Genomic DNA, 135,711 nt, shown 5'->3' with positions numbered 1-135,711 from the left:
TAAAATCCATTCTGTTCACAAACCTGACATATCTTATGCCAATCATGGGATTTTAGCCCAGAAATCTGGTCATCTTTAGAAAATGCGGACCTGAGAGAACGCATCATACCCGTCGGAGTGCGGATAGACTTGATTACTTGCTTCACAATGCGCTCTTCTTTGGTAGACAAAACCCAGGGAGCGCGAGGAAGCTGCACTCCCCCTTCAGCCCTCGACTGCGGCCAGAGCGCCTCCATCTTACCTACCTCCTTTAAATCCATTCGTGCCCCTATAGTGTCTCTCTTTCCTGTGATGTGGTCCCATAGCAAGCTGCCCACATTTTTGAAAATATGCATGGGATCCAACAAGTGGTTGACCTATAAGTGGGTCCAATATGGCAACTCGTAGAAAACTGAGAACCGCCGCATTCCATTTGGATGTGAATCCGGGTTTACCATTTTCAGCTCGTACCAGCTTGCAGCGTTCATACGTGCTGGAGGTCGTCCAAGAAAACCTTCCCTGAGTTCATGATCCTCCGGCAAGAAAGCGGCGTGTCCTTGGTATACCATCTTCTTCATGGTTCGTGACCTTCGGGAGTCTAACTGTGGCCCACACAATGGACATGCATGATAACCTGAGGTAACGAGACCTGCAAGGCGATCCACGACCTAGTGAATACTTGATTGAATGAAATAAAATATAGATATTACCGGCGAGAACAAAGGTCTGCTCACCTGAGCACTCTCCCAATCCCGGAAAGTCATGCATCGTCCACATGAGAATGGCTCGAATGTTGGCTGACCGCCGACCATCGCGCCTGCTCATATCTTGCACCGTGACCCCTTCCTCCCACAAAATCTTAAGCTCATCGACTAATGGACGAAGATACACGTCCATATTTTTCACTTTGTAGCGGCCCGGGACGAGCAAGCTAAGGATGAGATGTCCTTTCTTCGTAGAAAGCCATGGAGGAATGTTGTAGTTGACAAGCACTATAGGCCACACACTGTAAGAAGTCGAGCGCAGACCGAATGGGTTCACACCATCCATGGCGAGACCGAGCCGAAGATTCCTTGGCTCTCGCGCAAAGCATGGGAAGGTAGAGTCATTGTGGCTCCATGCGCGCAAATCTGCTGATATTCGTTGAACTCCATCCGTGGACCTATTCTGCACATGCCACGTTGTCAAGCTTGCCATGGCAGACGTGCGAAACATGTGGTTTATGCGGGGGATGAGCGGAAAGTGTCTAAGGACTTTTTGAGGGATGGTTTTCCCTTGCAAGTCCTGTCGATACCTGTGAGCACCACACTTTGGGCATGTCTCCATATTCTCGTATTCATCTCAAAACAATATGCAGTCGTTGATACATGCATGGATGTTATTGTAGTCCATGCCAAGCTTCCGTAAAACATGTCGCGCATCATCACGAGACTCAGGCATGGTGTTTGCAGTTGGCAATATATGATATTTCAATAACCTGAAAAAATCATAAAACACCTTGAAAAATCTATCCATGTTTGCAATAATACTGTTTAAAAAAAAAAACAATGAAGTCTGTGTGCAAGGTACCTGAATAACTCAGTCACACTCGTATCGCTCCAACCGTATTTTGCTTGCACACTTAAGAGTGCAAGCAATGTCTTCAACCGAGATACTCGGCACCCATCATATAATGGTATGGATGCTTCCTCTCTGAGCGGGTCAGATGTCTCAACATCCATGGGAATCAATGCATCGATCATTGCCTCCATCTCAGGCTCCAAGATTGTAGGCAAGTCGGGAAGGTTGTCTGTCTCCTCTGGCATTGACGGTATAGATGGGCCTTGCGAGTGGTCGATTGGCTCCTGCAATCCATCCATCGCACGTCCACGAACTCTTCTAATTGGCCGCAAAGGGTGCACTCCCCCTTGGGTCGAGACATCACCCCCCTGGATACAAAATTTACCAACAAGACCCAATCTTATTGTGTATGGTTTTCAATTAGCTTGAGAGTACAATGCATGAAAAATGCTAACTTCAAATTACCGTTTGCTGAAAGTCTGCAATCGCCTGATCAATGATCTCAGATTGAAACTCGCCAAATCGTCGTACGTGTTCTATAGACAATCGGCGTTTTTGTCTAATTGCCAACTTGCATTGAGAGCAAGGACATGGGACACGCTGATTAAGATACGACTCGCAGTCTTGAACAATAGGACCTTCTTCGTTTGCCATCTTATCTACATTACAGCAAACAAGGCTTAAATGGATAGCTTTATGGAGATGTACGTCAAGTTGCAAGTTGACCATAAACCTTGCATTGTATATAGTAGTCGAGAGATTTTCCGATGTTATATCTCGGCCTTGTATCATGCTCAACGATTTGTTGGTCCCGGTAGATAATTTTTTGTTATATCTCGGCTTTGAGTATAAGTAATCCATTTTAAAATTAATGCGCGCCATCTATGAAATTTTATAACTATAGTAATAAAATTTATTTCAAACAATTCTACTCATAGTCATAAGACCTGAGAGAAATTATCCTATACTCAATTTAAGGGTTTCTTTTTCTATAACAATAATTTTGGGTTCATTTTGATGAAGTACGTGGCCGTATGCAAAGCACATTGCATACCATTATCAATACGTATATTATCTTAAATTTTCTTCCCTTCCCTCTCCCTCTCTTTCTCTCCCTCTCCCTCTCCCTCTCTTTCTCTCCCTCTCCCTCTCTTCCTCTCTTTCTCTCACCCTCACCCTCTCCCTCTCCCTCTCGTTCTCTTTCTCTCCCTCTCTCATTTCCTCCCTCCCCCTCCCTCTCCCTCTCCCTCTCCCTCCCTCTCCCTCTCCCTCTCCCTCCCTCATTTCCTTCCCCTCCCCCTCCCTCTCCCTCTCCCTCTCTTTCTCTTTTTTTCCCTCTCCCTCTCTATCTCTCTTTCTCTCTCATTTCCTAAACAAGCAAAAAATAAAGTGATTTAAACATCCTCCAAGCAAAAGGGAGAGAGATAGAGATACAATGCACTCTCCCTCTCTTTCTCTTTCTATCCCTCTCTCATTTCCTTTCCCTTCCTCTCCCTCTCACTCTCTTTCTCTCTCATTTCCTCTCCTAAACAAGTAAAAAATAAAGTGATTCAAACATTAAACAAGCAAAATCATGAGGGAGAGAGAGAGAGAATACACTCTCCCTCCTTCTCCCTCTCTTTCTCTTTCTCTCCCTCTCCTATTTCCTCCCCCTCCCTCTCCCTCTCCCTCTATTTCTCTTTCTCTTTCTTTCCCTCTCCCTCTCCCTCTCTCTTACTCTCTCGTTTCCTCTCCTAAACAAGCAAAGAAGAAAGTAATTTAAACATTAAACAAGCAAAAGGGAGAGAGAGAATGCACTCTCCCTCTCTTTCTCTCCCTCTCCTTCTCTTTCATTTCCTCTCCTAAACAAACAAAAGAGAACGATTTAAACCTTCAACAAGTAAAAGAAAGAGAGAGGGAGACTCACCAATGAGATATGGCGAGCGTGGGCGGCTTCTCTTTGCAACGAGGGCTCCTCCTCTCCTTCACGAACAACGACGGTGGCAGTGGCGGTGGCGGCGGCGGCGGCAAGTCTCTTCCTCCTCTTCTCCCACAAAGCCTTGGCTCTCTCCCTCGCTCTCTCCCTCGCTCTCGCTCTCAAAAGGCGAAGAAAACAAAATGAAAACGGCGCTCTGGTTTCGGCCGCGCTTTTTTTCCCTGCGGCGTCGCCATTGGCGTCGCTATATGCGTCGCTATTTGCGACGCATATAGCGACGCCAATTGCGACGCATATAGCGACGCCTATAGCGACGCCGACATCCGCCGTCGCTAATCGGCGTCGCTATTGCCCCATTCCCTTGTAGTGAAGCAAAACATTAGATGGAAGTGATTCAATTCCTCAGAGAAGATCAGTGCCTCAAAGAACCCTATTGTCGGAGGCAACTATGGAAGGAAGTTCCAAACTTGCAAATTACAAAGTACAACATAGATCCTTTTCTACAACAATCGAAGTGATTGTTCAGCGAGCAAGGTAAGCACATAAACTATTACATGAAGCAACTAAAGATGTAGAGTAATAACAAGTTTTAGTCGATTTTGGAGATTGTAGCAAATGCCACTATTTGTTTAGTTAACCCTAGGGGAGGCCATTATGAATAAACCTATATTAAAGTTCCCTCCAACATTAAGTGGTCTACAATCATCTCCAACACCATCTTCAATGGTAGCTTCCAAAGCATGAATCAAGGGCATGTCATGGAGAAGATGATGAAGAGTGAGTCATAGCATGCCATGAACTACTCCAAGGATCTGCCATTGATGTGTGGTGGCAAGGTCATGTCTGATGAGATCAAGGACAAGGTCTCACCCTACAAGTGTGGTTTTTCCATCAACATGGTATCGATGCCATTAAAGGAGGGGTGTGCATGGACTTCAAGAATCCTTATAAGATAGAAGAGCTAACTATGACACAAACCTTAATGATGATGAACATGATGGGGAAGAAGAGCTAGATCCATTCCACATGTGACCTATGATCAGGGAGTAGGCCCTCAAGAGGAGGCTCTCATCTATTGAGATCCTTCAAGGCTAGCAATCTGCCATTGATCATGGGGAAGCACACATCACAGTTCAATCATGTGTGATGGTTGTTCAAGACCAAGGGTAGATATGGCTATGGCAATTTAATATGGCCAAAGGATGAACCAAAACATTGAGCCTCACAACCACAAGATTACTTCTTGTCAAAGGGTGACCATGCTATACAAGTAACATGTTGAAGATATGGCACAAGTCTCTTTATTATTTTATAATTATAGAGGAAGGTGCCATTCCCCTATCTTTTGAGAAATCATGCATGTTCTTTTGCTTTTCTTACTGTTCAATATGCTAAAAATGATGAAACATGGATTCTAACCTTGTGAAAGATTGTACATATGAAGATTGCAATTGCCTTTGCTAAAGTAGAGCATGTAATGAGGATGAGACAAAACTAAATAAGAAAAATACATTAATTGCAAGTATGAATGATTATTTTTATAGTCACAAACATGCACATGCATTGTTGGGGGTAAATGCGCCTGTTCCAAGCCGCCCATGTATTAGTTACATTGGTAGTACTTGCACTATGCATTAGCTACCCACATACATGTACACTGCAAGTGACTGGCACCCATCACTATCACTTCATTCTTTATTCTTTTAGTGACATTTGAATAAAGTGAAGATCAATCACACATTGTGACTGTTGGAGTTCCCACATCTTGTGTGTATCTCTTTCTCTTACTCTTACTCGTTCAACCATAGCTCTTACTTTCGCTCATGTGCTTCCACTCAGGGCTCACTCCCTTCATGTATACTCTCTCTCTTTGTGTCTTGATTGTAACACTATACACTAGCTAATTAATTGATTGATTGATTAGAAACTATAATAGATACTAATTGCACACACTTCCACTAACTACATATACACAGTATAATATATACATACCCCTCTCTAATTAAGTACTTGATTAAGTACAATACTACAAGATTAGCCACCACACTAAGTATTAGGACTATATTAGATATATATTAGACATGTATATTAGTTGGACATAGCATAACTATAATATTAAAATATAATTACTTAATAAAATACAAAATTAACTATAAAACATTGAATAACTATGATTAGTTATGTACTAAATAAGCTTGATTAGAATAATATTGAATAACTATTATTAGCTACGTCAATAACAATGACTAACCTTAATGTTGAATAAATAACCATGATTAGATACTTAATAGGGAATAACCATGGCCTATCCCCAAAAAAGACCCACACCTCATCGCAATGTACATTGCCTCCCCATCCAATGCCCATATCTTTACATATCAAAGAATAAAGTGTTATGGTTCCTGTACCTATCCTTCGAATGCACTCCTAGGAGTTGGGAAAGGAACTGTAAGTAGCAAATCACATCCCTAACCCTATCCATTATGAAGCACATGGCCTTATAGAAGGCCGAGGAGTTGTAGATATAGTGGTTGTAGTCTAAGTTAAGGATGAACAACTCATTGGACATAATGGTGCTCGTGTGCACCAAAGAATTCAATATGGCACTTGCCTTATTGTTGTCGTTGAAGCTAGATTGTTTCTTTTATGACATGTACATGTCAACATGGGATGTCAGATGTTGATGTTAGAGGTGTCAATGATGACATCATCGACGGTGCTTTAGATGAGCTTGCTAGAGGGTGAAGTGAGTGTGACCTATATCACTCTTGCCCGATAACACCTATTATGATATTTACTTATCCCACACGATGTCCTTGGCCATTGTGTCCCATTTGCCATCTATGTAGCCTTCTCTACCTTCACTTGCTCCATCATATTGGCTCCCATCTCTATCTACGCCTTCTTCAACCTTATCTCTTCATTCACATTGTATGCATCCAACAACCTCGTGATGATGGAATTGAATAGGCCATGAATGCACACCTTGAATGCATAATATATCATCTACACTTGCCGATGGCCCTTGATGAAATCCATGCATAACTTGTTCTTAAAAATGACCCTTTTTACTTTACTAAACTTACAATTTTTTTAAATTATAATTTAAAAACCCCTTTTGTAAATATAATCCTATAAATTTTACTAAATAAAATAATTTTTTCTTTGAACTCACGTGGTATCTTATATGTTCTATATGGTAGACTCCTCGTGGTTATAGCTATGGTTTTATAAAGTTATAAATTAATTATAAATCAGAAATATTAGTGAAATGTCAAAGCCACCACATCTCATACTTTGAGCAAGCAATGACATCTTAGGCTATACGAAAAGTTTCTTACCAAATCTGATTAGCTTCACAAACTTGTAACTAAACTTGAACAAAACATTCTAAAAAATCATTTACCTTTTTCAAGCATAGAGATTAAGATATGAAACTATATTTAATCATCTAATGGTACCATTGTCATGAATAAAACTGCTAGTCTCTTGACATTTATGAACTAAATATGTTATATTTATTTGATTTAAACTATTTTATAGATCACTTACAATTTCAAAGATGGATGTTATATTCAACTTTTATTTTCAAGGAATAGAAAGTAAAGCACAATCTTCCAAAACTATTCACAAACAAGAAATTGGACAAAAAAACAAGCATGATACTATCCAAACATGGCCAATCTAGTTTATACATTTTTAGTGTACTAAAGGGCACCATTGAAAGGGCTCTTGACATTTGAATAATATAAACGTTCCTTGTAAAAAACGCGTAGAGCTGGGTGTGAAAATGGGCCTCGAACAGGGATGTCAATAGGTGAATCCCCTCACCATGTAGACTTGTGTGTATCCTTAATAATATGTGTCGGTGAATCCCCTCAATATGAAGACTTGTGTTTACCCTACATATGTGTCTGCTCGTTTTAAAAAAATCTCAATAATAGCAATAGTGATGACGACAAAGATGTTGACCTAACGTCAACGACATATGCTGTTATGTCGAAGTTTCAACTGCTGAGGGAAGGGAGTACGTGTGTATTCCATAAAGGACTAGTCGTGAGTGCCTTGAGGCTTGAGGGCGTCCTCTCGCTTTCCAACTCCCGAGGGAAGCTTCGTTGCTGATATAGGTAGAATATTAACTAGCTTTACAACTCACGGAGGGCTCCTTGGTGAATATGGTGGATGACGCAACAGACAGCGATACACAGACAGAAAGAGGGACTCGGGAGAGAGAGGGGGGAGAGAGAGTATTATATGGGGCCCGTGAAGCTTTTCCTTGTAGTTTGCGGTGCCGTTCTTTTATCGCTACACCGGCCTTCTACTCAAAGGCTGTGAATCTCTTGTGAAAAGCGCGGATCGAGTGTGTGATCGGGGGAACGGGTTGCGTGCGACAGGAACGGATTCCCTTTCCGTTCGATCGAGAGCATTCTCTCTCATCGTCATCCTCACGAACTGCATGCAGTTAAATAGAGGTGGTGTGGTGGCGCATCCTCAACAAGAAGAAACCAACAAAAATCATCACCACCCGCAAAAGAAAAAGGCCGGAACGTCAACCTACCGCTTCCTGTTAATGGGACAGCAAAAGAGGCGTGCTGCTGTTGCTTCCCCCCGCGTGATGGGGCGGCTATGACAGCACCTGGATGTACGACCCCGCCTCTGTCGCTGTCTCTCGCGTTCATACATAACGACACGCATCGCGGTCCAAGCTGCTTGCATTCTCTTTCGGAATACCTTCTTCAAAACATATGGCCGCCACCCCGCCCTTGGAAAAAGGGGGGGAGACGAGAGAGAGAGAGAGAGAGAGATGGGTGGAAATCTCTGTGCATAGTGGGCTGCACAAACCTGAGCGGGACCATATAACGAGATGACATCAGCTTTATGCAAGCCATATCTATGCACCTTTTTGGAGGACGATGGAGAAGGAAGTGATAAGGAAGTGCATGTGCCGTGTGGGCAAGGTAAGGCCCCTCGCCTTTATTGATTTTATTGATTTTGAGAGAGAGAGAGAGAGAGAGAGCGCGCTCTTCATTCCTCCTCTCCCAAAAAGTCCTGAGTCTTTCCATTCCCCACAAAAAGGGTTACGGTTTTTCCAAAGATTACCAATGAAGATTTAAACGAAAAGTTCAAACCATATCGATGTTTTTATGTTATTAAATCTTGATCTTGGTTAATGCTTTAAATTTCGAAGAGAGCAATTACAAAAAGTTTTAAGAACATTCAATGCCAATATTATAAGGTGTGCATAAGACCTCTATGTGTGGGCGCTTCTAGAGGAACTAACAGCAAAGATTTGAACCGAATTTGGGATAACTTTGGCTGATTATTGTCTCACTAGGGTACCCCTTCTACCCTATAATTTAGTGTAAAAGGATACTCTTATACCCTACCCACCAAGGTCAAGGTGTGGGGGGTGGGGGGCACAGTTCTACCTATAAGATATCATCCATATCACCTACATTCAAAGGATAATAACTTATAAATCCTTACATGTTATTTTGTATCATAGTGACCCCTTTTCCTTATAAATGGACTCATGGATTTTTTCACATTCTAACAAAAAATCCCATATTCATATTCTCTCTCTCTCTCTCTCTCTCTCTCAAAGCATCCTTTCATAGTCAAACATTGTGTGTCAAATCTCATTTTGGCAATCTCACCTAATCTTTCATTCTCATCAAGGAGAGACCAACCATTCGGTTCATATGGAGCTTCATTAATTACATATAGTCATGTTAACCACAAAACACTTTTCACTGGCACTAAAACACTTGAAATATTTCATTGAAACGTAAAACATCCCAAGTGAAACAAGTGACACAAAACGCCCCAAGTGTAACAGGTGACTGAAACATGATTTTTAAATGGAAAAACTTTTAATTTTTATTCATTTTTTGAGGTTTTTGGGCAATAGTATTTCCTTGTAAGGAGAACCACGAAACAGCAAGTGTAGAGTTCCCAAGACAATAGTAGATGCATGTTTGTTTAGAATTTCCTCATAAGGAGTACTAAACATAAAGTGCTCACAGTAGACATATGCAAGCGTGGAGTTACCAAGACAATTTTAAAGCCAACATGAAACTTTGATATATCAATCTCATGTTGGGGAGACTCACATAAGACGATTTTGTTGAAACTTTAACCTTTAGCCCATACAAAGTAGAAGTCATTTTTTCTTTACTAGGAGAGCTAAGGAGTTAAATTCATGGTGACATGAAAAAGAAATCCTCCTCTAAACTTAAATCCCATCAATGATTATAATAATGTATATTATCACTTCTATAATATTCCCATAGTCATGTTATAATTCACCAATGATTATCTTAAACCAAACATTATCAATTTGTCAACTTACACTATCAAATATTCTTCATGGTTAGGAAATGCAATTGATATTTTCATCAAGGACATCATGGACATGGAATATAATTATTCAAAATGGTATATTAAAACACTAGTTTTCATACTATCAATGATCTTAGAAATAGGTATACACTTGGCATCTCACAACTTTTCACTACATATAAGCAATGGCAACTTTACTCCACATAACAAATGTAAAATATTCCAAAAGGTTAGACAAGCTTTGAAATCAAAATAATAAATGAAAATGATCAATATTATTATAAATGTTAAGTGCGTTTAAGTATGTTAGAGATCATAGTCCTAGAAAACATTTGTTTATATACTAACGGTAGAATACAATAAAAAGATGGACATGAGATTGATATAATACTTTTTTAATTAGAACATAAAAACAATAAAGTATTTTAATGGAGTAATCATCTCTTTATTTTGGATAAGACCTAATGAAAATGTACTATCGAAGTATTATGATCTACCAAAATCTTCTTATAGATCAATAATTGTTGACCCCTAGTAAGATATTAGAAGAAAAATCATAAAATTTCATAACACACCGAGGTTTTAAGAACTTCACCAAACATGTTTTGTGCTCTCATATTTTCACCCAGTTATACTTGTTTTGATGACATCAATTTGGCTATTCATATTTTCCTCTTCTAAGGAGCTTCATGCATAAAGTGTCCTACTAAGGAACTTCAATTTGGCTATTCATATTTTCCTCTTCTAAGGAACTTCATGCATAAAGTGTCCTACTTTATGTTATTTCACATTTTTCTATAGCTTCTACAAATGGGATCTTTTTAACTCAATTGTTTATCTATCAAAGTTATAATCTAGTCCACTTTATAATCTACAAATGCAACCTTTTTAACTCAATTGTTTATGTGTCCACTTTACAATCTAGTCTAAAATGTATGCTTTTGAGTGTAAAGTAGGATAGGCCACCAAAACAGCTATCATCAACTTAGACTTATCCTTTGATTCTCACAACAAAGAATTAAAATTCTATTACAAATAGATGACATGGGAGATAGTCAAGCACTTATCGACACAATATAGATCTATAAATGTATGTGAAAACACCCACATGCACCCATATGCACTTTTACATGCACATGTTCATATGCATGCATGCAAGTGTGTGAGCATGGGCCCGCACACACACACACAAGTACACTCTCTTACAACATGAGCATTGATCAATCTACTATATACGCATTTATATGGACACACACACGCATAGTCATGGGATTTTATGCTTATTGTGTGAAAAATGGAGATGCTATGGATCATGTATGTCTGCATACTTGGTCTGCAGGAGCTTCAAGATAGGAGGTAGGATGGAATGCAGGGACTCTTTAAGTTCTTTTTTTTTTGGAAGTCACTAAGTTCAGCAAGTCAACTAGGTTTGAGCACGGGACATGGAATAAGACCTTTTAGTGACTTAGGAAACCGAGTGTCTATGTGAAACTAGAGAGTTGTGTGGCAGTGAACAAGGAGCTCAGCATGATTTGTGTTGCAAATCACGTGCGTGAGCTGCAGGGGCAGAGCTAGACCATAGATGGAGTTACCAAAGGCATGCAATTGGAGTTCCACTGAAAAACGGGCTCTAACAGGAGGGGAAGGTAGGGTGTGTCTGTTGTATGCATTTTTGGGAAAGAGGGGGAGAGCTATGGTGATGTCCTAAACATGGAGGAACATGGAATCCATGGCCAACAAGGTCTCATATTTCTTTATCTTCATTCTCATGGCTTTTCTTGATGTCCAAAGCTTGAAACTTGCTCCTGAAATCTAGTGTACCACTTGGAGCAGTCAAAGGAGTGATTTTTCTTGGTCTTTAGGGTTGTTTTGGACTATTCAAAACTATCATAAATAGGGCAGCCCACAGTCTACTCAATTTGGGAGAGCTTGTAAGTTATCTAAGTGAATGTATGTATTGGATACAGTCCTTAAACAACCCGACAACCTTGGGCCTTCATTAGAGAGGCTCATGATTGGATTTGTATGTGTTTTGAAGCTTTGATTGAGGGCTAGAATACACTGTTATTGATAGGTTCAAGTGCTTCATTAGCTTTGACAGGGATTTGATAGAAGTATTTGATATATGTCTTAATTGTGAAGGCTTCTACCACTACTAGATTGAAGTTTACATGTAATTTTTAGGCAAATACCTATAGGAGTTAATGGATGGTAGCAGTACGGATCATGGATTATGATCATGGGTTATGTTATGTATTTGTGTATGAGCTGAGCTATTGTCTCCGTGTGTCTTAGGCTTCAACCCTCCCTTAATTGGATGTATTTGGTTATGAGCTATGATTATGAGCTAATGTCTTCCATGTATGACAGGATGCTGAAATAAATTAATGGCTTCACCTCTATCAGTTTTCTTCTACATCTTCTATTTCTTTAAATCCCTTCTCTTTCATCTACTCCTCTCCTTGAATCTCCCTTCACCCTACTATCTCTTATCCCTGTGGTAGACTTTCGACCCCAAACACTCCTACAGTGGTGAATCCGACGTGAAAGTTGGCAGTAGGTGTGTAAAGATGGGGGATTCTGCATGTTCAAGTGGTGGAGATGCTTTACAATAGATGATTACTTTGTTGCAGCAGCAGTAACAGCGGCAATTGTTGTTACAACAACAAATGCAAACTCGATAGGAAGAAGAAAGAATCAATTCCTTAGCTCTAAATGCATTGCAAGTAGTGGGACAAGAATTTAATCAATTTAAGGGTCAAAATGTTTTGGTCTTCATCCAGATGTATGAAGAAAAGATGTTGTTTCATGGGGTACTGCGGTATGCATGGAGTTAGTATTTCTCCCGTTTGGCCATACGTGCATTGCGTGATTGGATTAATGAGCTACATACAAGAGATGTTGATTGGGTAGCTTTTAAGAAAGCTTTGAGAGAAGAGATTTTCTTGGAAGATGTAGGCTTAGTAATTAAAAAGACATTTACTGATTGGATTGAAAAGCCCAATAAAGGGTTAGCTACTATAGCTTTGCTTCATGAATTTGAAAGCCGATATGCACAATTGGATGGTGATGAGTAGCAATCATTAGAGAGTCAAAATTTGATTTTCTTCTGAAGGTTGTAGATCTTGTTTTGTAGGAGAAGCTGACTGATCATTTAGAATATGTCTCTTCTGAAACGAGACTGAAATCAGATTAAGCTAATGTAACTGAGGTAGTGCACATATTGGTAAAGAGAGAGTGGATGAAATTAAGATGGGGTACAAGTACTACACATGTCACTACTCAGAAGTGGGATGAAATTAAGATGGGGTACAAGTACTACACATGTCACTACTCAGAAGTGGGTTGAAATTGCAGCCAAGGCACCTATAGCTATGGCAAAATAACCAGCTATCCTTGTCGGTCCGGCTCTTAAAGGTGATATTGTGGATGAACTAATCAAAGGCATGTGTGATCTGAGGCTAAATTTGACAAAAGTCAATGCAAAGGTCAAAAATTTGGATGTTAAGTTAGAATAGAAGGGTTGGGCAACAACCTAAAGACCGTATAAAGAAGGATACAAGAGAAGATGCATTTGGTATAACAGTTAACAGCATGAAAAGCAAGACTGTACAACCTACTGTGAAGTGGAAGCGAAAAGGTTAGTCTTTTGGAAAGATGGAAAAATACATGCAACAGAAACTGGTCTTCCAATAGAGCCAAATTTTGGAAATAGTGGCATGCAAAAGAGGTTGGAAGACACGGCAGCAAGGACAACATTTGTAGCCATAGATGCATCCACATATGGATTGAGAATTGAAAGGACTAAAGAAGCTCATAAAAAATCTCGCGTTTGGATGTAGGCATTAGAGATTGCATGGAAAAGGAAAAAACGACAAAGTCTAAATTGGTTGATGCAAGTTAGAGTATAAGAGGGAGAACATGATGGAGTGCACTAGTGGATTCATTTTGATCCTATGCTTATTTGTCTGAGGTTCATAATCAATAAGCTCTTGTGGAAGAAAAGAGGAGAAGAGATGAGGACACTGCTGGTCCTTCCTCTTCAGGCCCATCTAGACACAACATGAAGTAAAAAGGAGTAGCAAAAAGAGGCTAAAAAAGTAATATCTGAGCATGTTATGGAGGATACATCTCAAGAGAAGAAACAAGAAGGGAAGAAAAGGGGCAAGCAACGCAGTTACAGGTTGCAATCGAATCTTAAGACTACCAAAAACCTTAAAAATGTCTTGGAAGAATGCATACTTGGCAATAGAGTGGAATTTACACTTGGCAAAGTTCTTGAAATCACAAAGCGTGAATTTCATGATGCAATCATTGATATGCTGAAATGGAAAAGACAATTGAGGGTGAAGTTTTGCAAGCATTGATATAGATTGACAAAGACATAGAGAAACAACTTCAGAGCGAGTATGATGATGCATGTAATATTGTTTTGGAACATGCTGATGTTGAAAATGCGCTAAATGGGAGTGTAGACAGCAAGGTTGTGGCTGAAAATGGTATTATGGACTTCAATAAGCACAAAGAGAATGCTATGTATAATGGGGATGTCTATCAGCAAATACATGAAGAAGAAGTTACTCATTTTATTCCAAGTAGCCATTATTCACAAATACATTGGGCTTGTGCTACAATAGTGGAAATTGTTAAAGTGGGAGAAAGAGAGAGAGACGCCTTGCATATCTCTCTTGGATCATAGTTTCAAAATCAATGTTATGGCACATAGTTTGTACGAGAATGTAGGTTAGTCGATTGATGTAGATCCGGGATGGTGCATTGGACAGCCAACAATTCATCAGGGGATCTTTATGTGTCTTGTCCAAATGTACATGTAACTATTTGAGATGTTAGGGATGAATATCATTTTTTTGTGCAAGATTCATGTAGCTATCTAGTGATTTTGGGACAGCCCTATATTTCAGAATCAAGATTGGAAACAAAAGCCTTGGATAATGATTCATCATATGCTCATGTATACGAAGTAAAGATAATACAAAGGCGGTACAATTTCTCACTGTGTGTGTGAATCATCCCCACAATCGAGATAAGCCTATGCCACCTAATGCATTTTTAGATAGCATTGCGAGATAAGTAGCACCTATGGTGATCTTTACAGTACCTCATGTGCCATGGAATTGAAAGCCTATTCCAGTACCTTGTGCATATTTGCCTAAGCTGTTGGAGATTTTGAATAATAAGATCAAGATGCAGATTTTGGAGCCCACTTCAGCTTCAAATTCAAACTAGTGGTTTACTATACTTCCAAAGAAAAATGGTTCTTTGAGGTTTATACAAGATTTACAACCAGTTAATGAGGTCACCATAAGGAATGTTGGATCAGGGCCGAGAGTGGATGAATTTGCATAAGCATTTGTAGGCAAGGAAATTTACTCTATGGGAGATTTATATTTAGGATATGATCAATTACATCTTGCATTAGAAAGCTGGGATATCACTACCGTAAAGACACTTCTTGGATTGGTTAGGATGTGCACGCTTCCATAGGGAGCAACCAATTCAGTGGCACATATGATGAATGTTATGCATAAAGTTTTGAGGGACTATATTCCTCAGTTGACCTTACCCTTCCTTGATGATGTGTTGATCAAAGGGTGTGATTTCCATGAGAAGAATGAAGAACTAAATGAGTAGGGATGTAGAATATTTGTGGCTGCTATATTGTTGATTATGACAACATTTTGAGTCATCTTAAAGAAGTGCATTTGACTCTGTCACATGAGAAAAGTTAGTTTTTGGAGTAGAGGAAGTATTGGTTGTTAGGCACATGTGTGGACCATATGGAAGAAAACCCTCACCAATAAAGATTTTTGCCATAAGCAGGATGTGAGAGACATGCTCGAATGTATCCAAGGTGAGAAGATTTTTGGGTACATGTGTCTTTTACTTGATATGATTGCCACATTTTGCTCATGTTGCTAAGAGTCTATATCAGCTCTTGAGAAAAGGAAAAAAGTTTTGGTGGGGTAAATAGCATACGAAGGTTATTCTCAGAAGTTAAAGAGCTTATTGATTTTAGCTCCAATATTAAAGAGGGAAAATTATGAGAATGGACAACCTATCATTCTCACCGTGGATACAAGTCCAATTGGCATTGATTAGGCTGTGGGTCAAGATGATGCTGATGGAAATAGGTATACCATTCGGTTTGGAGCAAACGTCCTCAATGAACAGCAATGGTAGTATTCTCAAGCCAAAAGACAGCTTTGGGGTATAGTGACAACCCTTAAGTGTAATAGGGAATATTTTATGGGAGCTCATGTAGTGGTAGAGACTGATTGTCTACCTCTATTGGGCATGATAGTGAATTGCTCAACTTTTGATATTGCCATGTTATGGTGGATTGCATATATAAAGTCCCTTAACCCTAATTTTCAACATATTGTAAGTAGAGAAAACCCCGTGGCTGACATGCTTTCACGTACAAGGTTTGAAGATGAAGAGGAGCTGATGGAAGATGAACACGATGATATGATAGGTGTAAAAATGACTTTACAATAGCAAGGAATGAGTATGCAGCTATTGTTACTTCAGATATACAGATCTCAAAACAGCAAGTACATTTAACATAAATGTGAGTACAATTGTCATAACTGCAAATATAGCAAGTACAACTGTTGAAACAAGAATTTCAGCAGCAAGAAAAGAGCTTTCAACCATGAAGAAGAGATGGGCAATAGAGAAAAAGCATCAACAGTGTTATGCTTTAGTGAGAACACAATTTTTGGAAGAGTTGTATGAGGATGATTGGCTGAAAATAGGCCGATATCTCGGCCTCATGACAAAGAAGGATGAGTAGTCTGAAATTGAATTCAAAAAGATTAAAAGAAAAGCTTATGGGTTTTTCTTAAAAGACGGATATTTGTGGAAGTATGAAAAGAAAAAGAGAGGAGATACAGTGCATGTGTTGGGAGATAGGGCTTCTCAACAACATGTGATACAGGAGTTTCATGAAAGCTTATGGGCTAGACATAGAGAAGTTTGGGGCACATTTTCCAATATCAAAGAGAAGTATTGGTGGCAAAACATGTATAAAGATATGGAGCATTATGTGGAATCATGCAGTGTCTGTCAGATGTATTCCATGGTAAAGCATAGGGATGGGTTGCAATCGACTTATTCATTGTTTGCATTACAAATGGGTAGTTGATTTGGTCACCATGCCTACAGGATTATGGAATATGAGATATCTTGTGCTTGCAAGAGAAGACTTGACAAATCAAGTGGAAGGTTGAGAGCTCTTAATACAAAGACTACTCAAGCACTGTGCAGGTTCTTATTGGAAGAAGTCTTTTGTAGGTATGGTTGTGTTGGTAAAGTGGTTGCTGATAGAGGAGAATTGGATGGGGATGAGGCTCATGACTTCTTTTCACAATTGGGTATCAATTTGTCTTTAACTTCAACCTATAATCTTGAAGAAAATGGAAAAAGTGAAAAGGGTCGTTAGCCTATCATTAAGGCATTAGCAAAGTCATGCAAGGACACGATGAAAGAGTGGCCAAGAATGTTACCCTTTGCTTTATAGGCCAATAAGACCACTCATAATGCAATTACAGGGTATATTCCTACTGAATTAATGTATGGACAGTAGCCAATCATGCATATTGAGGAGACTATTGCTACTTGGAGTATGTTACCATGGGTAGAGGGTTTGAATACAGAAGAGTTGATGGTCCTACGCATTAAACAGTTAGAAAGAAGGCCTAAAGACATTGAGACAGCCATGGAAAAGCTAAAATTTGCAAGAATCAAGAACAAGAAGAGGTTTGACAAGCGGCACAGACTTTGACCACGAGTTATACAGGAAGGGGACTGGGTGTTGGTTTATGACACGAGTTTGGAAAATTAGCATAGTGCCAGTCGAAAGATGCCAAAGCAGTGGTTTGCCAGTGTGTCTTGGGCTTCAACCCTCCCTTATTTGGATGTATTTGGTTATGAGCTATGATTATGAGCTAACATCTTCCATGTATTTAGGATGCTGAAATAAATTGATAGCTTCACCTCTATCAGTTTTCTTCTACATCTTCTATTTCTTTAAACCCCTTCTCTTTTGTCTACTCCTCTCCCTGAATCTCCCTTCACCCTACTGTCTCTTACCCCCGTGGTAGACTTTTGACCCCAAACGCTCTAACAGCATGCACGCACATATACACACACACACATACACACTCTCCCTTTCTCTTAGACAAGCATATACACTTCTAGAAGTATATGTAGATGCTTTATCACCTATACAATATAATAGAAGCATAGATGTGGTTAGCATACATGATTTTGGAGGCATGTCTATAATCACTTTGTCACACTCAATAATATGAGTAGCAGGGGGGATCGTGAAAGTCGCTCACCTTAGGGATGCTTAGCAAGATGGGAGCAAAAGATGATGAAGAGTACTTAACTCAAGGCACATTCACAAAAGAAGAAGTTTAGATGTAGAAGAATTCAAAAGGTAAGTTCATGACCTAAGAGTAACTTTTGTTTGAATAAGAAGGTGAAGCCAACATAGATTTATGTTCCCTTCAAGGGACAAGTTGTCAAAAAGACATACTCCTCCAATCATAAAGCTTGGACCTTCATATACACCAAAAAATTCATTCAAATCTTCTTTGGTGCTCTATGGATCAAGAACCAGAACAAGGTGATTTCAATAAATGATCTCACAAAAGAAATAATAGATGAGCTCACATGACTAAATATGTTGTTTTCAGAATAGAATGATTGCAGGATCTTAGCCCAAACTATAATCTCAAGCGTCAACGCCTTGATCTCAAACAGTGTATGCTGAAATCAGGGCCATCCAAGGAACTACTGAGGGCACTTGTGGATGACAGGAGAATACTGGAGAATACCACCCTTGTAGAGAAGTGGTAGAGAAGGGTGTGAACTTGGTTGGCTTTGCTGCATGATTTGAGGATGGAAAGCAAAGCATCAATGTGTTGGACAAGACCAAAACAGTTGTTGTGATGGGATGGCAGATTATTTGCAATTTGTATTTGCAATAAGTGTTACTATACCTTCATCCGAGCCTGCATCAATACTTGTACAGGTAACAAGAACATGAATTGCCTTGTCCAACAGCCTTTTATTACACGGCAATTGATTTTCATCCATGGTGGATGGTAAGTGACGCACTCGTCTGCCGTTCTTCCTTCTCGCCTTCTAAAGAGCTCATCGATGCTTCCAATCCTCTTCTCGTTTCTGTCGTGTTTGTTGATCTTCTCCTCGTCGCCTTTTATAATTGTCTGCCACCTCATAAAGCTTTAGAAAGCTTCAAAAAAAAAGTATTATTCATAACATCAATGGCGACTTCAATTTCTTCTTCTATTTGAGGCACCAACGAAAAGTTTTTTTTTTGCATTCTTTATCTTATCTCTCATTGACTTCAGAGATTACGTTGCTGAGCTGTTGTCACAATCTCACCAAAAATAGAAATTGTATTAGCATCATGTAAATCAAATGACTGCTCTAACACACTGTACACACAGCACTTCGTAACAAATGTTTCAATCACAAATTCATGAAATCTTGGAACCTTTTCCTCCTCTTTACGGGTTCCACACCAATTTTTGATAAGAGAGAGAAAAATCTGAATGCAAACCTTTCTTACAAGAACATCTTTGTGCCCACATGATGCAACCAAAATTGACTCGATAATGTCAATTAAAATGGGGTTCAATTTGGGTGATAGGAGGACTAATGAGAGGTCAATCACAAAAATAGCTTGCAAAAATGTAAAGTAGACCCACTAAAGTTATTATAATGCCGGCACTTCCTCAGCATGAGCCCGAGGACCCTGTGGAAAGATCTCTTTAGGTAATATACAGTAAATTTGTCGAACAATGAAAGGAAAAAGCTCCTATAGAAGGTCCTTGATGTTGACTTGGAACTTTCTCATGAGTTGATTAATAAGAACTAGGACATCCACCATCTCCCTTGGCTCACTCTCAATTAGGAGCTAATGAAAATCAGCCAGCAAAAATGGAAACAACGCACTACCAAGTGTTTCAACCATTCGATGAAGAAAAGATATCACCTTCCTCCTTAAGACCTTGTTCTTAGGGAACACCTTCAAGACTCGAAGAACGACATCCAATGCCTGCTTGAAAATAAAAACCAATTCTTGGACGAGTAGTGGTGGCAAGTTGTTCACCAAATCCCTTGCTCAAAGTGTTGATTGCTACAATAACTTGATGTAGAGCTGCTATAATACCAGGAGGTTCAACAGAGGGATCCTCCCCTAGTGTAGGGTTGACTAGCAGTGAATCGAGTTGGCTACACAATGGCACCAGTAGAGCTAACAACAACTCTATTTGCTCATCCTCTGGCAGATCCTCCATTCCAAGGAGTAAATCAATTTCCTCAAATGTATGACTTCCATCTTCAAAGCTTGATGTTTGTGTTCTTCTACAAAGTATTTCACCAATGGTGAAGCAAGTCAAAATATCTTGCAAGCTCTTTGAGCACCAAAGTTATTAGTCAATGAGTTCAGCCTCTCCAAAGTGCTGTCGCATGAGGAATGTCCAAAACCAAGCTGGTTTTTTCCTTGGATCCTTGATCCTTCAAAACAGTTACCTATTTTTCCATGCAATGTCCCCTTTCAAGAATATGTTTTGAAAAATAACTTCATGCCCAATCACTCATGCAGTTTGCAAATTAGAATCCATGCTATGCAATCAATTGAGCGATGCTTACAAAAAATTATGAATGCATTGAAGAAATTGTGCCTAGCCTAACTACATGTGCTCGTGTGTCATGCAAATGTAAACACAAAAGATACACACAACGGGAAACAAAATCCTAATGACGCTAACTAATGTGTTCAAATCCTTGGCGAAAAAACTTCACCCTCAGATTTGCAGTGGTGGATATGCAGCATCACAACATCCGCCCCCTCCAAACCTGCACATCCTCCGGATGGGCCACACCTACCCATCCTCATCACTGCCAAGGTTGACGATCAATGCAATCTCTTCATCTTCTATAAAAGCATCTACAATGTCCACATCTTCATCTTCATCATCTCCTAGCTCAAGTCCATCATAAATTGCATCATCCAACTCCTCAATTGCATAGGCTACATCATCTCTTCTCTTGAATAGTTTGATTCTCTTCCCTGCAATCGGAATCCGCAAGGCCATACCATCAAACTCTGCCAAGGAATATGTAGCATTTTCATGGACATGCTGGACCAAATAGGGCCCAAACCATCGTCTTGAAACCTTGCAGATAGCACTATATTGATTGTCAAGACTAGTGTCATAGGCCAACACCCAATCTCCTTCCTTAATCTCTTTAGGTCTCAATCTATGTCTGCTATCAAAGTGGTCTTTGTTGCAAATCCTGACTTCTTTGAGCTTTTGAACTTCTATTTTAATATCTTCAGGTTTTCTCTTCAATTGACAAATACGAAGAGCTAAAAGATTTTCTCTAGTCATCTCTTCTTGCTGCCACAGTAAGTGTGCAAGTCTCTGTAGGCATGACTGGCTTTTGCCCATGCATCAACTCAGCTAGCATATAGCATGTAGTCACACTATCAGTAGTGCGATCAGCCCATAAGGCATAAGGCAACAATCTAGGCCACTCCTTGACCCATCCACCGCATGCTTTGGCCAAGGCTTTCACAATCCGTAGATGGCCTCTTTCGCTCTTCACGTTGCCTTCTAGCTTGTATGCCAAAGTCAAAGCAATTTTAATACCAAGGCGAAATAAAAAATCCCTAGCCTCTTCAGCATCCAACTCACCTCTATCTATAGTAATTTTTCCAATACATCCATACCTGCAAATAACATCTTCCAACAGAAACTTACAAACCACTAAAGTAGACTTCATCCATAATGCTCTTCCTTCCACTTGATCTGTGAGATCTTCTTATGCCAACACAATACAGTGCATCTGCCATAAACCAACAGGCATAGTAATCAAATCAAGAACCCACTTGTAATGAATACATAGCGGGTAGGTAGGATGAAGCTCATCTCTATGCCTCACTGAAGAGAACTGAACCAGTGTTAAATACGAGGGATCTAGAGCATGGCAGATGCAGAAGCTATGGAGGTTGAAAGAGGAAAAAGGAACTCATGAAGACATTGACCCTAACTAGGACAAATTGTTACACAAGTGAATTAGGTTCCAAGATTGAGACTTGGACTCATAAACACAATCTTGTGTATTGACAGTGACATGACACTTTACTGGACAGAAAAGAGTACTATCATTGCATTAGAAAAAGAGTGCAAGTACAATGCTTTATAGAAATTGAGTGGTGGTACTTTCTCCTACTGTGCATATGGGATTCTGATCCTGAGCCCTCACTGCTTCTCACAAAGGGACTGAAGTAGGTGTGATTGCAAATAACTCAACACCCCTCCTCAATCATAACCAGAAGTACAAAGCGTATAGAGGCTTTAGTGAAAGCAACACCTGCAAAGTGTGGACACACCATACATATGGAAAAACACGAGAGGCTGTCATAGAAAAGGCTAAGTGTGGGTACCACAAACATGATGGACATCTAGAGGCTGTAGCAAGGGCCTCACAAAGTGTACAGAGGCTGTAGTACAAGGCTAGCTGAGGAGTTTACAAGTTTATGTTTGAGGCATTAGGGCTAGGAAATACAAAACTAAAAAAATCTATCTGAATAGAAGGACTGATGAGGTATGTCCTTCTCCTGGTGGTCTTCTTCTTCCTTTGCTCCATTTTCTTCTTCTTCTTTGATTGCAACTACATAGGCCTTTTGGGACCTCTTTCTGGCATGGCAGAACTGCTCGGTGTGTTCGGTCCTTTTGTAGAAGTCACAAAAGAGCTGATCCTTCTTGCCTTTGTACCTGTTGCCAACGTATAATGCATGTTCATCTCTAGAGGTGCTAGGTTCTTCCTTAGTTTTTAGCTTCTTTTCCTCCTCTAATAGTGATGCCTGGATATCAACAAATTCAGGGTTTGGCATATTAATTAGAGTTTTTGATACATTATTATATTCAAGAGGTGAACTCTTAAGTAGAACACCGATGCAAACATCTTCTTCCATTTTAATTCTAATTCCTGCAAGCTGGGCTAGAAGTCCTTCCATGTAGTTTAGATGTGTGGCAAGTGATGTATTGGACTTCATTTCAAGCCTGAAAAAATCTATCACAAGACCATACTTTGATGATTTAGACTGTGCACCAAACAAAGTGTCTAGTCTCTCACAGTTATCCACATGGTGGATATAGCTGTGGTCTAGCTCCAGTTTGATAATGGCATGTGCTTTGTCATCAGCTTTCTGCCAGGTACTTGCTAGGGCAGCATCCTGGGCCTTCTTCTCTTGTCCATTAGTAATGGCCCAAAGACCCTTCTTCATCAAGATGAGTTTGATGTGGGTCTGCCAGGTGTGAAAGCTGACTCCTTTGAAGCAAGCAGTTGGAGAGCCTTTTCCCATGTTAGAAGGCTAGAGCAATAGCAGGTCAGCACTAGATTTCAGCAATAGAGTAGTTGAGTATAAGTGCCAAGAAGCACTAGGTAATGGACACTATGTCCTTGAATCTTCAACCTTTCAAAAAATCCTTCAAGATCTTTCAAACCTTAGTCTTCATAATCTCCATTGAGAATCAATCTTGAAACTTTGAAATTTTTCAGTAGTAGAGTTGATTTTTAATGTGTCAAAAGAGACAAGCAATGGCAGTGTAGTATCAAAAGATACTAGTTTGAACTTTGATGTTTGTTGCTTGAGTTTAACTTGATGATCTTCAAAAAACTTCCAAGCCTTCAAGATACTTGACAAATTTCTTCTCCTTGATGTTTGTCACTGAGTAAGTCAATGAATCAAAGTGGTAGTAGGTTGGTTTGAGTGTCAGAAGAGAGAGAAAAGCTTGAAGTGAAATGGCTATGGAGGACTAGATTTTCTAACAGACAGGCGACTGATTTTTCATCTACAATAGTGTATACAAGTGATTATTTTGGAAGATCTCTGGTGGGTGGAAGGCTTATAAGGTGGGCTTGAATTGTCGTAAGATCGCTGAGAGTATGGCATCGTGTAGAGGGAGATTTGACGGTACGAATAGCACAGGCACAAAAACGGGCAGCGACATCCAATTTCTGAAATGTTGGCTTGAATGATCACCAATGTTCAACTATGATGTACCAGGGAGTTGCACCCTGAGGTGATGAAGAGATTCTCAAAAGACATTGTGAGCTGAAATGGCTTGTAGTGTGAGATCCATGGGCTCAAGCAAAGCTATGTGCTATTTGGCTATGGCTGCCACAAGCTTGACTGAAGATGAAGTTGAGAAAAGAGGTCACACACTGATCCTGAGTTGTCCAAGGGTGAAGAGGAGCTGAAGAAGCAAAGAAAATACCTGAGACATGTTAACCCATGTGCAGCTGAGCTCTGATACCATGTTAAATACGAGGGATCTAGAGCATGGCAGATACAGAAGCTATGGAGGTTGAAAGAGGAAAAAGGAACTCATGAAGACATTGACCCTGACTAGGACAAATTGTTACACAAGTGAATTAGGTTCCAAGATTGAGACTTGGACTCATAAACACAATCTTGTGTATTGACAGTGATATGACACTTTACTAGACAGAAAAGAGTACTATCATTGCATTAGAAAAAGAGTGCAAGTACAATGCTTTATAGAAATTGAGTGGTGGTACTTTCTCCTATTGTGCATATGGGATTCTAGTCTTGAGCCCTCACTGCTTCTCATAAAGGGGCTGAAGTAGGTGTGATCGCAAATATCTCAACAACCAGGGCATGTCTCAACGAACTGTGAGATATCTCAGTACATGCCTCTCCACCAATAGTGCTCTTTGATCTTCTCATAGGTCGCCCAAACAGCTCGATGTCCAGCCCAAAGGCTTTCATGAAATTCTTTCATGATCCATACTTGTGAAGCTCTATTGCAGACAACTCTCAATGGTTGTCCTCCTTGCTTTCGTGGATGCTTCCAAAAGTAGCCCACTTCGCAAGAAGAAACCATAAGCTTTTCTCGTGATCTTCTTGAAGTCTGCATCAGTCCATCCATCTTGTCTAAAATTGGTACTCAAATAATGACCAATCTGTAAATACTCTCCTATATACAAAGACTCTTCAAAGCTTTCCAAAGTAGACACATGAAAAATATGGTCAGCATGCATGGCTGAAAGATCAACCCCATCATCAATGTAAGAAAAAATCATATCATCATATGTCGCTTGTGAAAGCATATTAGCTATCGGGTTGTCTTTACCTAATGTGTGCTTGAACTCAGGATTTATGGATTTTATGTACCCAATCCACCTAAGCATGGCAATATCTAGAGTAGAACAACTCGTAATCATACCTAGAAGAGGCAAACAATCAATCTCGACCACCACAGCAGCACCAATGAAGTACTCTCTATCATTCTTGAGAGCCGTGACAACTCCCAAGTGCTCCCTCTTAATCTGTGAATACCTACGTTGCCACTCATTTAGATTTTTCACTCCAAACCAAATAGCAATCCAACAGCCCATCTAATGCCGATAGGTCTGGTATCAATAGTTAGAACAATAGGTCTCCCACACTCATAATCTGCCTTTTGAAGAGTCAGAGAAGCTCTCAATAATTTCTTCAGTTTCTATATAGCTTTAGTATGTCTCATCTCCTAAGAAAAACATTTCCCTTTCCTCAAGAGCTGGTAGAGATCATCTATAATATGAGAAAAATGAGGAATCCAAATAAGATAAAACACACAAGCTCCAAGAAACCTACAAACCTCAAAAGTAGAAGAGCAAGTCTCCGCAATCTTCTCTATGGCATCAACCTTCGCAGGAGAAGGCTTCCTGCCATAATATCCACACATATGCCCAACAATCAAAACTTCTCTGGCTCCCAAAATAGACTTCAACCCTTACAAGGTCAAATTTACTTCTTATAGCCTACAAAGAATCCTCTCAACATCTCTGATATGTGAAGCCACAAAGAACCTGCATCCATGATCATCTAAAGAATCATCCTTCTCTTTTTCTAAGCAGCCCTTGATAGGTAAGTCATCAATGAAAGGCATGGTAAGATTAGGAATAAAATCTCACAGAACCTAGTTCATCCCATTCATCATATGGGCAAACAAATTAGTAACTCCTTGCAGAAGCGTACACATCTGGACAAGGCCTAAAAGTGTCTTCATTGTATTCAAATCTCTACTCTCAAGGGCAAGCGAGAACTGATCATGTTCGGAATAAAGATCACCAAGTGAATAGATAGCACGTCTAGCAAAAGCTTCTACGAACTCATCTACAATAGGTCATGTACCAACATTTTGAATAGTGACCTTGTTCACTGGCTATAAGTCTTGTATGAATCTAAGTGTCCCATTCTTCTTAGGAATTGTGAACCATCTATTGGAATATTGAGCTGAAGATGGCTCTAGAATCCCCATCCTCATCCGCTCATTCAAAAGCTCTACCAATTTGGGCAAGTGAGCCCTAGGTACAAGAATAGGCTATAGATTCCAAGGGACATGCGGAATGGTAAAAATAACCATAGGAGGCACAAACCTAGGATCAATGCATCCAATCTCATGTGGGACAGGATCCCATAAAGGAGGTTGCAAAATAGCTCTCCTAACCATCTCATCCATGTCCAAAGCTAGCAATCCTGCAAACAACTGGTCTAACCTTCTTGTCAACTGTCTTATATTTTTTCCGAAATTTGGCTTCATTGCTACAACCTACAAATTTCAGCCCTTGTTGAAAATACCTTGGTAAACACAAATTTTGTTGTGTATAAATAGTAGCATCCAACTCTTTTTACTGAAATATTTCAGCAAGGAATACTTTTTGCTGAGAATCCTCAACAGCCAAATTCTCTTGAAGCATAAAATCAGCAATTTTGCAATACATTGCCAAAGAATGGACCTGTAAGACATATGACAACTCTTGATTGTTAGTATTCAGCAATACTAAAATATCTTCCATAGTATTCGAGCATGAAAGTCCTTCATAGAGACCATCTATCCAGTCTTCTTCTTGCAAAACACCTACAAGCTTTAATTCTTTTTCTTTTCTTTTTACATACTACCTAGTAGCTCTAGGCATATCAGAAATATGCTAAAAATACAAATTACTTTCAATGGATACACCATTAACACATGAGGAAAAACTTCCGCTGCAAGGAGTCAAGAGCTTTCCCTGACTCGTACCAGTATCGTCTTGCAAGACAGTGGTACTACCTAACAAAAATCCGGTTGTTCCTGCTAGAAGACGGGAATCCCTCAAGGAATCCTTATTACTTTGATGGTTGACACAAACTCTCATGAATTGGACAGCCCTCTTTCCATCCTTGCTTCGAATCCGTGCATATGCGAACCCATCATCTAGAACCTTAGTCTCCATCCGAGACTCTACAATAAATGGATGTCCCAAAATAATAGGATCAGAACAAGAGTTCTACACAAAAAAATGATAAGACTCACCCACATATCCAATAGAAATCTTCAAGTTCAAACAAGCATCATATAAATCTCATGCATTGTTGTTGGCCACACGCATGCGCCAACCATGATCCACATCAACTGGCCACCTACCAAATATTATATAAACATCACACTATGACATTAAACACCATATTGGGGAATATGGGAATTTCCCATAAGTTTGAGACACGTGGTCAAATCTTTGGATTTGTCATAACTTGAACACTATAACTCCAAATCGAGCGCTCTATAGCTCAATAGATTCCAATTTTCAAGTGATTTCCAATGATAGGTCACATCGTATGGTTTTGAGAAACTTATGGGCATGCTATCCGAACGACACCTTTTTAGTATTCAAAAAATGGGAATTGGGAGATTCCCAAACTCACTAATATTGTGTTATTAATCTTGGAGCCATGGTCCAAAAGAGCAACACAAGGGGTCTCTATCTCGCCAAGCTTGACTACAGTCTCTGTAGTCACACGAGCCCACTGACTACGAGAAAAATGGCTATGAGGCACCAATCTAGTCGCATCTTCATTCTCATCATATTGTATGGGCTGAAGTGAAAGATGAAGAGACTTCTTGGACTGCATACATATAACTCTATCTGTAGAATCCACAATAGTCTCATCATCAGAATCAATCTCCTCAATCTGCAAGTCATAGAGAATAGCCTCGGCAACAGCCTCTCGATGGATCATATCATGTGTCTGCTCTTCAATAACCTGCCATTTTCTTTTAATGATGTCGATGATAACATAATGAAATTCTCTTTTGGAAATCCCCAAGACTTCTGCAAGAGTAAATTCAATTTTGTGATTAAGAATCTGATCCTCATGTACCTTTTTCAAATCCATGGTCGTCTCAATGTCGGAAAGCAACTTGAACCCAGGTTGCTTTTTTGGCTTTGGATCCTTTGTCTTTGGGGCTTTATGATCTTCTTGAACTTTTGGCTTCTTAACATCACCTATACTCTACTGTAGACCTAAAGAAGAAGGCTAAGAAGCTGGATCATTCCTCCTAGTCACCCTCTTCGATCCTTTAGGCTGATCATTATATCTTTTTTGCTTCTCTTCAACAAGCACTTTAAATCCTGGAGATTTATCTTTTGGCAAACTGCTCCAACTGAAGAACATAGGCAGCAGCTTCTCTTGCCACCTCTTGCATCATATAAGAAGAGCCCAAAAGAGACTCCTCCAATAATCTTTTCATACCTCCTTTACCAAAATTTGGTTTAATGGATTGCTCTATATCTCTGAAACATATCATCTTGTCCTTCCAAACTACCAACTTCAGCCTTTTTGCCTCTTCAAAATCTTAATAGTCCTTTCACTCATGGTCTAGACTATCACACCACATGCAACAGCGAACATATCATTTCTAGAAGAATTTATAGGAGTAGAAGAGGTTGGGGCTGAAATTGGAGCTAGGCTAAGTGGCTGCTACTCTCTTCTAGTCATCTTAATTTGAATATCTTTCAAGTTCTTTGAAATTTTCTCCTCCATATCTTCAACAATCAGTTTTGCAAATGGCATGTTCTAATAGAAATAAAAATAAATAAAAATTGAAGATTTCTTTTTAGTATCTTTATGGGATTTTTAATAAGCTAGCTTCTAGTCAAGAAACAAAACCATTTGTCAATTTTTACCTTCACTACAAGATATAGACCTTATAGCGACGTTTAAAGCGACGAAAATTCAAACAACAAAATTTGCCCCCGTCGTCGCAAAAAGCGTCGTTATTAACGACGCCATAGAATCGTCGCTATAACCGTCGCTATATGCGTCGCTATATGCGTCGCTATATTCGTCACAAATGCGACGAATATAGCGACGCATATAGCGACGGTTACAGAGATTTTGCGACGCTGATAGCGACGGCAATAGCGACGCGTGCAGTAAATTTGCGACGCAAATAGCAACGGTAACAGAGAAAAAAAAAATTGTGGCAGGGCAGCAAGCTGCCCTGCCACATATAGCACTGTGTGCTGTATGAGAGCCATACAAAATAGTTTCTGCACTGCTTCATACAAAGCGTTTGCAAACAAAAAGAATGTATACTGAAATCATAAAACTGATGGATGAAATAAATACATGATATCGCATAAAATGCGATTGGTACAATCATAAAACAATATCACTAATACATAGAAAATGTCTACATAGATTGGGCGACTAAAAACTAAAGGTATGTGAGCTCTAAGGATCCAAGGGCGAGCTACAAATCGTCGTCCCCCGAAAGCTCTTCCCGCTGTAAAGGAGCATCAAACGGATTCTGTAGAAAAAGAAACAACATATCAATCCACCATACAATAATGCATTCAAATATCTCATGGTAACTACGGACAAGAAAGATGAGTGACTTACTGGGCCGCCGCATCTATACAATCGGTCGATCAAAGATCTGAGACCGTGCCTCTCCGCATATCGAGTCTCAAGGCCTTGCGGATTGCGATTTGTAATGGAGTGCTGCAAAGAAAACAAAATGCTAATTGTTAGAAACATGATTGTCAGTACAAAGAATATCTCAAAAAAACAAATAAGCAAAACAAAAGAGAATCTTACAAAGTCCTCCAAATATGTCCTGTGGCCGCCACTCCCAAGATGATGTACCGATCCGGCCTCGATTCGTGCCCTCGCCGCCTCCCGCTGCTGACTCCAACGTCTTAGCGAATTTGTAGCCTCCTCCCTCAGTCGGTGCTAGTCGTCTGCATCTAACCACTCGAGCTTTGGAGCCCCACTCTTGATTGCCTTGCGTGCGTCGGATCGTCTATGTGACATGTATGCACGTATGCAATCCATCATCCAGCCCGTAGAGAATCTATCCACTGCGGCTGGCACCGGGAACTCCTCGTGCAAGGATACTACTATGTACTCCTTGCTCCCCTCCGGTATGTTCCTCCAATGATCCAGGACGTTGTGCCGAAAAGCTTGTTGGCACAACTCCCTCATGCGAGCCATCACCCTCCTCCCCTCATCATTCATGATGATGGCTCCTGACCTGCCATCCACTAGGTATCCATAATCCCTAGGAGTGTGCCTTGTATGGGCCCTCTCCCATCTCCGTCCACGCTCCTGGGCATATCCAGGAGATCCCTGAATATCCGGTGTACCGACGGGGGTACCCTCTCCCGGAGTGCCACACAAAGGGGTGCCGCCAGAGGGTGTGCATCATACCCGTCGGAGTGCGGATAGACTTGATTACTTGCTTCACAATGCGCTCTTCTTTGGTAGACAAAACCCAGGGAGCGCGAGGAAGCTGCACTCCCCCTTCAGCACTCGACTGCGGCCAAAGCGCCTCCATCTTACCTACCTCCTTTAAATCCATTCGTGCCCCTATAGTGTCTCTCTTTCCTGTGATGTGGTCCCTTAGCAAGCTGCCCACATTTTTGAAAATATGCATGGGATCCAACAAGTGGTTGACCTGTAAGTGGGTCCAATATGGCAACTCGTAGAAAACTGAGAACCGCCGCATTCCATTTGGATGTGAATCCGGGTTTACCATTTTCAGCTCGTACCAGCTTGCAGCGTTCATACGTGCTGGAGGTCGTCCAAGAAAACCTTCCCTGAGTTCATGATCCTTCGGCAAGAAAGCGGCGTGTCCTTGATATACCATCTTCTTCATGGTTCGTGACCTTCGGGAGTCTAACTGTGGCCCACACAATGGACATGCATGATAACCTGAGGTAACGAGACCTGCAAGGCGATCCACGACCTAGTGAATACTTGATTGAATGAAATAAAATATAGATATTACCGGCGAGAACAAAGGTCTGCTCACCTGAGCACTCTCCCAATCCCGGAAAGTCATGCATCGTCCACATGAGAATGGCTCGAATGTTGGCTGACCGCCGACCATCGCGCCTGCTCATATCTTGCACCGTGACCCCCTCCTCCCACAAAATCTTAAGCTCATCGACTAATGGACGAAGATACACGTCCATATTTTTTACTTTGTAGCAGCCCGGGACGAGCAAGCTAAGGATGAGATGTCCTTTCTTCGTAGAAAGCCATGGAGGAATGTTGTAGTTGACAAGCATTATAGGCCACACACTGTAAGAAGTCGAGCGCAGACCGAATGGGTTCACACCATCCATGGCGAGACCCAGCCGAAGATTCCTTGGCTCTCGCGCAAAGCCTGGGAAGGTAGAGTCAATGTGGCTCCATGCGCGCGAATCTGCTGATATTCGTTGAACTCCATCCGTGGACCTATTCTGCACATGCCACGTTGTCAAGCTTGCCATGGCAGACGTGCGAAACATGTGGTTTATGCGGGGGATGAGCGGAAAGTGTCTGAGGACTTTTTGAGGGATGGTTTGCCCTTGCAAGTCCTGTCGATACCTGTGAGCACCACACTTTGGGCATGTCTCCATACTCTCGTATTCATCTCGAAACAATATGCAGTCGTTGATACATGCATGGATGTTATTGTAGTCCATGCCAAGCTTCCGTAAAACATGTCGCGCATCATCACGAGACTCAGGCATGGTGTTTGCAGGTGGCAATATATGATATTTCAATAACCTGAAAAAATCATAAAACACCTTGAAAAATCTATCCATGTTTGCAATAATACTGTTTAAAAAAAAAACAATGAAGTCTGTGTGCAAGGTACCTGAATAACTCAGTCACACTCGTATCGCTCCAACCGTATTTTGCTTGCACACTTAAGAGTGCAAGCAATGTCTTCAACCGAGATACTCGGCACCCATCATATAATGGTATGGATGCTTCCTCTCTGAGCGGGTCAGATGTCTCAACATCCATGGGAATCAATGCATCGATCATTGCCTCCATCTCAGGCTCCAAGATTGTAGGCAAGTCGGGAAGGTTGTCTGTCTCCTCTGGCATTGACGGTATAGATGGGCCTTGCGAGTGGTCGATTGGCTCCTGCAATCCATCCATCGCACGTCCACGAACTCTTCTAATTGGCCGCAAAGGGTGCACTCCCCCTTGGGTCGAGACATCACCCCCCTGGATACAAAATTTACCAACAAGACCCAATCTTATTGTGTATGGTTTTCAATCAGCTTGAGAGTACAATGCATGAAAAATGCTAACTTCAAATTACCGTTTGCTGAAAGTTTGCAATCGCCTGATCAATGATCTCAGATTGAAACTCGCCAAATCGTCGTACGTGTTCTATAGACAATCGGTGTTTTCGTCTAATTGCCAACTTGCATTGAGAGCAAGGACATGGGACACGCTGATTAAGATACGACTCGCGGTCTTGAACAATAGGACCTTCTTCGTTTGCCATCTTATCTACATTATAGCAAACAAGGCTTAAATGGATAGCTTTATGGAGATGTACGTCAAGTTGCAAGTTGACCATAAACCTTGCATTGTATATAGTAGTCGAGAGATTTTCCGATGTTATATCTCGGCCTTGTATCATGCTCAACGATTTGTTTGTCCCGGTAGATAATTTTTTGTTATATCTCGGCTTTGAGTATAAGTAATCCATTTTAAAATTAATGCGCGCCATCTATGAAATTTTATAACTATAGTAATAAAATTTATTTCAATCAATTCTACTCATAGTCATAAGACCTGAGAGAAATTATCCTATACTCAATTTAAGGGTTTCTTTTTCTATAACAATAATTTTGGGTTCATTTTGATGAAGTACGTGGTCGTATGCAAAGCACATTGCATACCATTATCAATACGTATATTATCTTAAATTTTCTTCCCTTCCCTCTCCCTCTCTTTCTCTCCCTCTCCCTCTCTTCCTCTCTTTCTCTCACCCTCTCCCTCTCCCTCTCGTTCTCTTTCTCTCCCTCTCTCATTTCCTCCCTCCCCCTCCCTCTCCCTCTCCCTCCCTCATTTCCTTCCCCTCCCCCTCCCCCTCCCTCTTCCTCTCCCTCTCCCTCTCTTTCTCTTTTTTTCCCTCTCCCTCTCTATCTCTCTTTCTCTCTCATTTTCTAAACAAGCAAAAAATAAAGTGATTTAAACATCCTCCAAGCAAAAGGGAGAGGGAGAGATACAATGCACCCTCCCTCTCTTTCTCTTTCTATCCCTCTCTCATTTCCTTTCCCTTCCTCTCCCTCTCACTCTCTTTCTCTCTCATTTCCTCTCCTAAACAAGTAAAAAATAAAGTGATTCAAACATTAAACAAGCAAAAGGGAGAGGGAGGGAGAGAGAGAATGCACTCTCCCTCCTTCTCCCTCTCTTTCTCTTTCTCTCCCTCTCCTATTTCCTCCCCCTCCCTCTCCCTCTCCCTCTATTTCTCTTTCTCTTTCTTTCCCTCTCCCTCTCCCTCTCCCTCTCTCTTACTCTCTCGTTTCCTCTCCTAAACAAGCAAAGAGGAAAGTAATTTAAACATTAAACAAGCAAAAGGGAAAGAGAGAGAATGCACTCTCCCTCTCTTTCTCTCCCTCTCCCTCTCTTTCTCTCCCTCTCTCTCCCTCTCCCTCTCCTTCTCTTTCATTTCCTCTCCTAAACAAACAAAAGAGAACGATTTAAACCTTCAACAAGTAAAAGAAAGAGAGAGGGAGACTCACCAATGAGATATGGCGAGCGTGGGCGGCTTCTCTTTGCAACGAGGGCTCCTCCTCTCCTTCACGAACAACGACGGTGGCGGTGGCGGCGGCGGCGGTGGCGGCAAGTCTCTTCCTCCTCTTCTCCCACAAAGCCTTGGCTCTCTCCCTCGCTCTCTCCCTCGCTCTCGCTCTCAAAAGGCGAAGAAAACAAAATGAAAACGGCGCTCTGGTTTCGGCGGCGCTTTTTTTCCCTGCGGCGTCGCAATTGGCATCGCTATATGCGTCGCTATTTGCGTCGCAAATGCGACGCATATAGCGACGCCAATTGCGACGCATATAGCGACGCCTATAGCGACGCCGACATCCGCCGTCGCTAATCGGCGTCGCTATTGCCCCATTCCCTTGTAGTGCTTTTTTCCAAATGTATTTGAAGGTCAAATTGATTTTTCTAAAATCCAAAAACCCTTGGGTACCCCTTTCCTCTATGCTCTTCTACTCCATCCCACTTCACTTCTAAAATCCAAAAACCCTTAGGTACCCCTTTCCTCTATGCTCTTCTACTCCATCCCACTTCACTTCTAAAATCCAAAAACCCTTAGACACCCCTTTTCTCTGAGCTCTTCTACTCTATTCTACTAGTCTTAGACCTCTATTGTATCCTCTTCTATGTGCATATCCAATCTACCTTCTCATTAGTGAAGTAGCCAATTTTCATTTACCTCTCTCATATTCTTCTCTCTTTTCATTATATTGGCTTATTCTACATATAGCACAAAATAAGGAGGCACTTGTGCAAGAGCATTGCCCTTTTTTTCTACGAGAGAGAGAGAGAGAGAGAGAGAGAGAGAGAGAGAGAACACCCTTTTTCTTTTATTTTCCAAAAATAAACTAAACTCTTCTTTCTCGAAAAGCAAGGCTAAATCAACCACTTAGCTGAAGTTAACATTGGGCAGTTTTCAAGGCTAAATCGACCACTTATTTGAAGTTAACATTGGGCAGTTAAACACCACCTTGTCACAACACCATTATATAAGCATATTCCCTAAATAGGAATGCTAACAAGAACAATAGCCAATACAAAATGTTCCTTGAACATTAAGAAGCATAATTCAAGCCATTGATCTTTTGAATCAAAAATTAATTATAATAGCAAATAAACTTCAGAAAAAAGACATAGTATTTAGAGAGATAGTATAGGCATGACTATATTGTCATTGTCTTTCCAAAAGATACATTGGCATGTTGTTATAAATGAACAATACAAGCCCAGGTAGACAAAAACACTTCTGTGTCCTCAACTTGCTTTTTCCCCAAGAATTCCATACTCTTAACTTCCTCCAACATGCATGCACTAATGTATTCACATGTTAGGCTAATGTAAAGATAATTGGAAGCCTCCTAAGGATACATGCATATGACATATACAAGATAAAGTATAAAATTCATTCCAAGTGCTAATACACATGGCAGAGCTTGGTGGATGGATACATGGTAACCACAACCTAAACCCATATATCTCTTAATATATAGTGAAATATAGTGCAACCATTTCAAAGAAACATACATGGCTAGGAATCCTTCATGTGCAATGACATCTATAGCATTTCATAGAGAATAAAAACATAGAACCATGATTCAACAAGTAGATCATACTCCAATGGTAAAGAGTAGCCACATCAATTAGAAAATATGTGGACGACACTTCAGGATCTGCATCATGAAAAATATATGGAAATGTACCACACAAACTAAATGTCAAAGAAGACATTACATGACCTAAGAAATATAAATTTGCATATACATATGCATTTTCATCATGGTCTTTCATGACTTCAATTAGTATCATATCTTTTGTAAAGTCTTTTTGAACATCAACCAAAACTTATATAACCCACACTTATTGTTCTTTAGATCTATTTTCAGATTTCTAAAACTCTAGATTTTTAGATTGTTGCTCTACTTGCTATTCTTTAGGCTGTTGCAAAACTTCCTACTTTTCATGTTGTTGTGATACTTCATGTTGCTATTGTAGGAAAACAAGTTATTGTTCCATCATGTAATCTTGACATTTCAAATAAACCTAAAAACTCTCAAATTTCTAAAAGCTTGAACCAATTTTTGCAATCCTAAAGGTTGCTAAAAATTGACCATTGTTGTCTTGAAACTTGCTCCCTAAAAATTGCACACACACATAACCAACTTGAACATTTACAGTAGCATAAGCTTGCTAAATTTCATTACGTTGAACAATGTAATGGCTTAAAAATATGAATATCTTGAATAGATACATCAAAAAATGGTGCATTTTTCACTATCAATAGTGGGATTTCAAGTCCTTTCAAAGACTCTTTATTAAAATTCTATTTACTAGGTGCATTATTGTTACAGATTGAGAGAGAGAGAGAGATGGAGACAGACACAGAGCAAGCGCAAGAAGCAGAGTGCTCTCTTTCTTCTTCTTCATTTTTCATTCATTTACTAATTCTTACACACTTCACTACAATGGTAAAACCATAGGTCTAACTCCTAACCACACTATCTAGGTCTTGACTCACTTATTGAAGCACACATGACTAACACCTAATATACAATGGTAAAACCATAGGCCTACTAACTCCTAACCACACTACCTAGGTCCTTGCTCACTTATTGAAGCAAACATGACTAACACCTAATATATAGCTGTCAAGAGTTAGTGAGCTTGATTCCTCACACTCCCCCCCCCCTCAAGCTCAAATCACCTCTTGTATCCCAAGTAGCAATCTGAAATGAGTAAACTTATATCTACCAAGTGATTTGGTAAACATATCTACTACTTGGTCTTATGTCTTCACATGGATGAGGTCAAGCACCATTTCCCTAATGAAATGGTAATGCACTCCTATATGCTTCAATCTAGCATGATAAATAGGATTACTTGCTACAAGTACACTGCTCATGTTGTCACAATACAGCTTGACTGCAACCCTTCCTCCAAGCACAATTTCCCTACCCTCTTGTTGATCTTTTATCGTACACACATCCAGCCCAATCTGCATCATTGTATCCTATAAGATCAAGAAGCTTACCATACTCATAAAACAATCCATAGTGTAGTGTATCCTTTACATACATCATAATCCTTCTCACAATATCTAAATGAGGTTTCCTTGGCCTTTGTATGAACTTATCGATCAAGCCAACTGAGTAACTGAGATCGGGTCTAGTGATAGTAAGATAAATTGAACTACCAACCATACATAGTCAGATTCTCAATCTCATTTCCTATATCAACTATCAACTTGATATTCTGCTCTAATGGAGTATCCATGGGCTTGCACTCTAGCATACCATACTTTTCTATCATATTATGTGCATACTGCTTTTGTAACATCCAAATCCCTTGAGATGTTCATATAACCTCAATACCAAGGAAAATTTTCAGCTCTCCCAAATGTTTTATCTGAAACTCTTTTTGTAGCATAGATTTGATCTCATCAATCCCCTATGCATTATCACTTGTAATGACCAAGTCATCTACATAAACCACCAAAATCAGGTCATGCAAACCTTGCACTCTTAAGAGAGCTCTCCCTCTCTTTTCTATTTCTCACTCGCGCATGTGCGATAGCCCTTTTCCCTGGATGTGGACTCTTGAGAGGCACATAGATATTAGAAAAGAAGATACGGCCCACCCCATATTAACCAAATCTCTCTTTGTTAAAGGAAAAGCTGGAAGGTCGATAGACATGTCACCACAAAAGGATGAGTCCACCCCATTCTCAAAGAATTCTTGGACTCCTGTATTTCCATCATTGTTACCCGATGCTGGCTCCTCTACATGCTCCAAGCTTTCGGTGGCCTCCACCCCTTGCAATATCGACCCCTCTATTTGCATATTGTCCTCATCTATGCTCAAAACATCACTTTGATTATATACTCTTGCACTTCGAGGAGCTAAAGGTATAGCGTACCACCATCGAGGTTGTCAGGGGTTTGGATAGAAAATTACCTATTCAAAATCATGTACAATAGAGATTTAACTATTGTGGCATGTACCATGTTGTAATAAAATTTAGAAAAACATGAGTTCATGCACATGTTCACAATGGGCCGGCAACACAAATGTGTCGCGTAAATCTATCCATTTTTTTTCGAAATCTACTTCGAGAAATCCAGATGGACCTCGTCGAATTGTTGCTCCAGCCCCTTCAAGTACCACTTTGAACCACTGCACATCAAATAGGATCATGGAGAAGCTACGGTAATCCACCGTGACAATACTTTGCAAGTTCCCAAAATACTCCATCTCATCTATAACTGTGTTTGGATGCGTTGCTCATCGTCAGCTCTCTTGCTTGAACTTTGCCATGATACCACAATCTATTATGGAGCGCATTTTGTCAATACGCTCCACGTGAAAATGTCGTTCGCACGACCATGCCGCATTATATATTTTGTACTATACACTGAAACACTCAATTAGTTGTCGCATATAAAATATAGATACGACAAAACCTAAACACGCAATCACCTTTGGACTATGTCCCCTTGAGATTTCCCACTCCTCGGTTGAGACCTCTGCCCTTTCACGAGACGTTGTGGTCAAAGCTCCATGCAACCATCACGTTGACATAAACCGCGGCATCTCCTCCATGTCCTTAGGATATTGAATCGGTCCATGGCACTGTTAGAAAGTTTTTTGTTCATAATATAAATCATAGAATTCTTATGATCACAGAAGAACTTTATTAGGATTTATATGAGGAATTTTCATACATAACTCAGTCATTGTTACCCAACAACCAACTTAGATATCACTTAGTTTCATAAGTTCTTTTGTAACTGTCATACAATTTTTAGTTGTACCATGAATATTGATAAAAATTAAGTCTATGGAAACCCACAACTTGATCAGCTGGAAGTAATTGATAGTTTCAGGCTAAGTCACATTGGTTCAGGAGGAAAATTTGGTTGGAAATGAAGAGAAGTGCCAAAAGTCCACTAGGTTCATGTGGGACCTGGAATAATGGACTAAAATGACTTTTAAGTGACCTAAATGGTCAAAATGATAAGTGGGAGCTGAGCAAGATGCAGCCCACATTTTTCGGTGCAAAAAATGGGCCTACATACCTGTGGTAGATGGAGGATGAGCTGTGGGATATGGTGCATGCTCCAAAGCATGCAAACTCAAGGCAAATTGGAGCTAAAGAAGAAGATACAAACAAGGAAGGTGAGAGCTCTTCTTACCCGTCCATTTGGTATGACGAAAATGAATGGTATGACAGTCCATAAAAGGAGGAAATGTGAGAAAAAGTATTCAGCCTGCTCTTATGTACGTCTTCTCTCATTTCTTTTACCATATTCATGATCCAATGAAGCTCGTCTTGTACCCAAGTACTTGAGTGACTTTGGGGCGAGCAAAAGGGAGGATTTTGAAAACCAGTCATAAACAGGGCAGCCCACTGTTCTTGTCCATTTTGATAAGTAAACAAGTGATCTATGTGGTTGTAAGAGAGGAAATTGACCTCTTAACATCAAGGCTTCACTTGTGAATGATTAGAGGATCTTATTCATGGGATTATGTGCACTTTTGGAGCTTGATTATGGGCTGGAAATTACTATTTTAAAACAAGGCTGAAGTTAAATTTATGCTTTATCAATGCATTTCATGAGCTTTTGATCTATGTCTTGAATGTATTTGAGTCTACCATCAAAATACTTGTATCTTGGAGTTGTTATCCATTCATGTTCATGAAATGGAAACCATTTGAGCTTGCATTTAGAATATGCATTTGGATTAAATCTGAGATTATCCCTAATATAATGGCTTATTATACCCATATGCATTTGATGTGATCAAGACAAAGTCTTTCATTCCATTCATGTATGCTAAATAAAAAGAAAAAGCTTGATATCTTCTTCTTCAACTAATTCATTTCAAAAACCCAAATCTTATCAAACCCCAATCTTTTCTCCTTCTCCAAACCTTGAATCCCACACTCCTCTTCTGCTCTAAACCCTGGTGGTAGACCTTCAACCCCCAACACGACGACAGTGGTGAACCCAACATGAAGGTCAGCCGTGGAAGAGGAAGTACAATGGGAGAATCATCAAGTTCGGGAGGAGATGCCTTGCAACAGTTGGTTCCTCGTCTAATGCAAGAAAGCCAACAACAACAATTGCAATTTCAGCAGCAGTTGTAACTGCAACAATAGCGGAGACAATAAGAAGAGCGGAATGATGCCGCTGCCATTAAAGCTTTGGAAGCAGTTGGGCAGGAGCTCAAGCAATTTAATGGGAAAAATGTGTCCTCTTTTATCCACCTCTATACTGACAAGATGGTCTTCTTTGGAGTTCCTCATCATGCTTGGAGCCAATACTTTGCCCATTTCATGGCCTCTAGAACCGAATTCATGGTCTTTTCCAAAAAGACGCGGGATGGTCCGCATTCAAGAAGGCTCTTCGAGAAGAATTTTTTCTTGAAGATTCTGGCCTCATGACGAAGAAATTCTTCACTGAATGGGTCGAAAGGCCCAATAAGGGACTAACCGCCACTACTCTTCACCGCGAATTTGAAAGCAAATTTGCTCAACTAGATCCTAACGATCAGCAAGGTATGGAAAGTCAGAAGATTGAATCATTTCTAAAGGCTACCGATCCTAACTCTGAGATGGGATTGAAGACTGCTTGGAGTGATGTCACGAAAGCAGTTAATATGATTGCTCGAAGAGAGCGGATGCGCTTAAGATGGGGATCTACCTCTGCACTAACTAAATCCATGAAGGAGCCTGTTCCTGTATCTCGACCTCCTGTCTCTATGGTCGAGCAACCAAGAAATCCTGTTGTTCCACCTCCAAAGAATGATGTCATGGACAAGCTAATTAAGAGCATGCGGGATCTCCATCTTAATCTAACGGAGATTAATTCCAAGGTGGAAAGGCTTGGTGTGAAAGTGGAAGAAAGAGGACCGACAATTGCCCAAAGACCCGTACGAGAAGGCTTCAAAAGACGTTGTATCTGGTGTGATAGCCTACAACATGATAAGAGGGAGTGTGGTGCATTCCGTGAAGTTGAAGCGCAAAAATTAGTCTTTTGGAAGGATGGTAAAATTCATGCAACCGAAACCGGGCTTCCTCTTGAGCCAAATTTCGGTAACAATGGCATGAAGAAAAGACTGGAGGATTTGGCAACAAGAACAACCTATGCAGCTATTGATGCAGCTACCTACGGGCTACAAATTGAGCCAATTAATGAAATTGTTAAAGCATGTAAAACTGATGCAAAATCTAAAGTGTGGATGCAGGCCTTAGATCGCATGGAGCAAGGCAAGGCAACCAAAGATGATTTAACTTCTGCCAGTCAATGCATCCAAGGAAGAACCGAATGGACCGAGCTAGTTGATTCATTTTCGACTTTCGCTCGGTTGGCTGAAATTAATAATCATGAAGCTGTGGTAGAAGAAAAGAGAAGAAGAGATGAAGATGTTGCCGGTCCCTCCTCTTTGGGGCCAACTGAACGTGTGACAAGAAGTAAACCGGATCAGTAGAAGGCTGCTGAAAATCCACCACCGCCAGAGCTTGATATGGGAGATGCCCCTCAAGCAAAGAAGACGGAAGGGAAAAAAAAAAGGCAAACATCCCAGCTACAAGTTGCAGTCTGACATAGAGAATGCGACGGATCTCAAGCAGATCCTAGAAGAAAGGATTCTTGGAAGTAGAATTGAATTTACATTAGGTGAAATTCTCGAAATTGCAAAACGGGGATTTCATGATGTAATAATTGATGTAATTAAATGGAAAAGGCAATATGTTGGTGAGGAAACTGAAGAATCTGTGGATGCTTTTTTACAAGCACTTCATGTGTATTTGCAGGATGAAGAGAAGCTGAAAACTCAAGGGATTCAATTGGAGGCAATCAAAGAATTGATTGCAGCCATAGAAGCCAAAGATGAAGACATCTATGAAGCAGAAATTGAAGAAGCTATTGCAGAAAATGTTATGGTGGGGTCTTCTCAATCCAAAGTGCAGCCCAAGAATAAGAAACAAGCTCATCTTCACAACATGCAAGAAGAAAATGATGCTCATTTTATTCCTAGTAGTCACTACTCCCGTACCCATTGGGAAAGGGCGACCACTGAAACCTTTGTCAAGATTGGAGAAAAAGAGACTCCATGCATTGCCCTTATAGACCATGGCTCGAAAATCAATGTCATGTCAAGAAGTCTCCACGAGAATGGCGGATGGCCCATAGATGTGGACCTAGGATGGCGCATGAAAGCAATCAATAACTCCTATGGCGATCTCTATGCGGCATGCCCTTATGTACAAGTTACTATTGTTGCATCTATCCTATCATTCTTGGTCAACCTTTTATTTCTGAATCTCGTTTGGAGACAAAGGCCCTTGATGATGGTTCATCATATGCTCGAATAAGAAGTAAGGATAATGACAAAGCTGTCCAATTTTTGGCTATATGTGTAAATCATCACCGGAATAGAGATTGATTGAGAGATCATCCTGTACCTCCTAATGCCCAAGAATTTAAGGGTTTTCGGGTAGCATTGCTATAAGTGGAGGCTATGGCGGTACTTCATGTCATAAATATTTGCCTCCACATGTAAAGGGGGCTATGCCAAAAGCTGACTTGCAGGTTTTTACGGCCAATAGTGTGGGGTGTTATAAACAGTTTTCAGCCATGAATAGGGCTGAAAGAAAGCATTTATGTCATGTGGAACAAGAGCTGAAGCAAATTGATGTTTTGGCTGAAAATGAAGAAATTTCAAGGCTACTTCATGGGCTGATTTATAATGATACATTGGCTGAAATACATGCAGCTATTCATGCAAAAAATCAAGCTGGAAATCAGTCCATACAAGTATGCACATTGGATATTTATGATATAATTCAAGGATTTGTAGATCAAGAAGCTTTTGGACAGCCAAACAAGGATGAGATAAGAGTAGAAACAAAGTATAAGATAGTCAACAAGAAGGTCAAGCCGATGGCTACTCCTCTACCTCCCGAAAGTGAAGGACTGGCAGAAAGGGCATCCAAACAGCCAAGCCTTCATGATCCCGAAGATATTGGTCACCAATTTACAGCTGAAAGTTTACAAGAGCTAAAAATTGGTGAAGACTCATTTCTCTTGCCAGCTGAAAAGCAAATCTTCATACAGATGTTAAAGAAACATGGAAAAGCTTTTTCATTTTAACCACATGAAATTGGCTGTATGGATCCAAGTGTTGTGGCACCAATGGTGATTTTCACAGTCCCACACGTTCCTTGGAATCTTAAACCAATTCTAGTACCAAGGGCTCATTTTCCTAAGTTACTGGATCTTTTAAATGAAAAGATAAAAATATGAATATTGGAGCCATCTTCAGCTCCATATTCCAACCGATGGTTTACCGTGCCTAAGAAGAATGGATCTTTGCGATTCATTCAAGATTTACAGCCTGTGAATAAAGTCACTATTAGAAATGTTGGTTCAGGGCCAATTGTTGATGAATTTGCTAAGGCTTTTGCAGGTAGAGCAATTTATTCCGTGGGAGATTTATATTCGGGCTATGACCAATTTCAGCTTGCTTTGGAGAGCCAAGACATTACCACAATGAAGACGCCTCTTGGTTTAGTCCGTATGTGTACTCTACCTCAAGGAGCTACAAATTCAGTAGCTCACATGATGAATGTCATGCATAAAGTATTGAGAGATTATATTCCCCAACTAACTCTTCCTTTCCTTGATGATGTACCGATCAAAGGATGTGAAGTTTATGAGAAGAATGAAGAACTCAATGAGCTTGGATGTCGCAAGTTTGTTTTCGATCATATTAATGATTATGCTCAAATCTTGTCTAAATTGGAAGAAGTCCATCTTACTCTTTCAGGAGCTAAATCTGTTTTTGGAGTCGAAGATGTTCTTGTGGTAGGGCATATGTGTGGTCCATATGGTCGAAAGCCTTCTCCAACCAAGATTGATGCTATTAGCAAAATGCGGGAAATATGCACAAATGTTTCGGAGGTGAGAAGATTTCTTGGAGCATGTGTCTTCTACCTTATTTGGATCCCACATTTTGCTCATGTTGCTGAAAATCTTTATCAACTGCTAAGAAAAGGCCAAAGGTTTATATGGGAAAAAGAGCATACTCAAGCTATTCGAAAATTGAAGAAATTATTGATTTCAGCCCCCACCTTAAAGAGGGCTAATTACTCTAATGGACAGCATATCATACTCACATTGGACACAAGTCCTATTGGAATAGGATGGGCAGTCGGTCAAGACGACCTTGAGGGCAACAGATATGCAATTCACTTTGGAGCAAAGGTTCTTAATGAACGTCAAAGAAGGTATGCTCAAATTAAAAGAGAACTTTGGGGAGTTGTAACTGCATTGAAATGTGACCAAAAGAACTTCATGGGCGCACATGTAATAGTTGAAACAGATTCTCTTCCAGTCTTGGGCATGATTTCCAACTGCTCCACTCCCGACATAGCTATGCTAAGATGGACAGCCTATATTAAATCTTTAAATCCTGATTTGAAACATATTGCAGGAAGAGATAATCCAGTTGCTAACATGCTTTCGCGTGCCAAATATAAGGATGAAGAAGAGATGATGGATGAGGAAGAATCAGAGTCTATATTTGCTAAAAATGATGTTGTAATCGCAGGTTCAGATCTGAAAACAGCAAGTACAGCTGTACCTAATGATGGTTCAGCTATCAAAAATGTAGGTACAACATTAATTATAGCAAGTACAACAGGTTCAGCTGTTGAAACAAAATTTACAATAGCAAAGAAATAAGAAACAACCATGGAAGGACAGTGGGCAGTTGAAAGACAGCATGCTCAATGTTTTATTATGGTTTGTTCGCACTTTAAAGAAGAATATTATGCAGGTGATTGGCTAAAAATTGGCCAATTTCTAAGCACTATGACAAAGAAGGAAGATTGAACTAATGAAGAGTTCAAGAGAATCAAGAGAAAAGCTTATGGCTTCTTTCTCAAAGATGGCTATCTTTGGAGGCATGCGAAAAACAAAGGAAGGGTGCATGTTCGTATATTAGGAGACAAGAAGACTCAAAGACAGGTCATGCAAGAATTTCATGAAAGTCTATTAGCTAGTCATAGAGGCATATGCAATGACAGTCCATAAATGGAGGAAACCTTAGAAAAAGTATTCAGCCTACTCTTATGTACGTCTTCTCTCATTTCTTTTACCATATTCATGGTCCAATGAAGCCCATCTTGTACGCAAGTACTTGAATGACTTTGGGGCAAGCAAAAGGGACGATTTTGAAGGAGTATGGGCTGTTATGGACTGAAAAAACTAGTCATAAACAGGGCAGCCCACTGTTCTTGTCCATTTTGATAAGTAAACAAGTGATCTATGTGGTTGTAAGAGAGGAAATTGACCTCTTAACATCAGGGCTTCACTTGTGAATGATTAGAGGAGCTTATTCATGGGATTATGTGCACTTTTGGAGCTTGATTATGGGCTGGAAATTACTATTTTAAAACAAGGCTGAAGTTAAATTTATGCTTTATCAATGCATTTCATGAGCTTTTGATCTATGTCTTGAATGTATTTGAGTCTACCATCAAAATACTTGTATCTTGGAGTTGTTATCCATTCATGTTCATGAAATGGAAACCATTTGAGCTTGCATTTGGAATATGCATTTGGATTAAATCTGAGATTATCCCTAATGTAATGGCTTATTATTCCCATATGCATTTGATGTGATCAAGACAAAGTCTTTCATTCCATTCATGTATGCTAAATAAAAAGAAAAAGCTTGATATCTTCTTCTTCAACTAAGTCATTTCAAAAACCCAAATCTTATCAAACCCCAATCTTTTCTCCTTCTCCAAACCTTGAATCCCACACTCCTCTTCTGCTCTAAACCCCGATGGTAGACCTTCAACCCCCAACACGACGACAGTGCGTACTACGTCGAAATTCAGATCGTACTTCCTCCCGATCTTTCCTAGCTTGCTAGTACCTAGCGAGCCACGTCTCCATAGAGGCATGGTGAAACATACAAAAGTGATTCACTTTCTCCTCGGAAAGGTATGAGGCTTAGGCTAAAATGGTAGAGGAAGGAGGAAGCTTGGGAGAAGTGGTGGAGGTAGCTTGATGGTGAAGGTAGTCAGGAAGCTTGGAGGAGTATGGCAGAGAGCTTTGTGTGATGAGGGTATGGACAAGGGAGAGCATGGAAGCTTGGAACGGCTTAGGGTTATGGGGAAGGAAGCTTGAAGCAGTGTGAGGGTAAAAGAAAGGAAGCTTTGGAGAGAAGGAAGCTTGGAGTGGCTAACAGTTATGGAGGAAGGAATCTTGAAGAGGCTAGAGGGTAAGAGCTTGAGGTAGTGAGGGTTTACACAATGGAAGCTTGAAGGAGAAGCTTGTGGAAGAAGGCTTGCATAAGGGAAGCTTGGAGAGGAAGCTTGAGAGGGATGGTGTGTACAAGGGAAGCTTGGAGAAGAAGGTATGTGTACAACAAAAAACAAGAAAACTACTACTACTACTACTACTACTACTACTACTACTACTACTACTACTACTACTACTACTACTACTACTACTACTACTACTACTACTACTACTACTACTACTACTACTACTACTACTACTACTGCTACCACCACAACTACTACTGCTACCACCACAACTATGACGACTACGACTAGGACTATGACTACAACAAACCACTACCACTACCAGTACCACTACCACTACAATAAATAAGAAAAGAAGAAAAAACAACAACAACAATAACAAACAAGAAAACTAAACAACAATAAACAAGAAAAGAAAAAAAAAACCTACTACTACTACAACAACAAACAAGAAAACTACTATTATTACTACTAGTACTACTACTACAATCACGACTATGATGACTAGGACCACAACTACGACTACCATAATAACAACAAACAAGAAAAGAAGAAATTAAACAACAACTACTACTACTATCACTACCACTACCACTACTACTACTATAACTACCACAACAACAACAAACAAGAAAATAAGAAATTAAACAACTACCGCTACCGCAACCACAACAACAACAAACAAGAATAAATAAATAAAACAACAATAACAATAACAATAACCTCTTCCTCCCTCTCTCTCTTCTTCCCTTTCTTCCTCCCTCTCCCTCTCTTTCTCTCTTTCCCTATTATGTTTAATGTTTTCTCCATCTCTCTCTCATTCATTCTTTCCTTTTCTCTCTTCCTCTCCCTCTCTCATTTCCTCTCTTTCTCTCTCAATACACATGATTTTTAACAAAAACAAGTTAAAAAAAAGGAGAAAAAACAAAAACAAAGCTTTCCTTCTCCCTCTTTCTCTCTTTCTCTCCCTCTCCCTCTCAAATGCAAGATGGAGTTCGCTCTCCCTTTCGCTCTCTCTTTCATTTGTTCGCGCAAAATAACATGTTCGGGTTTTGTCCTGCATTTTTTCGTCTAAGCACCAATGCAAATAGCGACGCCGATATTTTGCATTGGAAAATGCCGTCGTTATGCCTCCGTATCCTTATAGTGTCTCTACTCATTTTTAGGAACTATAGTGGGTTCCCCTTCTCCCTTCAGCTCCCCCTTGTGCTCTCTAGAGACATGAACCATAGTAGGCTCCTCCTCTCCTTCCAGCTTCCCCTTCAACTCTCCAAAGATAAGAATCGTAGTGAGCTCCTCCTCTCCTTCCAACTCCTCCTTCTTCTCTTCACATGCAATAGACTCAATGGATATTTATGCATAGATTTCTATGTCACCCCTGTCATTGCTTGCTTTAGGGTCCACAAGAACCTCTTCCTTGATATCACCAAAATCATGTCCAAGACCCTTTGGGTCCTTGTCTATAGCATAATTGTTTGGGTATGCCATATTAGCCCCGAAATATACAAAGTTCAGCAAGATGACCCATAGAAAAGGAGGAAATAAAAAAGGCAGACAATATGAGAAAGGAGCAAATAGTTACTTACTCTCCTGAATATATCCCTTGTGCACCCAACTCTTGGCCACTTCTTGGATTTGATGATTGCATCTAGCTTTCACACAAGTGTGATTTGTCATGAGAGTGGCAGTGAAACACAAGGGGTGGTACTGGTACCTGCAAGCTAGCATGAAAGAACCTACTACATAAGTGGACTCTAAAGACTCCTCACAAGTAGTGCAAGTCGTGAAAACATGGATTGTATTGCCTTTATCCACAACTTGGGGTCTAGAAAACAATGTGAACCTTCTACCTTCCTTTAATTTGCAATCAGCATTTTAAGAAAATCGCTCTAGGTGTGAATCTCTTGACTGATCACGAGGGAATCACATTCCATTTGCAGGACAAACATGAAAATGTCATTAGTAGAGTACTAAATAGTACCAATATTATCAAAAAGCACCAAAAGGTAAATCATAATGTATTAAAATACACAAAAAAATATACCAAAATATTTTGGGAGATATCAAAATGTACAAACAGTTGGGTGCAAAATGCACTATAATGTGTGCAATAAAGGTGTGCAAATAGTACCAAATAGTACCACAGAGTACCAAACAATATTTTATATTCAAAAATAAAAAGAATCAAACAGTACCAAAAATACCAAAAAGTACCAAGTGATAGGGATCCGCCAAGAAATGGGGAGTACCAAATAATATTTTATATTCAAAAATAAAAAGTACTAAATAGTATCAAAAATATCGTAAGAGTACCAAGCGATGGGGAGTCCTCCCCCAATCGACGAGGGATCCTCTATAAAAGTTCTCATGAGGGTTACCACCAAGCAATGGAAGGTCCTCTGCCAAGGGATAGGGGGTCCACCAAGTGATGAAAGTACCAAACAATATTTTATATTAAAAAATAAAAAGTACCAAATAGCACCAAAAATACCTTAAAGGTATCAACCTATGGGGGTCCTCCAAGTGATGGGGGATCCTTTGAGAAAGTTCACATGAGGGTCACCACCAAGTGATGATGAGGGGAGCACTCCAATATAGTGAGGGCCCCCTCTTGCTTGGTGGTGATCCATATGATGATTGGTGCACATGGGGGTCACCACCAAGCGATGCGGGGGGCTCTTCATCCTCTTGTGAGGGACCTCCCTTGCTTAGTTGTGACCCATAGGAAGTTCAATGCACCCTCACCACCAAGAAAAATGGATGTCGTCTATTGTAGTGAGGGTCCCTCCTCACTTGGTGGTGACCCATAAGGCATTTAGTGCACATGAGGGTCAACACCAAGCCTAATATACCAAGATCTTCAATGCACATGTTACTTGCATCCTGCATGTAGTTGGTCTTTGTATTCGACCCATGCTGACCTCCCTCTTGAAATATGCCATTTGCCCTTCTCCAATTGTTCAATTTCTTTTCTAGCCCTTCAAGTTTGCTTTTGCACATTTCTAGCATGGATGCTCCAAACTTGCCCATGCAATCTTATGTGCAGAAGGGTCTTGTTTTGCAGCACTACATCTCTCAAATGCGTAACACCTAACAAACTTTGATGTGATCGCCCCACACAATGGGGTGGCCTGATATACTTGTGTCGAAAGAGCAGTCTGCTGTCCTTGAAAAATTTAGGCTCTAGATGGTTTAGGTATATCTTGGCATTCTTTCAATACTACAGCCTGAACACTAAGAGCCATTGTTCATCAGGGAGATGAGCATCGGTCAAGTCCCAAGTAACCCTCCCCTCAAGGCTCAAGCCATAGTCCTCATGTAGTTCATGTGATGTAAAGAAGAATTTGCTAAGTACTGGATAATCATCCCTTTTTTTTAAAATGCAATGCACAAGTATCTAATTAGTTACTGCGTGGCACCTAAAATTCATCCTATAACTAACTATATGTGATCGTGCAAGTGACGATGTGAGTGCTCACCCCTCATCCTTGTTATCAACCTATTTTGTTGCTAAGACGATGTGTTTTTTGTAGTCTCACCAAAGATATTATCTATCCTCTTCAATGTTGCATCAGCGACGACGGCGGCTATGGGGCTTGCCCTTGGTGCATGATTATGTAGTACTAGCAGTCTCATAATAGTTGGGGGGGAATGGAACCCCAAAAGTGCAAAGCTTCACACCTAGAGGGTCAGAACATGTTGTGATGAAGATCACAATGCACAATCTCTCCTCTTGCATGTAGCTAGCTCTCTCTCTCTCTCTCTCTCTCTCTCTCTCAAACTCTCCCTCTCACTCTCAACTGAGCAAATGAGCTCTCCCACCTATTCCTAATCTATTAAGGCCCTTCCTCTTTCTTCCCTTTGATGCATTATACATTAGAGCTCTTTTTCTCCCCTTTTTCCCTGTTTAGCTTGTTTACAACAATAAAAATCCTACTATGCATAACCTTCAAAAAAACTTACTTGCTAAGAAGATCGAATACCTCTTCAAACTCCCTTGCTTCCTACCTATCTACCTCAAGCACTGGTTTGGAAAAATCCCTACTTGGATGCTCGATTCGGAGTGCTCAAGCACTGAAAGCTTGAATCTGTTTGTCCCAACAATGGAAACAAAATGTGGAAGCCTTAGCTCAAGTGCCGAGATCTACAAACTGCTTATTAGTTCAAGCATTTAAATCCGAGTGCAATGGATATCTCTCACATAGTGGTACGTGCTTTCACACCTATGAGTGTAGTGAGCTTACCTCCATGCTTGATCCAATTTCCTCCTCCCTCAAGCACTATGGTAGCTCCACAATCCAAGGTGTAAGCTCAAGCAAGCTCGATCCTCCAGTTCCAAGCTCCATGCTCCATTGCCATGTGGCACAAGACAAGAGAAGAGAAGAGAAGAGAAGAAGAAGATGAGAGGAGAAGATGAAGAGCTTCTTCGCCACGGTCCCTCACCCCCACACTCTTATTCCCTCACTCCCTCACACTCCCTCTCTCAAGCACAAGCTCAATTAAGCAAGAACAAGAAGAAGAAGAGAAGAGAAGAGCTAGTTTTGGCCATACACAAGAATGAGCTTCTCTATTCACTTTTTGGCTTTTATACATGCCCTAATCCCTTTTGGGCACCCACCTCTTTATTACATGGCTGGCCATTTTAGCCTGGGTCCTCTTTTTCTATTCCCTTCTATTTACATTGTGGCTTCATCTACAAATTGCACAGGAGGAAGCCTAGTGCTCTTCTACAAAGATTTAGGGGCGCGTTTGCATATTACAATGCACCTCTTCGACTTTTGCTCTCACTTGGGTTTTTAAGATATCTTTGTGATTTTGGCCCTTTTCCCTCTTATTTCTATTGTCACACCATCTTTTTTCGATTTTCCCTATATTTTTTTAAAAAAATTGCTTCCTTCTTTTTATCTTTTTCCTTTCTTGCACCAGGGTTAACAGATATGTTCTTCATTATCCTCCTATGTAGTCTTGTAATGGGAGACAAGCTTTATCATTTATTTATCAACAATTTCCAAATCTATAATCTCTTATGTTTGAGCAAGTGTTTCAAATGTGTTGTAAAGCTAGGTAAAATAATCTGTTGCTCCTAGAAGGTTAATCTTTTCACTACAAGGAAACAAAGGAATAGCAACGGCAAGTAGCGACGTAGAAATAGCGGTGTCGCTATTTGCATCGCTATTAGCGTCGCAAATAGCAATGCCCCACAGAGAAAAAGAAGCGGGCCAAAACCCGAGCGCGTTTCATTTCGTGCATTCGTGAAACTAGTCGAGAGGAAGAGCGAGAGAGAGAGAGAGAGAGCAACCGTTTTGCATAGAGGGTGAGAGAGGGAGAGGAAGAAGGCTTGCCGCCGTCGCTGCCACCGGCGTTTGCCAAGGAGAGGAGGAGAGGAGAAGCCGCTGTCACGAAGAGGAGCTGCCAAACCCTCCTGCAAATCTTTACGGTGAGTCCATTCTCTCTCTCTTTTACTTGTTTAGGGTTTAATTTGTGTATATTGAGAGAGGGAGAGGAAATGAGAGAGAAAGAGGGGGAGAGGGAGAGGGAGAGGGAGGAGGAGAGGGAGGGGGAGGGGGAGGAAAGGGAGGGAGAGAAAGAGAAAGAGAGGGGGAGAGAAAGAGAAAGAGAGGGAGAGGGAGGGGGAGGAAATGAGAGAGGGAGAGGGAGGGAGAGAAAGAGAAAGAGAAAGAGAGGGAGAGGGAGAGGGAGGGGGAGGAAATGAGAGAAGGAGAGGGAGGGAGAGTGCATTCTCTCTCTCTTTTACTTTTTTTATATAATTTGTCTAAATTGAGAGAGGGAGAGAAAATGAGAGAGAAAGAGAGGGAGAGGGAGAGGGAGGGGGAGGGAGGGAGAGAGAGAGAAAGAGACGGAGAGGGAGGAAATGAGAGAGGGAGAGGGAGAGAGAGAGAGGGAGGAAGAGAGAGAAAGAGAGGGAGAGGGAGAGGGAGGAAATGGAAGAGGGAGGGGGATGAAATGAGAGAATGAGAGGGAGGGAGAGTGTATTCTCTCTCTTTTTTATTTATTCTTGTATAATTTGTGTATATTGAGAGAGGGAGAGAAAATGAGAGAGAAGGAGAGGAAGAGGGAGAGGGAGAGGGAGGGAGAGAGAGAGAAAGAGAGGGAAAGAGAGGGAGAGGGAGGAAATGGGAGAGGGAGGGGGAGGGGGAGGAAATGAGAGAGGGAGAGGGAGGGAGAGAAAAAGAGAGGGGGAGGGAGAGGGAGGGAGAAGAAATGAGATAACGAGAGGAAGAGAGCAAAAGGAAATGAGAGAGGGAGAGGAGAGAGAAAAAATGAGAGAATGAGAGGAGAGAGAAAAAGAGAGAAGATGTTAAACATAATAAGAAAAGAGAGAAAGAGAGGGTATGGGTGAGGGTGAGGGCGAGGGAGGGAGAGGAAGAGAGAAAATAAAATGAGAGAGGGAGAGGAGAGAGAAAAAGAGAAAAATCATTAAACTTAATGGGAAAAGAGAGAAAGAGAGGGTCAGGGTGAGGGAGAGAAAGAGAGAAAGGGAAATGAGAGAGGGAGAGGAGAGAGAAAAAATGAGAGAGAGAGAGAGGAGAGAGAAAAAGAGAGAAAAATCATTAAACCTAAATGAGAAAGAGAGAAAGAGAGGGTCAGGGTGAGGGAGGGAGAGGAAATGAGAGAGGGAAAGAAAGAGAGAAAAGGAAATGAGAGAGGGAGAGGAGAGAGAAAAAATGAGAGAGGGAGAGGAGAGAGAAAAAGAGAAAAAAATCATTAAATCTAATAGAGAAATAGAGAAAGAGAGGGTGAGGGTGAGAGAGGGAGAGGAAATGAGGGAGGGAGAGAAAGAGAGAAAGGGAAATGAGAGATGGAGAAGAGAGAAAAAAAAAATGAGAGAGAGAGAGGAGAGAGAAAAAGAGAGAAAATTCATTAAACCTAATAGGGAAAGAGAGAAAGAGAGGGTCAGGGTGAGGAAGAGAGAGGAAATGAGAGAGGGAGAGAAAGAGAGAAAAGTAAATAGGACCTTACAATAAGCTCATCCTAGGCTCATAGGGTTAGGCCGATCCTCAACAAACCTAAGGGATATATGGCTAGAGAGCCCTAGCATACTTGTGCCTCCTAGCGTAATGTTCTTCTTGCAACAAGACCTCTCATACATGGGACTTGTCCTAGCCTCCACCATGCAAATATATAACGGAGGCAATCAGCCTATCAGTATGAAAAACATTCATTTTTCATAACATAATCCCAAAAATAACTTTGGATATTCCATAAAAATCAATCTCTTCTTAAAAAGACAAATATAGAAAAATAAAACAACATCATTCATATATATGCTTCGCAAAACTAAAACAGAATCACCACAAGATCTCTTAGGAAACTCATCTTCAACTATCAATTTTAATTAATAAATATAATATAAAATCACTTGCAAGGAAGAATACTCTTTTATCATTAACCCTTTTTTGTCCTTAGAATAGTCTTAGGAATAAATTTATGCTCTAACAAGCATATATTTGAGCATAATAACTATTTTAAGGTTTATTCCATGAGTAGTAGTAGTATATATATGCAACCATCAAGCTAGAGATTATGCTTCAGTATTTGTGGAGATTCCAATCTCATACTCTCATAGAGATTGTAGTGTGCAATAGTGTGGAGAGAAGATGGGTGAGTTGTAAATGGTAAAGGAGAATTCTATTGATGATGGAGAGAAGATAAGGTAAATCGCCAATCCTATTCTTAGTGAGTGCAACCTACCCATAGTCATGGTCGTCGTGGTCATGGTCATGGTCGTGGTCGTGGTCATGGTCATGGTCGTGGTCATGGTCGTAGTCATAGTCGTGGTCATGGTCCTAGTCGTGGTCGTGGCTATCGTAGTCATAGTCGTAGTTGTAGTCGTAGTCGTAGTCATAGTCATAGTCGTGGTCTGGTTGTGGTCGTGGTTATAGTCATAGTCAATCGTATTCGTAGTCGTGGTCGTGGTGTTGTGGTCGTGGTCGTGGTCGTGGTCGTGGTCATAATCGTAGTCGTGCTCGTGGTCGTCGTAGCCGTGGTCGTGGTCATGGTCATGGTCGTAGTCATGGTCGTGGTCGTCGTAGTCGTGGTCGTGGTCGTGGGTCATGGTTGTGATTGTCATAGTCATAGTCGTTGTCATGGTCGTGGCCATGGTCATAGTCGTAGTCGTAGTCGTGGTCGTAGTCATCGTCGTAGTCGTAATCGTGGTCGTGGTCGTGGTCGTGGTGGTCATGGTCGTGGTCGTAGTCATAGCCGTGGTCGTGGTGGTAGTCGTCGTGGTCGTAGTCGTAGTCATAGTCGTCATCATCGTCGTCGTCGTTGTTGTCATCATGGTCATGGTCATGGTCGTGGTCGTGGTCGTGGTCGTGGTCATGGTCGTGGTCGTAGTCGTAACGTAGAAAAAGAGAGAGAGATGAAAGGAGAGTATAACAATTTAAGAAAGAAAAAAAAAAGAGAGAGATGGAAGGAGAGGATAACAATTTAAGAAAAAAGAAAGAATGATAACAAAAAAAAATTGTTTGTTGTAACGTAGACAAAATGGAAAATGATGAAGGTCCTGTTGTTCAAGATCGCGAGGCATATCTTAATCAGTGTGTCCTATGTCCTTGCTCTCAATGCAAGCTGGCAATTAGACGAAAATGTCGATTGTCTATAGAACACGTACGACGATTTGGTGAGTTTCAATCTGAGATCATTAATTAGGCGATTGCGGATTTTCAACAAATCGTAAGAAAAGTTAATATCAATCATGCATTGTACTCGCAAGCTAATTGAATACCATGTACAATAAGATTGGGTCTCGCTGGTAAATTTTCTATCCAGGGAGGTGATGTCTTGTCCCAAGGAGGAGTGCACCCTTTGCGGCCAATTAGGAGAGTTCGTGGACGTGCGATGGATGAAGTGCATGAGCTAATCCACCACTTGCAAGGCCAATCTATACCATCAATGCCAAAGGAGACATGCAACCTTCCAGACCTAACTACAATCTTGGAGCCTGAGATGGAGGCAATGATCGATGCATTGATTCCCATGGATGTCGAGACTTCTGATCCGCTTAGAGAGGAAGCATCCATATCATTATATGATGGGTGCCGAGTTTCTCGCCTGACGACACTGCTTGCACTCTTAATTTAAGTGTGTAAGCAAAATACTGGTGGAGCGATACGAGTGTGACCGAGTTGTTCAAGTACCTTGTACATACGGTTCGTTGATTTTTTTTCGGCACTATTATTAAAAACATTTGTGCTTTTTCAAGGTATTTATGATTTTTTACAAGTTACTGAAATATCATATATTACCACCTACAAATACCATGCCTGAGTCTCGTGATGATGCACGACATGTTTTATGAAAGCTTGGCATGGACTACAACAACATCCATGCATATATCAATGATTGCATACTATTTCGAGGAGAATACGAGACTATGGAGACATGTCCAAAGTGTGGTGCTCACAGGTATCGACAGGACTTGCTCTCAAAAAGTTCTCAGACTCTTTCCGCTTATCCCCTGCATAAACCACATGTTTCGTACGTCCGACATGGCGAGCTTAACAACGTGGCATGTGCAGAATAGGTCCACAGTGGAGTTCAACAAATATCAGCGGATTCACGCGCATGGAGCCACATTGACTCTATCTTCCTAGACTTTGCTCGAGAGCCAAGGAATCTTCGGCTCGGTCTTGCAATGGATGGCGTGAACCCATTCGGTCTGCGCTCAACTTCTTACAATGTGTGGCCTATAGTCCTTGCCAACTACAATATCCCTCCATGGCTTTCTACGAAGAAAGGACATCTCATCCTTAGCTTACTCGTCCTCGGCCGCTACAAAGTCAAAAATATGGACGTGTATCTTTGTCCATTAGTCGATGAGCTTAAGATTTTGTGGGAGGAGGGGGTCATCGTGCAAGATATGAGCAGGCACGATGGTCAGCGGTCAGACAATGGTGCACAGATCGGATGCCGTAGGCACGCATAGTGAGTGTCAGAAGGTCCCCAAGAACAAAAGAACTCTACTTTTTGCACAACATCATGCAAGATATGAGCAAGCACGATGGTCAGCGATCAGACAATGGTGCACAGATCGGATGCCGTAGGTGCACGTAGTGAGCATCAGAAGGTCCCCAAGAACAAAAAAACTCTACTTTTTGCACAAAACTCAATGTAGAAAGCATGCACGACATGAACAAGAGACCAATTGGGTGCAATCTCCCCCCATGCCTTGTATGAGCGCTCCACAAAGCATGTGTTTTATGTATTAATCATCTTCAAGCTCAAATAATAGCCCAAATTACAAAATAGTACTCTTTTGGCTTTTGAGTTTGCTTTAGTGCCAAATAGAAATAAAGCTAATGGGCGCGCACCCAAGAAGTCAGGCATACCCAATACAATGTCAAAATACAAATATCTAAATTATGCACCCATGCACATACAAAATAATAAATAAATATCCAACGCCTTGATAAATAGGCGCGACAAAATATAGGTGCCATGCCTAAGATATGTGCCCATCAAAATATAGATGATAACTCGAATACACGCTATCCTCCAATGCTTTCCTCCGCCACTGCTGCTATCTCTACACATCAACTGAAGCATTCACAATCGTTAGTAAAATAACACAATTAAATCGACAAAAGTGAATACCTAGCAGTCTTCAGCTACATAAATAAATCAATTGGTTAGAAATCAATTCTAACCTTAATTTATCACGAGTGCACACTCTAAACTCATAAACGTTTATTAATTTAATATGTATTTTGCAGAATCACCCGCTATGGAATCACCCATGTACACACTAAATTAACAAAATGCTCGAAAAGGATAGGCGTCCCCATCAACTTCTCGCACAAAGAATCCAGTTTGTGTATGAGCCCCGGTAATCAAAGTTTACAGAATCCACCGTAAAACCTCACGGAATCCACTGTGAAATATGCCTCCTGGCATCAGACAATATTCGAGCCATTCTCATGTGGATGATGCATGACTTTCCAGGATTCGAAGAGTGCTCAGGTGAGCAGGCCTCCGTTCTCCTCGGTAATATCTATATTTTATCTTGTTCAAGCTTGTATTCACTGGGTCGTGGTGTTGGAACAGGTCTGATTACCTCAGGTTATCATGCATGTCCATTGTGCGGGCCACGCTTAGACTCCCGAAGGTCACGAACCATGAAGAAGATGGTATATCAAGAACACGCTGCTTTCTTGCTAGAGGATCATGAACTCAGGGAAGGTTTTCTTGGACGACCTCTAACACGTATAAATGCCGCAAGCTAGTATGAGCTGAAAATGGTCCACGTGGAGTCACATCCAAACGGAATGCGATGGTTCTCAGTTTTCTACGAGTTACCATATTGGACCCACTTACAGGTCAACCACTTGTTGGATCCCATGCATATTTTCAAGAATGTGGGCAGCTTGCTATGGGACCACATCACAGGAAAGAGAGACACTATAGGGGCACGAATGGATTTGAAGGAGGTAGGTAAGATGGAGGCGCTTTGGCCATAGTCAAGTGCTAATGGTCGCGTGCAACTACCTCACGCTCCTTGGGTTTTGTCCACTAAAGAAGAGCACATTGTGAAGCAAGTAGTCAAGTCTATCTACACTCCGACGGGTATGATGCATTCTCTCAGGTCTGCATTTTCTAAAGACGACCAATTATCAGGGCTAAAATCCCATGATTGGCATAAGATATGACAGGTTTATACTACGAATGGATTGTAATTGGCGTGCACATTTTGCTATTTGGAGTGTAGCCATTATTCATAATGCTTTCTCATTTGTGGCAGTTTGTACTACCGATCGTGATCATAGGATGTCTTACTCCAGAAATACGCAGGGCCATTTACAGGTTGTCGACTTTGGTGCAATGGATCTCACAGAAGGAGATTAAAACATCCTCTATTGAATCTGTGAGGCGGGGAGCAATGGAGATGGTCTGTCTCTTTGAGAAATACCTGCCCACCAGCATGCTCACGATACAAATCCACCTTCTTGTGCATCTTGTGGATGAAGTAGAGATTGCTGGACCTATCAATACGCAATGGATATTCTTCTTGGAGCGCTTCATGAAAACCCTGAAAGGCTTTGTGAGACAACGAGCTCGGCCAGAAGGTAGCACGGTTGAAGGTTGGTTGGTGTCTGAGCCGCTAGTGCATATTTCACAATGGCTACCAACGGTGGATCCAAACAACGAAATGGTATGGTCATTAAAGGGCGATGATAGACTGACTGGAGATGTGGTGGTTGGAAATGGGGTAGAAAAAAGAATGGATGCATCAATGGAGGAGAAGGTGAATCGCTTTTATATATTGCACCATGCCTCTATGGAGACGTGGCTCGCCAAGTACCAGATCGCTAGGCAAGATCGAGAGGAAGCGCGAGCTGAATTCTGACGTAGTACGCATCATCAACCAATTCGATATCCCGAGGGCATGGAGGAGATGCCGTGGTTCATGTCAACGCGATGGTTCCATGGAGCTTTGACCGCAGTGTCTCGCGAAGGGACAGAGGTCTCAATGGAGGAGTGGGAATTCTCGAGGGGATGTAGGCCAAAGGTGATGAGGCGTTTTAGGATTTATCGTATCTAAATTTTATATGTGACATCTAATTTGAGTGTTTCAATGTACAGTACAAAATATATAGTGCAGCATGGTCACGGAGATGGCATTTTCACGTGGAGCATATTGACAAAATGCGCTCCACAATGGTCTGTGGTATCATGGCAAGGTTCGAGCAAGAGAGCCGGTGACGAGCAATGGATCCAAACACGGTTATAGATGAGATGGAGTATTTTGGGAACTTGCAAAGTATTGTTATGGTGGATTACCGTAGCTTCTCCATGATACCATTCGATGTCCAGTGGTTCAAAGTAGTACTTGAAGGAGGTGGAGCAATAGTTCGACAAGGTCTATCTGGATTTCTCAAAATAGATTCCGGATGGATTTGCGTAACACCTTTGTGTTGCTGGCCCATTGTGAATAGGTGAATGGACTCATTTATTTGTTAATTGTATTACGACATGGTACATGTCACAATGGTTTAAACTCTCTTGTACGTGTTTGTGAACACGTAATCTTCTATCCAAACCCCCGACAACCTCGATGGTGGTATGTTATACCTTCAACTCCCCGAAGTGCGAGAGTATATGATCAAAGCGATGTTCCGAGCATAGATGAAGACAATATGCAAATAGAGGGGTTGATATTGCAAGGGATGGAGGCCACTGAAATCTTGGAGCCAGCATCAGCTAACAATGATGGAAATACAAGAGTCCAAGAATTCTTTGAGAACGATGTGGACTCATCTTTTTGTGGTGACATGTCTATCGACTTTCCCATGTATGCAGAGTTGTGTCAGCAGATTGACATGGGACCATAGGATACTTCATACTTGGAGCATCCACTTACTCCATTCGTTGACCAATCGCTTATAAGGGTACATAAGATATGCATTTTAAGTGAGATCTTTTTTTTAGGATTTATATTACTGTGCTTTGTATGATTTAAATTGATTATTCTAACATCATTTTTTGTCTGTGTAGGTGAAATTTTCAAGATGAGTCGAGGGATGAGCGATGAGGAGTTACAGGATATCTTCACACGCATGTCTCCAGACCAGATCGCGAGATTCAGAGATATGGCAAACTAGGAGCTGTCTTGGTCTTCGTCAGGGTGCTCTACTAGATCTACTTCAGCGCTATCGGATGCTTCAGCTTCGAGCAGACGAGCTCAACGCTCCAGACTTGGGCCAGAGGGAGGGAGTGCTTCAGGGTCAGGGGGATGCTGTAGCGATACAGAGGCAGTGAGTCTACGGTCGACATGAGATACATGTGCGACTCCTCACTCTCGTGGCGGTTCCAGGGAGCGTGGCTCAGGCTCAAGTGGATGCTGTGGAGGCACGGACGTGGTATCTCCGTCTCGTCGTTCAGCTGGAATTGCGTCACCTCCAAGATTTGTCACACCTCTGGGGACGTCTACTCCAATTACTCCAGCTTTTTCTCAGCCGTCAGCAGGTGGCACCCCTAAGGTGCCACTCCGAGAGATATTACCCCGGTCGGTACACCGGATGCACAGGGGTCTCCTAGATATGCCCAAGAGTGTGGACGCAGATGGGAGATACCCATCTTAGGCAAACCCTAGGGGGAGATGCATATCTAGTCGATGATAGGTTAGGAGCCATCATCATGAATAATGAGGGGAGGGTGATGGCTCGTATGAGAGAGTTATGCCAACAAGTTTTTCGGCAGAACGTCTTAGATCATTGGAAGAACATACCGGAGGGGAGCAAGGACTACATAGTAGCATCCTTGCATGAGGAGTTTCCGGTTCCAGCCTCAGTAGATAGATTTTCTACGGACTGGATGATGGATTGCATGCGTGCATATATGTCACACAGACAATCCGACGTACGCAAGGCAATCAAGAGTGGGGCTGCAAAGCCCGAGTGGTTAGATGCGAACGACTGGCGTCAACTGAGGGAGAAGGTCACACATTCTCCAGGACGTTGGATTCAGCAGGACAAGGCGGCGAGGGCACGACTTGAGGCCGGAGTGGTCCATCATCTTGGGAGTGCTGGCCACAGGACATATTTGGAGGACTTTGTAAGTTTTTCTTTTGTTTTGCTTGTTTATTTTTTTGCAGTATCCTTTGTACTGACAATCATGTTTCTAACAGTTAGCATTTTGTTTTCTTTGCACCACTCTATTACAAATCGCGATCCGACCGGCCTTGAGACTCGATATGTAGAGAGGCATGGTCTCACTTTATTAATTGACCGATTATATAGATGCGGCGGCCCTGTAAGTCACTCATCTTTCTTGTCCGTAGTTACCATGTTTAATTAGAATGCATTATTGTATGGTGGACTGATGTGTTGTTATTTCTTTTTTTGCAGAGTCCATTTGATGCTCCTTTGTGGCGGGACGAGCGTTCAGAGGGCGAGGATATGTAGCTTGCTCTTGGATCCTTGGAGCTCACACACCTTTATTTTTTAGTCGCCTGATCTCTGTAGATATTTTCTATGTATTAGTGATGTCTTGTCATGATTGTACCAATCGCTCATTATGAGATCATGTATTTATTTCATATATCAGTGGTATGATTTCAGTGTTTGTAGTTTTTTTCCTTTCTTGCCTAATACGGGGTTTTGGGTGCCTATTTGTTGCATCGCATGAAGTTTTAGGTCGCATATGTGTAGAGGTCATGCCGAATTTTTTCTAGGATGTGGGTTGTTTGGGGTGGTAAATGGGTTATTTACGTCTATGTATGTGTGTTCTTTTAATTGATTTCTTTTTTATAGCCTTTTGGTTATTTTGCATGCATTCTTTGTGATTGTTTGTGTTGTGGTGTGTGTATTTTCCATCTGAATGGCGCCTCATGCTCCTCCTCCTATTCAGTATGTCCCACTAATCAGTAGGGATGATTCTTCCCTACTGGCTTTTAAGCCTATAGTGAAAGCAAGACTTGCGACTTTCGTGGCTGCTTCATTCCCATTGATTCCAAATTATCCATCCCTGTGTGATGAGTTCCTTGTATCATACAACAAAAAGTCGAGCCTGGTTCATGGTGCTTCCATGGTGTTGACACCCCGAGGGTTAGGGAAGGCTTTGTCTCTTCCCTACAAAGGAGAGCCCTTTGTTACAGCTAGACAATTATTCTGCAATGATGAGATTTTCAAGCTGTTATAGAAGCAGACCAAAGAGATTCTGGATGTCAAGAAAGTGATAAACACTTCAGGCGTATCTTTTTCCATTATCACTGATCCTCTTTGGAAGTTAGTCTACCAGTTTCTCCAAGACAAGTTTATGCTTGCCAAAACACCATCCCATTACTTGTCTAAAAAACTCTTCACAGCTTCTAGGATGGTATTAAAAGGGGTGGCCATTGATTAGAGTACTTACCTGCTTACAAAGATGGACCAACATTTTGTCAAGTAACCAGAGGAAATGCCACAAATGTCACCTATGGTTCCTATCTTTATGCTTTCTTGACATACTCAGGCCTAAAGAAGAGTGTGCTACCACCTCCTCCATCGGATCCAGTGCCTCCCCCTCCACCTTCAAAAGAGTCAAAACCTATTGACATCGAGGATCTTGATTCCCATCCTCCATTGGTAATACAGCGGAAGCACTTGAAGTATGTGGTAGATAAAACTCCTTCAGTCATTCCTTCAGTCACAATTCCTGCTACTTCTGGCAGTGACCTCCCTGCTTACCTCACATGTAACAATTTGTTTAGGGCACATAGGGAGGGTTCTTTGGAAATATCAGTCTCTTCACTAAACAGTTTAGTATCGGGAGATGCTATTCCATTCCTTTGTAAAGACATCCAAAGTTCGATTGAACTTTCAGTGACAGCTTGTGTTCAACAGCTGTATGCTTCTTTTTATGAGGAACTGATGCAGTCCAAAGACTAGTTACATAAGGTAACCTCAGAGTTAGCCTCTGCTAAAGATACACTTGCAGATCTGTTTAAGCAGATGGAGCAGCAGACCCAAATGATTGAGATCCAGAGAGAAGAAATATCTTCTTTGAAGATGCAGTTAACATAAGCTCAGTCAGAGGTCACTAGAGTCTCGGAGGAGAAAGAGAGGATGTCCAAAGAAGCTCAAGAGTTTTAGACTCTTTTGGATGCAAAACTGTCAGCTTTACAGACTTCTCATAATGCAATGGAATCACAAGCTTCCCAAATTAAGTAGTTGCAAGACCAACTGACACAGTCATGATCCGTTCCTCCAAGCCCTAATGTTCCTATGATTCCTTCTATCTCTAAGCAAGACTTGGCAGTTCTCTAGAGACAGGCCACATTGTGTCCATTGTTCCAAGATAAAGTGGAAAGATTGCACCTTTTAGCACTTTCAAGAGTATGTTCCTCCGGACCATTCTTTCTTTGTCCACTATCAGTTCAGAAGTTGACCTTTTATATGAAGCTTTCAACAATGGATCTTCCTCTTCCAGAGGATGGTTGGAGTGGGGCTTGGACTCCTGAGTTGCTGACAGAAGTGGTTCGTATGGTGTTTGAATATTCTATGATGACGGATACCATGTTGCTGTCTTACATGTATCTACGAGGTGATCTGTTGATTTTAGATGATGTACATATGGCCTGGTATGTGGGGGATGTGGTTTTGCAAGCTGTCTTGTATGTCAACTAATAGGAGTTGTGGATAGATGACATGTTTCAGTGTTATTCCTCAAAAGTGGCTACTTACCCTGACAATTCATGGCACTCAATGATTGATTCTGTGGTCCTGAATCAACGTCAGAATACAACTTCTACCTATGTACAGAGCACTAACCAATTGAGGGTGGATCTCTTAGCTTATCTTTCCAAAAACCATCCATTTGATTTATCTTTTTTTTATGTCTATCAGAGAAGATCTATTTTAGGTCCCTCTATTCCTAGCCTATTGTACTATCAACAAATGGCCACATCGCTATGATACTTATCTTTCCCTTTATCAAACCAATTCAGCAACAATCTTACCTCTTCTTTTCCAACCTCAAGGTTTTTCTCAAATTCCTATATTTACCTATTGTTCTTTTATCTAAGATCAAGTATTTTTTCCTTCTCCACCATGCCTTCTCCATCTATCCATATACCTTCTACTTTTCCTGTTTATCAATTAACACCTTTCCTAACTAATTCACTTAAATTTTCAGCCACTCCTTATTTATCTTATTCCTCCTTTTATGATTTTGCCTACCCATCTCTTCATCCTCTTTTACTTATTCGACTTCCATCTCCTGCCACTTCTATTTCTCAATCCCCTCAGTTGGTTAGTGAATACGAAGGATTTGATCAGCAGATTCCAAGAAGAAGAGGATGGAGCTCGACTGATTCTCTCACAGGACCATAGATAAATTGGCCAATAATTCCAAGGGATTGGATAACTGCCAGTCAAGCATACCAGAATTACCTCCATTTTGGTCACCAATATTCATAATCTCTAGATCCTTCAGTGAGATTGACAGCTCATTTTTCTTGGTATCTAGCATACATGCATAGGCATTCCCATAATGATCAAAAGGCCATTCCAAAGCTTTGTATGAATTTCAATGTGAACATTGATTCCCAACAGCTGGATGTCCTCTATTTTCATGCCCTATGTCTACCTAGCAGATACCTTGTTTTGCTAGAAAGGATATGCTGCCTGCAATTCTTTCAAAATCCTCCAAAGACATTTGTAGATGAATCCTTCTCCATGGATCGCTTTCGAAACCACCAAGTCTTCAAAAGGGATCACCTTCATTGATGCCTTTGCAATGTATTGTGGATGATTCTTAATGATATATATCTCTTTTTGGAGGTGTCATTCAGATGGTTGTGTTAGTGTTTGTTTGTGTGTGTTGTAATAATTGTATGTGATGAGTTCGTATTGATTGAAAATAATGTGTTCAAGAGCTCTTTTCAAACTATTGATGGTGGATGGAAACCCTATGGTGCAAAGCTGAAGAAAAATCTCTTATATCCTTTACAAATTTATTATGATTTTTAATTGATTATTAGATGAGTTAATGAATAACGAAGTTTTCTTTTAGTATTTTTTTTAGATCAGATACAGGTGATAAGTTGGGGTCGTGGTTTGGAGAGATTATTGAAGATACTACGGAAGATAAAATTGAGCTCTTTAGTGAACTTATATTCTTATTTTCCTTAGGTCGCAAGGACGCTTCCTTTCTAAGTGTGGGGATATGTTGAGAGTGAAAAAAGACTGGATTTTTGACTGATTTTTGTTGTTTTTGAGGTCTGAATGATTAATTTTTTATGGATTTAGAGTGATGTATGGTTGTTAATGGAAGTGTTTGATAGTGTTTTGGATGATATTGATTATTTTTGGAAGATCATGATGATTTTTAGTGGAGATATGAAGCTCTATGATGTCTTAATAGGTTCTGTTGAGGTTCTGATTGGTTCTGTATACCTTCGGTATAGCTTTTGTTTTGTTCTGATTTTCTTCTGTATGAAGCATTGATGATTGATGAAGATTGAGGTCTTTTGGAAGCCTATTGAATAGTTTTTGATAGTTTGGAATATTTTGAGTATGAGTTATGAGGTTTTGATAACCTTCTATAACCTTCTGTAGACCTTCTGTAGAGCCTCTGTATCTGCTCTATCTCTGCTCTGTAACTGTTCTGTAGCTGCTCTGGTACTGCACTATACTATTTTGTAGACCTTCTGTAAGTGTTCTGTAGAAAGTATGTGTGACTTTGGAAAAGTTTTTTACCTTTTGGAAAGGATGAATCTAAGTTCAAAAGAGCTAAAACAAATGGAAGAAGCAGCCTGCTGAAGACTGAAGAGAAGACTGAGTGACAGTGACAGTAGTGAGCTGTGAAAAGACACTGTAGTGGCTCTGGTGACTCTTCATATTAGACATACCTCTTGGGAGGTGCATCCACGATCTAAGAAGGATTATTCAAAGTTATTATGAGAGCATTGTAGTGAGGAGATGATGTACTATTGAGAGAGAGAGAGAGAGAGAGAGCCAAAGATAGTCAATTCTATCAAAATAGTGTAACTGTATATGAGAGATTGAGAGAGAGAACTATGAAGACATTGAAGGTGAATAATATGTGATTGATTTCCATTTAAAAGATTTTGTATTCTTTTGTGTTCATTGTTCTATTGATGGATTCTACAAAGATGTTGAAGATTATGGTTGATTCTATCAAATCCGTGGGAGATATCTACTATGATGCTGCATGAAGATTTGCTGTTTTCTTTGTTTTGATTATCAAAAGAATGAAATAAAAGCTTGTTGATGTTACAAGATAGATTTTCTTGCAGTAGAATCCCCTTTTCCTTGGTGTTCCTCTTAGGGCTCCAACAAGAAGGTGGATTTGTATCGTGAGCATACTGGTAGGCAAGTATTTCTCAAAGAGATAGACCGTCTCCAACCACTGCTCCCCGCCTTGCGAATTCAATAGAGGGCGTCTTAATCTCCTTCTATGAGATCCATTACACTAAAGCCGACAACCTGTAAATGGCCCTATGTATTTCTGGAGTAAGAAATCTTGCGATCGCGATTGATAGTACAAACTGCCACAAATGAAAAAGCATTATGAACAATGACTACACTCCAAATAGCAAAATGCGTAGGCCACTTACAATCCATTCGTAGTACAAACCTGACATATCTTATGCCAATCATGGGATTTTAGCCCTAATAATTGGTCGTCTTTAGAAAACACAGACCTGAGAGAATGCATCATATCCATCGGAGTGCGGATAGACTTGACTATTTGTTTCACAATGCGCACTTCTTTAGTCAACAAAACCCAAGCAGCGCGAGGTAGCTGCACGCGACCATCAGCACTCGACTGCGGCCAAAGCGCCTCCATCTTGCCTAGCTTCTTCAAATCCATTCGTGCCCCTATAGTGTCTCTCTTTCTTGTGATGTGATCCCATAGCAAGATACCCCTATAGTGTCTCTCTTTCCTGTGATGTTACAAGATAGATTTTCTTGCAGTAGACCCCTTTTCCTTGGTGTTCCTCTTAGGGCTCCAACAAGAAGGTGGATTTGTATCGTGAGCATACTGGTAGGCAAGTATTTCTCAAAGAGATAGACCGTCTCCAACCACTGCTCCCCGCCTTGCGAATTCAATAGAGGGCGTCTTAATCTCCTTCTATGAGATCCATTACACTAAAGCCGACAACCTGTAAATGGCCCTGTGTATTTCTGGAGTAAGAAATCTTGCGATCGCGATCGATAGTACAAACTGCCACAAATGAAAAAGCATTATGAACAATGACTACACTCCAAATAGCAAAATGCGTAGGCCACTTACAATCCATTCGTAGTATAAACCTGACATATCTTATGCCAATCATGGGATTTTAGCCCTAATAATTGGTCGTCTTTAGAAAACACAGACCTGAGAGAATGCATCATACCCATCGGAGTGCGGATAGACTTGACTATTTGCTTCACAATGCGCACTTCTTTAGTGGACAAAACCCAAGAAGCGTGAGGTAGCTGCACGCGACCATCAGCACTCGACTGCGGCCAAAGCGCCTCCATCTTGCCTAGCTCCTTCAAATCCATTCGTGCCCCTATAGTGTCTCTCTTTCTTGTGATGGGATCCCATAGCAAGATGCCCACATTCTTGCAAATATGCATGGGATCCAACAAGTGGTTGATCTATAAGTGGGTGCAATATGGAAACTCGTAGAAAACTGAGAACCGTCGCATTCCGTTTGGATATGACTCTGCATGGACTATTTTCAGCTCGTACCAGCTTTGGGCATTCATACGTGTTGGAGGTCATCCAAGAAAACCTTCCCTGAGTTCATGACCCTCTGGCAAGAAAGCGGCGTATCCTTGATATACCATCTTCTTCATGGTTCATGACCTTCGGGAGTCTAATTGTGGCCCGCACAATAGACATGCATGATAACCTAAGGTAACCAGACCTTTCCCAACACCTCTATCCAGTGAATACAAACTTGAACGACTTATGATAGATATTACCAATGAGAACGGAAGCCTATTTACCTGAGCACTCTTCGAATCCTGGAAAGTCATGCATGGTCCACATGAGAATGGCTCGAATATTGGCGAACCATTGACCATCGCGCTTGCTTATATCTTGCATGGTGACCCCCTCCTCCCACAAAATCTTAAGCTCATCGACTAATGGACGAGATACACGTCCATATTTTTGACTTTTTAGCAGCCGGGGACGAGTGAGCTAAGGATGAGATGTCCTTTCTTCGTAGAAAGCCATGAAGGGATATTGTAGTTGACAAGGACTATAGGCCACACATTGTAAGAAGTTGAGCGTAGACCGAATGGGTTCATGCCATCCATTGCAAGACCGAGCCAAAGATTCCTTGGCTCTCCGGCAAAGCTTGGGAAGGTAGAGTCAATGTGGCTCCATGTGCGTGAATCCATTGATATTCATTGAACTCCATCTGTGGACCTATTCAGCGCATGCCACGTTATCAAGCTCGCCATGCCGAACGTACGAAACATGTGGTTTATGCGAGGGATAAGTGGAAAGTGTCTAGGAACTTTTTGAGGGATGGTTTGCCCTTGCAAGTCCTGTTGATACTTGTGAGAACCACACTTTGGACATGTTTCCATAGTCTCGTATTCTTCTTGAAACAATATGCAATCGTTGATACATGCATGGATACTATTGTAGTCCATGCCAAGCTTTCGTAAAATATGTCGTGCATCATCATGAGACTCATGCATGGTATTTGTAAGTGGTAATATATGATACTTCAGTAATCTGAAAAACATCATAAAACACCTTGAAAAAGCACAAATGTTTTTAATGATAGTGCCGAAAAGAAATCAACTAAGCATACGTACAAGGTACCTGATCAACTTGGTCACACTCGCATTGCTCCACCCGTATTTTGCTTGCACACTTAGGAGTGCAAGCAGTGTCTTCAGGCGAGATACTCGGCACCCATCATATAATGGTATGGATGCTTCCTCTCTAAGCGGATCAGAAGTCTCGACATCCATGGGAATCAATGCATCGATCATTGCCTCCATCTCAGGCTCCCAGTTTATAGGTAAGTCTCGAAGGCTGTCTGTCTCCTCTGGTATTGATAGTATAGATTGGGCAATACCTTTCAAGTGGGGGATTGGCCCAAACACTCCATCCATGGCATGCTGTCGTCGTGTTGGGGGGTCGAAGGTCTACCTCCGAGGTTTAGAGCAGAAGAGGAGTGAGGGATTCAAGGTTAGGAGGGGGAGAAAAGAATGGGGTTTGATAAGTCTTGGGTTTTAGATATGATTCAGTTGGAGAAGAAGACCTCAAGCTTTTATATATACTTAGCGTACATGAATGGAATTAAAGACTTTGACTTGATTACATCAAATGCATTTGAGGTTAAAAGACCAATACATACAGAGATTTTATCTCAGATTTAATCCAAATACATATTTCAAATGTAAGCCCAAACAGTTTCAAGTTCATGAATGCCAATGAACAACAACTCCAAGATACAAGTATTTGAGTGGTAGACTCCACTACTTCCAAGACATAGATCAAAAACTCATGATATGCATTGTCAAAGCTTTTTAATTCACTTCAGCCCTGTTTTAAAATAGTAATTTTCAGCCCATAAACAAGCTCCAAAAATGCACATAATCTCAAGAATAAGCCACTCTAATCACTCTCAAATGAAGCCTTGATGTTTAGAGGTCCATACCATCACTTGCAACCACATAGATCACTTGATTTCCCTTCAAGAAGACAAGAACAGTGGGCTGCCTTGTTTATGATAGGTTTTAACAGTCCAAAACAGCCCCATACACCTCCAAATTCTCCCCTTTATTTTCCCCAAAGTCACTCAAGTACTTGGGCACAAGAAGGGCTTCAATGGACCATGAATATGGAAGGAGAATGGAAGAAGACGTACATAAGAGCAGGCTGAATACTTTATCTCTGGTTTTCCCCTTTTATGGACTATCATACCACTCATTTTCGTCATACCAAATGGATGGGAAAAAAGGACTCTCACCTTCTTTGTTTGTATCTCCTCTTTTAGCTTTAGTTTGCTCTGAGTTTGCATGCTTTGGAACATGCACCATAGACTTCAGCTCTCCCTCCATCTGCCACAGGTATGCAAGCCGAAAATTGCCCCGAAAAATGCGGGCTGCTCTTCCTTCAGCTTCCACACAAAAGTTTGGCCATTTAGGTCAGTTACAAGTCACACAAGTTCATTATTCCAGGTCCCATACAAACCAAGTGGACTTTTGGGCACTCTTCTTGATTTCCAAGCAAATACTCCTCATAAACCAATGTGACATAACGTGTAGACTGTCAATTACCTCCTGTTGATCAAGTTGAGGGTCCCCATAGACTTAATTTTTGTCAATTTACATTATACAATCTGAAAATTGCATGTCACGTTACAAAGGAACTTATGAGATTAAATGATATCTAAGTCAAATGTTGGGAAATAATGACTGAATTATGTATGAAAGTTTCTCATGTGATGATTAGGAGGAGGATTGAGAGCCCATTAAAGGGCTTCAAGGTGAGGGCAACCTTTTGCCACATGAGAGTTTCATCTCACACTACAAGATACAGGTCTTATACCGACATTTAAAGTGACGAAAATGTTCATAAAGAAATTTTCCCCTGTTGTCGCAAAAAACATCGGTATTAGCGATGCCATAGAACAATCGGTATAAGTATCGTTATCAACGTCACTATTTGCATCGGTATCAGTGTCGACACAGATAACGATGCTTTGCGACGCATGTTGCAACGCTAATAGTGATGCGTGCAGTAAATTTGTGACGCTAATAGTGACGGTAATAGGGGAAAAAAATGTGTGGCCTTGTCACAAATAGCATTGTGTGCTTTATTTGAGCCATACAAAGGAGTTTTAGTAATGTGTACAATGCTCGTGTAAATAAAGGCAAAGTGTACTTGAATCATAATACTGATGCATGAAATAAATACATGATTGCATAATGAAAGTGATTGTACAATCATGGCAAGATACTACTACTATATAGAAAATGCCTACACAAATCACGTAACAAAAAAAGAAGAGTATGTGATCTCCACGAATCCAAGGACGAGCTATAGATCCTCGTCGTTCAAAACCTCGTCATGCTGCAAAGGAGCATCGAACGAACTATGCAAAAATAGAAACAACTACACATCAATTCACCATACAATAATTCATTTTAATTAAAGTTAGTAACTACAGACAAGAAAGATGAGTGACTTACATGGCCACTACATTCATATAATTGGTCAATCAATGCAATGAGACCGTGTCTCTCTGCATATCGAGTCTCTAGGCCGGTGGGATCGCGGTTTGTAATGGAGTGCTGCAAAGAAAAAAAAATACAACTGTTAGAAACACAATTTTCAGTACAAGGGATATTGCAAGAAAATAAGCAAGCAAAACAAAAGAAAAACTTACAAAGTCCTCCAGATATGTCCTGTGGTCGCAACTCCCAAGATGATGGACCACTCCTGCCTCCAGTCATGCCCTCGCCGCCTCGCACTACTATCTCCAACATCCTAGAGAATTTGTAGCCTCCTCCCCGAGTCGATGCCAGCCATCACATCTAGCCACTTAGGCTTTGAGGCCCCACTCTTAAGTGCATTATGTGCTTCCGATCGTTTATGTGACATGTACGCATGCATGCAAGCCTGTGGAAAATCTATCTGCTGCGGCACGTACCGAAAAATCCTCATGCAAAGATGCTACTATGTAGTCCTTGCTTCTTTCTGGTATGTTCTTCCAATGATCCAAGATGTTGTGCCAAAAAACTTGTTGGCACAACTCTCTCATATGAGCCATTACCCTCCTCCCCTCATCATTCATGATGATGACTCCTGTCCTATCATCTACAAGGTATCCATACCCCTCTGGATATACCAAAGATGTGTCCTCTTCCACCTGCGACCACGCTCCTGGGCATATCTAGGAGACCCATGTACATTTAGTGTAGCTACGGGGGTAGTATCTCTTGGAATAGCACCCATAAGGGTGCCATCTGCAGATGGCTGAGCAAAATCTAGAGTGATTGGAGTAGACATCCCCATAGGTGTGACAAATCCCATAGGTGATGCAACTCTAGCAGAACGATGAGATGGAGACACTGCGTCAGTACCTCCACAACAACCACCTGAGCCACGCTATCTCGAACTACCATGAGAGCGAGGAGTAGCACTTGTATCCCGAGCTGACTATAGGATTGCTACATCCATGTCTCCCCAGCATCCCCTAGAACCACTCCCTCCATCTGGCCCAAGTCTGGAGCGTCGACCTCGTCTATTGGAAATTGAAGCACCAAAGTGCATCAAAGTAGATCTAATAGAACAGTCTGATGGTGTCTGAGACAGCTCATGGTCTGCCATATCTCTAAATCAAGCCATCTAATTTGGAGATATACATGTAAAGATCTCTTGTAGCTCCTCATCGCTCATTCCTTGACTCATTGTGTTGATATAATTATCCACAAAGGTCATCTACACAGACAAAATTTGATATTAGCATAATCAATATAAATCATATAAAGCACGATAATATAAATATTTAAAAAATGATCTTACTTAAAATGTATATCTTATGTACCCTTATAAACGATTCATCAACGAATTGAGTAGATGGATGCTCCAAGTATAAAGTACCCTATGGTCCCATGTCAATCTCCTGACATAACTCTGCATACATTGGAAGGTTGATAGACATGTCACCACAAGTTGGAGCAAGAGAGCCGATGATGAGCAACGGATCCAAACGTGGTTATAGATGAGATGGAGTATTTTGGGAACTTGCTGACACCACAATTTGTTGTGGAGCACATTTTGTCAATACGCTCCACACAGAAATGTCGTCCGTGTGACCACACCACACTATATATTTTGTATTGTACATTGAAACACTCAATTAGTTGTCGCATATAAAATATAGATATGACAAACCCTAAACATGTCATCACCTTTGGACTACATCCCCTCGAGAATTTCCACTCCTCGGTTGAGACCTCCACCCCTTCGCGAGACGCTGCGGTCAAAGCTCCATGTAACCATCGCATTGATATAAACCGTGGCATCTCCTCCATACCTTCGGGATATCAAATCGGTCAATGGCGCGTACTACGTTGGTATTCAAATCACACTTCTTCTTGATCTTTCCTAGCTTGCTGGTACCTAGCGAGCCATATCTCCATGGAGGTATGGTGCATCATACAAAAGCGATTCACTTTCTCCTCCATTGCAGCATCCATTCTTTTTTCTACCCCATTTCCAACCACCACATCTCCGGTCAGTCTATCATCGTCCTTCAGTGATGACCATAGCATACTGTTGTCCAAATCCACCATTGGTAGCCATTGTGAAATATGCACTAACGTCTCAGACACTAGAGCCAACCTTCAGCCATGCTACCTTCTAGCCAAGCTCGTTGTCGCATAAAGCCTTTTAGGGTTTTTATGAAGCGCTCCAAGAAGAACATCCATCGTATATGGACAGTCCAGCAATCTCCACTTCGTCTACAATATGCACAAGAAGGTGGATTTGTATCGTAAGCATGCTAGTAGGTAGATATTTATCAAAGAGACAAACTGTCTCTACTGCTCCCCACCTTGCGGATTCAATAGAGGATGTCTTAATCTCCTCCTGTGAGATCCATTGCACTAAAGTTGACAACTTGTAAGTCGCCTCGCATATTTCTGGAGTAAGGCATCCTGCGATCGCGACCAGTAGTACAAACTGCCACAAACGAGGAAGTATTATGAACGACTACATTCCAAATAGCAAAATATGCATGCCACTTATAATCCATTCGTAGGACAAGCCTGACATATCTTATGCCAATCATAGGATTTTAACCCTGATAATTGGTCGTTTTTAGAAAACGCGGATTTGAGAGAATGCATCATACCCATCGGGGTACAAATAGACTTGACTATTTGCTTCACAATGCGCTCTTCTTTAATGGACAAAACCCAAGGAGCGTGAGGTAGCTGCAAGTGACCATCAATACTCGACTGCGGCCAAAGCACCTCCATCTTGCCTACCTCCTTCAAATCCATTCATGCCCCTACACTATCTCTCTTTCCTGTGATGTGGTCCCATAGTAATCTACCCAGGTTCTTGAAAATATGCATGGGATCAAACAAGTGGTTGATCTCTAAGTGGGTCCAATATGACAACTCATAGAAAACTGAGAACCGTCGCATTTCGTTTGGATGTGACTCCCTGTGGACCATTTTAAACACTTACCAGCTTTGGGCATTCATACATGCTGGAGATCGTCCAAGAAAACCTTCTTTGAGTTCATGACGCTCTAGCAAGAAAGCAGCATGTCCTTGATATACCATATTCTTCATGGTTCATGACCTTCGGGAGTCTAACTATGGCCCACACAATGGACATGCATGATAACATGAGGTAACCAGACCTATCCCAACACCTCTATCTAGTGAATACAAACTTGATCAAGCTATGATAGATATTACCAACGAGAACGAAAGCCTACGTACCTGAGCACTCTCCGAATCCTGGAAAGTCATGCATCATCCACATGAGAATGGCTCGAATATTGGCAGACCGTCGACCATCGCGCTTGCTCATATCTTCCACTGTGACCCCCTCCTTCCACAAAATCTTAAGGTCATCGACTAATGAACAAAAATACACGTCCATATTTTTGACTTTGTAGCAACCGAAAACGAGCAAGCTAAGGATGAGATGTCCTTTCTTCGTAGAAAGCCATGGAGGGATATTGTAGTTGACAAGGACTATAGACCACACACTGTAAGAAGTTGAGCGCAGATCGAATGGGTTCACGCCATCCATTGCAAGACTGAGCCGAAGATTCCTTGGCTCTCAGGCAAAGCTTGGAAAGGTAGAGTCAATGTGGCTCCATGTGCGTGAATCTGCTGATATTCATTGAACTCCATCTATGGATCTATTCTGCGCCTGCCACGTTGTCAAGCTAGCCATACTGGACGTATGAAACATGTGGTTTATGCAGGGGATAAGCAGAAAGTGTCTAAGAACTTTTTGAGGGATGGTTTTTCCTTGCAAGTCCTATTGATACCTGTGAGCACCACACTTTGGACATGTCTCCATAGTCTCGTATTCTCCTCGAAAAAATATACAATCGTTGATACATGCATGGATGCTATTGTAGTCCATGCCAAGCTTTCGTAAAACATGTCATGCATCATTACGAGACTCAGGTATGGTATTTGCAAGTGGTAATATATGATACTTCAATAACTTGAAAATAAATAATAAAACACCTTGAAAAAGCACAAATATTTTTTATGATAGTGTAAAAAATAAATCAACAAAGCATATGTACAAGGTACCTAAACAACTCGGTCACACTCGCATCGCTCCACCCATATTTTGCTTGTATACTAAGGAGTTCCAGCAGTGTCTTCAGGTGAGATACTCGTCACCCATCATATAATGGTATGGATGCTTCCTCTCTAAGTAGATCATATGTCTTGACATCCATGGGCATCAATGCATCGATCATATTTTGCTTGTATGCTACGGAGTGCCAGCAGTGTCTTCAGGCGAGATACTCGGCACCCATCATATAATGGTATGGATGCTTCCTCTCTAAGCGGATCAGATGTCTAGACATCCATGGGCATCAATGCATCGATCATTGCCTCCATCTCAAGCTTCAAGATTGTAGGAAAGTCTGGAAGGCTACCTGTCTCCTTTGGTATTGACGGTATAGATTAGGTAGTACCTTCCAAGTGGTGGGTTGTCTCAGGCACTCCATGCATCATATGCCCACGCACTCTTCTAACTGGTCGCAAAGGGTGCACTCCTCCTTGGGACGAGACATCACCTCCCTGGATAGAAAATTTGCCAACCACACTTACAATCCATTCGTAGTACAAACCTAACATATCTTATGCCAATCATGGGATTTTAACTGTGATAATTGGTCGTCTCTAGAAAATGTGGACCTGAGAGAACACATCATACCCATTGGAGTGCGGATAAACTTGACTATTTGCTTCACAATGCGCTCTTCTTTAGTGGACAAAACCCAAGAAGCGCGAGGTAGCTGCAAGCGACCTTCAACACTCGACTGCAGCCAAAGCGCCTCCATCTTTCCTACCTCCTTCAAATCCATTCGTGCCCCTATAGTATCTCTCTTTCGTGTGATGTGGTCCCATAGTAAGCTGCCCACGTTCTTGAAAATATGCATGGGATCCAACAAGTGGTTGATCTGTAAGTGGGTCCAATACGGCAACTTGTAGAAAATTGAGAACCGTTGCATTCCATTTGGATGTGACTCCATGTGGGCCATTTTTAGCTCGTACCAGCTTTGGGCATTCATACGTGCTGGAGGTCGTCCAAGAAAACCTTCCCTGAGTTCATGACCCTCTGGCAAGAAAGTGACATGTCCTTGATATACCATCTTCTTCATGGTTCATGACCTTGGGGAGTCTAACTATAGCCCACACAATGGACATGCATGATAACCTGAGGTAATAATACCTGTCCCAACACCTCTATCTAGTGAATACAAACTTGAATGAGCTATGATAGATATTACCAACAAGAATGAAATCCTACTTACCTGAGCACTCTCCGAATCCTGAAAAGTCATGCATGGTCCACATGAGAATGGCTCAAATATTGGCGGACCGTCGACCATTGCGCTTACTCATATCTTGCATGGTGACCCCCTCCTCCCACAAAATCTTAAGCTCATCGACTAATAGACAATGATACACACCCATATTTTTGACTTTGTAGCGGCCAAGAAAGAGCAAGCTTAGGATGAGATATCCTTTCTTCGTAGAAAGCCATGGAGGGATATTGTAGTTGACAAGGACTATAGGCCACACACTATAAGAAGTTGAGCATAGACCGAATGGGTTCATGCCATCCATAGCAAGACCGAGCCGAAGATTCCTTGGCTCTAGGGCAAAGTTAGAGTCAATGTGGCTCCATGCACGTGAATTTGCTGATATTCATTGAACTCCATCTGTGGACCTATTCTGGGCATGCCACGTTGTCAAGCTCACCATGCTAGACATATGAAACATGTGGTTTATGCAAGGGATAAGCAGAAAGTATCTAACAACTTTTTGAGGGATGGCTTGCCCTTGCAAGTCCTGTCGATACCTGTGAGCACCACACTTTGGACATGTCTCCATAGTCTCATATTCTCCTCGAAATAGTATGCAATTGTTGATACATGCATGGATGATGTTATAGTCCATGCCAAGCTTTCGTAAAACATGTCACACATCATCACAAGACTCATGCATGGTATTTGCAAGTGGTAATATATGATACTTCAATAACCTGAAAAAAAATCATAAAACACCTTGAAAAAGCACAAATGTTTTTTATGATAGTGCCGAAAAGAAATCAACAAAGCGTACATACAAGGTACATGAACAACTCGGTCACACTCGCATCGCTCCACCCATATTTTGCTTGCACACTTAGGAGTGCAAGCAGTGTCTTCAGGCGAGATACTCGGCACCCATCATATAATGGTATGGATGCTTCCTCTCTAAGCGGATCAGATGTCTTGACATCCATGGGCATGAATGCATCGATCATTGCCTCCATCTCAAGCTCCAAGATTGTAGGTAAGTCTGGAAGGCTGCCTGTCTCCTCTAATATTGACGGTATAGATTGGATAGTACCTTCCAAGTGGTGGATTGGCTCAAGCACTCCATCCATCGCATGCCCATGAACTCTTCTAACTGGCCGCAAAGGGTGCACTCCTCCTTGGGATGAGACGTCATCTCCCTGGATAGAAAATTTTCTAGCCACACCCAATTTTTTTGTATATGGTATTCAATTAGCTTGCGAATACAATGCATGATTGATATACACTTTTCTTACCGTTTGCTCAAAATTTGAGATCGTCTAATCAATGATCTCTGATTGAAACTCGTCAAAGCGTCGTATGTGTTCTATAGACAATCGATGTTTCCGTCTAATTACTAGCTTACATTGAGAGCAAGGACATGCGACATGCAGATTAAGATACGCCTCGTGATCTTGAACATCACGACCTTCATCATTTTCCATTTAGTCTACGTTACAACAAACAATTTGTTCTTGTTATCATTATTTTTTTCTTTCTTAAATTTTTTGAGAATGGATTTCTTCTCTTATAACTCGACAAAATTAACGTATGTAAAGTCTCCACCCACCCACAAATTAATGTATATCGGAGTGTTTCCCATCTCGTGGTATTGTACCGGACCTCGCCGCCATCACCACCACCTGATCCTTTCTTGATTAATGGCTATCGTCTGAAAAAGTACTTCCTTCCTTGGGGATCTTGACAATCACAGTCGACCTACACTTCCCCTTTTGGGCATCGCACTGTTCTTCTCGTCGTGCTTCTGATAGCCTTTATGATTTTCCTCATGAGGCAGTCTCATTCTGTTAGCCCCTCACAGATACCTCTCAACTCAACCTTGTTCTCTTCTCGTCTGATCCAACAATGGTGGCGAGGTTGGTCCTGACACATGGTATTTCTACCATTTTCTTGCTTCATTTCAGCATGGACAACAAAGAGGGGCATATCAGCCACTGTTTGGGCAGCAAAGAGGGCCTATGCAGTCACATTTTGGGCAGCAAAGAAGTGCTGTAAGGCCCGAGCAGTTTGGGGCAGGTTATGGTGGTGGAAATATGCCATTCATTACCCCAAAGATCCCCACATACCTCACCTTTAATGCCTCTAGACAAAATAGTAATTTCAGGACTGCAAACCAAGGAAGAGCTGAAAATAGACAAGGGGACAGCAAGGGTAAAAATGCTTCAGCTTTTGGTGGTCAACGCTCTATCTCGATGGACCTCTACAAAGAGAGAAAAGAAAAAGGACTTTGCTTTAAATGCAAGGAAAGTATAGAACCGAGCATGCATCTAAATGTGCTTATAGGAATGCAAAAGCAAGGGTACATAGCATGTTAGTGTCTGATGAATTTGATGAGGATCATGAGGATGCAAGTGCCTTTGCAATCATGGCCGAAAATGACGAGGTTGAAGAGGAATGTGGGTAAAAAGAATTCTTTGACCCGGTTGACACCTTCCTATTTGACCCCGGCGGTCGTGTAGATGTAAATATGGGTGATAAGAACGGTTCACATGCTACTGCCACTGTTTGTACTATCTCCCTAGATGCTTGGATAGGATTTAAGAGCCCCAACACTCTTCGTCTTCAAGGCAAGATTCACGGGAAAGATGTATGCCCAGCTATACCTATTAAGCTTGCTGAAAATGATGAGCAGAAAGTGGTGGGATCGATAGACATTGTGTTGGGTTGCGATTGGCTGAAAACTTTGGGCATCATTTCCATGGATTTTTCATTGATGTACATGCAGTTTTTCAGGGCTGGACAGCTTGTTCACCTGCAAGAAATTAAAAACAACAGTGAATTTCAGCTTATTACAGCCAAACAGCTCAAGAAAGAGTTCTAGAAATGCTCCCAGATTTTTGTGTTGCAATTAAACAAGGAAAATGCAGATCAGTCTCGAAAAAATCATGATAATTCAGCCCTTAAGGCTCTACTTGCGAAGTATGGTGACTTGTTTCAGTTATCTATAGCATTACCTCCCAAGAGAGTGGTTCATCATCCCATTGATTTGGAGCCCCACTCCAAGCCAGTCAATAAACCCCCTTACAGGTTGTCCAATTGTGAAAGAGAAGAAGTGGCCAAGCAGGTCAAAGATTTAGTAGATATGGGATTCATTGAGCCTAGCTCATCCCCTTTTGCATCACCTGTCTTACTGGTCAAAAAGAAAGATGGCACTTTCAGGATGTACATTGATTAGAGAGATCTGAATAAGATCACTATCAAGAATAGATACCCTATTCCTAGGGTGGAAGACCTATTAGATGAGTTGAAGGGAGCTAAGTATTTCACAAAGATTGATTTGAGATCCGGCTACCATCAGATACGCATGCGTGAAGGGGATGAGATAAAGACTGCATTTAGGACTGATCGTGGGCCCTATCACTTCTTAGTCATGCCCTTTGGCTTGATTAATGCACCAGCCATGTTTCAGAGCCTCATGAACAAAATACTTCAGCCTTACTTACTCAAATTTGTATTGGTATTTTTTTATGACATCCTCATTTATAGTCGCTCAAAGGAAGCTCACCTTATACACATGAGGCAGATATTTGATATACTTAGATAGCATAGACTCTTTGCTAAGGAGACAAAGTGTTCGTTCATGCAGACTAAGGTTGAGTACTTAGGACACATTGTCAGTGAGGCAGGCATTAGAGCTGACCCAAAGAAAGTGCAGTGTGTCAAAGATTGGCCCACACCTACAAATACTACCTCTTTGAGAGGATTCTTGGGTCTCTCCTCATTTTACCCAGATTCATTCGACACTAAGCCACTATTGCAGCCCCTCTCATTGATAGGCTAAAGAAAGAAGCATTTTTTTGGGATGCATTGGCAGATAGAAGCTTTAATTAGCTGAAAGATTTGCCTACTTCAGCCCCTATCCTGGTATGCCCTGATTTTTCTAGGGAATTCACCATTTAATGTGATGCCAGTGGGAGAGGAATTGGTACAATCTTGATGCAAGAACATGAGGTCATAGCTTTTGAGAGTCGAAAGCTGGCTGAAAATGAGAGGGTTATGAATGTCTATGATCAGGAAATGTTGGCCATCCTTCATGCCATCAAGAAATGGCATCATTATTTGTATGGCAGCCGGTTTAGAGTGAAAAGCGACCATAGAGTACTCAAGTACTTCTTGTCTTAGTCAAATTTGACTCCGAAGTAGAGGAGATGGGTAGCCACCTTATAGAACTATGACTTTGACATCACCCACACTCGTGAGAAGGACAATGTAGTGGCTAATTCCCTATCTAGGATGTGGGCATGTAAAGTCTCTGCTATCATGGAGTTACACAGTGATTGGATACATGAGCTTCAGGAGGCTTACTTGTTAGACACTGATTTCAGCAATGTATTTCAGAAATTACAGCAAGGACAATGTGTGGAAAACTCTTCGTATCAGATGAAAAATGGGCTTTTATGGTATAATGGCCAAATTGCCATCCCTCATACCTGCCCATTCAAGCAGAAAATCATGTAGGAGATGCATTTAGCCCCTATAGCTAGTCATTTGGGAGTATTTAAGACCTATGACGAAATTGCTAAAAGCTTTTATTGGAAGGGCCTTTGGAGAGATGTGAAAGACTTTGTCTTGGGCTGCGTGCTTTCTCAACAAAATAAGGACAGCACCTTAAAACCAGCTGGTTTACTTCAGCCATTGCCTATGCCTAAAGGCAAGTGGACACACATCACTATGGACTTCATTACCGGCCTACCAGTGACCAAGAAAGGTTGGGACAACATCTATGTAGTTGTGGATAGACTCATAAAGGCAGCCCATTTCATTCCCACAAAGACTCAATATAATGCTTCTCAAGTAGCCAGCCAATTCATGGAATATGTTTTCAAATTACATGGCTTACCAGAGGTCATTGTGCATGACCGAGATGCTAAGTTTATGAGTAACTTTTGGCGGGCAGTTTTTAGCTCTATGGGCACTTAGTTAGCCTCTTCCACTACTTACTATCCACATACAGATGGTCAGATAGAAAGGGTTTAACAAATGGCTAGAAACTTACTTGAGGCATTTCTGTCATGATGCGCAACATGCTTGGGACTCATGGTTGCATTTGGATGAGTTTGCCTATAATAACTCTACACACACTAGCATTGGAGTTTCACCTTTTGAGGCCTTGTATGGCTACAAGGTGCCCCTTCCTGTGGTTATCTTCAATGATAAAATAAATCCACAAAGCAAGGAAGAATTGGATGGAATGCAGGCCTTACTTCAGCAGTGTAAAGCTAACTTGAAGAGAGCCCAAGATCAAATGAAGCTTTATGCTAATGACAAAAGACGGGATGTGGAGTTCCAAGAAGGGGATTCGGTGCTCGTGAAAGTGCCTAAGTCTAGATATGCCTCCCTGAAAGATGGGTCCAGCAATAAGTTGGCACACAGGTTCTATGGACCATACCAGATTATCAAGAGAGTGGGAGACTTGGCATATCGATTGGCATTACCCCCATCTATAAAGATCCATAATGTCTTCCATGTGAGTCAGTTGAAGCCCTTCATTGGCTCAACAGTGGACTATGTTGAGAAACTCCCACCGATAGATGAAGAAGGCATCATTCAATACATACCCGAAAAAGCCATAGAACAAAGTGAAAAGAGGCTTCGCTCTCTCTTGATCATGGAATATTTGATTAAGTGGCAAGGTTTACCACTCGAGGAAGCTTCTTGGAGGCCAACTTCAGTTTTGGAAGAGTTCCCATACCTTTTAGAAGTAGATTTGGCTGAAATCTAGCTAATTATGGCCCTGTTTTCCCCTAGACAGACTATAGACAACACTCTATTTTAAAGCAGATTTTATTCTGCACTATGGAGAGCAATGCACACCATACATGGGCTGAAAGTACTTCTCAAGAGCTCTGTTTTGATGTATAGCACACCCCGTTTGGAGCCTCCCACAGAAAGTTATGACAAATTCACTACAGCAGGGTCCTGTAGTAAACAGCATGCCGTCCACTATCTGCAGCCCGCATTTACTCCAGATATTTGGGTCAAAAACTCATGTTTATAACTCCCCAATAAGGCCCATGTATCGTACATACCCCATGGCCCATCATACACAATAATACCTCTTCATTCATCAGTATACCCTTGTAATAATGCTGCAGAGTAGTACTCTAATCGGCCCCTCCCAGTTACCACACGTGCCCAAATTGTTTTTGAGGGCAAAAACCTTCGGGTGGGGATGGAATGTAAGAGAGGGGGATTTAATAACGGGGAAATACTAGCTACATTGGCTAGTATATAAGGTGAGAGAGACTTAATTTTTCATTATCAGATAATTATACAAGTCTTCTTTCTCCTTCACCTTGCTCTCCAACCTTCCATGTCTTCCCTTCCTCTCTCCTACTCTTTCTCTCTCCATTTCTAGTATTTCTCTCTCCTCATAACTATCTTTCTCTCTCTTTTGTTCTTCTTCTTCTTCTCTGTAGTCTTCTCTCTCTTCTTTCTCTCTCCCAGTCCCTCTCTTTGACATAGAAACACTTATTATGTCTTGCAATCTCGAGAGAAGAGTTCATTGATTTAAGAATCCTAACGTTTTATAGTTTATTGCGCATTCATGTTGAAGAGTGATGTTTGGGTTTGAGTTATAGGCTTTGGGGGATCGCTTGCTAGTTAGATATAGTTTTTTTTCGTTTGTCTTTGGATTGGATATCTAATTCTATAGAATATATAAAAATATATGATGATTCTAATTTTGACTACTATTGTCCCTTGCACATAGGAGGATTGTGCTGATTTAAATTGCTATAGTATTTTGGATTATGTGATTCTAGATTGATTCTACTTTTAAGTCTTTTTGAAAATACTAATCCCAATCAAGTCTCTCCTTGAAAGAATGCATCTTTTCTCTTGATGTGCAGGCTTTGTGAGAATCCAAACAATATGGGATTTTCGCATCAGAGAACTAGTAGGGATTATGTGTTGCGTATTCATAGGCATAAACTCAACTCTACACGATATAGACAACGACATGTTGCTAGGCTTAGGACTCAAATGGCAAAACATGACCGGAGGGGGTACAAAGAGATGTGTTCTACTATAGTTGAGTGTCAAAACATTTTGCTAGGAGGGGCTCTAAATCATGGTAGCTTGATTCGTGAGGGACTTCACATTTTGATTGAGCAGCAATTTGCTAATGATTATAATTGTGATAATTGTGATACTGAAAATCACCAAAACCTAGGAAATCCTGTGATTAATGAGTCACTTGTCAATAATGCTCCAACTTTTAGTCCTCGAAATGGAGGTTTTTGCTCCATTTTACATGCTTTGCCAGCAATGGATATTCATCCTGCACCTACAATATTGCTGTGAGCTATGTTTGGCTAAATTGTGGAGATTTGAGGCTCAAGTGCAAGGGTCGGTTTTGTTTGGTAAACATTGTTGTCGAAATGGAAAAGTAATGTTGCCACAGTTGCAATATCCACCACAGCTATTGCATGATTTGTTGCATGGTATGCATCTCAAAGTAGAGTATTTAAAAATAATATACGAGCATATAATAGTGCTCTTGCATTTGTGTCAGTGCGAATGTTGATGAGCTTTTGTCTATTGTGGAAAATTCTTATACCTTTAGAGTGCATGGCTCCATTTATCATCGTATAGGCCCTTTGATTCCTAATGTGCAATGACAGGAAAGGCCAAGATTTGCACAACTTTATGTTTATGATACTGAGCATGAGTTATCTAATTGGTTGGATGGTATGCCTAATTTATTGCCAAATTTGATTGGGGAGCTTCAGTCTATGATGCATCAACACAATGCATATGCACAAGCTTTTAGATCCGTGGATATGCAATTGTAAAACAATCCCTTGCATGATTTGAGAATGACTATTTTTGGGGTTCAACATGCTAATAAACAATACTCAGCTCCAGTGGTGATTGAGGTTGCGGCTATCATGCTAGGACAAGGCGATGAGAATACTCTTGATCGTTGAGACATACATGTTTATAGTCGAGATGGACAATGTATTGCTATTTCAAACTTGCATAGGGCATATATGCCAATGCTATACGTTCTTCTTTTTCTTATGGGTGATGATGGTTGGCATGTAAAGGTACCTTATAGTGGTGTTAATGTTCCAATTAATATACATGGATTGTCTAATAAGGACCGTGTTACTCAAATGCAATTTTATGCATTTCAACTACAAGTGAGTGAGGACACTGAGGTGTGCATGTTGCGGGGTGGTCGATTGTTGCAACAATTTATTGTTTGCAAACTGTAGTAGAGAGCAATGTAAGTTGGCTTGATGTCATCAAAATCAATTAGTTTTACGCTCGGAAGTTTATAAGGGCTTAGTAGATATGATGGGAGTGATGGATGATGGGCCAATGGGGATTATTGGTGCCTCTATTGGTAAAAGGGTGGTTTTTCCATCTTCTTTTACTGGTGGGCCAAGACACATATATTAGTTGTATCAGGATGCCATGGCTATAGTGTGGAGTAAGAGAAAACCTTATCTGTTTATAACAATGACATGTAATCCCAAGTGGTTAGAGATAACTAACACTTTGTTGCCTGGATAGACTACTTATGATCATCTTGATTTGACTGCTCGAGTATTCCATAAAAAACATGCTGATATGATGCATACATTGTTGAAAAGGAATCTGTTTGGGAATGTTGCAAGCTATGTTAGTGTGATTGAGTTTCAAAAGCGGGGGCTACCGCATTCTCATACTTTGTTAATTTTGGAGCACCCTTTTAAACCCTCTAAAGCATGCCATTATGATAGATTTGTTTGTGTTGAGTTTCCTAATAAAGCAAAGTTTTCTACTTTGTTTGAAACTATCTCAAAATGCAATGTCCATGGTCCTTGCAGTGCAATGAATCCCAAGAGCCCTTGCATGTGCAATGGTCGATGCACTAAAAGATTCCCTCGGAGGTTTGTGAATGTAACAACTGTTGATAGCTCTGGCTATCCTATTTATAGAAGACGAGATGATGGAAAGACGGTCACAATAAAGGGTAATACTATTGATAATCAATGGATTGTTCCATATAATCCTTACTTGAGTAAAAAATACAATGCACATATAAATGTTGAGGTATGCTCAACGGTGGCAGCTGTTAAGTATTTGTATAAGTATATATACAAGGGACATGATCGTGCAACCATTAAATTTTTTGTTGGAAACTCAGGGTTAAATGGTATGACCTTTCGTGAAGTGGATGAGATCGAATTGTGCAATGCATAGTCATATATTTGCCAACATGCTTCTGAAGCAGAAACATGTCAAGATTGTGGGAGAGAAGGAAGGAATCTCACTTGTAGCTTTCTCACTTACACAATGGGGGAATACACACAAAGGTGGAGGCTGAAAGCAGTTTTCCTCTTCTTAGTTGTGTAAGCTAAAAGAACTCTAGTACAGAAAAATAGAAGAACCCTATATATGGGTCTCAAACCAAACTCAACTAACTAAGGTGCCATACTAACAGAGCCATGAACTAGAGTAGATAAGGATAGCTGTCATCTAGCTATTATTCATGGGCGGTGTACCAACCGCATCTGCAGCTAACAAGTCGGTGACATAAATGCACAACGGTCACCTTGGCATATCACGAGTGGAGCTCGATATCTCAACACCCCCCCTCGAGCTCAATTCCAATTCTTGCACACCAAGCAAGTCTCTGAACTTATGCAGCTTCTCTGCGCCCAATGCCTTCGTGAATATGTCAGCTACTTGATCCTCTGTGCCGACATAAACTAGATCAATAAGACCTAGTAAAACCCTCTCCCGCACATAGTGATAATGCACCTTAATGTGCTTTGTTCTAGCATGATAGACTGGGTTATTTTCCAAGTGTATATTGCTCATGTTGTCACAATAAATGACAACTGGCCCATCTGTAGGCTGATGCATATCATAAAGTAGCTTATGCAACCAAGCTACTTCACATGCAGCCATTGCTGCACCCCTGTACTCAGCCTTTGTGCTCGACGAGGCAACTGTAAGCTGTTTCTTGCTGCTCCAAGTGACTGCAGCACTCCCAAAAGAGAACACATATCCACTGGTAGATCGTCTATCAAAAATACTACCAACCCAATCAGCATCAGTGTATCCATGCAACTGTATCTGAACCCCAGTCTCATAAAATAGTCCATAATGCAATGTGGACTTCACATACCTGAGTATGCGTCTAGCTGCATCCAAATGCGGTTTCCTTGGAGCCCGCATAAACTGACTTACCAATCCAACAGCATAGCTCAAATCTGGCCTGGTAATAGTCATATAAATCAAACTTCCTACTACGCATATGTACATAGTAGGGTCTTTGAGAAGCTCACCTGCATTTGCGCTCAGCTTCACATTTTGCTGCAAACGAACTGAAATAGGCTTACAGCCTGTCATCCCATATTTGGATAGCATGTCCAATCCATACTGCCTCTGCAAAAGCCGTATCCCACTTGGTGATCTAATCACCTCAATGCCCAAGAAATAACGGAGCTCTCCCAAATCCTTCATCTCAAACTTTTGCTTCAATAGCATTTTCACATGAAGGATATCTTCATCACTATCACTTGTCATAATCAAATCATCAACATAAATGGCAAGTAGCATAATACATTTCTCTGTTTTTCTCACATAAAGTGAGAAATCTGCCTTGGAAATCTAAAAGCCAATAGTGACAAGATACTGTCCTATCTTGTCAGACCATGCTCTAGGTGCTTGCTTCAAGCCATACAAGGCTTTTTTCAACCTGCAAACAAACTCAGGATGAACAGCATGCACATAACCTGGTGGCTGCTCCATATAGACCTCTTCTTGCAAATCACCATGCAAGAAGGTATTCTTTACATCCATCTGATGCAAAGACCATCCCTTTGATGCAGCCATAGCAATGACTACTCTTACGGTTGCCATCCTTGCAACCAGAATGAATGTTTCTTCATAATCAATGCCATATGTTTGTGCATATCCCTTGACTACTAATCTTGCCTTGTATCTATTCACAGAACCATCTGTTTTAGGCAAAGGTACCAATTCCCATGTAGCATTTGCTTCCAAGGCATCTATTTCTTCATCCATGGCTTTCTCCCATTTTTCTTTTCCCATGGCTTGCTCAAAAGAAGTGGGTCCTAGTTCTTGTATCACTTTGACCATATAGGTATAGTGAATGGCTGTAAATCTATCATATTTTAGCCTATCCACAGGATCGCTATCTCTGGTAGACCTGTGCAAAGTAGGTTCACTCCCAGGTGCTCTCAAAACATCCATGGTCTTCCTTACTCCAGGTGTAACAATAGAAGGAATACCCAACTCATCATCAATGCTCTGTTGTGAGCCACTGGATTCACCATCCACATAAGAGTGACCTGCATTCACATCAAACATGGGCTGATCTACCTTCTCTTTTCCTTTTCGTAAAACCTGCATACCACTATCTGCATTGCTTTGAGAAGATTCTCCTGATCTCAATCTGTCTGTCCATGGCAAAGAATGTGAACCACTGCTAGAGGACACTCCAGGTCCACTAATATCTTGTGACTGCTGCTATGAATTCTGTACAGCATTACCATTTTGTGCATCTACATTATCAATAACATTTACTGGTTTATACTAGCTACTCATCTCATCAAAAACAACATCTCTGCTCACTATAAACTTACAAGTAGAAGGGTTATAGCATCTATACCCTTTCTGCTCTGCAGAGAGTAACAAATAAAGATGCACTTCTCACCTTTTGGATCCAACTTGGATCTCAACTCATCTGGCACATGAACATAGGCAATGCAACAAAAAATCTTCAAATGAGAAATATCTGGTTTCCTACCAGTATACCTCTCCTCTGGAGTCATCCCATGTATTGCTGCAGTGGGAGTCCTATTCATTATGTAGACTGCTGTAGCAACTGCTTCAGTCCAGTAAAAATCTGGCAAGTCTTTTTCGTTGAGCATGGCACGAGATACCTCTCCAATATGCCTGTTTTTCCTTTCTGCAATTCCATTTTGTTGTGGGGTATGATTGCATGAATATTGCTGCTTTATGCTATGCTCCTGCAGGAACCTTGCAAACTCATTTGAGAGGTACTCTCCCCCTCCATCTGACCTTAGACATTTTATTGTAGGCCTGTTTCTTTTTCAACCATAGCTTTAAGAGTTTTGAAATGCACAAACACTTCACTTTTCTTTTTCATAAAATACACCCAAACTTTTCTGCTATAGTCATCAATAAAAGTGACAAAATAATGACAGCCTTCAATAGATGCAGCTTTAGTAGTCCACACATCAGAGTGGATTAATTCCGATGGCTTCTTACTCTCTTGAACATGTCTAGGAAATGGTTTCCTTGCCTGTTTTCCAAATTGACAGGCTTCACATACCTTATGCATTTCTGCAACCTTGAATTTAGGCAATCCTGCAACAATATTTTGGGCTTGCATTGATTTAAGTCGTTGTACATTAACATGACCACTGCATTTATGCCAGATATTAATATCTGCAACTACACTGGTCCCATGTGCAAACATTGCTGCACTCAATTCACACATGTCTGCATCCAACGTAAACATTCTGCCCTTCTTCCTTCCATTTGCTATCAAGCAACCTTTATTTTTCATATCCTCAACAAATCATCCATGAGAATTAAATTTGACCTGCAAGCCCTGCTCAACCATTAGACCAACAGAAACCAGGTTCTTGGTGATATTCGGGACATGAAATACATCCAACAGGTATTTCTTTTTCCCATCCTACATAGACAAAGGAAATTTTTCAATCTGCACAATAAGATGTGCAGTATCATCACTAGTCTCCACAAATCCTGGTTTTTCCATTTTCCTTGCATCTTGCATCCATTCTGCATGATCTGTCATGTGGTTTGATGCATCTGAGTCAACATACCACACATCGTTGCTTTCTTCTGCACTTGTCACAGAATTGGTCATGTGCTGCACCATAAACAAATGCTGATTTCTGTCATCACCCTGTCTACTAGAAGATGTATAATTCCCTTGTTGCAATTTTCCATTCATGATGTCATTCTACTTTTTATAGCAGTCTTTAGCCATATGACCCATTTTACCACAGTAGTAGCATTCAACATTGCTATTTGCATTTTGGCCTCTTTGCCATCCACCACGACCTCTTTGGCTCCCCCTGCCTCTAGAGTTACCACGTCCTCCTCCATAGGACTGGTTTTCTTGAGTTTGCTGCATATTCTGACTTCTACCACGGCCTTCAGATCGGCCTCCTCTACCTCTACCTCTACCTCTTCCAGCATTTGAGTAGAAGACAGCTTCGTTTGAAGTTCCTCCTGAAGAAGATGCACCACCATTTCTTTGCTCCTCAGAAATTAGAAGAGCAATCAACTCCTCAAAATCAGGAAATCTTTCACGGACGAAAATAGATGTTCGGAACTGTGCATAATCCTTTCCTAGACCATTCAAGGTCACAAAAACTAAATCATCATCTTCCACTGGCGACCCAATGGAAGCAAGTACATCTGCAATCCTCTTCACCTTCATGTGGTAGTCATTGATGCTCATACTTTCTCTTTGCACATTATGCAACTCTTGCTTGAGCTGCATTTTCCTGGCTTGCTTATTTGTGCTATACATTTTTGACAAAGTATCCCATGCCTCCTTTGGCGTACTTGCATCCTGAATATGCACAATCATAGAGTCTAAAATACTAATAGACAGCCAGTACATAACTTTTCTGGCTCTCTCATGCCATCCTTTAAATGCATGCATTTGCTGTTGATTGGGAACATTAGGAAGAACTGGTTCTTCTTCATTTCCTACAACAAATTCCCAATATCCTTTTCCCATAAGGAAATTCGTCATTCTAAACTTCCATGCTTGGAAGTTGTTCTTGTCAAGCTTTTCAGTGACAATCTGTGAAAGAGAATCAGACGCCATTACAGAACACTACAAAAAATTCTGTCACTGCAAAAAACACAGCTTCAGCCTCACAAGGGCAAATCTGCAAAACTAACGAAAGTGGTATTTGACCACACAGTCACTTTCTAGTGACGATTTTGCATCAATAGGCAACAAGGATGATTCTGTAACTCCCAATGTCTCTGCGCATAGGCATACGATGCAATTTCTACAGTGACTTTTTACCGACTTGTAGACCAGTGATCGCACAGCAAAAAACAGGGCCTTTTCCTGAGTGCATGCGGAAAACTTCTGCCTCCAAAACAGACCCCGAAATGGCCTCGAATTAAAAAAACAGGGCAACCAAGGGCTAAAGCTCTTACACGCAGTATATATTGTCATCTTGCTACACTGCGAAGGGCGTCTCAACCTGAGACAATGCACTCTTGCACTTTTCGGCTGTGCTACGCAGAGACTTGCTCCCAAAACTCGAAAAATGAAAGCAACACTGGTTTTCTTACCAGAACGCCGCGAACTTGGTTTGCTTTCTTGCGCTCCTTACCACAAACTAGGCTTTGATACCATGTCAAGATTGTGGGAGAGAAGGAAGGAGTCTCATTTGTAGCTTTCTCACTTACACAATGGGGGAATACACACAAAGGTGGAGGCTGGAAACAATTTTCCTCTTCTTATTTGTGTAAGCCAAAAGAACTCTAGTATAGAAAAATAGAAAAACCCTATATATGAGTCTCAAACCAAACTCAACTAACTAAGGTGGCATACTAACTGAGCCACGAACTAGAGTAGATAAGGATAGCTGTCATCTAGTTATTATTCATGGGCGGTGTACCAACCGCATCTGCAGCTAACAAGTCAGTGACATAAATGCACAACAGTCACCCTGGCATATCACGAGTGGAGCTCGATATCTCAACAAAATATACCGTGCATCTACAGGTGCACTTTCCTGATGAGAATTATGTGGTGTTTCAAGATACAAATAATATATCAGATGTTATGCAAAATGAAGATATTAGGAAAACTACTCTTACGGAATGGTTTGTGTGCAATCATATTCATCTAGAGGCTCAAGCTATTCGCTATCAAGACTTCTCGATGTATTGGGTGTGGAATGCACAATGAAAGGTATGGACGAAGAGAAAGTGTGGAAATACATGTGGTCAAATATACTTTGTGCCGCCCCACATCTGGTGAGTGTTATTACTTGTGAATGCTCTTGACAGTGTCTCGAGGATGTATGTCTGTTGATAATTTGTGTACTGTTGGCAACGTGGTATACAACACCTTTAAGGAAGCATGCATTGCAAAGGGCATGTTAAAGGGTGATGATGAGTGTGCTATGTGCTTGGAAGAGGCTACATCTGTACAAATTGGTGCCCAGTTGCGTGCTTTATTTGCTACAATTTTGGTCTTTTGTGAGCCTGCGCAGCCTGTCAACTTTGGGATAGGTTTATGTCACCAATGGTGGAGGATATTTTATATAAGTTATAGCTAGAGCTTGTGCATATATCTTATGCAGTTCTACAACAAGAGGCATCAAAGAGGGCTTTATTGCATCTTCAGGATCTTTTACGATGGCATGGGAGAAGATTGTCTGACTTTGATGGATTGCCAGAACAGATTCTCAGTTGTGTGCTAACCCTCTTTTAGAAGATGAATATGCATATGATATACTAGAGCAACGTAGAGTTTGTGTTTGTATGCAGGCAATGTTGAATGACAGATAGAGAGTTGCATATAATGTAGTTATAGGTGCCATTGGTGGAAACTCTGGGGATGTTTTTTTTTTGGATCGTCCTGGTGGGTTTGGAAAGACATTTCTTTACAAGCGTTTGCTTGCTAGGTTGCACAGTGATCGTCATATAGCATTAGCAACAACATCATCTGGCATTGCTGCTTTGCTTCTATAGGGCGATTGTACTACTCACTCGAGGTTTAAAATTCCATTGGATCGATGTAATTGATCCACCTGTAATATTCATGTTTAGAGCGATCTTACTCAACTGTTTAGATAGCCGAGCCTTATTTTGTGGGATGAGGCTCCGATGATGCACATGTTTGCATTTGAAGCTATTGATAGAACTTTAAGAGATGTTATGAGTTGTGATAAAACATTTGGTGGAAATGTTACTTTGCTTGGGGGAGATTTTAGGCAAATCCTGCCCATCGCGATGAAGGGCTCCCATGAAGATTGTTAATGCGACACTATGTTACTCTCATTTATGGCAGTATGTTAAGATGCTAAGGTTGTTTGGGAATATGAGGATGTCAATCACTAGTGGTATAATGGATAATGGATTTGTTGGTTGGATTCAAGGGATAGGGGATGGAGTGGGTATTATGGAGAATTGTGATAAGTTACATATTCCATCTAGCATGGTATTGAAAGGGCACTCTATTGAAACATTGGTTAATAGTGTGTATGGTGAAGTGTCCATGGTGAGAGACTTTGGAGCATATTTCAATGAGTGTGTTATACTTACAACGCGGAATACAAAGGTGGCTTCTTTGAATCATTGTGCATTGCAATCGATGCCAGGAGAAGTTATACAATACTATAGTGTGGATTCAATTGCAAAGACAGGTGATAATTCATTTTTATACTCTGTAGAGTATTTCAATACACTAGATCTTGGAGGTGGATTTCCTCCCTATCTATTGCTGCTAAAGATGAATGCACCTATTATTCTGCTTAGGAACTTAAATCCAGCAAAAGGTTTGTGTAATGGTACATTGTTGATATGTAAGGCATTCAATAAAAAGGTGATAGATGTTGAGATAATAACAGGGACAAATGTAGGGGAACGAGTTTTTATTGCTAGGATCACTTTTATTCCTAGCACCTTGCAATTTCCGTTTGCTATGAGGCGGAGGCAATTTCCTATTCGACTGGTGTTTGCTATGATGATCAATAAGTCGCAAGGCCAGACATTGTCCTATTATTGGTCTTTACTTAAAGACACCAATATTTACACATGGACAGTTGTATGTTGCATTTTCAAGAGTGAAATCCTCATGCGGTGTGAGGGTCTTCTTGGATGAGGATGAAAGCACTGGGAATGTCATGACGAACATTGTGTACAAGGATGTACTTCAGAAGATGCAATAAGGTGCATTACTTTTTTGCAAAGATGCATACAGAGATGAATTTTTTGGAGGGTAGAATGATATGCTTGCATTTTTACAGAGATGTATCTATTGAATTTTGATGGCTTTGTAGTCCTTACTTGGTGTATATGTGAAATGGCCTTTGTGCTGTATTCGATTGGCATATACTCAATGGTAATTGAGTATATATTTTCTACACTGTATATAAGTGTTTGCTTGACTTTTGCAGATGCCTACTCCAAGCTGGGGTTATTATCCAGCTTCTGAGTATCAGAAGGAACTCCAGTGTATCTTGTGCACAGTGACAATGCATGATATTATAAGAAGAACGCTTGCATGGATCATTGAGCGTTTATATGATGATATCAACATAGAGATTTTACTTCCAGTTTTTATTGAGGTGGTGCATTGTGGGTATACTCAGTGTTTTCGAGTGCATATGGGTGAACCTGAGCAGGAAAAGAGGTTTTGACGATCTCACACTGATAGAATACCGAGGGGGTGACCCGTGTATGAATTTAAGGACCTCGGTTATTTTGTGACGCTATGCCAATGCCTGCTGAGTGGTTTGCAAATGTTAAGCCAAGTATTGTTATTCCAATGTTAAGTGATCTTTGTCAATTGTTAGATGTGTTCATGTTTACGTTGTGGGCTTTTAAAATTTTAGGCGCAAGAAAGAGAGGAAAGACTATCATGTCCCCTATACCATCATCGAGACGAAGAGTGGCAATGGGACTTGCTTCACCTGGGCATGTTGTGTTGGAGAATGGAATTTTTTCCAATGATTCCTTAAAGAAAAGAAAGCTTCATTTTGGTTAGGCCCCATGAAAAGTTTCAACATTTTTGCAGCGTTTGGATGTAGATGCATAGGTGTAATCAAGAAGTGACACTTTGTGGTTTGTTGATACTTGGATTTATGGTACAAAGTTATCGGCTCTGGAGCAAGCTTTGGTTTTGGGCTTTGCTTCACCCGTGTGGATTGTTAATATACTGAGAGTCTATATTTGATGCTTGGATATGCTTAGACTTTGTGGTTCATTTCAGCGTAGCAATGTTATTTCTAATTGTAACATCGAATGATCATGTAGAGCTAATTCTAGCTGCGCATAGCAAGTATGGATGCAACTGCAATATTGGTACATGGTCACTGCATACATATATATAAGTCTATGTACTCCTGAATGCATGTTTGGCCTTTTGTACATGTGTGTAAAAGAGAGAGAGAGGGTGAGAGGGAGGGAGAGCGTGAGTGAGTGAGTGTGAATAGAGGAGGGGAGAGGTGTAAAAGGGGTGAGAGATAGAGTAGAGGAGAGGGGTTAAAGAGCGGAGGGAGTGAGAGGTAACAAGGGGGGAGGGAGGAAGAGATAGAGCTTGTGGAGGGAGAAGAAAGATAACAAGGGAGGAGGGAGGGAATAAGGAGGATAGATGTGAGAAAGAGAGATGGGTAACAAATATACGAGAGAAGAGTCGCAAATGGAGGGGGGGTGAAGATATGTAGAGAGAGGGAGGAAGAGGCAAAAAATAGTGAGAGAGATTCGGGATAGAGAGAATATGGTAAGCAAGCATATAGTTTCTTGCACTCAAGGATACAAAATATGCATTTTGTATGTCTTTTGTTTATGGTTTGGTGCAATGCTATTTCCAATTGCAACATCCAAGGATCGTATAGAGCTACTTCTAGGTATCATGCAAAGTACGTATGGGTAAAGTTTACGAGTTTGGTGTATAAAAGGCATTGTATATATATGTGAGTCTCTATATACCTAGATGCAAATGCATGTCTATCCTTTTATGCATGTGTACACGAGAGAGAGAGAGAGAGAGAGAGAGAGAGAGAGAGAGAGAGAGAGAGAGTGTGTGTGTGTGTGTGTGTGAAAATATAGTGAGAGACGTAAAAATTGTGTGGGAGAGGGGTCCCAAACAAAGGAGAAACATAGACTAGGGGAGGGAGGAATACATTGTATATACTCAACATTTTCAAGTGCATATGGGTGAAGCTGAACATGATAAGAGGTTTTGACCATCTCACACTAATAGAGTACCAAGAGAGTGGGCGATATATGAATTTAAAGACCTTGATTGTTTTGTGACCTTGCATCAAGCTATGACAAAGCCTACCGAGTGGTTTGCGGATGTTAGGCCAAGTATTGTTGTTTTAATATTAAGTAGTCTTTGTTGGTTGTTAGATGTGCTTACATTTACGTTGTGGGCTTCTAAAATTTTAGGTGCAAGAAAGAGAGGAAATACTATCATGTCCCCTGTACCATCAACAAGGCGAAGAGTGGCGATCGGACTTGCTTTGCCTAGTCATGCTATATTGGAGAGTGAAAAATTTCCCAGTTATTTCTCAAAGAAAAGAAAGCTTCGTTTTGGTTAGACCCTATGGGAAGTTTCAAAATTTTTGTAACATTTGGATGTAGATGCATAGGCACAATCAAGGAGTGACACTTTGTGGTTTGTTGATACTTGAAATTGTGGTGCAAGGTTATTGGCATAGTCTCTAGAAGAAACTTTGGTTCAAGCATTGCTTCACCTATGTGGGTTATTAATACTGAGAGTTTGCATGCAATGCTTGGATAAACTTAAACTTTGTGGTGTGGTTCATACATCTTTCATTTGTGGTTCATTTCACCGTAGCAATGTTATTTCTCATTGTAGCATCCAAGGATCATCTAGAGCTACTTATAATTGTTGTGCAGAGCAAGTATAGATACAAGTTTACAAGTTTGGTGCATGGTCATTGCATGTATATATGAATCTATGTACTCCTTGATGCAAATGCATATTTGGCATTTTATACATGTGTGTAAGAGAGAGAGAGAGAGAGAGAGAGGACGAGAGCAATTGAGTGAGTGAGTGTGGATACAGAGAGGGGAGGTGTAAATGGGGTGAGAGATAGAGGGGTTGTGAGTAGAGGAGAGTAAAGCATGTGATGTTTTTGTGATAGCATTACCTACTGTGTGATAGGGAAACTGTGCGATAGCACAACAGCTTCACTTCCCTTGCACCTCGCTTCGTGGTAGCGAAGCGGGATAGTGTTCCTTGAACGCTAGTATATTTTAATGCGGTGAAGAGCTCTTGAACAGAGCTTGACACGACTTAATAGGATGTCATCAGATTTAGATTATTTTGTGGATAGGTGGATCATCATCAAATTACTGGTGATGTACTTCCAAAGACAACAAAGTGAAGGCGGCGGCATTTTTAGAAATCAAGGATGGCATTTTAAAATGCTTAGATCTAATAGCCCTTAAGGCTGTTCGATCAATATAAAGCTTTTAAGGCTTGTGATTTGTTTCAAAACATTAAAGCTTTTAGCTTTAAGGTGAAAGCATGAGTGTTATAAAAGCCTTTATGCTTTTCAAAAAACATATACAAACGTGTGTATTGAGGAAATCTATTTAAGGAAGGGAGAAGATAGTCTAGGGGCCTAGCCTTACTCCTTGATTTCAAATTGAAACTTGTGCGAGGAGAGAGAAGACTCGCATGGTGAGAGTGGAATTTTATCGTGCCAATCGAAGAGACTGAGAATTTGGAAGCTAAAGTGCCAAGTGTTATTTCAAGGTATTTTCAAGGTATGAGAATTTAGTACAATTGCTTTTGTTTTCGAAGTTTGTGTTTTTGAACATTGTGTAAGGTGTGAGTGATGCTCTACCTAGATTGTGTTTTTGATATTATCGAGCTACAAAAGGCATTGTGTGTCGTTTCGTTTCGTCTGTGGCTTGTGTGGTGTTTGCAAAATACACTTTTTTATTATTTGTGTTGATCATCAACAAAGTCAATTATCCTAATCGGCACTCTTTAATGTCTCCTTATTGGGTTGTGAGTGAGGCTAGCTTTTGATCATTGCTCGCGTAGCAGTGTGTCGACTGGTTATTGTTGATTTGTTGTATTAAGTATCTAATGTTTATTGTGCAAATTATGTTAATATTAGTGTATTAGTTATTGCTCGACCAATGATTGAGTGTGTTACCTGATTAATTGCTATCTTAATTTGGAAGTGTCAGACGGACACATTTAGGCTATGTGTAAACAACAGCAGATAGATAGCGGAAGGTCTGTGTACAAAAACTATCACCCTTGTAAAAGGGTGGCAGTGTCCGTCCACTTTCGATAGTCTTGTGCCCACAAACTGGGCAGGCCATGGCGTTGTGTAACCATCTCGCTGGTTAGGCACCAAGGGCCTTTGTGAATACTTTAATTCATTCAATTATTTCAAACGAGAGAGTCTTGTGCCCACAAATTGGGCAGGCCGTGGCGTTGTGTAACCAGCCTCAGTCTAGCTGGTTGGGCACCAAGGGCCTTTGTAAATACTTTAATTCATTCAATTCTTTCAAACGAGAGAGAGAAAGCCCCTTCCCATTTATGGCGAAGGGCCTTTGTAAATACTTTAATTCATTCAATTATTTCAAACGAGAGAGAGAAAGCCCCTTCCCATTTATGGCGAAGCACTTTAGCTTCTGCGGCGACTATACTCACTGCTCAGGCCTCCGGATTCCGGAAGAAATACATTCGGGATCCCTCCCAATGGTGGGACAATCAGAGCAACAAAGTAAGCACCCCACCTTTTCAAAGTCCTTGGTCAGAGAGCCATCAGCTCCCCTTCTGACACGAGTCCTGCTCGGTTGTATTACAGGCCAACCCACTATCTCCAGACTTCAAGCACAAAATCACCCAAGAGCCCCTGTGGATTGATGGCCGTTACAATTCGAGATGAGCTGATACAGAAAGGACTAAAAGATAAGGAACCCAGTGCGGCGATTGATGAGCACCTATGACAAGGCGATTGTCAGCAAGGGCTGCTATCAGAACATTGTGGCTGCTCTGAAGGCTTGTTCCAAGCTCAAGGATTTGTCCAGAGGCACTAGACTACATGCTGATATTCAGCAACGTGGGTTACTCAGAAAGAGCTCCTATGTAGGGAACGCTTTAATCAGTATGTATGCAAAATGCGGTGCGTTTTCAAAAGCACAAGAAGTGCTTGACAACCTTCCAGTTCGAAATGTAGTTCCTTGGTCTGTGCTAATTGCAGGATTGTCTCAACATGGGCTGGGTGAGAAAGCACTGAACTGCTTCGATGAGATGCAATGTGAAGGCCTTTGTCCAGATGGAGTTACCTTTGCTTGCACCCTGAAAGCCTGTGGCAGTGTGGGAGCAGCTGAAAAGGGCAAACAAATCCATGATGAGATTGTCAAACAAGGGTTGCTTGGAACAGATACTGTGCTTGCCAATGCTTTAGTGGACATGTACGCCAAATGTGGCATGCTTGCAAATGCACAACTAGTGCTTGACAAGCTTCTTGTTCGGAATGTAGTGACATGGAATGCATTAATTTCAGGATATGTGAAGGAAGGACATGGGATGGAAGCACTGGATTTCTTTGAACGAATGGAGTATGATGGCGTTTGTCCAGATGCAGTCACATTTGGTTGCCTTTTGAAAGCTTGTGGCAGCATGGGAGCAGTGAACAAGGGTGAAAAATTTCATGATGAAATTGCTAAACAAGGATTGCTAGGTACAGATGTAGTGCTTGGTAATGTTCTGGTGGACATGTATGTCAAATGTGGTGTACTTGCAAAGGCGCAGCAAGTGCTTGATGAGCTTCCAGCTCGGGATATTGGGGCTTGGAATGCATTAATTGCAGGGTATGCTCAACATGGACATGATGAAGAAGCACTGAAATGCTTTCTGTTGGGGTAAAGGCGCCTCCGCCGTGCCACCCCGCGTATTACTACACTGACAGTACCTACCACTGCACATTGCAGGTGGCGGGCGCCCGTCACGTCACTTTATTCTTTACATTCATTTTAGTGACTAGTAAATAAAGGAAGGCCCGGTCACACATTGTGACTGTTGGAGTTCCCATTTCTTGTCTCTCTCTTTCTTGCTCTTGCTCTCCCGCCATAGCTCGCGTGCAAGCTTCGATCCTTCTCACATTTCAACTGGTATCAGAGCTTGGCTTCCTCTTGCTCGAGCTCGACTCGGTGCTTGCTTAGCTTCGCATTGACTCTCTTCTTGCATTGGATCTCCATCTCGGCAGCTATATCCGATCTCTCCGAGCTCTTGTCACTCCCCGGCTTCCCGAGCACCTTCCCGGCCTATTGAGGCACCTTCAAGGCATTGGTACTGAGGTATTTGATCATTCTTTCAGGGTTTTATTTCAGTCTACAAGTTGCAAACAACAAGGGCAGCCATGGCTTCAAACCCTTGAAGCTTATTCCCCTCATATTGTGCCTTATACCTATCAAGGCTCAAAGAGGCTTGTCATAGGCCTTTGATAGGCCCTTCTTGAGCCCCTCATTACCTCCTTTCAGCTCACATGGAGCAGCAGCAAGTTCAGCACCAAAGGGTAGATTGCGCCATTTTTCTAGGCTGTTAGCACTCGTTTACTTCAGCTCCACACTTGGCCATTTCTTGTTGCTCTCTACCTTGATCAAGAGGGCTATTAAACTTCATGTTTGATGTCATTCAAGCTGTGGGCATTGGTCTTGATCATTCGGGGCTGATTTCTTCAGATTTGGGACGGTCATAAACTGTCATAACAGGCTGAAAACAGGGCAGCAACATTGGCATTAGCATTTGTTACTTACACTCCATTCCGGTTGTGCTATTTGATGTTCGTATGCGGCCTACTTGATGCCCGAATGTCTTGGGAATGTATGCATTCGATTTGCCTGTGATTTGGCATTGTTGGTGGGTTGGAAATTGACAGTTTTGGACTGTTTAGAGCTGCTGTACATGAGCGGGCTGAAGCTCATTTGTCACATGTATTGCTTCTCTATCGATACCGGATGTATGCTATGGGTTATGCCATGATGTATTACACTTTGGGGATCGACTTCGAACTCATGATTGTGATTCCGGAATGCTTTTGAGCATCGCATTTGCTCCGTTGTTATTGGTTTGTCATTGGCAGTTTGGTCGACTTGACTGGCATTTGGACCGCTTATGCCTATTGTCTGTACTTGACGGATAAGCTCTATGCATTACATGCTTTGGTCCGTGGTTGATGCCTCTTAGTTCATCCATGCTTGACAGATATTTTGGAGCTCCGATTTGGATGTTTTGAGCACTTCCGACTCACAGTGAGGATTCCGATGGTGGTGATGAGTTCATACTTGTAGCTAGTTCTTCTGATGCCTCACACTTGACTGAGATACCTAGTATGTATGCACAGTGCTGATTATTGGATTCACGTGCGTTCTTCCATGTGACGCCTTACCGTGAGTGGTTTTACTCTTACCGTACTGTATCTGGATCAGTCAAACTTGGAGATGACAGGTCTCTTGATATTGTGGGATGTGGAGATATTCAGTTGCAGTTTTCCACTGGCAGTTCCTTTTTTCTCAGGGATGTACGTCATGTACCTGCGCTTACGCGCAGTCTTATGTCTGCAGGACAGTTGGATGATGCAGGGTTTCATGTCTGTTTTGGGGATTCTGCTTGGAAGATTACCAGAGGCAGACTTGTGCTTGCTAGAGGCGCCAAGGCTGGCAGCCTCTATTCTCTTGTTGTATCTGGGTCTTCTGTAGACCATGTTTGGGCAGTGGGTTTTATCCCACATGTATCACTTTGGCATGCCCGTTTGGGGCATATGTCTTTGAAGAGAATGAAAATGTTATCTGGTTTGCAATATCTTCCGCCTTTGGACTTTTTACGTTTTGCCTTGTGTGATCATTGTCTTTATGGTAAGCAGAATAGGTCTACGCATAAGAAATTGGGTAGGCTATGCATGAGTGAGCCCTTGGCTTTGGTGCATTCAGATGTTTGTGAGCCCATGCCATGTATGTCTATGGGTGGCGCGAAATACTTTGTTACCTTCATTGATGATTTTTCTAGGAAAGTGTGGGCTTATCCCATAAAGCAAAAGTCCGATGTCTTGGTAGTCTTTCAATGTTGGCTTGCTCTTGTTGAGAACCAGACTGGGTATAGGCTGAAATGCCTTAGGACTAACAATGGGGGAGAATATGTCTCACGTGCTTTTGAGCAGTTTTGTGATGACAGGGGTATTAAGCGTCATTTGATCGCCCCTTACACCCCACCCCAGAATGGTTTGGCTGAGCGCATGAACAGAACTATTCAGGAGCGTGTCCGCTCTATGCTTAGCCATGCAGGCCTACCACAGAGCTTTTGGGCTGAGGCAGTTAGTATGGCAGTGCATGTCATAAACCGATCGCCTTTTAGTGGATTGGATTTTCAGGTTGCAGAGGAAGTTTGGGCTGGTAAGCCACCCTCTTATGCGCATCTCCGTGTCTTTGGATGTGAGGCATTCTGCCATGTGCCCAAGGACAAGAGGAGTAAGTTGGATCCAAAGAGCATTAAATGCATCTTTCTTGGTTATGGTGATTCAGGAGAGATGGGCTATCGCCTATGGGATCCACAGGCGTGGAAAATAGTACGCAGCCATGATGTAGTCTTCCATGAAGACAAGATGCACAGGTAGCCTGAGAAGGTGGTTGAGATCCGCAGAGTGATCTTTCAGGAGGAGCCTAGAGCTCCTGCACAGCCAGTTGGATAGCCTACAGCTGCAGGAGATGCTCATGGTCAGGGTGTTGGACAGGCAGCTGGGCAGGCAGCAAAGCCTGCAGTGAGACGGTCTGCTAGAGACAGACGTCCACCTGATAGATTTCAGCCCTCTATGCATTATATTTTGGTTACAGATGCAGGAGAGCCTTTCACTTATGATGAGGCTATGCGCAGGGGTGACAGTCACTCCTGGGAGAGGGCTATGCAGTCTGAGATTGACTCCTTGCATAAAAATGAGACTTGGGATTTGGTTGCCTTGCCTAAGGGCAAGAAGGCTTTGCCATGCAAGTGGGTGTACAAGCTGAAAAGTACCCCTGGACACCCCAAGCCGGCATACAAGGCTAGATTGGTAGCAAAGGGTTTTACGTAGGAGCATGGTGTAGACTTTGATGAGGTCTTTTCTCCTGTGCTTAAGATGACCACCCTGCGTTTGGTCTTGGCTTTGGTTACTCAGCTTGACTTAGATTTATATCAGATGGATGTCAAGACGGCTTTCTTACATGGGGACTTGCATGATGAGATCTATATGGAGTAGCCTAAGGACTTTGCAGAACCTGGCAGGGAGTACCTAGTGTGCAAGTTGAAGAAAAGTCTTTATGGCTTGAAGCAGGCACTTAGGGAATGGTATCATAAGTTTGATGCCTTTATGCAATCACAGGGCTACAGCAAGAGTGCTATGGATCCGTGTCTTTACACGAAGAAAGCCCGTGATGGTTCATTGCTTATTTTGGTACTCTATGTGGATTATATGCTGATAGCAGGGAAAGCTCATGATGAGCTAGATGCTCTTAAATCTCAGCTGAAGAAGAGCTTTGAGATGAAGGATTTGGGACAGGCCTCTCACATACTTGGTATGCGCATTAGACGCGACAGGCATCAGAGACTCCTCTACTTGTCACAGAGGGAGTATATTCATAAAGTCCTTGAGCGCTTCCGCATGCAGGACGTAAAACCTATTGGCTGTCCATTGCCTTCTTATGTGAAGGTATCACAGGCCGATTGTCTGCAGACATGAGCAGAGGGCCGAGATAGCCCAGATCCCTTATGCTTCAGCCGTGGGCAGTTTGATGTATGCCATGATAGCCATTCGTCCAGATATTGTCTTTGCAGTTGGTGTTGTGGCACGCTATATGGCTACACCTAGCAGGAAACATTGGGATGCCGTGAAGGGTATCATGAGGTACCTGAAGGGCACAACAGATATGTGTATTTGCTATGGTAGCTAGGATACAGGGGTCGTGGGGTACACTGACTCCGATTATGCAGGACATGCAGATAGTAGGAAGTCCACTTCTGGCTATGTATTCACCTATGCTGGAGGTGCTGTCTCTTGGATGTCCAGGGTTCAGAAGTGTACGGCTTTGTCTACCACTGAGGCCGAGTATATTGCAGACACTGAGGCTTGCAAGGAGGCCATATGGCTAGGCCGTCTAGTTGCTGACCTTGGGATTGATGCTATACCTACACTGCATTCGGATTCTATGAGTACCAATCAGTTGGCTAAGAATCCGGTCTTCCATGCGAAGGCGAAACACATTGAGGTGAGGTATCACTTCATACGTGGTGTCGTGCAGGACAAGTCTGTTGACCTTGTCAAGATCTCCACTGACGAGAATCCTGCAGATCTGCTCACGAAAAGCCTCACTACTGAGCGCTTTGCCTTCCTCAGGAGATTGATGGGCGTTGGATGAGATGTTGCCTTTCCTCATCCCTTGTACCTATGTATAGTTGTACTGTCTTTTTCTTTTCTTTTCTCTCTCACTGGGGCAGATTCGCCTTTAAGTGGGAGGTTGTTGGGATAAAGGCGCCTCCGCTGTGCCGCCCTGTGTATTACTACACTGACAGTACCTGCCACTGCACACTGCAGGTGGCGGGCGCCCGTCACGTCACTTTATTCTTTACATTCATTTTAGTGACTAGTAAATAAAGGAAGGCCCGGTCACACATTGTGACTGTTGGAGTTCCCATTTCTTGTCTCTCTCTTTCTTGCTCTTGCTCTCCCGCCATAGCTCGCGTGCAAGCTTCGATCCTTCTCACCTTTCACTTTCAAAGGATGCAATGGGAGGCCCTTTGTCCAGATGGAATAACCTTTGCTTGCATCTTGAAAGCATGTGGCAGCATGGGAGCTGTTAGTAAGGGCAAGCAAATTCATGATGAGATTGTTAGACAGGGATTGCTGGGAATGGATACTGTGCTTGCGAATGCTGTGGTGGATATGTATGCCAAATGTAGTGTGCTTGAAAAAACCCAAAAAGTGCTTGATGATCTCTCTGTTCATAATGTAGTGACTTGGAATTCACTGATTCTAGGATATGCCCAACATGGGCGTGGGGAGGAAGCACTGAACTGCTTTGAACAGATGGAACATGACAGAGTTTGTCCAAATGCAGTAACCTTTGCTTCCATCTTGAAAGCTTGTGGTAGCATTTGAGCACTGGACAAGGGCAAACGAATACACAATAAATTTGCTAGATGGGGATTGGTGGAGAGAAATATTTCCCTTGGCACTGGCTAATTGGTAGATATGTATGTTAAGTGTGGTGCACTTATTCAGGCACAACAAGTGCTTGATGAGCTTCCTGTTCGGGATACAGTGACTTGGAATGCATTAATTGCAGGATACGCCCAATCTGGGCATGGTGAGCAAGCACTGAACTGTTTTGAAAGATTGCAATGTGAGGGACTGTGTCCGGACCCAGTCACCTTTGTTTGCACTTTAAAAGCCTGTGGCATCATGGGAGCTACTGATAAGGGCAAACAAATTCATGATGACATTGTCAGGCGGGGGTTTCTGGGAACAAATATTGTGCTTGCCAATGCTTTGGTGGATATGTATGCCAGATGTGGCGCACTTGCAAAGCACAAGAAGTGCTTGATGATCTTCCAGTGAGAGATGTAGTATCTTGGACTGCACTAATTGCAGGTTATGCCCAACATGGGTATGGCGAGGAAGCTCTGAACTGTTATGAACGGATGCTACATGAGGGTGTTTGTCCAAATGCAATCACCTACACTTGCACTTTGAAAGCCTTGGCAGTATGGGAGTAGTTGACAAGGGCAAGCAAATTCATAATGAGATTATCAGAGAGGGGTTGCTGGGCACAAATGTTGCACTTGGCAATGCTTTGGTGGATATGTATGTCAAATGTGGTGCACTTGCACAAGCACAAGAAGTCCTTGAAGAGCTTCCGTTTCGTGATGTAGTGTCTTGGTCTACACTAATTGCAGGTTATGCCCAGCATGGCCATGGCGAGGAAGCATTGAACTGCTTTGAATGTATGCAAGAAGAGGGCCTTTGTCCAAACACGGCCACTTTTGCTTGCACATTGAAAGCATGTGGCAGCATTGGAGCAGCTGACAAGGGCAAAGGAATTCATGATGAAATTGACAGACGGGGTTGGTTTGGAAGAAACATTGAGCTAGGCAATGCTTTGGTGGATATGTATGCTAAATGTGGGGCACTTGCAAAAGCACAAGAACTGCTTGATGCACTTCCTGTTCAAAATGTAGTCTCTTGGTCAGCATTAATTGCTGGTTATGCGCAGCATGGGCATGGTGAGGAAGCGTTGGACTGCTTTGAACAGATGCAAAGGGAGGGTCTTTGCCCAAATGTGGTCACCATGGTCAGTGTCCTCAACGCTTGCAGTCACTCCAGTCTATTGGATAAGGGCCAGATGTATTTTCAAGATATGAGCACAACATATGGGATTACACCAGATGTGGAGCACCACACTTGCATTGTTGACCTTTTCAGACGTGCAGGACATTTTGATAAGTCTTTAAAAATGATTAAGAGGTTTCCATCATCTGATTGCCTTCCAGTCTGGACTGCTCTATTGGGGGCTTGTCAGAAACGGGGGAATGTGAAGCTTGGGAGATTGGCCTTTGAACATGCAGTACACCTGGATAAAACATGTACCGCTGCATATGTCTGCATGAGAAATATTTATGCAGCAGCTGGCATGCAAGAGTATGCAAACAAGGTTGAAGTTATGAGAGTGGAAAATGAAGCATGAAAGAAGTCAGGATGTAGTTGGTGGATTGATATGAGGGAAAATACATTCATTTTTGGTTGGGATACCAAGCATTCATAAAGCAAATCTATTCATGAAAAGTCACAATCTATTGCTCACAATTGAGAGTAGAGAAGCGCAAGATTGTGATCAGTGATGCAAACTGATTCCACATATTTGAAGATGAAAAATGTTCTTATGAGGACTATTGGTGATGGTAACCAGTGTATTAGCCTCTGATCATGCTTCAGCTTTCAATTTCGGGATGCCTTGATTTGTCCCTTCTCTGATTCTTCATATGTCTTGAAACAGCAACCCTATTAATTTTCTGGTTTTCCTACTCCCATCAAATGGTCAGCTGCATAGAATGGCTACACATGGCGTCTGAGCCAGGCCTGCTTGGCAGGTTGGATAGAATAAGGGCGAAAGAGTGGAAAAAAGAGATTCACCAAGTCACAACAATGGCCCTTAACTCTTCCACAATATGCTCTCAAAACACGGTCTCCCAAAAGATGGCCAATGCAATAGGCTGTATGTAATGTCCACTCTTTGTGCACCCATGCATAGCTAGGATGATGATAATTCTGGCCACCACCTCTCCCCTAATACCTTCCAGTACCAGGCCATCTAGGAAAACATCAATCACCTGTCCAAGAAATCACCTAGGAAAGCATCATTCTCAGCATGGAGCAACTCAGCAATGGCAGTGGCAAGAACTGGGTCCACAGCTGCTACTGTGTACACTCTTCTTCTATCCTTTGATATATTCATGATGGTTTTCATGTGCGTTGCTGCAAGCTGCTGATGTAAACTGCTCCATGCAACCACATCAAGTCCCATGAAACAGGCAAGCAAAAACAGCAACAGCTACGTCTTTATTCACCGATCCTGCTACTGATGTATTAATGTTCCCACGCAGCAACTTCATCTTGGCCAATTGGATGGTTGCACTTGGCTTATCAGCTGTGTATCCACTGGGTTGTGATATGCCGTCCAGAGTGGCCTTATACATCATATCACATCTTCTGGAGCCATGCTCGTAGTGCTCCTATCAGTTAAAGCCTTTGCAAAAATGTCACATTTCCAATCAAATATGATGGATGGTTAACATAATGACTGGCAGATAGTCTTACACTCACAGTGAGATCAGCTTCTATGTTTGCTGCCAGTTCTGCAACCCTTCTGTCAGTGCCAGGCACAGTTGCAAAAAGCTGCTTACCCATGGAATACTTCTAAGCGGCCTCTTGAACACCAAAAAGCTCTCACCTGGTTCCCCACCTTCCACACACAAAAGAATCCTCACTTCCCCCTGCCCTAGCCTATCTATTTCTTCCTTGAAGCAGAGCTCAAAATGTGTTTCAAATGCTGTATGTTCCTATCCTATTGATCATATCTAGCAATTTTTGCCAGCTTTTTCAGGTACATGCCATATACTTCTGGGCGCTATTGTACCTTGTAAATAAACCTTGTGTCACGGGATGCATCACTAGACGTCTTTTATTATTATTGGAGATTGATTTCTCTGTTGTGATATGCAAAGGGAAATAACACTTCATCAGATGGCTTTTATTGTTATTGGAGTCTGATTTCTTTATTGTGGGTACGCAAAGGGAAATAACACTTCATTGCCAATCACCTAGCATCAATGACTAGTAGCGAGAAGGCCATAGGAGTCGATGATATACTCCTTGATGGTCATTTGTTTCACATTAACCATGATTTAAACTCTTTAAGGTTGATCTCATGCCTCATTGGGCTGATGATAAGTATATATCCTTGAGCAAGGCCTACCGAGTGACTAATCAAAAAAGCTCGACTGATACATCTTTTGATTAAGACTTGACCTTGCTAATTGATCACAAGTCAGTTTGTATTGCCTAGGGTAGGATGGTCTCTTAAGACAATATGCCTATGAGAATGAAATTGAGGATGCCTTGCAAAAGCCTCATGGCAATATAATTGGAGGCCACTTTAATGCTCGGAAGGTTTAGTATATGTAAATTCATTATATTGTGTGCATTCAAGGCTTATTTAAAAATATAATTGGAGGCCACTTTAATGCTTGGAAGGTTTAGTATATGTAAATTCATTATATTGTGTGCACTCAAGGCTTATTTAAAAATATCCATATCTTTGATATTTCTCGAAATAAACACATCATTTTATATTTAACTGCAAATGGTTTCATTATATGGCACCCCTTTGTATGTAAAAAAATTGGTATTAAATAATTTTTTTTTTGAATTCACATGATATGGTTTTATATTTATGAGTGAACCCCCTTGAGCTTTGACGCTAATATTATAGCTCGAAAAGTACTTCAAGCCTAATTATAGTGGTCCACTCTCTTTAAGGATACAACTAGATTTGTCAAACACTTTGATAAGTGTCAACACACAAAGTTATCTATTCGAAAAGATAAAATGGAACTCATGCTATAACTGCCCACCAACCCTTTGAGAAATGGGATATAGACATCATGGGGCCTATTAGTCTAGCCGCACAATATTCACAGGCTCAAAACATTATCATAGTCACCAACTACATGACTAGATAGGTTGAGGCTAGGGCAACCCATAAAAATGATATACGAACCACAATATAGTTTCTCTCGAAGAAAGTTATTTGATATTTTAGTTGTCCTATTGAAATCATCACTAACCAAGCGATGCACTTTCTGTTAGAGATCATAGCCTGTCTTGGAGGGCAGTTCCAGCAGCAGTCGGACCAGCAGCAGCAGTCGGACCAGCAGCAGTCAGACCAGCAGCAGTCGGACTGCCACGTGGCAGTCCGACTGTCTGCAGCCGACTTATTCAGGCTGCGCCCTATTTTCTGGCGCCCCAGTTTGTGGCAGGTTTCGGCTATAAATACCCTATGTTTCCAGCAGTCTGGCCACTCTTCTCTGTCGCAGATTACAGACCGGTGCCGTGCAGATTTCTGTCTCTGTTCACAGATTTCAGACAGCAGACAGTGCAGACTGCAACAGACTTCGAGGTGGATAGCAGGTCGCATCGTCGAGGTGGAGACACGTAGTCCAGCGCACTGCGCCCGTGTATATCTTTGTATTCAGCATTCTTTATACAGCAGATCTTCATCGTCCACTGTCTCTTTCTCTCCCTTCTCTCTCTGTGTTCTCTCTCTCTCAGTCCTATGCTTCCGCACCGCTGCACTCTGACATGGTATCAGAGCAGTGTTTGAGGGCTGACTGAGCGCAGAATCAACCTGAAGAGGAGTTTCCATCACGACACAAATTTGCGTTTTTTGCGTTTAAGGGTAGACAGGAGGGCTGCGCCTTGGAACAAGGCTGAAACAAGTGTGGGTGCACAGGAAAGGAGTACAGGTGGTGGATTTGCTGCTGTTTATTGCTGTTTGACGCGGAGAAAGTTTGAGTTTTCAACCTAAAAGTGCAGGTTTTGCTTTTTCATCGCCTCCGGCGGGTGAAGAAGCTTCGGGACGTGGAAGAGCCTTAGCAGGCTGAGTTTACCCAGTCAGAGGGGGCTGCTTTTGCGTTTGAGAAGGCATTGCAGGTGAAGATGTCTACAGAGATGGACTTGGAGTTCCAGGCGATTATGGACCGGAAGGTCCCTGTCCTACCGGCTCTTCCTACAGATCAGAAGCTCGACGGCGACAACTACCGCATTTGGCGCGTTATGATGTTGGCCATCCTTGAGTCCTATGATTTGGCGGAGTTGGTACAGGAGGATATTGACCGGCCTTCGGTAAGAGATGAGTCTAAACTCTCTTCCGATGCTCGTGCGGAGTTGGCCAGGGCCCAGTCTCATTGGGACAAACTGAATGCCAGGATTCGATCCTTTCTCTTTCTATCATGCACTACAGCCGTGATCGCTCACATCGAGCACTTGACGGTGGCTCGTGAGATATGGCTGGAGCTTGATCAAATGTACAATCGGATGACCCTGATGAAGAGGGTTTCTTTGGAGGTACAGATACGGACCTTGTCCGTCAATAAGTCTTCTTCGCTAAGGGAACATATTAATAAGCTAAGGCAGCTACAGATGCAGGTTCAGAATGCGGGGAAGCCGATTTCCTCCGAAGACATGGCGATCACACTATTGTCCCAGTTGCCGCCATGATTCGGTACATTTTACTCTGCCCTTATTGCTTCGGGGCGAGAGTCTACTCTTCGATGGGAAGAGTTGGTTCCTATGGTCTTGGACCAAGAGGAACAATTGAAGGGACAGAATGCTTCCAAGTCGGAGGCGTTGACAGGTCAAGCCTCTCAGAAGAAGGGGAAGGACCAAAAGAAGAAGAAGGGGGATAACAAGTCCAAGAAGGACAAGGACAAGGACAAGGACAAAGACTCCATATGTCATATTTGTGGAAAGACTGGCCATTGGAAGAAGGATTGCCCTGACAAAGACTCGAAGGACACTAAGAAGAAGGAAACCAAGGATTCTGGAGCAGTAGCTGCACCCTCATCAGCTGCATTTCTACATCTAGTTGTCATTGAGGATGCTTCACCGAATGCTTCTGATGCTGCGATGGTGGCTCCCCAAGCTCGAGAGTGGATTGTTGATAGTGGTGCCTCACGGCACATGACTCCTTCATCAGATGGTGTTGCCCAGCTGCGACCTTCGCGTGGGCAGGTTCTCATTGGAGACAGCTCTTCAGTTTCTATTGCAGGTCGGGGTAAGATGCAGCTTATTCCGGATGGACGAGGTGGCACCCATACCTCAGAGGTTTTGCATGTACTAGGATTAGGGTACCATCTCCTTTCAGTTCATAAGATTTGCTCCCTTGGTCTTTTGGTGGAGTTTGACAGTTCTACTGTGCGAGTCCTTGATCGTGAATCGAGGAAGGTTCTATCATCTGGATATGAGGAGAATGGCATTTACAAACTGAAGTTTTCCACTGCCCTCTCTACTCTTCTTTTTACCTCAGAGTCACAGTCTGAATTATGGCATGCTCGGTTTGGTCACCTGAACTATGACTATCTTCGGAGGGCGTCACGTGGACAGCTTGTTCGCGGGTTGCCGGATATAGTGGTGAGCCAGCAGCCATGTGTCTCCTGCATACGGGGGAAGCAGCATAGGGATGCCATTCCCCACACAGCTTCGCAGCGATCTACTTCACCGATGGAGCTCGTATCTATGGATCTATGTGGCCCTATGAGGAATGAGTCCCTGCGTGGGAGCTCGTACTTCATGCTGATCGTGGATGACTACAGCAGGATGACATGGGCCTATTTTTTGGCACTAAAGTCAGAAGATTTCTCGCACTTCAAGGATTGGCTTCTCTTTGAGGAGAACCGATCAGGCCGGAAGTTGAAGACCTTGCGATCCGACAAGGGAGGTGAATTTGTGTCTAATGAATTTGTTCGGTTTTGTGCAGATAGAGGAATTCACCAGGAGTTTGCCACTACGAATACTCCTCAAGAAAATGGTATTCTCGAACAGAAGAACCGCAGTGTGATCGAGATGGCGCGCACCATGATGGAGCACCGACAGACCCCTCAGGTTCTGTGGGCCGAGGCTGTGGCTACTGCAGTCCACATTCTTAATCGATCCCCTACTTCGGCCGTGGAAGGGATGACTCCATTTGAGGCTTATTTTGGGACGAAACCAGATGTTTCTTACTTTCGAGTCTTTGGGTGTGATGCCTATGTTTACATTCCCAAGGCTCACCGTGATAAATTTGAAGCGGCTTCCCGAAAACAGGTTTTTGTTGGCTACAGCTCCCAGTCCCAAGGCTACCGACTGTATGATCCCGTCAAGCGGGATGTATATACTAGCCGTGATGTGCAGTTTGTGGAGGCTCCGGCTACTTCAACGGGTGAAGAGCATCCCGTTCTTGGAGATCCCGGGGAGAGTTGGGCTCCTTCTACTGTTCTAGTGGAGCCCGTGCCTTTTGATTATGATTCTGTTTCTGACACAGAGTCTACTGTTCCACCGGACCCTTCTGAGGAGTTACCCCCGGTGGACATTCCAGAGTCTTCTGTTGATGGAGAACGACGCGGGGAGATTCGGCCTCCTCCTCGCTGGGCCCGTGACACACTCCGTGATTCAGGGATCGAGGGGGTTCCTGAGGAGTGGGGACCGCAGGATGGTCCGCGGCGGTCACGGAGGCATCAGGCGCATTCTTCGGAGCTTGCTTGCTCCAATTATTGTTTGATGTCCCGTGTTATGCAGGATCGAGATCCCACCTCTGTGAAGGAGGCTTTACAGTCCGCCCCATGGAAGAAAGCTATGGAAGCTGAGTTGGAGGCTATAGAGAGGAATGGCACTTGGTCACTTGTGCCACGCCCCCCGAAGAAGAAGGTGATTGGAGTCAAGTGGGTCTTCAAGACCAAATATCTCAGTGATGGTACTTTGGATAAGCACAAGGCTCGCCTTGTTGCTAAGGGTTTTTCCCAGTGCCCAGGGATTGACTATCATGACACCTTTGCCCCTCTAGCTCGTATGGCAACCATTAGAGCTGTTCTTGCTTTGGCTGGCCATAGGAGATGGCCTGTTTATCAGTTGGATGTGAAGTCGGCCTTCCTGAATGGTGATTTGAAGGAGGAGATCTACGTTGAGCAGCCTCCTGGCTTTGGTTCTTCAGATGGGAAAGTCTACAGGTTGAAGAAGGCCATGTATGGCCTCAAGCAGGCCCCGTGAGCTTGGAACGAGAAGATTGATTCGTTCCTCCAGTCTCAGTTGGGATATCGGCGCTCCAAGGCTGATCCGCAGCTGTCTGTTCACACTTCCGAGGATGGTTGTGTGCTGTTTGTCCTATATGTTGATGATTTGATTGTCACAGGCGATGATGCACAGCAGGTCCAGGAGACAAAGTCAGCTTTACATCTGACGTTCGAGATGACGGATTTGGGGCTACTCCATTTCTTTTTAGGCCATGAGATTTATCAGTCTCAGAGGGGGATCTTTCTCTCCCAATAGAGATATGTACAGGAGCTCTTGGTGTCTTTTGAGATGGAATATTGTCCGGCCCTCTCTACTCCTATGGATCCGAACTGGAAGGCCTCTTCCCATTCAGCTTCTCCTTTGGCGGATGCGTCCCGCTATCGACAATTGATAGGGTCCTTGATTTGCCTTCTCAACACCAGGGTTGATCTATGTTTTGCTGTTGGGCTCTTGGCTGGGTTCATGAGTGAACCTAAGACGGTGCATTCGCAGGCTGCTCAAAGGATACTTCGGTATCTGAGGGGGACGTCTGATTTGGGGATTCATTACCCCGCAGGGACAGATGGGTCACAGATCTTGTACTTGCAGGTTGGAGCAACTCGGATTGGGCCGGTGACGTGGACCACAGGCGGTCTACAACAGGTTACTGCTTTACTTTGGGTGCAGGTGTTATTTCATGGAGTAGCAAGAAGCAGCCCACGATAGCCCTTTCGTCTACTGAGGCGGAGTATCGGGCCGTGTCTTCCACCACCTGCGAGGTTGTGTGGCTTCGGAGGTTGTTGGAGGAGCTTGGGTGTACCCAGACTCGTCCTACATTGCTGCGATGTGACAATGAAAGTTGCATTGCCTTGGCAAGGAATCCTGTTTTTCATGCCCGGACGAAGCACATTGAGATTCAGTACCACTTCATCCGAGAAAAGGTTTTGGATGAGACCATCACTATGGAGTATTGCAAGACGGAGGATAATCTTACGGATTTGTTTACGAAGGCGCTTCCTTAGGCTCTACTTCGGCAACATTCCAGATCCCTCAGTGTTCTGCCCTGTCCAGGCTCTGAGAGGGGGTGTCAGAGATCATAGCCTGTCTTGGAGGGCAGTTCCAGCAGCAGTCGGACCAGCAGCAGTCGGACTGTGCAGTCGGACTGCCACATGGCAGTCCGACTGTCTGCAGCCGACTTATTCAAGCTGCGCCCTATTTTCTGGCGCCCCAGTTCGTGGCAGGTTTCGGCTATAAATACCCGATGTTTCTAGCAGTCTGGCCACTCTTCTCTGTCGCAGATTACAGACCGGTGCCGTACAGATTTCTGTCTCTGTTCACAGATTTGAGACAGCAGACAGTGCAGACTGCAGCAGACTTCGAGGTGGACAGCAGGTCGCATCGTCGAGGTGGAGACACGCAGTCCAGCGCACTGCGCCCGTGTATATCTTTGTATTCAGCATTCTTTATACAGCAGATCTTCATCGTCCACTGTCTCTTTCTCTCCCTTCTCTCTCTGTGTTCTCTCTCTCTCAGTCCTACGCTTCCGCACCGCTGCACTCTGACACTTTCTCAACCAAGTGATTGAATAGGAAGTCTAGCTCTTACTATCCCTAAGTGATAAAGGCCACAAGCAAAAGCTAAAACTCCGAGGCCTTAGACCCTTTTGTGTCTGTGCAATACACCAGATGGCTAGCCCATTGGCTATTTTAATGGCGGTATAATAAAAAAGTGTTATCTATTTGGATAACCCTTCCCATGGACCAACCATGGTGAATAATGAAAGTCCCCTACTGTGCATAGAACATACTTTTTATGAAAAGTTTGAGTAACACCAGCAACCCATTTCTACACCACCCTTCCGATTGAATTTAATTGGCTCTATCATAAATGTTTGAGCAATCACCATTAGCATTTTAGAAACAGAGGATGAAGCCTTGATGCACTTATCGATGAGGGGTCGGATTATAATATGCTTACTTATTCCTATTGGTCCTTTTTGACATACAAGAGTATTACGACTGCTACCATACGCTTTGGCGATCAAAATCTTCTATGACTGCATAAATGGCTCCTTGACATACTCAAATCATTGCTCTTACTCCGATGACACCTCATAATAAGTCAACCAATCAGCCCTGGTTGAACTTTCACACAACACTCCTACCAAAAACAAACTAAGGGTCATTGGCTCTCTCACCCCTGTCAATAGCACCTCTGAATCCTCTAAATTAAACCCCATTGTTGTCGCCGATCTATCTCCATGCCAAGAGGATGTCCTTTCTGAGCTATACCAAGTTTTCCATATCATATCAGTAGATACTGCCCTTCTCTATCGGTTGCATTAAGGAAATTGTGCCAATGCCGATCCATCTATAAAATAGCAGAATAATTATTCACCTAGGTAGAAAAGCTCTCGTCCAAATGCTTTTTACAGCTCGACTTCACGTTTGATACCTTTACTAAAGTATTCATGATGATCGACCTTGGGCTCTAGCTGAACATGATAAAATCACACTTGCTTCACAATGGCACATCATTTGGGAGTACAAACACGTCTTTTAGAAAAACATTCATGTATAGAACCAGGAGATCTTTGTTCCATCTAGAGATGCTATCATCTTTGTAATACAACCACTCATTTTCTCAAAAGATGATATGCCATACATTATGCAACTGCTACTATAGGAAATATGTTTGTCACCATAGCCGAACAATGCAAGATTGTCAGTATCCTCAAATATGATCCAACATGCTATGAGACCACCTCTCTATGCTCCATCATTTAGGTCCACATACTAACACCCCCCAAAGTGTTGCTTTATCATCCCATGATCGACAAATAACTCATTGAAAAAGAGCTCCATATTGCTAGTTGGTTCAATGGCCCGTTGCTCCCCAACAACACGTTGTCCTATCTCTTGGAGCTGCTAATTTGTTGAGATGTCGAGCTCTACATGAGTTGGCATCCACTACGTGTCTTGGTGATGTGGTATGATATTATTCACTAGCGTGTTAGGTGACCGACATGAGGATATGCTAGTGATCCCAAAGTTGGACTACACCCATGTATTCCATCCTTAGTTATGGCACATTCATTGTGCCACCCCTTTTTTCCTAGCGGGTTTTCACTTAGTGATCATGTGTACATTCATTGCGGTACTTTCATATTAGTCTTTTATCACATTGTAGACTTAGTTCTTTTTCTATGGAAGAAGAAGAAAGACGAAGAAGAAGATTTCAACCCAGGTCTCTATGTTCTCAAGTTTCCATTGCTTTTGAGTATGTGTGCTCTTGGGGGTGATTGACCTCTCTCCCCTCTTGTCTGTTTTCATGGTATCAGAGTTGTCCCATGGTTGCACGGAGCTCAATTGAAGGCTGAGGTGAAAGTATTGCAGCATGAAAGAAAGTAAGCAAGCAACGAGTAAAAAGCTCTTCCACCCTACTCGATTTGCCTTAGGTTATAGTTGCAAGAGGCTAGCAGGCCTGTAGTCTTTGATTGTTGTGAAATGTGGTGAGTAGCAAGAATGATATATATATTGCAAATAAACCCTTTAGGGCTTGTCTGCTTGATTTCAACCACCATTTTGAACATGCAAGTGGTCTCGACAATAGTTTTTGGGTTTATTGTAGTTTTTTTTTTGTCCAATGTTCATAGATACACATGTTACAACTTTTGAATCTATAAGGTTTTTGGTGTTTGTTGGGTTACAAACATAAAAGGCATCTACATATAAATTATAGATTACAGTTTATTATTGTGGAGTTAGTGAAAAGGATGTGTATTTAGTTATGGTGTACTTAGTATCAACATGCTTGTAGATTACAAATTTTTATAAGGTTTTCTCTTTTGTCAAAATGTTTGACAAATTTAACCAGATTGTTAGGAAGAAGATTGATAATAACAATTATCATGTATGGAAGTTTAGGATGACAGATTTCATAAAGGAAAAAGATTTTTAAAAATATATTGAAGGAGACACGGTAGTAGCATTTGAAGTTTTTACATGAAATACTACTGCAACATAATAGGTAAATGCTAAGAAAGATTTTGTCTTTACACAAAGTAAAGTCATGTATTGGCTGTCTATCAGTGTCACAGATAGCATAATGGGCTATTTGTAAGAGTTTGAAATCCCCACTATTCCATGGAAGAATTTGGTAAGGTTATTCGAAGTAAATACAAAGGCAAAAAAGCTACAGTTGTTAACCCCAACACGAAGAAAGCAAAAGGAAATAAAAAAGATGCAGGGCAAAGGCGGAAAAAAGGTAGCTCAACTGAAGAAAGAAGAGGAGAAAAGGCCAAAAGTGCAAGGGCAACCTTAAAAGTCCAAGGCAGCTGCAAAAGGGGAAATGTGTATTTTAAAATACAAAGGCGCACCCTAAAATCTTGTAAAAGAGTGCCAGGCAGTGGGAAATCCGAAAACCTAAAATAAAAGACAAAGACAAAGACAAAGGCCAAGGCAAGAGAAATGGAAGGCAAAGGCGCACCAGGAAAAGCGCAAGACAAACTTGTGTAAAAGAGCGCAAGCGCACCGCGGTTTAATTCAAGGAGCGCCGAGTTCTCACCCGTGCAAATTGTTCTAATTCAAAAAAATCTTGAGAAACATTTAAATGTAGATGGGCGGTGGAAAGAAAGCTAGGAAGATAGAAGGACAATGGGAAAAAAGGCCTAAGCTACGGCCGGCCATGTAAAAAAGGGAAGAGGGGATGACTGCCCAAAAGGGATTTACACTACAAGATATAGACCTTATACCGACGTTTAAAGCGACGAAAATACAAACAACAAAATTTGCCCCCGTCGTCGCAAAGAGCGTCGTTATTGACGACGCCATAGAAACGTCGCAATATGCGTAGCGACGCTCGCTATTTGCGTCGCAAATGCGTCACATACAGCGATGCAAATAGCGACGCAACCAGTGAATTTACGACGCGCATAGCGAGGCCAATAGCGACGCGAGCAGTAAATTTGCGACGCAAATAGCGACGGTAATAGGGAAATTTTTTTTTGTGGCAGGGCAGCAAGTTGCCCTGCCACATATAGCACTGTGTGCTGTATGAGAGCCATACAAAATAGTTTCTGCACTACTGCATACAAAGCGCTTGCAAACAAAAAGAATGTATGCTGAAATCATAAAACTGATACATGAAATAAATACATGATCGCATAAAATGCGATTGGTACAATCATGAAAGGATATCACTAATACATAGAAAATGTCTACATAGATCAGGCGACTAAAAACTAAAGGTGTGTGAGCTCTAAGGATCCAAGGGCGAGCTACAAATCCTCGTCCCCCGAAAGCTCGTCTCGCCGCAAAGGAGCATCGAACGGATTCTGCAGAAAAAGAAACAACATATCAATCCACCATACAATAATGCATTCAAATATCTCATGGTAACTACGGACAAGAAAGATGAGTGACTTACAGGGCCGCCGCGTCTATACAATCGGTCGATCAATGCATTGAGACCGTGCCTCTCTGCATATCGAGTCTCAAGGCCTTGCGGATCGTGATTTGTAATGGAGTGCTGCAAAGAAAACAAAATGCTAACTGTTAGAAACATGATTGTCAGTACAAAGAATATTTCAAAAAAACAAATAAGCAAAACAAAAGAGAAACTTACAAACTCCTCCAAATATGTCCTGTGGCTGCCACTCCCAAGATGATGCACCACTCCGGCCTCGAGTCATGCCCTCGCCGCCTCCCGCTGCTGACTCCAATGTCCTGACGAATCTGTAGCCTCCTCCCTCAGTCAGCGCCAATTGTCTGCATCTAACCACTCGGGCTTTGCAGCCCCACTCTTGATTGCCTTGCGTGCGTCGGATTGTCTATGTGACATGTATACACGCATGCAATCCATCATCCAGCCCGTAGAGAATCTATCTACTGCGGCTGGCATCGGAAACTCCTCGTGCAAGGATGCTACTATGTAGCCCTTGCTCCCCTCCGGTATTTTCTTCCAATGATCCAGGAGGTTGTGCCGAAAAACTTGTTGGCACAACTTCCTCATGCGAGCCATCACCCTCCTCCCCTCATCATTCATGATAACCGCTCCTGACATACTATCAACTAGGTATCCATAACCCCTAGAAGTCTGCCTAAGATGGGTCCTCTCCCATCTCCGTCCATGCTCCTGGGCATATCCAGGAGACCCCTGTACATCCGGTGTACCGACGAGCGTACCCTTTCTCGGAGTGCCACTCAAAGGGGTGCCACCAAAGGGGGTGCCACCAAAAGGGGTGCCACCTGCTGACGGCTGCGCAAAAGCCAGAGTAACTGGAGTAGACGTCCCCATAGGTGTGACAAATCCTGGAGGTGACGCAGCTCCAGCTGAACGACGAGACGGAGACACCACGTCCGTGTCTCCACAGCAGCACCCCCTGATCCCGATGCAGTCCCTCCCTCTGGCCCAAGTCGTGAGCGTCGAGATCGTTTGCTCGAAGCTGAAGCATCTGATCGCCCTGAAGCAGATCTAGCAGAGCGCCCTGACAAAGAACGAGACAGCTCGTGGTCTGCCATCTCTCTGAATCTCGCGAGCTGATCTGGAGACATGCGTGCCATCATGTCCTGAAACTCCTCATCGCTCATCCCTCGACTCATCCTGATAATGTCACCTGCATAGATAAAAAATGATGTTAGAATAATCAATTTAAACTATACAAAGCACAGTAATATAAATCATTTTTGAAAAATCCCTCTTAAAATGCATATCTTATGTACCTTTATGAAAGATCTAAACAACAAATTGAGTAATACAATTCTCCAAGAATGAAGTATTCTATGGTCCCATGTTAATCTCCTGACACAACTCTGCATACATTGGAAGGTCGATAGACATGTCACCACAAAAGAACGAGTCTGCCTCGTTCTCAAAAAATTCTTGGACTTCTGTATTTCCATCATTGTTAGCCGATGCGGGCTCCAAACTTGCGGTGGCCTCCACCCCTTGTAATATCGACCCCTCTATTTGCATATTTTCTTCATTTATGCTTGGAACATCGCTTTGATCATATACTCTTGCACTTCGAGGAGTTGAAGGTATAACATACCACCATCGAGGTTGTCGGGGGTTTGGATAGAAGATTACCTGTTCACAAACACGTACAAAGCGAGTTCAAACCATTGTGACATAAACCATATCGTATTACAATTAGCAAGCAAATGACTCTTTGCACATGTTCACAATGGGCCGGCAACACAAAGGTGTCGCGCAAATCCGTCCATTTTTTTTCGGAATCTATTTCGAGAAATCCAGATGGACCTTGTCGAACTGTTGCTTCAGCTCCTCCAAGTACCACTTTGAACCACTGCACATCGAATAGTATCATGGAGAAGCTACGGTAATCCACCGTAATAATACTTTGCAAGTTCCCAAATTACTTCATCTCATCCACAACTGTGTTCGGATCCGTTGCTCGTTGCCGGCTCTCTTGCTCAAACCTTGCCATGACACCACAGTCCATTGTGGAGCGCATTTTGTCAATACGCTCCATGCGAAAATGCTGTCCGCGCGACCACGTTGCACTATATATTTTGTACTGTACATTGAAACACTCAAATTAGATGTAGCAAGCAAATTTAGATACGACACATTCTAAACCCCTCATTACCTTTGGACTACATCCCCTCGAGAACTCCCACTCCTCCATTGAGACCTATGTCCCTTCGCTAGATGCTGCGGTCAAGGCTCCATACAACCATCGTATTGACATAAACCGCGGCATCTCCTCCATGCCTTCGGGATATCGAATCGGTCGGTGACGCATACTGCGTCGAAATTCAGCTCGCGCTTCCTCTCGATCTTGCCTTGCAATCTGGTACTTGGCGAGCCACGTCTCCATGGAGGCATGGTGCAACATACAAAAGCGATTCACCTTCTCTTCCATTGAGGCATCCATTCTTTTTTCTACCCCATTTCCAACCACCACATCTCCAGTCAGCCTATCATCGTCCTTCAGCGTCCATAGCATTTCATTGTCTGGTTCCACCGTTGGTAGCCATTGTGAGATATGCACTAACGCCTCTGACACCAACCAACCTTCCACCATGCTACCTTCTGGACGAGCTCGTTGTCGCACAAAGCCTTTTAGGGTTTTCATGAAGCGCTCCAGGAAGAACATCCATCGCGTATGGACAGGTCTAACAATCTCCACTTCGTCCACAAGATGCATAAGAAGGTGAACTTGTATCGTGAGCATGCTAGTGGGCAGGTATTTCTCAAAGAGACAGACCGTCTCAACTGCTCCCCACCTTGCGGATTCAATAGAGGACGTCTTAATCTCTTTCTGTAAGATCCATTGCACCAAAGTTGACAACTTGTAAATGGCCCTGCGAATTTCTAGAGTAAGGCATCCTGCGATCGCGATCGGTAGAACAAACTGCCACAAATGAGAAAGCATTATGAATAATGACTACTTTTCAAATTGCAAAATGCCCACGCTAATTACAATCCATTCTGTTCACAAACCTGACATATCCTATACCAATCATGGGATTTTAGCCCCGACAATTGGTCATCTTTAGAAAATGCAGACCTGAGAGAACGCATCATACCCGTCGGAGTACGGATAGACTTGATTACTTGCTTCACAATGCGCTCTTCTTTGGTAGACAAAACCCAGGGAGCGCGAGGAAGCTACATTCCCCCTTTAGCACTCGACTGCAGCCAAAGCGCCTCCATCTTACCTACCTCCTTCAAATCCATTCGTGACCCTATAGTGTCTCTCTTTCCTGTGATGTGGTCCCATAGCAAGCTGCCCACATTCTTGAAAATATGCATGGAATCCAACAAGTGGTTGACCTGTAAGTGGGTCCAATATGGCAACTCGTAGAAAACTGAGAACCGTCGCATTCCATTTGGATGTGATTCCGGGGTTACCATTTTCAGCTCGTACCAGCTTGCAACGTTCATACGTGCTGGAGGTCGTCCAAGAAAACCTTCCCTGAGTTCATGATCCTCCGGCAAGAAAGCGGCGTGTCCTTGATATACCATCTTCTTCATGGTTCGTGACCTTCGGGAGTCTAACTGTGGCCCACACAATGGACATGCATGATAACTTGAGGTAACTAGACCTGTAAGGCGAGCCACGACCTAGTGAATACTTGATTGAATGAAATGAAATATAGATATTACCAGTGAGAACGGAGGTTTGCTCACCTGAGCACTCTCCCAATCCCGGAAAGTCATGCATCGTCCACATAAGGATGGCTCGAATGTTGGCTGACCGCCGACCATCGCGCCTGCTCATATCTTGCACAGTGACCCCCTCCTCCCAAAAAATCTTAAGCTCATCGACTAATGGACAAAGATACACGTCCATATTTTTTACTTTGTAGCGGCCCGGGTCGAGCAAGCTAAGGATGAGATGTCCTTTCTTCGTAGAAAGCCATGGAGAGATGTTGTAGTTGACAAGCACTATAGGCCACACACTGTAAGAAGTCGAGCGCAGACCGAATGGGTTCACACCATCCATGGCGAGATCGAGCCGAAGATTCCTTGGCTCTCGCGCAAAGCCTGGGAAGGTAGAGTCAATGTGGCTCCATGCACGCGAATCCGCTGATATTCGTTGAACTCCATCCGTGGACCTATTCTGCACATGCCACATTGTCAAGCTTGCCATGCCAGACGTGCGAAACATGTGGTTTATGCGGGGGATGAGCGGAAAGTGTCTGAGAAATTTTTGAGGGATGGTTTGCCCTTGCAAGTCTTGTCGATACCTGTGAGCACCACACTTTGGACATGTCTCCATAGTCTCGTATTCATCTCGAAACAATATGCAGTCGTTGATACATGCATGGATGTTATTGTAGTCCATGCCAAGCTTCCGTAAAACATGTCGTGCATCATCACGAGACTCAGGCATGGTATTTGCAGGTGGTAATATATGATATTTCAATAACCTGAAAAAAATCATAAAACACCTTGAAAAAGCACAAATGTTTGCAATAATACTGTAAAAAAAAAAATCAATGAAGCCTATGTGCAAGGTACCTGAATAACTCAATCACACTCGTATCGCTCCAACCGTATTTTGCTTGCACACTTAAGAGTGCAAGCAATGTCTTCAACCGAGATACTCGGCATCCATTATATAATGGTATGGATGCTTCCTCTCTAAGCGGGTCAGATGTCTCAACATCCATGGGAATCAATGCATCGATCATTGCCTCCATCTCAGGCTCCAAGATTGTAGGTAGGTCGGGAAGGTTGTCTGTCTTCTCTGGCATTGACGGTATAGATGGGCCTTGCGAGTGGTGGATTGGCTCCTGCAATCCATCCATCGCACGTCTACGAACTCTTCTAATTGGCCGCAAAGGGTGCACTCCCCCTTGGGTCGAGACATCACCCCCCTGGATAGAAAATTTGCCAACAATACCCAATCTTATTGTGTATGGTTTTCAATTAGCTTGCGAGTACAATGTATGATTAATATTAACTTCAAATTACCGTTTGCTGAAAATCCGCAATCGCTTGATCAATGATCTCAGATTGAAACTCGCCAAATCGTTGTACGTGTTCTATAGACAATCGGCGTTTTCGTCTAATTGCCAACTTGCATTGAGAGCAAGGACATGGGACACGCTGATTAAGATACGTCTCGCGGTCTTGAACAATAAGACCTTCTTCGTTTTCCATCTTATCTACATTACAGCAAACGAGGCTTATATGGATAGCTTTATGGAGATGTACATCAAGTTGCAAGTTGACCATAAATCTTGCATTGTACATAGTAGTTGAGAGATTTTCCGATGTTATATCTCGGCCTTGTATCATGCTCAAGGATTTATTTGTCCCGGTAGATAATTATTCGTTATTGTTAAAAACTGCACTAGAGGGCTTTGAGTATAAGTAATCCATTTTGAGCATCATTGAGGATCTCTTAGTCTAATAATAAATCAGTCTCAACAAAAAGCATCTTAGAAATGTGGTTTTTTTGTCCTAGGATCGCGTATTAAAATTAATGCCATCTGTGAAATTTATCAACTATAGTAATAAAATTTATTTCAATCAATTCTACTCATAGTCATAAGACCTGAGAGAAAATATCCTATACTCAATTTAAGGGATTCTTCTTCTATAACAATACTTTTGGGTTCATTTTGATGAAGTACCGTAATGACCATTAGCTAGGGTATCATTTTCTTTTAGTCCTTCCGTTGACTAGTTGGCATGATTTCTAATTTGTTATGCCTATAAAGTTAATACAAAAACAATGAATTATGCATATCACAATTAGATCCCCTACTTGGAAATTATGAAGGACATGACCAATTTTAAGCCATCTTAAAGAGTCACCAATGTACGTGGCCCATGGCAAAGCACATTGCATACCATTATCGATAAGTCTATTATCTTAAATTTCCTTCCCCTCCCTCTCCCTCTCTTTCTCTCCCTCTCTCTCCCTCTCCCTCTCTTTCTCTCTTTCTCTCTTTCTCTCTCATTTTCTCTCCTAAACAAGTAAAAAAGAAAGTGATTCAAACATTAAACAAGCAAGAGGGAGAGTGAGAGAGAGAATGCACTCTCTCTCTCTCACCCTCTCCCTCTCCCTCTCTTTCTCTTTCTCTCCCTCTCTCATTTCCTTCCCCTCCCTCTCCCTCTCCCTCTCTTTCTCTCTCATTTCCTCTCCTAAACAAGCAAAAAATAAAGTGATTTAAACATTAAACAAGTAAAAGGGAGAGGGAGAGAGAGAATGCACTCTCCCTCCCTCTCCCTCTATTTCTCTTTCTCTCCCTCTCTCATTTCCCCCCCTCCCTCTCCCTCTCCCTCTCTTTCTCTTTCTCTTTCTCTTTCTCCCTCTCCCTCTCCCTCTCCCTCTCCCTCTCCCTCTCCCTGTCTTTCTCTCTTAATCTCTCGTTTCCTCTCCTAAACAAGCAAAAAAGAAAGTGATTTAAACATTAAACAAGGAAAAGGGAGAGGGAGAGAGAGAATGCACTCTCCCTCTCTTTCTCTTTCTCTTTCTCTTTCTCTCCCTCTCCCTCTCCCTCTCCCTCTCTTTCTCTTTCTCTCCCTCTCTCATTTCCTTCCCCTCCCTCTCCCTCTCCCTCTCTTTCTCTCCCTCTCTATCTCTCTTTCTCTCTCATTTCCTAAACAAGTAAAAAATAAAGTGATTTAAACATTAAACAAGCAAAAGGGAGAGGGAGAGAGACAATGCACTCTCCCTCTCCCTCTCTTTCTCTCCCTCTCTTTCTCTCTCATTTCCTCTCCTAAACAGGCAAAAAATAAAGTGATTTAAGCATTGAACAAGCAAAAGGGAGAGGGAGAGAGAGAATGCACTCTCCCTCCCTCTTCCTCTCTTTATCTCCCTCTCTCATTTCCTCCCCCTCCCTCTTTCTCTCCCTCTCTTTCTCTTTCTCCCTCTCCCTCTCCCTCTCCCTCTCCCTCTCTTTCTCTCTCTCCCTCTCCCTCTCCCTCTCCCTCTCTTTCTCTTACTCTCTCGTTTCCTCTCCTAAACAAGCAAAAAAGAAAGTGATTTAAACATTAAACAAGCAAAAGGGAGAGGGAGAGAGAGAATGCAATCTCCCTCTCTTTCTCTTTCTCTCCCTCTCCCTCTCCCTCTCTTTCTCTTTCTCTCCCTCTCTCTCCCTCTCCCTCTCCCTCTCTTTCTCTTTCATTTCCTCTCCTAAAGAAGCAAAAGAGAGTGATTTAAACCTTGAACAAGCAAAAGAAAGAGAGAGGGAGACTCACCGATGAGATATGGCGAGCGTGGGGCAGCTTCTCTTTGCGATGAAGGCTCCTCCTCTCCTTCGCGAACAACGGCGGCGACGGCAAGTCTTCTTCCTCTCCTTCTCTCACGACGATCGCTCTCTCCCTCGCTCTCGCTCTCAAAACTCTCAATGGAGCAAATAAGAAATGAAAACCGCGCTCGGTTTCGGCCGCGTTTTTTCCCTACGGCCCGTCGCTATAGCGACGCTATTAGCGACGCAAATAGCGACGCCAATAGCGACACCGCTATCCGCCATCGCTAATCGGCGTCACTACTAACCCAAATCCTTGTAGTGTTAGGGTTTTGTATATAAAGTTGAAAAGTGAATGAGAAGCTCATTCTTGTGTGTGGCCAAAAGTGGCTCTCCTCTTCTTCTTCTTGCTTGCTTGAGCTTGTGCTTGAGAGAGGGAGTGTGAGAGTGTGAGGGAGTGAGTGTGTGAGGGTGAGGGACCGAGGAGGAGAGGCTCTCCACCTTCTCCTCTCTTCTTCTTTTCTCTTCTCTTCTCTTGTCTTACTCGTGGCGATGGAGCTTGGAGCATGGAGCTTTAGGATGGAGCTTGCTTGAAGCTTGCACTTGGATCGTGGAGCTACCGGAGTGCGCGGGAGAGGAGGTAACTCAATCGGCATGGAGGTAAGCTCACTACACCCGTAGATATGGATGGCGCATCGGCTATGTGAGAGGTAGCCATTAGTGCTCGACTTGGAACGCTTGAAACAATAAGCGGTCCGTGGGTCTTGGCAGTTGAGTGAAAGCTCCCATATTTTGGTTCCGTTGCCGGGACCACGGATTCAAGCCTTGAGCGCTTGCGCGCTTTGAATCGAGCATCGAAGTAAGGGTTTTCCCCCAAACCGGTGCTTGAGATAGGTAGGAAGTGAGGGGGTTGAAGATGGTATTCGATCTCCTTGGGAAGTAGGTTTTTTGCTTTTTGAGATTTATGTTGTGAGATGGAGTAGAGTAGGTATTTACTTTGTGATTTGGATGCATTAGAGTAGGAGAAAACAAAGAAAAACAAAGAAAATAAGCATTAGGGTTTACTGTTGCAAAACAGAGCAAGAATCGTGCAAAAGTGGTAAAAAACTCGCTTGCGAGGCCTAAGGTCGGCAAGTGAGTTATTGGGGGCGTCAATACCATACCCCGGAAGGGGTATAAGGGCCAAAATTGGCAAGAAAGGCCACATTGTACACTGTAGGGTTTCAGGAGAGTAGGAGAGAACAGGAGAGCTTGGTGAGGGGATCCGCTTCAATCTTGGCATCAGAGAGATACTTGGCTAGCCTAGGTAATTCTACACCTTCCCTTACATGAGTAGGATGGATTTGGAGCTGCTTAACTAGGGGGAAGGCCTCCAACACCAGGTACGATGAATTTCGTGAGGTTCAGAGAATAGACGTGTGGCGCCCTACGCGTTTGAGTGACGGCTACTCTAGTCCGAGGCCCAGAATCGGCCCTCGAACTGCTCGACTCGACCCACTCGGCCACTACTACTCAGACGCCCACACTCGGCCTGTCCGAGTCAAGCACTCGGACTACCTCAGAACTCAGCCTCGGCTCATTCGGCCCGCCTGACCAGCCTCGGCCTACTCCGCCCTCAGACACCCGGGTTCGAACCGGCCGAATTTGGCATTCGAATAGTCACATACGACCCTTTCCACTCGGCCCTCAGACGTGCCGAATTGGGCACTCGGGCCCTGCAATTCGGACCAGTTGGGCCGAGTGTCCAGTTTCACCAAATTTTTAGAAAACTTTACTAGACTCAGCCAACACTCAGCAGTGCGAACTGTCGGAAGCCCTTAGGACACTCAGAACTTGATTCTAGCACACGGAATAGGCAAAATCGTAGGGCATAGCCGCTTAGCAACTAGAAGTAGGCAGTTGCGAGACTAGGGACTTAGACGCAAACCGCTGAGTGGAAAAGCCTGATTGGACCCAAAAATGAACGAGGCAACGAATTAGAAAAACTCTGAACCCCGAAATTGACCCCACAGGCTACATAGAGTGAAAGGTGCATCATAGATCCACCTCTGGGCCGAAACTTCGAGCAAGTGGTTCAAGATTTGCTGAACAATCCTCCAAACTGCACATGGTGTTTACCATAACGGCTCTGCAGGTCAGGGAGGGGACCTCCCCCCTGGACCACCATAGAGGGGGCCTCTACATCTTCCCCAAGTAGGTTGGAGAGAAAACGCGCGCCATGACAGGTCCTCCAACTTAGACCCTCGGGCAGTAATGGCTCTACACGAGCATGGATTCTCACTTGAAAAGGGGCAACCAGAAGCCCGCACCTGAATAGAGGCAAACAGAGACCCTAGAACTTCAACAGGCCAATCTATCCATCAAGGGCAAAAAGGCCACACTACAAGGACACATGTACATTATGTTCAAACTGCATCTAATCAAAGCAGAATGCAACATCATCAAGCTACCAATGCGGGGGTGACTAGGCATCACAGTCCTGACGATAGATGTACCCTGAGCAGCGCTGCACAGACAACCCAAGATCTCCGTAGAGAATCCACGTCTGAATGTGTAGCTAGGGTCTCAAAGGCATGTATTAGAAGGCTTGAAGCTATAAACCAAGACCCGGACGACGAAGACATAGTGCCACCTACTTATCTTAGGGTCAAACTCACCGCAAAAAGAGAGCATAGTGTTGATGCTCTCATTGATGAAGGAGCAAGTTTCAATATCTTGACTTACGAAGCATGGACTCTATTAGGTCAACCAGAGCTCAAACCGACTGATGCAACTCTTAATCCTTATGGGAAACACCCATAAGCACTTCTAGGGAAGTGCAGAATCCTTGTAACTATTGAAATAGAAAGTTTGCCAGTCCTGTTCAATGTTCCTCCAGATAGTGAGAATTGTGGTAAGGAAATCCTCCTAGAAAGGCCCTTCAAAAAGGCAATGAAATGTGAAGCCGACTATATAGCACAGAGGATACACCTAGCACTCCCAGGTGTGAGGATAATCACGACTTTTAGCAAGGGTGGCCTCACCAAACCTCAAGGGAAGGGCAAGGAGCATTCTGACATACCAAGAAAGCCTAGTAATGAGAGCAGGGAGTTGTTGGAAGAGTTGATACAATCGCATGTTGAACGGAGAGAACCAATGAGTGACGCCATACTTGAAACAAAGAGATTAGGAGACAAGCCCAAGGATAGGGCTTGGACTTACAAATATCGTAGAAGATCATGAAAGAAGCCCAAGCCTTATAGACGAAGGCATCCATGGAGAGCTAGCATGACGCCACGATGGATATCCAAGGTGTTGCTTCATGCTCAAGGGTATTATGCAGGCAACCGATGGATTTGGGTACTGAAACCCCCTGCTAAATCACCTTGGTCAGGAGCCCAAATTAGGTCAAAAGAAACGAGGCATGGGAGGATCCCTAAATGAAAATTCGAGTCTCAGACCAAAAATATTGGAGTGATTGCGCCTCTCACGATTGAGATCAAGAAACCGAACAAGACCCATCAAATACTAGATCCTCAGCCTAGCGTGCCTAGCAAGCAGATATTAGAGGGATCCATCAAGTGTACACGAGGTCCACTAGTGGCCAAGGAGCCTTTGACTTCCCAAGAGGACAATGAGCACCACAGCCACAACGTCACTCATGATAGGGCTGATTGCTCAGCAAAAGCTAACGATAGAATCCTCCAACAATCACGAGCAAATCATTTAGTCGGTGCCAGGTCTGCCTAAGAGTCCTAGGTCTCCTACATCCTCTCTTCCCAAACGGACCCAGGAGGCACAACGACAACTGTCAATGGCAGGGGCCCACTCCCAATCTCTGTCTCCATTAAAGCTTCCAAACACCCAAGAGGGGAAACATGACAATGGCCGTAGCTCTCGGCCCAAGGATATGCCCATGCGACCCAATGTGATTGGATCAACTCAGGATCGATCTACACAGGTGAATGCTCAGAGGACAACAAAAGACACAACCACGTCTAATCACCCTAGGGACTCGACACTGCGATCCGCTAAGAGTAACCAGCCCACTGGACTAAACGCCACTACTTCCAATCAGGGATCGTAGCATTCACAGCCCTCGGCCGTGACCACACCCCTTGTAGAACATGTCCCTAACAATTCATCTGCGGAGGAGATGCCACAACCAGTATCCTTGACAACTCCAATCCGTCCCAAGCACCTAAAGCCTAGGCTTGAAGAGAAACCCCTCGAAGAGGGGGCCAAGGAGATGACACATCAAACCACTCAACCTAGCAAGGCTATTCAGCGGGCCGCGGCTATGTTCCATGAGGACACACTAGAGAAAGGAAATGCTAAGGCCCAGCTAGGCACAGCAACAGTTGACCTAGTCCAAGGTCCTGAACAATTGAGAGATATGCCTTCATTGACCAAGAGAAAGAGGAGAAAACAACGCAAACAATAGCAGATACAGGCGGTCGTGGACCCCAAGAGCATTGAAACCAAGAGCGCTGGAGAGCTGGGGAATGAAGCATCAAGTCCGTCCACCAATGAACCCATTGATGTCTCTCCTAATAGCAGTGAAACCTCAGACACATCTGTGTGCTCTGAAAAGTTAAAGCAGTCGTTGCCATCAACAGTTGCTTTCAACACTCAATCCACCGGCAATGGAACTCCCATCAACCAATCAAGAGTGGAGATAACGCTGTCACAACAGGGTGACAAATTCATACCAGTCACATCCAAGGAGAACCATGATGCAATGACGAAGCCTCAAGAGAAACATGGAAACCCCAAGCGCATGAACACTCCTAGTGTTGACCAATCTTGCTCATCTAGGCCTGAGCCCCCAACTATGCTAAAGCCCAAGCAAACTCCTAGAACCTTGTGTGAGATGGCAACCGAGCAAGCCCTCATTGAACATAGAAGTGTCGCAGAATGCCTAGCTGAGTTGGATGCCAAGCTCAAGGTATTCGCACATGTCTATGTCCTGGTAGACATGCGCGCATTTCCTAAAGAGCAGCTCGGAGACTACTTGCCCTTTCCTTTATCTTGGGAAGAGTTGGAACATCTTGACGAGCACTATAGCATGCTCCTGCACGAATGCTTGCTACTCATCTCGGGCGAGGAAGCCGACGAACTGCGCTTAACTGTCACATTCAATGAGGTGCTCTGCCAACCAAATCTCTTAGAAATAGAGCAACTAAAGCGACTGTCAGAAGGCCAAAGTTGATTTGAACAACGTTGGTGTAAAAACTGCGTTGCAATGGCCAAACTAGGAGCTCAGATCATGACAGTCTCTGAGGAGCAATTGGCCAAATGGCGATCCCAAAGAGACCCAACCTATGTGGCACCAACTTCCCTTCGAATACTGACTGCCATTCGGGGCACGGACTTGGCCGAACCAAGCCAAGAAAACCCTCTGCTTGATAAGGTTCTCACTGAGGAGGGGTTACATGTCGCTAGTAGACTCAGACAAGGTTCCATGCTACTCGATGTGGAAAAATATCTATCAGTATTGAGTAAGTTGCAATGCATACTGGATGCGTGCGCCACGCTTTAGTACAATCCCGAGTTCTGCAATTGGTTTTTATCCTCATGAGGTGACAGGGATTCGTAAATACGTATATATATAAACAATGATTTTTGTGTCACCCTGTATAGACACTATTAACACACACAAGCAATAAAAAGTCAAGCACATATAGAAGAGTCGGGGCCAATAGGCTAGACTGTCGGGCCCCCTCTCACCAGATCATGTCTGCCTCCGGGCAAAGGGTATGCACCCCGCATTGCCGCCTTGGAAAGTCTTGACCAACATCTCTGATGATGTAAGCAGGGCGCAGTTCCTCTCTACACACTTTTCCCTTCCCGACCTATCCTTCCGAGGATGAGCCCTCCAAATGAAGGACCACCAACAACCGATGTAACTTGGCGTGAGTCAAGATCTGCTAGTAGCTAGAGGCTAAAGGGACACCATTACAGGGGCCATCCCTCTACAACAAGTACAACATGTTCTGCACCTTCTCTTCTAGTCATATGCGTTTGACAACCCACACTGAAATCCCTCCTATGCGAACAATCTTATTCCGTATCAAGGCCTAACCCTTGGATTGCACCTTGCAGGCCCCCAGAAGGAAAACATGGAGAACCACAGACAGCTAGCGTGCAGAGACACTCTTCGTGGACGACGGGAGCATGCGGCATGCGCCCCTCTGCCGATGCACTATGTGCCCACTCTCAAGAGATATGCAAAGAAACGCGGACCTAAATAGCACCGTCCCGGACGAAGGCCTAAAAATCCTCGGACCAGGAAAGTCAAAGCTCAGTGAAGCCTGCAAGCCGTGGCAACACCAGTTGCATAAATCCCCCATGAGCGCTCAAGCACTAGATGCCCAAGGGTAGGAAGGGCAGTTAGGGACATGGAAGAGTTCGACAAATTATTTAAAGGCATTTTGGAAATGGTGGCGGCCCGGGACTATACCATCCATGTCCTGGCCGACATGTGCCCTGCCCGACCTCAAGACAATCCCGCACCACCACCAGCCCAGTCGCCCAACCAATCGGACTCACCCCGCCTAGTAGAAATCGACTAAGCCCTATGATGCACAAGCAGCTCGACAAGTTATCAGGACCTAACTTTTTGTCTTTTGATGGGTGAAAGGGAAACTCCCCACTTGTACAACTTCTTCTACCTATCGCTAATGTATGCCGCATCTTTGACAATGATCGCATGGGCATTGCAATTAACATCATAACATTTCGAAAAGTCATGTTTTAACGTAACTACATCTGTTGAATTACTTACCGAAATCAAGCATGTGCTCTCATGACATGACAAGTGGATGCAGGATAACACAGGTCTTCGTGCAAACATGTTCAACGCTTGGGTCATCGCAAAACCACGACCGTGTACTAATCGCAACAAAATCACGCTGCTGAACGCGAACAATCACCCTTGCGAGTGCCCACATCGCACGAACCAACGCGTAGTCATGGGCTACACCCTCTACACTCACGATGGGGGACGCTGCAATCGTACCGATATCGCAACAATGGCTCCCCTAACAACGAGGCTAGGGCCAAATCATCACGGTGATATCCATTTCCTGAGCCTCCGATTGGGATTGGATGGGCAATTGGGCAAGATGATGAGGATGGACAAAGATATGCTATTCGCTATCCACAAGTTAAAAGAGAATTATGGGGAATTGTGACTGCCCTTAAATGTGATAAGGAGTATTTTATGGGTGCTCATATAGTCATTGAGAACGATTGTTTTCCGGTATTGGGTATGATTACTAGTTGTGCTACTCCGGACATTGCTATGCTCTGGTGGATTGCATACATCAAATCTTTGAACCCTGAATTTCAGCATGTTGTAGGAAGAGATAACCCAGTGGGGCAGACATGTTATCTCGAGCATGTTATGAGAATGAAGATGTGATGATGTATGAGGAGTAAGAATATGACTTTCTTATGGCTGAAAATGATGTTGCAAGAGTGAATTTAGCAATGCAAGGTGTTGCTACAACATTAAAAGAAGCTTGGACAACAAAGGGAAGACACTTTAGATGTTTTGTATCTTGTGTAGAAGTGTTTCTGGAAGACAAATATACAAGAGAGTGGATGAGAATTGGTCAATACCTTAGTACATTAACAAATAGAGATGAATGGTGAAATGAGGAGTTTAAGAAAATCAAGAGGAGGGTTTTTTTAAAAAGATAGATACTTATGGAAACATGCTAAAAAGAAATAGGGTATGCCATTGCGAGTTTTGGGTGACAGAGCTTCACAAGTAAAAGTAATGCAAGAATTTCATGAAAGCTTGTGGGCTGGTCATAGAGGTGTTTGGGGTACTTTTACAAAGATCAAAGGAAGATATTGGTGGTAGGGTATGTATAAGGATGTTTCTCACTTTGTGAAAACATGTACGACATGTCAAATGTATTCATCTGTGAGACATCGGGATGGATTGCAACCCACATATCCATTGTCTCTTAATTTTAAGTGGGTGGTGGATTTGGTCACAATGCCTATAGGTCTTTAGCAAATGAGGTATCTTGTGCTTGCTCGTGAATACTTGACTAGTCAAGTGGAAGGAAAAGCTTTACGTACTAAGACAACAAATGCTATGTGTACTTTTCTCTTGGAAGAGATCTTTTGTCGATATGGCTGTGTGGGAAAAATTACAGCAGATAGGGGTGAGTTGGATGCAGATGAAGCTCATGATTTCTTTGCACGGTTGGGGATAAATCTTGCTTTAACTTCAGCCTATAACCCTGAAGGAAATGGAAAAAGTGAAAGAGGTCACCCACCTTTTGTGAAGGCATTGGCAAAAGCATGTGGAGAGAAGGTAAAAGAGTGGCGACGATTGCTCCCTTATGCTTTGTGGGCCGATAGAACAACTCATAGTGCTGTTACAGGATATATGCCTGTAGAATTGATGTATTATCAAAAACCTGTCATACTGATAGAAGAGATGACAATCACATGGAGTGTGTTACCTTGGGAGGAGGAGTTGAATCGAGAGGAGTTGTTGGCCTTACGCATTAGACAGTTGGAAAGAAAGTCAGAAGACATTGAGGTAGCAACTGCAAAGTTAAGGGCACCAAGGATATAGAACAAGAAATGGTTTGACAAAAGGCATAGACTGAGACCAAGAACCATACAAGATGGGGATTGGGTATTGGTTTATGATAGCAGTTTAGATAACTAGCATAGTGCAATGCGTAAAGTTTCCAAAAGATGGTTTGGACCCTATGTGGTAAGACAGGTGTTTGATAATGCTACTTATGCATTAAATGAGTTCGATGGGACAGCCATCAAACTTCTAGCAGGGAAAAGAATCAAATTATTCAAAAGGTGGGAATCTACTACCTATGAGTTGATAGAATTGGAAGAAAATAGTGGTCCTGATACAGGGGCTAGCCAGGAAGATATGGAAGATGAAGAAGTAAAGGATATGGTTGCAGAGGATGAGGAGGACTTAGAATCCGATGACAACTAGGATTTTGGCACATACCAGAGGATGTGCATGTTCAGGGGGTGGATGTCGTGATGTTATAAGGACACAATGTGAAAAAGGATGGAATGCATCATCATCTGACTTCTTTATTGATCTGGAGAGTCAATGTGATCTGAGCCATTAGTACTAGTGTGAGTTGCATGGATTATCCAAAAATACTAGATTTTTGGATAATTTTAGCTTATTTTTTATATTATTTATTGTAAAAATCCAAAAAAGTTAGAAAAAAGCTTCTAGATTAGGATGGCATGCAAAAAGCTAGTTGCTTTTTCAGCCAATTAGGGGATTTTCACAAGAGGGGTAGATTGACGAAATTGCACGCGTCGCGATCACTGTAAACAGGCTGAAAACTACAGATTGAACTGAAAGAAGAAGGAGTGATTTGGGAGATCCGTGAACAGGTGTCCTGAAGTTTCACCCCCCTTTCGGATCCAACGAAGCCATTAGATTTGGGTTCCGAGCAGCAGAGAAGGAGCTGTAATTTTTATGCATGTTTTGTTCTACGAAGAAGCTCCAAGAGATCTAATGCTTGGAGATTGCTTCTGAGTAGTGCGAAGATTCCAGGTTCTTTCAATATATATTGATTCAATTCATTGTGATTTGTCTTTGTAGTGTTTACCACTTGGGTATTCTCTATCTTCTCTTCCATCTCCTATCTCTACTTCCTTCTACTTCTGATCCCCGGTGGATTCGACCTTTCAACAAAAACCCCTCCGACACCATGGAGATGGTTTGTCTCTTTAAGAAGTACCTGTCTATAAGCATACTCATGATACAAATTCACCCCCTAGTGCATCTCGTAGATGAAGTGAATATTGCAAGACCTATCCATATGCGATGGATGTTATTCTTAGAGCACTTCATGAAAACCTGGAAGGGATTTGTGCGACAACGAGCTCGACTGAAAGGTAGCATGGCTAAAGGTTGGGTAGTATCAAAGGCTTTAGTGCATATTTCATAGTGGCTATCGATGGTGGATTTAAATAATAGTATGGTATGGTCACTAAAGGACAATGATAGACTGACTTGAGATGTGGTGTTTGGAAATGGAGTAGAAAAAATGATGGATACTACCATGGAGGAGAAAGTGAATCATTTCTTTGTATTCCATCATGCATCCATGGAGAAGTGGCTCGCTAGGTACGAGCAAGCCACCAAAAAAGACCGAGAAGAAGAGTGATCAAAATTTAGACACATTACATGCAATCGACTAATTTGATATCCTGAGGGCATGGAGAAAATGTTTTGGTTTATGTCTATGCAGTCGTTACATGGAGCTGTGATTGCAACTTCTCGTGCAAGGGTGAAGGTCTCTACCGAGGAGTGGGAATTCTTGAGGGGATGTAGCCTGAAGGTGACCGCATGCTTATTTTCTATCATATCTAGATTTTGTGTGCAACAACTAATCTAACCAAGTTGGTGTATAATACAAAATCTACAGTGTCACATGGTTTTGCAAGTGACATTTTCATGTTGAACACATTAATAAAATGTGCTCCACAACGGATTGTGGTGTCACGAAAAAGTTCGGGCAAGAGAGCCGATGGCCAAGCCACAATGTTGATTCACTCTTATATGTGATATTGAACATGCAATCTTCTACCCAAACCCTTGACAACCTCGATGGTGGTATGTTGTGATGTCAACTTCTCGGAGTGCATGAGTGTATGATGAAAGCAATGTTTTGAGCGTAGACGAGGAGAGTATGCAGGTGGAGGGGTTCATATTGTGGAGGGTAGAGGGCAAAGAGGGCTTGGAGCATGTAGGAGA

At 42.3% G+C, this 135,711-nt stretch overlaps 4 pseudogenes; 1 reads left to right on the top strand and 3 right to left on the bottom strand.

The window, feature by feature from the left end:
• Positions 1-19,196: 19,196 nt before the first annotated feature.
• On the bottom strand, positions 19,197-24,186 carry LOC148041309 (exportin-T pseudogene; annotated as a pseudogene).
• A 24,639-nt stretch (positions 24,187-48,825) lies between these two features.
• On the bottom strand, positions 48,826-82,128 carry LOC148041308 (uncharacterized; annotated as a pseudogene).
• A 15,411-nt stretch (positions 82,129-97,539) lies between these two features.
• Positions 97,540-107,021, top strand: LOC148041307 (pentatricopeptide repeat-containing protein At2g33680-like; annotated as a pseudogene).
• Positions 106,030-107,142, bottom strand: LOC148041306 (uncharacterized; annotated as a pseudogene).
• Between the last annotated feature and the right edge of the window lie 28,569 nt (positions 107,143-135,711).

The sequence above is a fragment of the Lygodium microphyllum genome, chromosome 1 (genome assembly GCF_053477565.2).
Source record: "Lygodium microphyllum isolate KBCC chromosome 1, Lygodium_microphyllum_v1.1.10, whole genome shotgun sequence".
NCBI classification, from domain to species: Eukaryota; Viridiplantae; Streptophyta; class Polypodiopsida; order Schizaeales; family Lygodiaceae; genus Lygodium; species Lygodium microphyllum.
The sequence above is the reverse complement of the archived record's forward strand: the minus strand, read 5'-3'. Positions and strand labels throughout refer to the sequence as shown.